The 139,249-nt window shown below is 53.2% G+C and overlaps 4 protein-coding genes and 1 non-coding gene across 8 annotated transcripts in view; 3 read left to right on the plus strand and 2 right to left on the minus strand.

The window, feature by feature from the left end:
- Positions 1-2,130: 2,130 nt before the first annotated feature.
- On the minus strand, positions 2,131-39,444 carry PDGFRB (platelet derived growth factor receptor beta). Of its 2 annotated transcripts, XM_070465636.1 has the most exons (23): positions 39,030-39,444; positions 23,593-23,638; positions 22,172-22,495; positions 21,380-21,646; positions 20,538-20,665; positions 20,251-20,422; positions 19,471-19,663; positions 18,670-18,785; positions 17,217-17,340; positions 16,571-16,782; positions 14,176-14,270; positions 13,109-13,241; positions 12,455-12,559; positions 12,006-12,116; positions 10,827-10,986; positions 9,627-9,787; positions 8,973-9,091; positions 8,611-8,733; positions 7,755-7,866; positions 7,245-7,344; positions 6,577-6,682; positions 5,483-5,715; positions 2,131-4,167 (listed from the first exon to the last, which is right to left on the minus strand). In XM_070465636.1, exons 2-23 carry the CDS (start codon positions 23,630-23,632, stop codon positions 3,990-3,992), a joined length of 3,312 nt encoding a protein of 1,103 aa, XP_070321737.1. In that variant the 5' UTR covers positions 23,633-23,638; positions 39,030-39,444; the 3' UTR covers positions 2,131-3,989. The 2 variants fall into 2 exon arrangements, with proteins under 2 accessions (XP_070321737.1, XP_070321738.1); XM_070465637.1 differs by lacking the exons at positions 22,172-22,495; positions 23,593-23,638; positions 39,030-39,444 and having other exon boundaries at positions 21,346-21,583.
- Positions 39,445-49,745: 10,301 nt separating this feature from the next.
- On the plus strand, positions 49,746-66,676 carry CDX1 (caudal type homeobox 1). Its single transcript, XM_020885380.2, has 3 exons — positions 49,746-50,190; positions 64,712-64,857; positions 65,675-66,676. Exons 1-3 carry the CDS (start codon positions 49,746-49,748, stop codon positions 65,879-65,881), a joined length of 798 nt encoding a protein of 265 aa, XP_020741039.1. The 3' UTR covers positions 65,882-66,676.
- A 7,055-nt stretch (positions 66,677-73,731) lies between these two features.
- On the plus strand, positions 73,732-94,115 carry SLC6A7 (solute carrier family 6 member 7). Its single transcript, XM_070465638.1, has 14 exons — positions 73,732-74,064; positions 78,977-79,160; positions 80,819-80,950; positions 81,061-81,295; positions 82,951-83,089; positions 84,435-84,569; positions 85,456-85,559; positions 85,682-85,806; positions 86,501-86,613; positions 86,934-87,065; positions 87,561-87,660; positions 87,851-87,951; positions 88,525-88,692; positions 92,321-94,115. The coding sequence occupies exons 1-14, from the start codon at positions 74,032-74,034 to the stop codon at positions 92,528-92,530; spliced, it is 1,911 nt and encodes a 636-aa protein (XP_070321739.1). The 5' UTR covers positions 73,732-74,031; the 3' UTR covers positions 92,531-94,115.
- LOC139034577 (U1 spliceosomal RNA) lies at positions 90,223-90,385 on the plus strand. Its single transcript, XR_011487113.1, has one exon. It is a non-coding gene; the product is annotated as a U1 spliceosomal RNA (small nuclear RNA).
- Positions 94,116-102,215: 8,100 nt separating the features above from the next.
- CAMK2A (calcium/calmodulin dependent protein kinase II alpha) overlaps positions 102,216-139,249 on the minus strand; it is a 64,328-nt gene continuing 27,294 nt past the window's right edge. Inside the window, exons 4-19 of one of the 3 annotated variants that reach the window (XM_070465639.1) lie at positions 136,255-136,309; positions 135,358-135,423; positions 135,176-135,248; positions 132,169-132,271; positions 130,781-130,864; positions 130,545-130,639; positions 129,402-129,524; positions 128,950-129,033; positions 127,404-127,446; positions 124,884-124,924; positions 120,313-120,345; positions 119,273-119,321; positions 112,590-112,665; positions 109,875-109,969; positions 105,638-105,866; positions 102,216-105,371 (exon numbers count right to left, since the gene is read on the minus strand). In XM_070465639.1, the coding sequence (XP_070321740.1) occupies positions 105,368-105,371; positions 105,638-105,866; positions 109,875-109,969; positions 112,590-112,665; positions 119,273-119,321; positions 120,313-120,345; positions 124,884-124,924; positions 127,404-127,446; positions 128,950-129,033; positions 129,402-129,524; positions 130,545-130,639; positions 130,781-130,864; positions 132,169-132,271; positions 135,176-135,248; positions 135,358-135,423; positions 136,255-136,309 (1,253 nt within the window). In that variant the 3' untranslated portion in view covers positions 102,216-105,367. Of the gene's footprint in view, positions 105,372-105,633; positions 105,867-109,874; positions 109,970-112,589; positions 112,666-119,272; positions 119,322-120,312; positions 120,346-124,883; positions 124,925-127,403; positions 127,447-128,949; positions 129,034-129,401; positions 129,525-130,544; positions 130,640-130,780; positions 130,865-132,168; positions 132,272-135,175; positions 135,249-135,357; positions 135,424-136,254; positions 136,310-139,249 lie in introns of those variants that run through there. The other 2 variants (XM_070465640.1, XM_070465641.1) reach the window with 2 other exon arrangements.

Here is a 139,249-nt window from a genome sequence, read left to right on the forward strand (position 1 = left end):
AAAGTAATTTTAAATGTTTATGAAGCTGAATGAGAAACTGAAATAGAAGAGACCTTGTGGAGACAGGGCTCTAATTCAAAGAAGGTACATTAATGCGGGCTGTGGGGCCCCTCATCAGCTGAGGGTTAGGGCTCTGGAAGCAAAAGCTTTGTCTTTCTCTCTTTTTCCAGGAACAAGGACCCTGGCTGTGAATAGGGTGGCGGAAGAATTGTGTAGTCAAGTGGCTCATCGTCTGGGAGGAAAATTCCAGCTCACCAGTTCCCATGGGCCCGTCTGAGTGGTGGGGATGGGAGAGCCACAGGAGCTATGGTTTCCCCATCCTCCAGCTCCCACATCCCCTCTGCACAGGGATGTGTGGGCTCCCAGCCCACCAGATGCTTGTTTATTACATCCACCTAGCCCTCAGAGTGTCTTAGCTTCTTCATTCCCCCTAGCACTTTCTCTTGGGGACCCACAGCCCTAGAGATCTGGAGTCAGGAAACAGGAGCTGGGACCCAGGCTTCCCTTCGCCCCCTTGAGAGCTGACCCAGGGTTCGGCCAGGCCCAGGTGCCCATCACCTCCCTGCTGTACCAACCTGACAACCTTAGGCAAGTCACCTCAACCTCTCCTGAACTGGTATCCCCCTTGTAATATGGGGACAGGAGCAGCCCTAGGTTCACAGGGTGGATGTGAAGGCAAGTGGGAAGCTGTGTGCAGCATCAGGACAGCCCTGGCACAGAGGAACTCCTCTGTAAGCGGCACCAGCAGAGTCCTCCCGCCTCTCTCTGTGGTGCCTTAGCTCCATCTACCACTGGTCTAACCCACCCAAGACCCCACAGGTAGCAGGCCTGAGGGGAAGGGAACCGAGGTCCCCTGACCTCCAGATGGAGGCTTTCCCAGAGGCAAGGATAATCCCCGTCTGGAATGTGGCTGTTTATTCTCTTTACAGGGCAGATCCGGGTGTGGCTTCTTCATCTCCTAACACAGCCAGGGGAGATGGGGCCATGGGCTCCGAGGCCAGGACCCCTAGGAGGGTGGGCTCTGTGTGGCCAGGCCCTGCAACAGGGGAGGTGGGGCAGGGGGGTTTCCCTGGGGGTGGCTCAGCTGCCCCTGAGTTGGCGGCTGGGTCCGTGAGTCAGAGCTGCCCCTCGTCTCTGTTCCTCTCTCCACTGGCAGCCACGGCCCCAGACTTCTGGAGGCAGTCCAGGGAGGCCTGTGGTTCCGAAAGGAGGTGCTAGTCCCCAGAAGCAAACTGAGATGCCCCATCCCCAGCTCAGAGAGAGCAAGTAATGGCCGAGGTCACACAGTGAGGTGAGACAGGTCTCAGGTGACCCGTCCCAAAGGGGCCAGGCAGGAGGGCCAGGACCTGTGTACTCTGCCCTCTGCCCCAGCAGCTCTATTGCCCCGGCCCCACTCTGCTGTTGGGTCTCCCAGACCTGGGCCGGCAAGTGGAGCCTACAGCCAGTACTGAGCTGGCCAGTGGACACCAAGATGCCTGGCTCATCCCAGCCCCACACCACTAAGCTGCCACAGCCACGAGGGGTGAGTCTGCAGCCCTCTCCCAGCCTGGCAGACTCTGCGCTCAGAGCCACAGCTGGGCCCCTGCTTCCCTGCCTGGGCCGTGCTGTGGCCACACTCACCCACATCTTCCTTGTTTCTTCTTCTCTCTCCTTCCTCCTCTCTGCTCCCTCGGACGCACTGTCTGTCTCCCTGCCCGTACCTGAGACCTGACCACCAGTCACCAGGGCCTGGGATCTGGGCTGTAGCAAATGCCTCTTATGAGCCACACCAGCTTGGATCTGGGCCACAGGTTGCAGGGAGCGGGGCTGGCTTAATGGCCAAAGCCAAAGCACATGGTGGGGCAGGGTGGGGGTGGCAGTGGGGCTCAGGGCCCCCACCCAGAACCAAGCACTACAGAGCCAGAAGAGCCTTCTCCTTTCACAACTTGGAAAACCAAAGCCTGAGGTCCAGGTCCCCCAACTACCAGGGAAGGGCGGGGGGAAGTGTGAAAAACCCCGTCTCACAGATGGAAGTGGACTTGAGCTGAGGGGCCATGTGGGGATCCTATGGCTGGGTGAGCCCGGCTGCCCCACCCCACTCCTGCTACCTCCCGGGCCCAGGGACCCACACCTGTGGGACACCACGAAGTCTGTGAGTGAGAAGCACCAGGTTTAATATTAAAATCTTTCTCTTAAAAAAGTACACAGAGAGGAAAACTTGATGGCATACAAAATAGCACTTTTGTCATATAAATGTGTGTTAATGTGAGTCCTAAAAATACTTGTAAACCTAGGTGATTACATCTTTGGTACCGTAGTGAGAACCCATGCCCTCTCCTTGACCAGGCTTTGGGGGTCCCAGGGCAGGGATGTGCCAACCAACACAGGAGGCTGGTTCCCAGTATCACTGACCTTCCCTCACCCACCCACCCCCACCCCATTCAGCCCTTCCCCTGCCAATGGTCCTGGCCACAGCCCTCACTCTCCAGGCCCCTCCACTGCCCACTGAGCTGGCAGAGGCATGAGGTGAGCATCCCTGGGCAGACAAAGCCATCTCCCATGGTTCCTTCCTCAGGGTGGGGCAGCTGGAAGGTGGGAAGGCAACCTGCAAAGTACCCACCTCTTGCATCCCCTCCTCAGGTCCCCCCTTCAAGGTGTCTTGTCCTCTAACTGTCCGTCAGGTCTGCAGCACAGCCCTGGACAAAAGGTGCTGGAGTGGTGGGATGCGCTAGGTGCTCCGATTTGCTGCCTGCCTCCTTTGCCCAGGATAGCTCCAGCCAGAGGTCATGTGGGTGGTGAAAGGGATCCCATGGTCTCCCTCCATCCCTGGGGCAGCTTCTGGGGGTTTTCCAGGACACTGGCTATCACTCAGAGCCAAGGCCTGGGCCTTTGGGGACCTGCCAGGGCCCTGGGGAAGGGGCCCAGTTCCTGAATGCCCGGATGTGTGTGATGTGTCATCAGGGCCTCCCCAGGCCCCAGCTGATCCCAGGATAGAGGTTTGGAGTGTTTATCTTTGCTTCATCTGGGCAAGTGTACAACCCCTGGAATACTCCAGAATGTTAGTGCTGGCAGGGTACCAGAAGTCAATGAGTCCAAACGCTCATTTTTCAACAGGGAAAACAGCCCCAGAGAGGGTGAAGGAATCCTCCAAGGTTTCTTAGCAGGTCCAATGCCATACTGGTCCACACATGCAGGCACCTGTTGCAGGCATGTCAACACACGCATCAGAGATGTGGGGCTCATCTGGCTCTGGAGACTCTGGTGAGTGGAGTAAGACTGGCAGTGATGAGGAAGAAGACCCCTGGACCCATGGGGCCAGGAAGACATGGACAAGGCATGTTATGGGGAGATGCACCCTAAGTGCCTGGGCCTGGGGCTACAGGCCAGGGCCTCCTGTGCTTGGCTCAGCCCCCAGCATTAATTAGGCACAGAAGGCCCCAGACCAGCCTGGGCCTGGGAAAGCAAAGACTGGCACTGAGGGCAGGTGGCTCCTGGATGAGGCAACACTGTCCAAGACCAGGCCCTAGCTCGGCCAGGAGCCGGAGACGCTGGGGTCCCTTCCCCAGCTCTTGGAGAAAAAAGTGCAAGGAGAGAGCTGCAGCTCCTTGAGGGGCAGCTGGCTGAACAGAAAAGAGTTAATCCACCACATCACGAAACTTGAGGGTTCCATCCTCCACATCTGTCAGGCAGGGTGAGAATCCCAGACTGTGGGCTGCCAAGCCCACCATTCCCATCTTACAGATGGGGAAACTGAGTCCCCTGGGAGAGCCCTGGCTCAGAGTCACATGGTGCTCCAAGAGGCAGAGGACTGGTCGCGGCTCCTCCAGTTCTCTTGCCTCCTAAGCCAGCCCCAGGGTTTGGGGATGATGTGCCGGGGCAGAAGCTTTCCGGAAAGGGACAGCTGACGGGAGCAGCCTGGCTGACGGGAGGCCGGGCCCGGCCAGGCGGTGCAGGGTGCTGGGAGGTAGAGGGGAGCTTCGAGTAGGGCAGGCCGGGGTGGGGGCCAGCCCCTACAGGAAGCTGTCCTCCGCCTCGGCCCGAGGCCCCGGGCATCTGGAATCCAGCGGCCGCTCGGGCTCTGGCTCCACCTGGGAGGCGGGCTGCAGCTCTGGCTCTGGCTCCTCTTGGGGTTCCAGCGGGCTGTCACAGGAGATGGTAGAGGAGGTGTTGACTTCATTCAGGGTGGAGCTAGAGGCAGGGAGGGGGAGTGAGTGAGAGGCTGGGGGGAACCTCAGTGAAAGAACAGCATTAACATAGAGCCTTCTATCTACCTGAGCTGGCTGCATGCACCTTACACACTTTACCTCACTAAAATCCTTGTAGAGATTACACGAGGCAGGCGTCGTGAGGAAAGTGCAGCTCAGAGAGGTTATGTCATTGCCCTGAATCACACAGTGGCTAAGTATAGGAGTGGGGACTTAGAGCAGACCTAGTTGACTCCAAAGTCCATTGCTTACTCATCAGTCTCCATCTCCCACATGCCTGAATGCATAATTACCTCATTCAATCCCCATAACAACCTCCAAATTGAAATACTCCTACTGTTTTCATCTTGCAGACAAGGCAACTGAGGTTGAGAGAGGAGAAGCAGCTGGTCTGAAGGCTCAGAGCAGCCCCAGCATTCACACCCCAAGCTGTCTGAACTCAGTTGAACTTGTCTGTACACTGGCTGCTTGGAGCCTTGGAATATTAGCTTCTCAAACAGGGTGGTGAGGGCCTTCTAAGTCCTGTGTGTGCCCCTAGTGCATGTAGAGAGATGGGCTCACAGCAAAGGTACCTGGCCGGGTCTCACTGCAGCAAGTGGCAGAGATACAGCTGGGATCCAGTTTGCAGCCCCAGCCATTTCACCACAGGGTGGATCTTGTTTTGGGTGTGGGTCTGGCCTCATGTGGAACATCTAGTCCAGGCGATAGCTGGCCTTCCTCCAAAACCCTCCCCTCATGCTGATCTTCACATCCCAAGGCAAAAGAAAAGCATGAATCTTCTCCCCAGTCTGAATTTTGGCCTGAACTTCTGCAGACACCTCTGCCTCCCTGTTCCATGCTCCCTGGGGTCCTCAGGGCATGGTGCTGAAGGCCAGATCACAGGGTTGGGGATGACCACAGAGTAATACTTGTGGTGCTGGGGATGCAAATTAGATTTTCCTTTTCCCTCCTTAGGGCTAAGTCACAGCCGAGAGAGGGGACAAAGTAGATGGCCTGTGGGGGCTCCTTTAAAGGAAACAGATATTTTGCAAATACGTCCCATGCCATTCTTTCTCTTACCAGCCTGTCATTTCCACCTGAGGTCATCAAAGGTCAAATGAATTCCACTTTTTTTCTATCCATTGGCAGGAATAAGTACTCACCTGAGGTAACTCACTTCTAAGCCAGGTCTGAAGGCATGAAGATACAGACTCACACACACACACACACACACACACACACACACAAAGACCCACATGCACGTGTGCACACACACACTATGTACACTACTGCTTTGGGCTGCAGGTAGGAATAGCTACCTGGCTAGGCTGGGGGAACCTTCCGGTGGGCCCTCATCAGCACCCTCAGGTTTGGGGTCAGGCAGGGGGATGATGTAGTCATTGTCCCCCTCGTTGGGCTGCACAGCAGTGTAGAGAACGGAGCTGGAGTCCAGGGGAGATCGGAGGCCACTGAAGCCAGGCAAGCGGGCTTGGGACCGAAGGATGGCTGGGTGGTCGCTCCTCAGAAACTCCTCATCCACCTGCTGATACTTCTGCTCAGGCGGAAGGAAGAATCCGAGACAAGGGAGGGTCAGACCAGAAATGACTTTAGAGATCCCCTAACAGGTAGACTCTGAGCCAGCCCCTCCAGCATTATGTAAATAAGGTCCCTGGTGCTCAGAGAGGAAGGAGAATTGCCCAAAGCCACTAAGTTACCCTCCTCTCTGGCCTCTCAACAGACAAGGTGAGTTGAGGGTCACCTGGGGAGGGGTTAGTACTCAGACTGGCACCCATGACCCTAACTCCCCCTGCCTCAGGGGAGACAGGCGTGGGCTCTCTGCCTGCCACGGCCTCCTTCGCTGAGGCCTGTTTCCCTCACTACTGGTCCTGGAACGATAACCATATGTGGTTGGCAGCGGGCTGAGGAATGGACTGAGGGAAAAGGCTGTGTCTGCACAAAGGATACATGCATCCCCCTCGCACTAGCTTTGCAGTGGGGCAAGGGAGGGTTTTAAGGTCCCACTGGCAACATCTGCCTTGTACGAGCCTGCCACAGGGTCTAAGCGGTCAGGTCCTTAGTGGTCATTGAGCCTGGGGTTGTTCAGACTTGGGACGGAGGCCCAGGGTTTGGTCTGGTTGCAAAGACAAGTGGAAGGATGCAGGATGAGGTGGGGGGCTGTAGGCTCCCTGCCTCCAGTTTAAATTAATCAGCTTCCAAGTAGGATTTCACTTTAAGAAATTCTGTGCTGCTAAAATAAACTACACTCACATCCCTTATCGGCACCAAGAGGGAAACAGGCCCAGAGGGGGAAGGATTGTCCCCAAACAGCAGTGTGTCACAGTGAGCCTTGTACCCTGTGTCTATTTCGGGACCGGAGCTCTCCCGTTCCCACCCCCACCCTGCCTCAGCGTACCTTTTTGTAGCCCTCACCCAGCAGTCTCTCAAGAAGCAGCACCAGCTGGGAGAAGGGGGGCCGGATCTCGAACTTCTCTTCCCAGCACTTCTGCATGATCTCGTAGCTGGTGAAAGGGGCAGAGAGGTCAGGGCCTCGGGCTCAGGGCCTGCTGCCTCCCAGGACAAAGTGAATAATAAATAAAAAGAGGTGGGAGGGGAGGAGGAGAGGAGGGGAGGGGCCCCCCCTTTACTGCTCTGGCATGTTCCCTCGAGAAGCCCTTCCTTCACCTTCAGTTCAGTGCTTCCATGGGGTTGATCGCACCTTGGTGAGCACATGACCGGGTCTGGCCAGTAGGGGCTCATCCCCTCAGCTCAGCGGCTGGTTCTGGATGGGCCTGTGACCCCAGCAGAGCCCTTCACAACCACCTCTGGGCCTTTTGCTGCAACTATGGTGAAAGCAGCCAGGCTGAAGCTATTTGGATGGTGCCAGCCTGAAAGTAAGGCCAACATGAAGAAGAACAGAGCCCCAAGATAGAACAAGAGACTGTGGATGATGTCTGTGAACAACTGGATCCAGCTATACCTAATTTTTCTACATCTCTGAACCAATCTATTTTTGTCTTAAGCTGGTAAAGTTGGATATGTATTGTCTGCACCCCAAAATATCTTCCCAGAGGCTCCACTCACATCTCGTCAGAGGCGTGGGCAGGCTGGGCCATGCGGTAGCCCCGCTTGATGGCGTTGTAGAACTGCTCATTCATGGGCAGCTCTGGGTATGGGGTGCCACCTGTTAGGGAGCAGAGAAAGAGACACAGGCTCAGGGGTGCTGGCAGGAATCCTCTCCTACAGGACAGGGAGAGGCATACCAGCCTAGCGATCAGTGTGGGTATTGTGGCTTTGGCACTGGGAAATGTGGACTCCCTCATAGGCTCTGGACACAGACTGAATCCCTCCCTGGAATCAGAACCAGAGAACACCAGAGCCAGGCTTCTTGACGTCACTGTCCAAGTCCATCTATACTGAGATGCAGAGGTAAGGAGATCCAGATGGCAAGACACTTGCTGAGGTCACACAGGAATAAGAAAAGAGCAGAGCTTCTGAGCCCTGTCCCACCGCCCCCCTGGGATAGAGGTGTGGGCGCTCAGGGTGGACGCTATGCCATGTGTGGGTGAGCCCTGGAGAACGAAGGAAGCATACCCAGGGTGAAGATCTCCCAGAGCAGGATGCCGAAGGACCACACGTCGCTCAGGGTGGTGTAGAGGCTGTTGAAGATGCTCTCAGGGGCCATCCACTTCAGAGGCAGGAAGGTCTGTGGGAGAGTGGAGGCTGCTGAGCCCAAGGAGGGGCCGAGCCCCACTCTGCACCTGGGAGGCAGGAGGAGGCCCAGCAGTCCCCACCCCAGCTATTTCTCACTTCCTGGTCCCCCAGGGCCTATCACTGCCGATACATGGTTCCCACACCCATCCCAATGCTGGTTAGTCAGAGGATCAGGAGGCTGAGTTTCTCATCTCACAAGCTGGGGACATGGCAACCCCTATCTGTGAGGAAGAGCCCCAGGGTCTGAGACTACTTGGGGAGCATGATCCCTTTCCTGACCCCTGCTGGGGGCAGGCAGGGTCATGCACAGGTGTCACCCAGCTCTCATCCTAGCTGCCTTACATCTCTGGAGCCTAGTGTCCCTGTGTGGAAAGTGGGGACATGAGTGCCAGGCAGGATGGTCACCTTTTATCCAAGCACCACCTGCCACTCACTCATCTGGGCTTCTGCCTCTGCCCGCCATCACTGCTGAGAAGCACATTTGGCCTGCTCCCTATCCATCCTCCCCCAGAACCTTTACAGCTGGCTGCTTGGCCCCTGCCATGCCCAGCAAATCTGAGCCCGTGGCCCACCCCACAGGCCTGGGCATCTCACCGCCACCCCGCCCCATGCCCAGCTGGTGGCTCCTCTTCCTCTCCCTACTCACAGGGCCAGGCAGGCAGAGCCCACGAGGACTCTGGCCTGACTTCCCAGGAGCCAAAGCCACATGAACCATGGTGGCGGTGAAGGCACTCACGCTGCCCTTGGAGATGTAGTTCGAGTCCCGCATGATGTCACGAGCCAGGCCAAAGTCACAGATCTTGACCAGCTTGCCCTCACAGATAAGCACGTTCCTGGCTGCCAGGTCTCGGTGGACGCACTGGCGACAGAGGGGACAGAGCTGAGACTGTGCGGCAATTGTGGGAAAGGCTCTCCGGGTCAAGGGCTTTGTGAAAAATACATGGTTGGTCAGGTGTGAGGGGCCACCAGGTGTGAGGGCATTGGCCATCTTCAGCCACCAGAGGGCCACTGTACGGGTCACATACTTGAAGGACCCTGGCTGGTCGGGGGACCCCCCCCTCCCCAAGACCCCACTCTGCTCACTGTGACTACACATACATTCTTGGAGGCCAGGAACTCCATGCCATTGGCCACCTGGTAGCTGAAGCCCACAAGATCCGTGTAGCTAAGCACTGGGGACTCGTTGATCAAAGTCACCCGGCAAGTCCTCTCAGGAGCTAGGGAAGAGCAGAAGGACATCTTGAGTACCCCTAGGGCCACAGAACCCTGGCCTCTGGCTCGTAGAGTCTGGATGGCCCAGAGAGGAGACTCCTGATCCTCTAAGGTTTCCCCAAAAGGAACATAATTTCCAAATAGCTCTTAAATTCTCCAACTTCCAAAAAAAACTTATGGCATTAGCCCTGGGCCACTTTTGCTCAGCCTGGCCTGCCTGCTCCTCTGGGTACTAGTCAGCCTGGGGCCTGCTCTGAGCAGACCACTCTTTCCTGAGGCCCCAGCAGGTCAGGCATCCCCTCCAACCCAAGCTCCTCTCCTCCCTGAAGGCTGTGTGCACATTTCTCGACCCAGAAACAGGGGCTGATATTGGGGTTCCACCACATAGGAGCTTTGGGCAGGTGGCAGGCCTCAGTTTCTGCATCTATGAAATGGGCACAAGGCCACCTTCCTGGCAGGGTTGTTGCCAGACTGGGTGGAGGAAAAGGGTTTGGAAAGAATGCATGACAACACAGGTGTGACGACCCTGTATGCACCCACCAGAGGGGACGTAGTTATCATAAGGAGCCAGGTAGTTGGAGGACTCGATGTCTGCGTATTTGACATCTCCTTTCATGTCCAGCATGGGCACATAGTCCACCGACTCGTCCTTGCTCATGTCCATGTAGCCACCATCGCTCTCCCCAGGCAGTGACACGTGGCTGGGGGCAGAGGAGCATCACAGAGGCAGTAGCACAGGCTCTCCCCTCTCATCCCCCCCACCCCTCTGCTCACCACTGGGGCCAGAAAGGACCTATCACTTATGCATTTCTTCTCTCCCTCACTCAAGCATCCTCCACTCACAATCTGTCACAATACGAACGACCATGTAGTGAGCCCTTCCAGCCAACCTCAGACCCATCCTGAGGTGGGCACTGGGGCTGCCAAGATGACATTAAGACTTAGGTTGTGTCCTCAGAGAACTCATGCCCAGGGCAATTCCAATACCCAAAGACAAGGGTCACAGGAAGGACACTGCCCAGCCATGAGGCCCTGCAAGTGGGCATTGAATCACCTTAATGCCTCTGCCTGCAGCATCAGCTCTCCAGAGAGCTGTGGGACGAAGTACACATGTGTCTCTAGGAGGAGAAAAAAGACTGGAAGGAAACCAATCAAAATGTTGACAAGAACGTGGATGAATTTTAATGTCTTTTAATGCTATTCTTAACTGACTCTTGCCTCTGAAATAGACAAGTATTGCCTTTGCCATTAGCAAAAGAGAAAAGAAATGTTATTTTTGGACAAGAAGAAGAAAGAGGATAGCTACCCTGGAGGCACTGGAGAGACTGCTGTGTGGAGGAGGGGGAAGGCTGCAGCAAAGGAGGAGTAGAGTGGAGAGCGCTACAGTGAGGGTCAACTTGGAACAGAAGGGCCCCAGGTGCTCCCCGTTGATGGAGAGACAATGATGTGTGTTTGGTGAGATGTCGAAAGGGGTCACATCTGCAGAGTGCTCAGTGCAGGGCCTGGCACACCTCCTACAGTCAGCCGGTGGCAGCTACCATCATCACCACTGTTACTGTCATGCCCACCTCAGGGGTGGCCGAGGGGGCCAGGCTGCAGGCTTGCTGGTGAAACAAGTGAAACCTGGCTCGAGGAGCGGCTCTGCCCGCCCTGGCCTCAGCTTCCTGTCCTGGACAAGGAGGGGTGAGCAGGTGCTCCTCAGGGCTCCCCCTGACTCAGGCCCCAGCCCCCCTGCGGTACCTGGGCAGGGGGAGCCCGACAGGAAGGGCGTTGCTGTAGAGCTCGGCGCTGGGCGGGCGGCGCTTGTCCGAGCAGCGCTGCAGGAAGGTGTGCTTGTTGCGGTGCAGGTAGTCCACCAGGTCGCCATAGCGGCAGTACTCGGTGATGATGTAGATGGGCCCTGCAGAAGGACAGGCTCAGCGACAGTCCCGGGGCAGGATGTGGGGTGGGGTCAGGCTTCCGGTCAGAGCCATGAGGCTGATGACAGGCTGCACGTGGGACAGCAAACAGGCTCAGGCCCTAGGCAAACCTGGATTTTCCTGGCTGTGAGCAAGGCAATCCCCCTGAGTCTTACTATCTTCATCTATCAAATGGGGCTAGTAATACCCACCCCAAAGTATCTCATGAGTATTCATGAGATAATGCCTTTGGTTAGCTCAGCTCAGTGCTTGGCAAACTGCAAGCACAGAGTTAGCTGTTGTTGATGAAGCTGCATTTTGAGCCCAGGATATAAAGCAAACAAAGTCAACTGATTATTACCAGGTTACTGTTTAAATTCAAACACAATGCATTGACTTGGCAGTTTGAAGATACTGGTAGAATCAAACATTTTGAAATGTGTGGCCATTGCAGACATAAACTGGTCCACGCACATAGTGTACTTCTGTATTTTGTTTTGGTTGCACAATACTGAGGAAAATCCCAAATCTCACAATAAGCAGCTGCAAACAGTGATAACTTTTTTTTTTTTTTTTTTGCGGCCTAACTTGTAATCGGAGTTTCAAATAAACACACTCAACTGGAGAGACCTTACTTGTTCTATATTCCGAGTGAAAGCAGCTCTCAGTGAGCAAGCCGGTTGATGGTCTCCAGAGGAAGGGCTCATTTCAATGTCTCATGAGCTGTTACTTATTACCCTTTTTAAAATCAATTCTGAAAAGTTTTAAATGTCAGAGGACTCCTTGATTTGGAAACTGCTAGGAATGGTGACCTGAAGGATGCTTTGGTCTTGGAGGTGATGTGATTTTGTGACTTGCTAATCTGACACACATCTGGCTCTGTGAAGTGAGGGCACTGGGCTGGGTAGGCACAGACTCTCCAGTGGGAGTGTCCTGTTGTTCTTGGACTGGGGAGGGGGCAGGGAGGGGTCAGGCCTTGGCCACTGGCAATTCCCCAGAATTCTCTGGGAGTGGGTTGTACCTCCTTTAGTGCAGGCCCCCAGCAGGTTGACCACGTTCAGGTGGGGCCCAAGGTGACTCATGATCTTCAGCTCCGACATGAGGGCTTGCTTCTCACTGCTGCGGGCTGTGGCTGAGGGAGAGAGAGGACCTCAGGCCTGGCCCAGTCACGGAGGCTTCAGTGGAGCCTATTCTGGCTCATCTGCCCCAGTCTGTGCTGTTAGACCCATGTGGTCAAGGATGGTGAGAACCCACGGGCAGGAGAAAGGAAAGAGGGTGGGCGGGGGAGCTTCTGGAGGAGGGGGCAGGGCGAGGAAGCCTCTTTCCCAAAGTAGAATCGGGAGTGCTGCTGGCTGTGGTATGCCTGTACTTCTGTGCCCAGAGAATCAGCACAAGACCTGCTCTGGGAGTGCCTGAATGTGCGGGGGATCTGGGGGTGAGGGGAGAGAGGGGCGGGCTCCCAGGACTCACATTTCAGCATCTTGACGGCCACTTTCATGGTAGCCTGAGAATGGCTCAGGCCGTGAGCCGTGGCCTCCACCACCTGCCCAAAAGCCCCGGAGCCCAGGGTGCGGCCTGGGAAAGAGATGATCTCTCAGCTGCTGACCCACAAAGAATCTAAACATGTATGCTCTCTGAGGTCAAGTCAGACATTCCTCAAGCCACCCTGGGCTTAAGGTGTTTCTCCCATGAAGGCTCCTAAAATCACAGTGCTTTGTGGTCCTTCCTGGTCTCCCCTAGTCCTGCCTGCTTTCTGGCCCCTCTTTAGTCCCTGGAAAACCTCTCCCCCAGAGGGGAGCACAGGTTCTCCGTACCCTCTCAGCTTCTCTAGTGCCAGGCCTGTGCCTGAACTAGGCACAGGCCTGGCACTCATTAATACTTCCTCTCTCTCCACAAAGGGGTTTCATCTCATCGCATCTCTGGATCATAGAACATAAAGGCTAGAGGGTCTCAAGGGGATCATCTTACCCCCATGGTACAGAGGGTAGGGCCTGAGGGCCAGAGAAGGCAAGACATCAGCCCTAGGTCTCAAGCCAATCATGGCAATGCTGGGCCCACGTGTCAGACAGTGTTCCCACCCGCCTCAAGTCCTCAGACTGCCACTTGAGGCCTCCTTGGACTGACCAAGCACAAGCTGGTCCCGTGGCAGCTCCCAGGTGGAGTCGTAGGGCAGCTGCATAGGGTCCACATAGATGTACTCGTGGCCATCAGAGCTCACAGATTCAATCACTTTCCATCGGATTTCGTAGCGTGGCTTCTGCAGAACCAAGATCAGGGAGGGATCATCAGAGGGGAACCACTAGGTCCATCTCCTTATGAAACAGATGAGGCAAGAAAAACTGAAGCCCAGAAAAGATTATCTGAAGTCATACAGTAGATCTGAAGTGATACGGCAAGCTATCAATAGAGCCAAGGCCTTTATGGGCTCCATTGGAACAGATGTAAGGAGGAGGTGGCTGAGAAGCAGCTGACGGCTGAGAAGCAGCTGACAGCTGAGCGGCAGGCTCATCAGAATCTCCTCACCAGCTTCTCCCAGAACCTCAGCTGCTCCTTGGATGGCAATAAGGAGTATGTAGCCCAGGAAAGTGACACGAGGCAGGGACATTCTACAGATGTGGTTGGCCCCTCCCCATGCCGGGTCAGTCACAGTGGGAATCTCAGAAAAATATAACCTTAGAATGTTGAAATCATAGGATGCTGCAATCACAGGATTGGAATCTTAGAATGACAGAATCGAGTGCAGCTATCCTATGGTAGAATCATGGAATGGTGAAACCATAGAACAGACCATTGAAATGACAGATTAGCAGGATTAGAATGCCTTTCAGTAGAATCCTAGGAGTGTGGGTGAGAGTTGGAAGAATGCTGGAACCCAGGCAGTCCACCTTGAAGGTCTTGTGTCCTGTGGCTGGGATGGACAGGCATGATGCTCGAGCAGGATGCTGGGTGGGCAGTAGGGAGCACAGCAGAGTCAGGGCACTCCAGATGGTCTGGACCAGGCCCATGTTGGTCCAGGCTGCTGGGGTTTGAGGTAGCTCAGATACCCCGCATCACTTTATATCATTTTTATCACCTGAGCTCCATGCTGGGCCCCAGACATGGCCAGATCCTGCAGCACTAGAGGATGGCAGAGGTCCATGCAAAAAAAATGGTGTGCCACTCTGAACCCATTAGGCAAAGGTGGGGCTTACCTTCTGCCAGAGCATGATGAGGATAATGAGGGAGATGATCACAAGGACCACCAAGGCCAGGATGGCCGAGATCACCACCACCTTGAAGGGCAGGGCTGGACGCAGAGACAAGAGATACTTATGAACAAACAGGGCATTTGGCAGCTCCCCTCCCTGCAATCTACCTCTGCAAAAACCTCTCTGCCCATCCTGCCCAGAATGGAACCAGCTGCATCCCCACTTTGGCCTATGATGTCAGACCTTTAGCCTCTCCCTTCTGGGACACACCTCCAGCCTCACCCTAAATATCCCACAGTAACTCCCCCTGGATCACCACGGGTCTCCATATTCCCTCAGCCCTTTCCAGGGTCAGTCTGGCCTGTCTGCCACAGGTCCAGATTGAATACAAGCTCCTGAGAGCAGGGCTGTGGTTTACCTCTCCTCTGAATCTATGCCCTCATGGGGGCTTGTCACAGCTAGGATGGAGGCCAATGGATACAATAACTGAACTCCCACAGCCTGAGGCATACAGACTCCAGAAAGGAGCCTGTTTCCTCCCCCGCGGTGATGGTAACAGTCAAGCAGACTGAGGCAGGGGCCAGGAAACAGGAGTAACCAAACAGGGCCAACTCTGGGCCCCCAAACCCTGAGTCTCCGCTACTCTCAAAGCCTCAGCCTCTTTGCTGCACATCCCCACTTCTTCCCACTCCCTCCACATTCAGCCAGACCCTCATCAACCCTGTCTTGCCCCTCTGACCACCCATGAAGTTCCTTGGGAACTCCCCCCCTCCTCCCCTGTCCCCCACAGGCCCTATTTTGCTCCCTAGAGAGCTCTAGGGAGCCTACATCTTCTAGGGAGCTATCTCTGAGCAAAAAGAGGGGACTTAACCCAGCCATGACAGTTCCCTGTGGGGTGGTATATGGCTTCCCCCTCAGATGGCACAAAAAAGCTTTACTTCTGCCTTGCTCAGAGTTGGTCAGTAGGTGCCCACTTGCTCAGGAATATGAATGCATGTGTGGGAGTGTGGATGAGATAAGGCATTAAAACCTCCACCCATGCCACCACAGGGCAGGGGAAGGCAGGTCTGTGTAAAGAAGTATCTGCTTATACAAGCCCAAAGACCTACCTAAGTGCCAGTGTAAGTATGTCTAAAACACCTTGCACAACCTTCATAGCTCTGCTCACACTGGCTTCTGGCTTCTCCTGTAGTCCCCTCCCCTTTACCTCCTCCCCCAACCCTTAAATGCATACATACTCTGATCTCCAACCACGCTGATTTCCTTTAATTGCTCTGAATTCACTTTGCCTCTGGGCTTTTACACAGGCTGTTCCCTCAGACTGGAGCACCATTCCTCACTAGGCTAACTCCTAGTTATCTTTCAGGTATTGGTCTAAAGCTTCATTTCACCAGGATACTTTTCTGAATCCCATAGATGGGGATGGAGCTCCTTCTTCCTCTAGGCTTTCCCCCCAGAAGCTGACCCTCACAGTGAGGTAGCCTAGTTCCTTGTCTGTGTCCTTTCTGGGCCATGGGCACTAGGAGGACAGGCAGGGCTGGGCTTTCTCCAGAGAGAAGCTGAGACCCTGTGACTATTTACTGAATGAGGAAACAGGTGCATAAATGAAGTTTATGCATACAGGTCCATGTATGCACTGGGACTGCCAGGTAGCAAAAGCATAGCGGCACCGTAGTGACTGTTCATATGGGTGAGAATGATGCATGGATGTGTACCTGCTACCAGACATGCATGGCACAGCAAGCATATATGTAGGGGGATTGGGTTGCACACTTTTACTGAAATGTGTGCTGCATCTCCATGCTTACAGACATGCACTATGCCAGTGTGCATGCTGCACAGGGGTTGTACATGTGCTGTTTGCACACTTATATGGGGATTGTTTACCATATATACACACCTACAGACATACACTTGTGGGTTTACATATCTGCCCAGAGACTGGGATGCTCATGTATGTGGTTTACAAACCTATACTTACTGGGCTTACATCCACAAATATGCTTGTGTACATGCTTACAGACACATGCTCAAACTTTATGCATGTATGTGGGGATCAGACATTCTTCACTGCCTGCTTTACAAATCTACACTTGGAGGGTTTAAACCAATGTCCAAGGATCCGGCATGCTCAAGCACACATATATACAAAGTACATACATAAGGAGATAGAGTTGTTCATAGTCATGGTTTACACACATACACTCGTGGACATACACACATGCGCCAATATTGTGGTGGTGTGTAAGCGCATAGGAACATACACTTGCAGCGCTCCTGAGTGCCCTGGCTCCGCCAACTCTGGCCTGCCGTGGGCATACAGACACAGATCCAAGTATAGCAGGGTGGAGGTGGGGGTGAGGGATTGTCAAGGGGCCACAGAGGATGGAGGACTCACAGTGTGGCACTACGGTGACCTCCTGCACGTCGTAGCCCAGCAGGTTGTGCAGCGTGCAGCGCACGGACAGCGGCTGATCCACATGGCGCAGGCGCAGTGTGCTCACCACCTCGAACTCCTGCTCCTCCGCCCAGTATGTCACATTCGTCTCTAGCTGGCTCTCCTCCTCGGAACTGTTCCCCAGCGGCGTGGGCGGCAGCTCCCGCGGACACCTGCAGAGAACCGGCCAGGTCGACTTCCAGTCCCTTCCCACCCTACACGGGCGGGAAAACTGAGGCCATAAGCAGGCAGCGCCACTGTGTGGTGGTGGAAGGAAGCCGGGCCTGTCCAGTTTCTTTTACCCACTGCCTGCTCCTTAGTGGGTTCCTCCTGTGATTTCTCGACTGACCAGCAGGGGCGCTCCTACCCTAGAATTGGGAACCCTGGATTGCAAAATCCACTCCCTTCGTTTGACCCTCCGGGTCGAGGTAAGAAAAAACCACAGTTTAGATCATGCAGAGCATCTCCAAGAAGCCACGTCTTCTAGACTATGGCTCTAGCCTGGAACAGTGTTCCCGGAGGAAGGTTCCGGACTAGATTACTTTCACTGAGTCCATCTAGTTAGCTGTGGGTACGCTGGGAAACTGAGGCTTGAGGGTCTGCTCACCTTTTGAGGTCACTGCAGGTAGACCAGGTGAGGTGTGGCTGGGGCATGCCGCGGCCGCGACAACGAACTGTCTGCTCCCCATTGGCAGGGTGGCTCTCGCTCAGCTCCAGCACACGGACAGGCACTGCATGAAGAGGGAGCAGGCAGAGAGGTGGAGAGGTCAGAACTGACAGTCAGTGAGCAAGGCCCTCAGGGAAGACCTGGGCCAGAGTCTCCCTTGGGGGAGGGGGAGGGGAACTGCAGACTGCAGGTGAGCATTAAATACCAGGAATCACCGTGTGAAAACTGACAGATTCCCCTTCTGGGTACTTCAAAGGGAATGCCTGTAGGGAGCTAGTCTGTCTTTAACACCTAAGATTTCTAATCTTCCCTTTTAACAAAGAGAGATCAGAGTCCTGGACCAGCAAGAACATGGAGCCAGGATTTAATAGCATTTTTTTGTTTTCTCAGAGTTTATTTTAGTGGTTGCTTTATATTTATGACATGTGATGCTGATTTTCCATCTACAATGGAGAGGTTCAATTTTCAGTCAAAATAAATTTATTTTTAGGAAGTCAGTCCACAAAACATTAAGTCATTATTGTCTCATTTCTCTGCTCAAAACCCTGCAGTGGCTTTTCATTTCAGTCAGTGTAAAAGCCAAAGTCCATACAAGGTCCATGAGGGCCTAGACTATCTATCCTCCCATGGGCCCCCAACTGCCCATCTCAGCTCTGACCTCATCTCCCATTGTTCAAGGTCATCTCTGACCTCATCTGCACCATTTATCTCTCACTCTGTTCTGGCCACACAAGTCTTTCAATGTTGCCTTCGTACTGCCTGGTGTGCCCTTTCCCCAAATGGCCACTTGGCTAATGCCCTCACCTTCTCCAAGTCTTCACACAAATGTCATCTCCATGCAGTCAGTCCTGATCGTGCTGTTGAAATGTAGCTCTCCTCACTCCCTAGTCCACAGGAGTCTCTGTCCTCCTTACCTAGCTTTTATTATTTTCTTTCACAGCACTTGTTACCTTCTAACCTTGTACCTGGCTTGCTGTTTTTTCCCCCACTGAATGTTTTTCTTCCTCCCACTAAGATTCAAGCTCTACCATGGCAGGGCCTCAAGAACCTTGAATGGACTGGCACAGTGTAGCTGCTCAATAAATATCTAATTAGTAGTATAGTGTAAGTGGTGTGTGAGAAGGAAAAATCATGGCACTGGGACATGAATGCCTGAGGTTTTGCAAACACCAGTCTAGTGCAATGACTTTCTTTAAAAGCTGGGGAAACCGAGGTGCAAAGAGGGGATGTGCATACAGCAGTGGTCAGTGTTGGAGCCTTGTCTAGAATCCAGCCCTTTGAGTCCTGGACTACTTCTTCTGCTCCTCCTCTGGGTGGATGGCCAGTGTAGGAATGGAGAGAGAACAGAGGTGGGAGGGTCAGGGGAAGGAAAGCACGGTGGAAGGCTCCTCACCATTGACCTGCAGCTGGAAGGAGATCTGGGCTTCAGCATCCTCATGGAAGGCCCGCATGGTGTAGTAGCCAGCCTCAGCCACCTTTACCCGCACCAGTGTCAGCTCTGACACATACCTGAGGAGGAGGACAGGCCAGGGGACCAGCTGTCAGAGCTGCAAGAACTCTTACAGCCCCCACCTTTCTTGTAAAGATAAGAAAAACAAGGCCCAGGGAGTAGAAGGGGATTGCCAAGGTCACATGGGTGTCAGTAGCAGTGCCAGGACTTTTGGGTCTCCACCCATAGGCAGCTCCAGTGAGCCAAGAGGGAGGGTTAGAAGGACTGGGGTAGAGGGCATGGTGGAGGGGAAGCACCATCTCTGTTCCTCCACATTTCATCCCTTTCAGAAAGGCCTGACACTGCCTTATTCTAACATACAGCACCTCAGGTCGGCCTGCTAATCTCCAGCCTCAGGGCCACATTCTTGCATAGGTGGCAGTTGGCCTGCCTGGCACCCTCTTCCCTAGTCATCCTCTTTTCCTCCAGGGCTGCTTCCTGCTGGCCCCACCCATCACAAGGACAACTAAACATCTGGGTGGTCATATGACCAGCGTCTGTTTTCCCCTCTAGAGAGGAAGCTCTAGGAAGGATGGGGCTGTCTGTCTCTATTCAGGCAGTGTCCCCAGTGCCTGGCACAGTGGCCTGGCAGGGTGCCTGTCACCTGGTAGGCTCTCAGGAAAGATGGGCCTCGATAGGTCTTAAGGCTGTGGGCTGCCTGGCGGCTGCAGAGAACAACAATAGAGTGGAGGGGCGGCTGCTCACCGAGTCTCAGACACATTGCGCGTGGACAGCGCGATCTCGCCGGCGCTGGAGTCACCCAGGGTTCGGTTGTCCTTGAACCACATGACGGTGGGCGGCGGGTAGGCCTCGAACACCACCTGCAGTGTCCGGCTGCGGTGGAGCTCGGCGAATTGCACAGGCTCCAGCTCCCCCAGCAGCCGCACATAGCCGTTCTCTGCAAGGGGCAGCCGTCGGAGGTGGGGCTGTGCCCTGAGCCAATGGGGCAGCACCTCCTGGGGGCGGGGCTCCTGGGGCGGGGCATCGGCTGTACACCGAAGTAGCCCAGCGTCCTGGAGGCGGGACTTCAGGCTTTAGGAACTGAACCTGAGCTTGGGGATTCAGGTTGGGACTTGGATGGACTGGAGCAGGAACCAAATTTGAGTCTGATATTGGTTTGGGGGCAGGGTTCAAGATTGGGACTAGAGCTGCAGGGCTCTTTAGGTGTGTTCTGTCTGATGATTGTGGCTGAGATGAGTTACAGCCTGCTTCAATTTGGGGATGGGGCGGCCTGGGCCTGGAATGGCAGTAGGGATTTAGAAATCGGGTTGAGGCTAGGGTTCTGGCTAGCTGGGAAGTCTAGGTTGGGATTAGGACTGGACTTGGAGCTGATACTGTGCTTTGGTTGGGTTGATCCTGGAAATGGGGCTTTGGTTGGCACTGAGGCTTGAGCTGGATTAGAACATGACTGACAGTACCCCAGGGCTGTGACAATGTCTGGGTCCAGTTCAGAATGAAGGCTGGGGCTAAGCTCAAGGCACTCACCAACCACGGTGACATTGATAGCCTTTTCATCACGATGGTCGCTCACACTTTCTGACACATTGCAGATATAGGTCCCTGAGTCTCCCAGTTCAGCACTGGGGATGTGCAGGATAGAACGTATGTGGGGCATTTCAAAGAGGAAGTCAGTCACTGGCTCCACCAGGCGCCCACTCTGTAGGGACAGTTGGGGCAAGCCCCCCACATCAGAAAAGATCCAGGAAGTCAGGCTATAAGTTGAAATATCCATCCCTGCCTGACCCTTCCTCTAACCTGTGGCCTGGCATTACCTCCATGCGTGGGTATGTCCACTCGAAGTTGACCACCTCATTCCCGGTCACAATGCACATGATGGTGATATTCTCCCCTTGGCGGACCACAGTCTGCACTGCATTCACTGAGACATTGATGGATGACACTGGTGGAAAGAGATTGGCTTAGGGCTGAGGAAGTCACCACCAACATCAGCTTAGGGATGGGGTCGGGGTCCACAGAGGGAGGGCATGACTGGTGTGTGGAAGATTCATTCTTTCGACAAATATTTATTAAATACCTACTATATGCCAAGTCCTATTCTAGGCATTAGGGCTTTAGCGGGAAATACAACAGACAAAATTCCTGTCCTCATGAAACTGGCATTCTAGAATGTTTTGAAATCAAAGTACTCTCTGAGTACCTAAGTACAAAAGAAACTTACTGAGCACAACCAGCTACTCTCCATCTTTTTTTTTAATCTTCACAATAATCCCCCTAGATAAATGGTCTGTATTAAACCTATTTTACAGAGGAAGAAGCAGACTCTGAGAAATTATTTGCCTTGTGCAGAGTCACTCAGATGGGAAGTGGCAGTGCTAGGATTCAAATCCCACTGGTTGAAAGCCTGTGCCTTTGCCTACCACAGTATATACAGCCCAGTTCCACCACTAATGCTTCCATGACCTTTGGCATACTTCATCCTCTTTCTGAGCCTCAGTTTTCTCATCTGTAAAATAGGGCAACACACCTGCCTTCCATAGCTATAGTGAGAATCCAGTGAAAATGGAATTGCACACTTGATAATCTGAAAAGGTCAGTCCCTCTGTGGATAGTCATACTTGCCTCGGCTGAGCACCAGGCCAGAAAGGGGGCTCACCCTGGAGGCTGTAGACATGGTAGGCATCGGAATCCACCTCCCTGTCCCCAATGGTGGTTTTGCAGATGTAGGTCTTGTCCTCAAAGGTACCAGAGAAGCCACGTTGAGGGTCATAGGCTATGGGCAGGGGGACATCCACCTTCTTCTCATGCAGCATCACCACCAGCCTCGGATCCGTCACTCGACATGGAATTGTGGTCTCAGTTATTTCCGTGAGAAAGATGAATAGCTCCTCAGGGTCGACAGGGAGGAAGCCCACAGAAGGATCTGCCAAGGGCAGACCCAAGAATGTGAGTCAGAGGAGCTGGGTTTCTGGCTCTTCCCTGATTTGCTCTGTCACCTTGAAGAAGTCTCTTCCCTCTCTGCCCCTCAGTCTACTTTCTACAGAAGAAGCATGCTCTCAGAGGTCCCTTCTAGCTTTAGCATTTGATATGGACAGCATCAGCCTGAGAAAGAAGATAAGTCACAAGCTGAAGGACAGCTGGTACCTGAGCTTGGAAAATGGGGAAGATGGGACGTGGAGGCCAAGGGGGTGCATACTGGAACCAGTTGAGAATGCAGCATTCTTGGGAACCAGGAATGGGATGGACTGGCAGACAGCAGACAAATATCCAGACCCAGGGGTGGGAGTGGACATACTCCTGGACCGAGCCAGGCTGGATTCCCTGATTCATCTGCATTTCTGAGATGGCTATGTTTCACCATATCAGTAAAGTGCTCTCTGAGCTTCCCCCAGATGCCTGCAGCTGACAAGAGCAGTAGAGGTGTAGCATATAGGCCAGGGGTCCTCACCTGGCACAAAGATGTAGAGCCGTTTTCGCTCACTGGCCTCCAGCCCATGGGAGCCTTTGTAGCCACAGAAGTATTCTCCTGTGTCTAGTCCAGTGACGTTGACCAGTGTCAGCACGCTGGAGAATGTGCCGTCCTGGGTCTTGGTCATTTCCTGTGGGGGTTTCTGGGACATCCGTTCCCACACCACTGGAGCTGCGCCCAAGCAGGTCAGAACAAAGGTGCTGGAGAGGTTGAGGACATGTTCTGGCCCCGGGGGTATGACGACCAGGCCCCAGAAGGCCCGTGGTCCCAGCAGAAACAGCAGGGGCAGCAATAGCACCTGGCCTTTGGGAGAGGAGGCATCAGACGTCAGGGCACAAGAGCAATAGTACCTCTTTCCACAGCTGACCCTGAGGAGCACACCTCCCTAATCCACAGAAAACAGAGACTGGAACCCATGGCTCTGAGACCTGCTTGTCCAGGGTCTAGTCCCCAGGGACTCCTGGCCTCCTGCTCTCAGTGCCTAGAGACCCCCAGCCTTGCAGTCCTCCTGCAGTGCGGCATTCAGGCTGCAGGCATGTTCTCTCAAAGGCATCAGGAAATCCTTGGGAAGCAATTCCCAGGCCCCCAGTTCCTGCATTACTTCCCAGGTCACTTTCTGAGCCTCTTCCCTGCAGTTGCCCCAGCTGCCCAGGTTGTGCCCAAAGCCCAGAGATGGCCCTGCTTGGGGAGGTGGTGGCCAACATAGTCCAGAGTGGGGCAGATCAGGTCAGAAAAGAGACTGAGGCCCCTGGAGGCTGAAGGTGCTGGGGATGTCTAGTGATTGGTTTTCCCTCTGCCTGCTGATACCCTGTGGAAGGATGCTGTAGGCCTTGCACCCAGCCTCAGCAGCTGAAAACCCTGGAGGTGAAAACAAGTGCCTGTTTAGATGGGTGGGTGCTCAGCCAGTGGGTCAGATATCCTTGGGTGAACCTTTGACTGGTCACTGATTGCCTGGTCAGCATTGATTGCTTGAAAAAGCTCACCCAGACTTAGGAGCTCACAGCCAATGAGGGGTCCATGAATAGGAGGGGTCCCTCACCGGAACCAGACATGCCAGACTGATACCAGTAAGTGCTGATAAGAGATGGGAGACCAGGGTGACTGTTAGGGAAGAGGATGGGGACAGTTGGTGAGGGGACATGGGCTATGGAGGGCCAAGCCAAGGATTTGAGCTGATGGCTCTGGACAGGCACAGGTCCACTGAGGTTTCTGAGCTGAGGGGTGGACAGTGGAAGGAGGCCTCCACTGAGACCCACTAGAAAGGCAGGGAACTGAAGCTCAAAAGCAGAGCAGTGCCCCTGGGCTCCCAGGCTCTGGTGCTAGCATGAGCCACCCTGCCAGCTCCAGGGTCCTACCTGGAGGCTCCCCAGGGCCCTCTATCCCTGCCCAAGCCTACCTACCTTTGAGGACAACAGCTCGCATGGTGCTTGGAAGCCGCATGGTATCCTGCAAAGTTAAACAGGAGTCAGGGCCCAGGGTAGCCAGAGGTAGTGCCACAGCCCGTCTTTGCCCTGGGTCCTGTAGAGTAAGCCCCAGCTTGAGCCACCCAGCCCCTGGATCCACTAGGCTAAAGTCAAAGGCTACCCATACTCCACACCAAGAGGGCACTCATGCCCAAGGGGCCCTTTCCCCTGAACTGGGCCAAGTCTTGGGGTGCCTGGACCCTGCTTTGGCTCTGCCTCTTCTCCTCTGATTGCCTTGACTGAACCCCGGCTTCTCCTTGGGTCTTAGTTCCTCTGCACGTACGGTGGGGGTGGGGTCTTGGCCTGGATGCTGTTCAGGGGCCCACCGGCTCTAACAGCCTGTCCTCTGGGTGACAGTTCCAATACCAGGCTCTTATCTGCCAGGACAAATATTTAGGAAAGTGTGATGAAAGGCCTGAGGGAGAGGGAGGGGGTAAGCCAGAACCCAGAGAACTCCCACAGTTCCACAAGCACAACAGGAAGTGGAGGCGGCTCTGGGAAAGGAAGCGGGGGAGTGGGGCTGTGGAATGTGGGGGGGGGCACCCCCATGCCTGGCCCCCTTAACTCAGCTCCAAGCTACACGGGGAGGCCCAGGAGGAGGGGCCAGGGGCTGGACCCAGGGGAGGCCTCACCACACAGCAAGGCATCCTTGCAAACTACTGAATCCAAGCCCCCTCACCCACACTTTCAGTGTCCAGATGGGGAGACTGAGGCTCTGAGAGGGGAAGAAGTTTGCCTAAGGTTACATGGCAGAGCTTGTTCTGGAGGGAGACAAAGTGACTGGAACGATACTGGTAGAAAGACAAAGACTCAGAGATACAGACTGGAATCACCCAGTGATGGAGGCAGAAAGAGAAGCAGGGACACAAAGGGAGACAGATCGAACTACATGGGTCTTCACCGTCTCCCTGCCCTTGGCAGCCCCATCCAAGGGTCCAAAATAACCAGCCATAACCAGGTTTGCAAAGTTCTGACTGCAGTATCAACAGGAAGGAGGCCAGAAGTGGGTGGGGGTCCTAAGGCCAGAAATGTGGGAGAGACCAGGTGGCAAGGAGACCAGAAGACCTGCTGCCTTCCCTGAGTGGCTGCCCAGCCTGGCCTGGCTCCTAAGCCCGTGCCAGATTGCACCCACTCCACCCTCGTCTCATCCCTTTTAGTTTGCAATACAGGGCTAGGAGCTGAGATTGAGCCCCAGCAGGGCTACCTCCCGCACCATCACATTTCAGTGGCCTCCGTCTCCAGCTCTCAAAAAAAAGGACGATGGCAAGTGGCTCACTTGCAGGGCTGTGTTTACACATTCATCATGGGACGCAGGCAAGGGCCCTGGATTGGGGACCGCTGGCCTCAGCTCTCTGCTCAGCATCCTAAGAACTCCCTGAATAACTTTGCTCTCCTCTTCCTCTTTCTCCCAGTCCCTTCAGACCAGCCTGCCTGAGGGCCCCCTCCCCTCTCCCAAATGCTTTAGACTCAAAACCCAGCCATGCTGAGGCCACATCCCCAGTGCCCCCCGCCCACCCCTGCTGCTGCAGCCCTCCAGCTGGTTGCCAGACCGCTTCCGGCAGGACGAAGCAGCGCCACAGTGGAGCCAGCAGCCCCCACAGAGGCCTATCTGCCCCTCAGTGGGTGCCTCTCTGGATCCCCCCTTCCTGCTAGAGATCTCAGCCAAAGAAAATCATTAGCAGTGGAGGCTGGGGGAAGGGGTCATTTCGGCCTCCTTGCCCGTCCCTTCCCCACCTCCCTGGCTGGCCACACTGTTTATTATTCTAAAGGAGGAATTTGGTCGGCTGGCCTGGAGATGGGAGGTCATGACAACTAGGACTGGTCTGGCTCTGGAAGGCTGTGGGCTAGGCCCCTGGGTGAGCAGCTCCCAACCCTGGCTCCTCTCTGCTAGGCCTGCAGCTCAGGGGGATTTAAGTCCCTGAGGCTCTGAGCTGGGAGGGGCCTTCTTGAACAGGCAGCAGAGACCTACAGACAGAGTCATGGCCCAGTCACATCAAAAAGGCAGAATCAGGCTGCAAGGAGAGGATGGGTTGGGCAAAGGAGCTCAGGGAGAGGGGAGACACCTTAGGGAGAGTACAGATAACCAGGGACCTTGAACTGGCTTCTCCCTCCATGAAATGGGCATTTCACATGGGGCTTCAGACCCACCATGAGACTGAGTCTCCAGCCCTCTCTGGGAGTCAGTTTCCCTTTCCATACAGGGAGAGGTTTGGATGGATCATCTCAGAGAGCCAGCCTTGCTCTAACACTGCCAGAGAGAAGGTTCTAGTCACTATTATTTCTGCTGGGGTGGCCTGGGGACATGGGGTTGTTGATGAGAGGAAAGGCAACATTCCTGAGGCTGGAGCAAAATGAGCATCCATAACCCATTTTCATTCCATGGATTCAATTCCCTAACCATTTGGTCCCAGATTTGCTGTGTATACTTTGACAAATTCTTTCCCTCTCTGGGCTTCTGTTTTTCGGGTGACTTCCAGACAAATAAACAGGTAATACGGCCCTGTGGAGGTGACGGGGGAAGAGTGGCATGGGCAACAAGCTGGTGGATTGGGAAGAACCAGACTGGGGACTGGGATCCAACCTCCTGGGCCATCTTGGATGACTCCTTGACCCCTCCAGTGGTCCACCCATTCCCTATAGACTTCTGTGCTTCCCAGGGGGTGTATGTTTCCAGCCGACCCCAGAAAGGCCCAGGTGGCTGATATAGGGGAAGAGGACTTGCCTGTGACCACTTCTCTTCTTCGGGGGCAGGACTGCGTTCCAGGGAGGAGCCACCTGGGACAAAGTGGGTGTCATAGGGAGGAGGGATCCCCTTCCTACCACACTCTCCTGCCTCAGAAGGCCCTTGGAGCACAGAGAGGAAGGGGACCCTCAGGGATCTCCCCTTTGTTTGTGAGGCGAGTGCTGTGTGGGACGTTCTCGTGATTCTTCCTATTTTGGCTAGGTTGGGGGTACAGAGATCCACAGATGGGATAATTGCCCAGCTCCTCACAGTGAGTCAGAGGTACCCCCTCAGTCCAGGGGAACAAGTGTGCTTGAGGATTCCTCCTCAGAGCCTCAGCCTTGCTCATACAAGCCTCCACTCCTTTCCCACTGCCTTAATCTAAATAAATCCAGACCATCTTGGCCACATCCGCTAGCAGCAGCTTCCCTCCCTCAGGGTCCCAAGGCTCCCACGACACAGGCAGGCTGGGGAGGGGGGCCTGCACGGCTGCCAGTGGGGGAGGCTCACACACGGAGAGCACGTGCACACACAGCACAGGCTCCTGCCTACGCGCTCGCTCACACACTGCTCTGAAACACACCCGTGTGCGGCGGGCCCTGTGTGTGCCCAGCCTGCACGCCAGCACCAGACGTGCACGCCCACACATGCATGGAGCATGCAGCTCCACCGCGCCTGGATCACCACCTCGGTGCTCTCCCATGTGCCCATGTGAGGTGCACACACACATGCAGGTTAAATCACACATGTACTTAGCACAAGCGAAGCTACACACATATGCATAGAGCATATGCTCATGGGACCCCAAGCTCACCTGAACACACGTGCACATGTGGGCACAGACAAGCCACAAAGTCAACGTGTGCTGTGCCCTTACTGCCCCAGGCACTATCCTGAGCACTTGACATAGACTGACTCACTTGCTCCTCAGACAACACTATGAGGTAGACAGATACAAGGATCACCCTGTTTTAGACAGGGAAACTGAGGCAGGGAGTGCTTATTTACTTGCCTAAGAGCACAGAGCAGAGATTGAGCCAAGGCAGATGGCTCTGCCACCACTACTGTGTTTACTGGGTTTGGCTGTTCCAACATCAGCAGGGACTGATGGAAACAGACAGGACTGAGATTTATCCAGCCCAGAATGAAAGGATGTGGTGACTGGACGTAGAGGGGCTGGAGAAAGAGGTATCCTAAATGAGCCCCACTCCTATTTCTGGCTTGGAGTACTTAGGGGGCAGGAATGTGTCTGTCCTAGAGGCACAATATCTTTTTCTGAGATGAGAATGAGGCAGAACAGGAGTAGGAGCTGGCCCTGAGCTGGCTTTAGGATTTGGAGGGGATGTGGGTACTTGAGGGAGCAGGGGGACACTCAGTCTGGAGGCAAGGATCAGGCTGGGCAGAAATAGCAGTGAGATGGGGATGGGAGGAAGCCCTGCTTCACAGAGGAGGGGTGCTTGAGGCCCGCAGTCTCGGGCCAGGGATGCTCTGAATAAACAAGATGCCAGAGGGAGGGGGAGGCCTGGCCTTGGGGTCATGGGGTTAGAGTCTTGGAATGTCAGAGCTCTGAGGCCCTCAGGGACCATCTATCTGATCCAACCCTCTTCCTGTGCACCACTGAGCAGATGGGAAAACTGAGGCTTGGAGAAGGACAGGGACCAGTGTCAGGGTTTCGACCTAGCAGGCCAGGTTCAGGGGGCCAATGGGGTGCTGTAGTTTATCTGACTGGGCAGCCCCTGCCTCCAGCCCTGGCCTTGATGTGAGGCTGGTGGTTCAAGGCCCAGGGTTTGAACAACAGTTGCTATCCACTCCCTCCCCACAGGATACTGCCCCCACCCATCACACAGAGACCTTTATATCACTTTCCTGGCCTTGTCCTAGCCAGACAGGGATTAGAAACAGACTCAGAGGAGGCAACTTGCTAGGTTGCTGTCAGAAGTGGGATGCAGACTCCAGTCTCCTGCCTGGTGGTCTGGTCCTCCCTCCTGCACACCACGGACACTTCACAGCCCCAGACACAAACTTCAGGGGCAGATCCCCAGCTGAGAGGAGGGGATATGGGTCCTAGCCCAGCTCTGTCACCTGCTTTTACAGTCCTGCCCCTCTCTGAGCCTGTTTCTCCATCTGTACATGGGGTGGGCAGGGCTGTCCTGAGAACACTGCTGGGGCTGACATGGGTGACTCTCAGGACCCTGGTCTGGAAGTAGTCATGCTGAGTTGAAATGCTGGGGTGGGGGTGGGGTGCTGGGGAGGGGCCCTGGCCAGGATGTCATGACTCAGCTCAAAGAAGGCAGCCAGCTCCAGGCCCGGGAGTGTGTGGGGGCAAGAGGGATCTGGAGCCAAAGCCTGAGTCCTCCCGTCAGCAGCTGGGGGAGTATGAGAGTGATGGCAGAGGGTGTGGCTCTGTAGGCTCACCCCAAGTGGGCCGAGCTGGAGGTGCAATCTTGGGGCATGGGTATGGAACCCCATCCTGGGAGCCAGGAAGGAGAGCAGGGTCTGTTGGGTTGGGAGATAGTTATGGGCAGGGGGTAGAAAGCTAGAAAGTGGCTGAGGTTGTGGAGCTCTCACCTGCCTCCCTCAACCCAGCGCCCCTTCTGCTGCTGAAAGTCAGCATTCCACCCTACACACTGAACCTCCCCACAAACCTCAGGATCACGTGGAGGCCAGAAAGGGTGAGCAACCTGACCTGAGTCACACAGCGATGCCACGCAGTCACCCAGGCCCAGTTCTTTGCCATGCTGCTTCTAGACCCAGAGGACCTTCCTGTTTTCCAGGTATCTATGAGGTCCTCCAAACAAAGCAGCAGAAATCAGTGAAGTTGTGGCCTGCAATGGGATCCAGCTGTTCTGGAAGTCCACGTGGGGTGAAAGGACAGTGCCAGTTCCATGGAACATCACTCTGATGGCCCTACCCCACCCCCTCCAGCACGAGTTTGGTGGCCTCTGGCTACCCCATGTTACCACACACTCCCATATCGCCTTTAGTCTGAGCCTTCCTGCCTGTCCTCACCCCCTGACCAGAGGAAACTTCCTGAAATCCCCACCCAACCATGTCCTTCCCTGGTGCCTCCACGGCTCTCCATCCACCCTACATAAAGGCTGGCTTCTTAGCCCAGCTGTAAGAACCTTCACGCCCTGCCCTGCTGACAGACAGGGCACCACAGAGGGGGCAGGATGCTGTCCTTCCAGCTCCCTGGGGGCCCAAGCGAGGCCCCCACGCTCTTGTCACTCACTCTGTTCTTCTCTCCCCAGGAGGCCTCCCCAGGGACACAATGGAAAGAAATGACCTCTTTCCTGGAAGTTCAAAATAAAACGAAACATCTGTCTGGATCGGAGCCAGGCTGATAAAACATGGACTGATCCCTCCCAGTCCGAGCCCCCGTCTCCTGCCACACAGCCCTCACCCGCCGCAGAGGAGCAGAGCAGGCGCTTGGAGGTAGGGGGAGCAGGCCTAGTTACTTGGAACGGCTCGTGGGAAAGCGCTCAGTGTGTGCCTCACGGCCACTGGGGGCCCAGGGGAGGGGGTCTGGGTCCCCACACAGGCTGGGAACCGGCCTGAGAAGGAGGTCAGAGAGGGAGGGAGGCCCGCCACATACCCCTGTCCACCCGCCCGCCAAGCAAACGCTTCCTGCCTCCTCCGGCGCCTCACTGGCCCCCTGCTTGTCCCCGTGGCCACCCCCTGGGCCATTGTGGCCTGGCTCTGCCCAGGCCCAGTGGATCCCTGGACTAGAGTCCTCTAGATCCCAGATAGGCCTCAATGCCCCCTTTGAAAAGGAACAACGACTTAGAAGACCTTGAAAATAAGAAGAATAGCTAATTCTGATTTAGTTCTTATCACCCAATGCCTGGGCCAAGCCCTTAATGTGAATGGTCTCAGAACAATCCATGACAACGGTGTTGCTTCTGCATTTTATAGATAAGGAGAACAAGGCACAGACAGTGCAATCCTTTGCCCGAGGTCACAGAGTTCCCAGTGGTGGAGCCGCGCTCGATCCCGGGTGGACTCATCCCAGAGCACACAGGCACAACACCCGTGTAACAGCCTTTCTAAGGCAGGAGGCAAATTCTGAGTGCCTGACATACAGTATTAGCTCAGTAAAGGAGTCAGCAGGCTGTTGTTTACCCTCTATTTCCTAACCTCTCCCCTCTTAGCTGGGTGAAACTGAAATTGGCAGAACAAAGAGGCAGACAGTCACATCATCTTTCACAGAACCCTATCTTCTTAGGTGTGAGATGGGCTATAAGTCCTCCTACTTCACATCTCCCCCAGGCTCTCTGCAAACAAAGAGGTTGTCCAGCCTCCCAACTGCACACCTCCCATTATAGGGATCTCACCACCTCACCATGGCCTGTTCCATTCTTGGACAGCTCAGGTTCCTCAGGGGTCAGGCTATTTGAAAACTTTTATTACATGTGCTCAATCTATCTCTTTATATCCTCAACCCATTATTCCTGCTTCCATTCACCACTGTCAATGCCCCCCTGTTCCCACAAGCAGGGCATCTTTCTTCCCGTTCATTTTTCTGATGCTCCACAATGTGAAAACAAACAAAAGCCCTTACTAATTCAGAGCCAAGCACTCTGCTAAATGACATGACCTGGGAATTTGGTTTCATCCTCACAACAATCCTGTGAGGAGGGTACAATCATCATTCCTATTCACAGAGGAAGAAACTAAATCTCAGAGAGGTATGGCAACTTGCTCAAGGTCACACAGAAAATTAATAAAAGCCAATGATAAGCTGGGATTCAAACTCAGGCCCATCTGACTGACTCCAAACATGTATTCTTAACCGCTGTGTAGGACTGCCTAGCTTCTGCCCAGAAACAGGTCTGTTCACAGAGAAACACTCCCACATGGGTTCACCCTAACGGGGTCAAGCTCTCAGGTATTCGATGTCCTCAGAGGTCAGAGTCCTGAGCAGGGGATCTATCCCAGCTCACCCACGAATTTGGAAGTTAAGCAAGGCGGGATCTCAGAACCTTTCGGGGACATCACTGTAGAACCTGAGGGTCAGCATCTACACTGAGGAGAGGAGTCTTTGCTGAGGACAGCAGGGCTCTGGTCTGCCACAAGCCCTGTCCCAAAGGCCTCAGACAGAGCATCCCGGCAGTCAGGCTAGGTGCAATGCTATGCTGCACTCGGGGTCCAGGCCTACCCCTGCTGGGGCCCCAGCACCCCCTTTCCACTGTTCAGATGGCCCAGGGGCCCCTGCAGCTGCAGAGTTCTAGGCCTCCACCATCCTTCGGCTGTCCTCCCTGCAACCCCCGCCCCTCACCGCCCCCCAGAGCCTCATCTCCGGCCGGTGCCATGGCAACAGAGAGCGCCAGGCCCTGGCAGCCAAAGGAGCCCCCGAGAGGGGTCCCGGGCTCAGACTGGGGAGGGGGGTACGGCAGGCGCAGACAAGTAAACCTTCTGTTCCCCTGGCTGCTGCCAGCCCAGGATCAGCCCCCGGCTGGGGTGGGGGCCGCACACAGAATGGGTTCTCAGAGCCAAGTGGGCAGGGGGCAGGCGGGCCTCGGCCGTGTGGACTGACCCACCAGCACGCGGCCTTCCCCCAGCAGCCCAGAGTCCACACATCGGGCGGGGCAGCTAGCTAACAAGAACCTGCCATTAACTGATGCCAATTACAGAGCATTGAGATTCCCCTCATAGCCCTCTAGCGCTTCAGAGCCAGAGGGGAGAAAACTCCCACATTTTAGTCCCCTTATTTTCCCCACATCTGTTCTCTCACCTCTTCCTCCAGGTGCTCACCCTGAGTCTCCCACTCACTGTTACTCCGCCTCCCTGTGCCTCCAGTCTCCCCTCTGTAAGTCCGGGCTCGTCATCGAGTTGTCGAGGCCTTCAAATGAGTTAATTCAAGTGAAATGCACAGAGCAGGGCCTGGCGCACAGCCCTCGGCCAAGTCAGTGGCCACGTGACTCTTCTTCATTCACTCACGGGAGAATAAGTCACTCACTCATTCACTCACTTGGCCTTGAGACCCGGCTAGGCTAGGCTTGTCAGCAAAGGGGTCTGTGTGGGAAACAGGGTGGTGAGAAAGCCAAGAAGCATCGCTGCTGTTTGTTACTAGGTGTCAGCAGGCTCAGCTTGGGTGGGGGTGGGGTCTCCTCCTCCAGGACCAGAACCCAAGGCTAATGACTCCCAGTCCACTGTCTGCCAACCTGCTCTTTGTCTTAGTCCCTTAGTTCGACTTTTCACAAAAGAGAAAGCCCAACAATCTGGGGGAATATCTTCAAGTTCCTCATATAGGATTAGGCTTACAGTAGGTGCCCAATATGGGTTTCCCAGGTGGTGCTAGTGGTAAAGGACCTGCTTGTCAATGCAGGAGACATAAGAGATGTGGGTTTGATCCCTGGGTCCTGAAGATCCCCTGGAGGAGGGCATGGCAACCCACTCTGGCATTCTTGCCTGGAGAATCCCATGGACACAGGAGCCTGGCGGGATACGGTCCATAGGGTCACAAAGAGTCGGACATGACTGAAGTGACTTAGCACGCACACAGGTGCTCATAGATGCTTACTCAGCATGAGAGATCAAATGGCTGTGGAAGGTCAGCTCTCTGGTCCTCAGCTGCCCTGTAATAACTCGGGACTCCCTGGGCTGGGAAACTGGGATAGTAGGTGATGGTACCCTTTCCATCTAGGGAGGTGATGGTTTGGGGTGATGAAGGGGCTGAACAGATACATGGGACTCTGATGCCAGGGGGCAGTGCCTGATGCCTCCCAGGGAAGTGAAAGCACGCGGAGGGGCTCGGCCAGGCCAGGAGCAGCAATATAGCCACTTAATCCACTGCCTTGTAACCACTCGACTTCTCGGAGTTTAACTTCCCTGAGTCCCATTTTCCTGGAAAACCACAAAAGAGACACCCTTTTCCATTGCTGTGAGGGTTAGAGATGATGATGAAAGGCTCCTGATGTGACAGGCTCAGTCAATGGTAACTGTTATGATTATAGGATGGTTTGAGGGGAGGAGAGGCTGTGAGCTGGGCTCCCTGGGGGATGACGCCAGGGAAGGCTATTCCACAGAAGCTCTGTATGAGCAGTTAAGGAAGTGGGAGATCATGAGGCATCGGGTGATGGCAAAGAAAGGACTGTGAGGCTGGAAACGGGCTTGTCAGCAAAGAGGCAGGTGATGGGCAGAGAAGGAAGGCAGAGGTCACTTTGGGAAAAGATTGGGGTGTGGGCTCTGCCCTGGAGGCACTGGGAAGCTGACTTGTCAGGGATTGACAGTGAGGGTGGGGGGCTGGCTGCTGCCTGGGGTGACAACAGTGCATGTCTAAGCACTTATGGGGATGGAGGGCCTCCACAAGGGGGAGTGACAGGAGTGGCCTGGCATTTTATGGGACGGTGTAGATTAGGATGGGGACAGTAGAGGCAGCGAGATCAGCTCTGGGGATGAAGCTATCTCAAACCCAGCCTGAATTCCCTGGCAGGACCAACTATATAATTTGATGGGATGATGGCAAAATGCAAATGTCGGGACCCTTGTTAAAAAAAAAACTATTAAGCATTTCAAGGCAAGGCCCTTCTAAGCATGAAATCCTCTGTGCCTGCACATGTTGAATGCTTATGAAGTCATCCCTGCTCCCTGGTCTAAAGCGGAGGCCATCTATTCATCCATCCATCCATCCACCAACCTGTTTATCCATCTCTCCATGTACTTATCACTTTTACTATTCATTCAACAGAAAGGCCCCAGCCTGATAACAACATGATATAAGAACATAAATATAGGTAAGACTGGAATAGCCCACAGTCCACTGAGTCACCCTTGAGCCTTTACCTTCATGCCCAAAGCCCTGGGCTAGGAGAAGTCAGGGCTTCAGTGACAGGTTTGTAAATCTGAGCCCTGCCCCCTGGGGCTGATCCTGGAACCTCCTCCCTCTATCCACCTCTTAGGCTCAGCCTCAGGAGTAGAGAAGCTAGAAGAGGAGGGAAAGGAGGGCGTCACAGCCCTTATGGCCCCACTTACCAAGACAGAAGGTAACCAGGACAGCAATAAGATGAGACACAGCCACACAAAGCCGACAGGAGCTCTCAGGGGCTAAGGACGGAGCAGGATGTAACCTTTGGGTTCTCTGAACTGTCCCCTTGCCCCCTGGTTTTATACAAAAGGAAATTATGGCCAGGATGGAGAAGTGATGTAATCAAAGGCTCCATGGTCCACAAGACTACCCAGAGGGGATCCCATCCCTCATTGGGGTGGCATTGCTACATTCTAGCCTAAACTCTGCCCTGTGGCCTCAACCTAGTGAGAGCTGGAGCCTTAGCCCTGGGCCACAGAGACGGGTGGAGAGGATCCAACACGTGCTGGCACAGAGGAAAGTCCAGGCCAGCAGGCTGGGTCCTGGGCTCAGTGCTATATCTGAGGCACATCCCTCCTCTTCTCTGGACCTCAGTTTCCCCTGTATACAATAAGGAAGTTGAACACAGTGATCCCCATAGTCCTTTTCATCTCTGACCTTCAGGAACTGTCTGAGCCCCTGGCCCTGCTGCCCCCACCTCCCAAGTAACAACCCTTTCCATCACAGGGCAGAGAAGCTGGTACCTCTGGCAGATGAAAGGTTTTGCTCACCTGAGAAATTAAAGATCTCTGAACTGAAGCAAGGAGAAGAGAGGGTGCTAATGCAGCTAAAATGATACACTTTGATTTTCAACCTCCTACACTAGGCTGGGGTTAGGAAGGGGGTTCCTGGGGTCATGGCCTGGAGGTTCAGGAAGTTCTTTGGCCTGAGGGTTCTGGGCCTGAAGTGTTGGGAGGGGCTAGGGTTTGGCTTATACACTGGGAGCAACAGTATGTGAATTCCACACTCTTCTCATTAGAGGTGGGTCTCTGTATTCATTCCCTTGCCTCTGGACCCCACCATTTGTCCATCTACCATGGGCCAAAGCCTTGCTTTGAAATCAGAGCATATGAAGTTCAAAAATCAGCAAAGAGTCACAGCATTCACACACAACCCTTCACAGGCACTCCTCCTGACCCTCCTTCCTCAGTATCCAAGAAAAATGGGCTTGTGGGTGCTGGGGAAACACACCCTCAGAGCTCCCCCAAGAAATAGAGTGCATTTCCAGGCTGCTCTGATTGTCAGAAAGTTCTTCCTCTTGATTATAGGGCACCATTTTCCATTAGTGGTCATTGATCCTGACCACTTTCTGTAACGTGCAGAAAAAGGGTAAGAAAAAACCCTTTCATTGTGAAGTTAAATATGCATGATCCCTGAGTACACAACAGGGCTTGTGTGGCTGCCAATCTGGGCTGGCGTGGCTTGGAATCCTGGAATTGTTTTACGGCTGGAAGGAACTCAGGGATCATCTCGTTCAAAATCCTTATTTTACTGATGGGAAAACTGAGACCCAGAGAGGGACTGACTCACCCACAGTCATACAGGATGGGTTCCAGGGTCTGATGACCACCTCTAGAACTCTAAGGGGCCTCCACGGCTGAAGCCCAGGCCCCACCCAGTCTCTCAGTCATGGACTCTGGAGTCAAAAACACCAGGTTTAAGTCCCGACTCCATCATATCCTAGCTGTGGGACTTAGAGCAACTGACTTAACCTCTTAACCTCTCTGGGCATTTCTTTATCTATAAAATGGAGAGTTTATGTCCACTCCTTGAGGTAGTTTGCAATGATTAAATTAGTTCCGCAAATATTTATTAAGCAGTCACTGAATGCCAGGCCTGGTCTAAGTGCTGAGGAATACAGCCGTGGACTTGATGGTAATGGATGTAAAAAGCACAGTGAAAATGCTCAGAGAAGGCTGCTCCCAGTTCTGTCCTCTCTCACACATGGCTTCCCAGTTGAGGTGTTTCAAGTTCTGATGATGGGAAGACATGGCCAATGGGCAGAGCGGGGAGGTGTGGAAAATAGTGGGGGAAGATCTCCCCCTTCCAAGGGTCCACTGTCTGCGGGTTCTGAACCATCTGCCAGAAATAGGGCATGGGGGTGTTTCAGGAGTGCCTGGGGCCCTCTCATTCCTTTCTCCCTCCTCACCGTTCAGTAGCCCAACCTAAGCAAAAGGCCCAGAATTCCCTCCTTCAGCCCAGAAGGCAGCTGGTCTCAGAGCCAGACTGTGCCTGGAGGATGGAAGTGAGCCTTCAGCACAGCCATGACGCCCAGGTCCCTTCCCTTCCACGGCTACAGCCCTTCACGAGGTGCAGGCCAATCTTACAGCCGTGTCGTCCTGTACAGGAGGCAGGGAGAGCAGAGGCACTCTGTTGGCTCTCTTAGGCATTGGGTCCAGCCGCACGAGATGCAGGAACCATGCTAAGTGCCTTATCTATATTATTACCTTATCGACCCTGTGTCCTACCCTACTGCTCACAGAGCAGGGACCTGTCGCCCAGAGAGGCAGAGCACTGGCCCAGGGTCACGCAGTTAGCTAGAGGCAAGGGAGCATCATCAGATGCCCGAAACTGGTGTTGTTTACCCACCATGCCCACTGCCTTCCAGATGCAGGCGCAGCAAGAAAGAGGACGTGGGGGCCTGAGGTTGGCCACACAGAGGATTTGAGTTGAGCCAGGACCAGCGCTGGGTCTCCTGACTCTGAATCCACGGTGCTTTCCACTGCCCCACATCTGTGGGCAATTAGAAGTCTCAGCTCTTCTTCCCACAGAGGAGGGAGGGCTGCCTGATCACTACTGAAGGGAGGGGGCTCACCAGATGGTCTCCCTCCTTACTCAGGACCAAGCCGGGGCCGCGTGGACCCGGGATCTAAACTTTCTGCTGGAGAAGGTGCTGGACCCAGGAACAGGCTCTGCGGGAAGATGGAGACTCTCTCCTCCTACCAGAGCCTCCCTGGGAGCAAGGAGGTTAAGTCTTTGGTTTCAGGCAGACCTCATCCTACATACCAACTCTACCAACTGTGCGACCCTGGGAAAGTCACTTAGCTTCTCTGAGCTTTGTTTTCCTTGTCTTCAAAACAGGGGTAATCGTAATACTGATTCTAAAGACCTGCGATGGGGATTATAAGGCCTGAGAGGTTCCAGGCTCTGTACCCAGCACAGAGTTAGCACTCCAGGATGGTGACCAACATAATCTGCATGTTCCCAACTGCTGTGGATTCAAGGCCCTGCTTCCTGGAGGCAAGGGAAGATGGCCTGACTTCAGAAGACCTCACTAGAGGTCTCTGTGTACTTTGGGATCACAGAGGCAGGAACATTCCCCCCTTGATATAGAAAAATGTCGGGAAGACCATGTAAGATTCTGGATAGGCACCCAGAGGGTGATAAGGAAGGAAGAAAGGAAGGAAGATAAGAGGCCTGGGTTCTGGGCTCACCCTTGGAAACACAAAGTCTTCAGTAGGTCCCTACTCCCCTTTACAACCACATTTGCTCAGTCCCGCTGCCTTCCCATGGGCACTGGGGTCAGAACACAGGATGGGGAAGCCCGGGACCCAAACAATCTCTGATATGTAAACAGAACACAAACAGAGGGTCAAGCAACAAGCTCCAGGATGATGGGCATGGCAAGCTCTTGGAAGACTGGAGGAACCAAGGAAGGCTGCCTGGACGAGGTAGAATAGGGAGGGTCCTTAAAGGAAAAGGGAAGGTAGTGAGGAAGGGCGTGCCTACAGGCAGGATCATGAAAATTCCTCTGGGAATCCTGGGATCTGACTGTCAGGAACACAAAACCCAAGTCTGGTGTGATGGGGCAGGGAGCTTACTATCTCCTGAGTTCTGCCACCTACCAGCTGTGTGGCTGCCCTGAGCCTCTGTCTCCTCACCCATAAATTTGGTATAAAATCAGTCCCTGCCTTTGGACTTGCTGGTGAACGCTACATGAAATCCAGGATAGAAAACACCCCGAATGGTCCTAGCATGCAATGTGTCAATGAGTGGCAGCTGCTGTTAGGAGTTTGGGCTTCCCATAGGTACCATCTTCTGGGGAGACTCACGGAAGGGATGGTGATCAGATACATGTTTTAGGATGGCGCGGAGAAAAAGGGAAATGAGAAGGCCTGAGAAGCTGCCTTTGACCAGAGGAAAGGGCCCAAAAGCCAACTCCCTTTCTTCACAGAGGGGCCCCCAGGCTGAATCCAGACCCCCAGCCCAGCCTGCATGAGGACGGGCCTGCCTCTGCCCCCTCGCCTTCGCACTTTCCCAGCCACTGGGGGTTTGGAAGGACATCTTAGGAATCCGGAAAATTTGCAAATCCATTTAAATCCCGAGAGGTTGCCTGGCGGCCGACTGGCCTAGAGCCAGACAGATTCTTAGGGACAAGGCTTGGGCCCAGGGACAGAGGCTGTGGGTCTGAGGTCCCCAGCCCCCTGCTAGATTCCCTTTCTATGTATCTGGCCGGATACATGAATACATCTCCGGATCCATCTCCCAATTCCCCTCTCATACTCCTTCCAGCTCTCCTCACGGCCCCCCACAGGCAGTGCTTTGCTTTGGAAGCCTCTCCTCCCCCTCTCACTGCCAGAAACCCCTGGGATTTGTTTGATGAGGGCAAGGGGCACCCACCCCAGAAGCAGCCTGAGCAGGAGAGAGCTGGTTCCTCCAGCCCAGATGTCGCCCACAATCTCAGAGCCTCCTCCCATCTGGTTTTGTTAAAAATATTTTCCATTTTTTTACCTACCCAAGAAGGCGCAGTCTGGGACAAGGGGACAGGACAAGAGTCTGGGGCTCCCTCCTCTTCCCAGCGCTTACCTTGCTGCTGATGCCTTCTGAAGTGTGGGCAAAGTCCTGGGCTCTGGGCTGTCACCCCCTCCAGGAAGACCTCCTCACTTCCTACTCTCCCCTGTCATCAGAAGGACTCTGCTGGACCTGAAGTGGGGCAGTGGCAGAGCGGGAGGACAGTGAAGAGCGCTGTAGGCTCCCAGAGCCTCAGGAGAATGGAGGGAGTGAAGGACTACAGGGTGAGGAGTGGCCTCACTCCCAAAGCATCCTTGTGGAGGAGAAGGGCTGCCAGGAGGGGCCGCCCTGGGTCTGGCTGCCTGGGTCGCTCAGCGCAGGCTGCTGCCTGGTGGCGCTGGTCAGAGGGGCCCCGGCTCTCTCCTCCCAGTCCCTCCTTCTCTCTGGCTCCAGACAGGGCGGGCAGGGACTGTGGGCCGCTGGCGGCCCCAGGAGCTCACACCACTGTGGGCTTCCCTGCCCCCACCCCCCTACTTTGGGGGAAAGGCTGCAGAGCAGCCTCTGATTGGCTCAGCTGGGAGAAGGGGGGCTGGGGGCGGGGAGGGTGGACGCGTGTGTCTGTTTTCAATTTTAGTTTCCCCCTCCCTCTTTCTTTTCCCCCAAGTTTCTTGTTTTTCTTCCTCGTTTCCCTCTGCTTGCTCGCTCCCGTAGCCTGCTCACTCAGGATGTGAGGGGATGTTTAGAAATTCCACAGCCCACGCCAGCCAGCCGCTGAGTCACTTTTATTAAAGAGTGGCCTGGCCCACTAGCCTGATGCCTGTCTCGGGTGGTAGCCTCCCCTGGCTGTGGCACCCGGGGGTGGGTCCCCTCTCTGGGCCTCTGCTTTCCCATCTGCAGAGGGAGCTCTGATAACCCATCCGGTGACTCAGTCGACACTCATTCATTAAACAAGCTTGCTGAGCACCTACTATGTGCCAGACACTGTGCCAGGTTTTGGGGGTGCAGTGGTAAGTTACAGTCTCTGACTTCAGTGTACCCAGCTAGTGGGAGATACAGTGCCCGGAAAGGGGGGCACTCCTTGAGGCTTGAGGGAATCAGAAAGGGCTTCTGAAAAAAGGTGACTTAGAAGAGAGAAAAAGCCCTTATGAGGTTATCAATCACTTCTCATAAGAAGAAATCAAGGTCCATGGGTGAATTAGCACAGAAAGGGAAAGAGACATGCCCAAGGTCACCCAGCAAACTTCAGATTTCCAGACATCTTCCTCTATCATCTCAAAATCCCCAGAGGACCAGGAAAGGATTATTTCCTTGTTGTATAGACAAGAAACTGAAGCCCAGAGGAGTCAGATGAGCTTCACAAGCTCACAGAGCTACAGCAGAGCTAAGGCAGGATCAGGTCTGTACATATCAGAACAGACTCAGGTGCTCTGACCTCAACGGAAGACCCACACCGCAGTGTCGACTGGCCCTCCTGTCCTACCCTCTTCCTTGTTATCCCTTCCCCAACTCTCATTTATCTTCCAGTACTGTTGTGTTCCATTTCCAACCTCTGCACCAAGGTCTGCCAAGGCTTCTCTGGGAGCCCCTGGACCTCTCACCCTCTCCTTTTGTTTTTTCCTGCCTGCATCTCATGGCATGCTGAAATTTCCCAACCAAGGATTGAACCCACGTGCTCTGCAGTGGAAGCATAGAGTCTTAACCATTGGACCTCCAGGGAAGTCCCATCCTTTCATTTCTTCAACCCTCACTTCCTCAGGTCAGAACAAGTCTCTAATCACAGATTCCTGACCAAGGGCAACATTTTTAATGAGAGTTGGGTTGTGTCACCCTATCCCTACTGCTGTAACGCATGGGGAAATGGAGTCCCAGAGAGGGAAAGAGAGGTGTCCCAGGTGGAGACCTACCTGACTCTGCCCAGAGTTCCTTCCATCCTGCCCTCTTTCTACACCCTTTTTCCTCCAACACCTCAACCCAGGTGTCTGTTCATGGGGGAAGGAGGTTAGGATTTCATTCCAACCATGGTCACCAATCTTGTGCTCATTTCTTGGTCTTGTCCCATGGGGACTGCCCAAGAGAACATTTGGGTTAGACCACACAGCGGGAGAAGGGTTCTTCAGACTAGGTGCACATGCTGGGGTGGGGGCTATGCGATTCTCCCAAGGGAGGGCGCCTGGTCCAGCTCAGTGGCAAGGGAGTCATAGGGGAAGTCCAGGGACTCCAAAGACACAGGGGCAGGCCTTCCTGTCCAAAGATTTCATCAGTCTTTGCAACTCCCCTCCTAGCATCTGCCTTGGACATTCACCTCTGAAACCATGGTCCAGCTGCTAGGACCAGGTCAGTGGGGTTGGTGGGGGAGAACAAGGAGGCATTTCGAATCCTAATACCCAAACCAGATAGTCTGGGAGTCACGAGACCCAGCTATGCACTTCTTGTGTGGCCTTGGATAGGTACCTTGTCCTCTCTGAGCCTCAGTTTTCCCATCTGTTCATAGTAGGCATGGGCTCACTGTGCTGGAGGGCCCTTGGGATGCTCTGTCTACAAGTTTCTTAGATCTGGACTCTAGCTAGGGAGAGGAGTTGGGTGGGCCCCAGGGCAAGGGGACAGCTGGGGGCCAGAGATGCAGCATAGAGGGGAGGGGGCGGCTGCTGGTGGCTCCCCTGGGAAGCTGGCGGCCGCCGGTTTCCGGCCAGCCCGGCCGTCCGGCTGGCCCATCTGGAATCACTTAGCCCCTACCACCATTAACCCTTGGCAGGCACCAGGGCTGTTACGCCTCCTCACAGCCGAGATGGAGTTGGGGGATGCAGAATCACACGGAACACCACAGGGCACTCACCGAGGGCTGGACAGTTGAGGAAGAAGGGTCATGATTGACAGGGCAGGTTTCAGAGATGGAGATGGAGCTTGGTTCAAATCCCAGTTTTAGCAGTTCGAAGCTACAGGATCTTGGGCAAGTCATTTAAACTCCTGGGCCTCAGTTTCCCCTGTGTACTCTGAAGGGGTGAGCAGTGGGCAGAGCAGTGCCGTCACACTGGGGTGGTCAGCATGGCTCCCAGCCCCACTGTGGACAGGACGAGCCACAAGCAGTCTCCCACCTGTCCAGATGCTATGGTCCTCTGACCATCCTGTCTTGGGAGAGGCCAGGGTGAGGGTGAGTGGGCAGAGCATGAGGTGTGGGGAGCCCTGCCTGAGGTAAAGAGTGCAGAGGGAAAGAGGAGCTGCAGGCCTTGGGGTTCAGTATATCCCCTTCCCACTGCACAGTGTCATGCTCAAGGATTAAGGACCAAGGCTCTAATATGGGTAGTTCCAATCCAACTCTGCCATGTCCTAGCCGTGTGACTGTGGACACATAACATGAATTGAGCTCAAAGAGCATCAGTGTTTTGAGCTGTAAAATGGGGTTGTTGAGAGGCCTGAGTAAGTGATGCACCAAAGGCATTTTGTTCAAGGACTAGGGCAGAGTGAGAAAGTTCCACAAAAGATGCCTGATTCTTTGGTGTCACCAGGAGCTGCTGTCCCAGAAGTCCAACGGAGGCAAGCCTGTGCAACCGCTAATTTGACAGCCAGGATGTCTGAGGCCTAGGGATGGAGAGTGACTATGATGTGAGTCCAGGACAGTCACCCAGGTTCTAGTCTAGACTCTCAGGACCATGTTCTTCTCTAAAGGAGGGAATCAGGCTGAACTGACCCCCCTCCTCAGCCCCCACCCACGCTCCTTAGAGCCGGAAGCCGAAGCTCTCCATAGGGTGAGGGAGGGGGGCCAGAAAGGGCGCCTGAGTGGGAGAATTCCCAGTAGGCCGCTTCAGCACTCACTCAGGCAGCGCCAGCAGCCACCACATCTGGCTCTCCCACGCTCCCAGCACTGCCCCTCCTCCAGGCTCCCCAGGCCTGGGGTGAGGTCGCAGCATGCATGTCCCACACATTGGCACAGTCATCTTGGATGTCAGGGCCTGAAGAGCCCTAGAGTGCCTCCATCGGACAGGCACAGACACTGAGGCCCAGAGAGTGGAGGGGCTTGCCTGAGGTCAGCAGGGACAGAAGGGGCCGGGAAGGCAGGACTCCTGACTCCCAGTGCAGTGTCTTTGCATCTTGCACACCCTGAGCAGGTCGGTCCTTGTACCTAAAAGCGAGGGAACCAAAAGAGGCACACAGAGGACACTGCCCCTCCCCCTCCTGGACACTCAGCGCAGTGGCTATCTGGTGGGGCAGAGGGGCCAGTGGGGACTTCAGGCCATATTCCCACCCTAGATTCCTAGAACTGCTCTTGCTGGGCCAGGCTGTCACCACCAAGGCTTGACAGGGTCCCCGGAGATAAGGGCTTCAAGACCTTGCCCATCTCAGCCTCTCCCCAGCCTCCAGCTGGCCTTGGTCTTAGGGCCCCTGGGAACAAGGGTGTGTCCTTCTGGTACACAGATAGCTCACAGATCATCAGACCAAGAGGGCCCACAGAGGCCACATACCTCCCTCTCACTGGGTCTACTGAGGCCCAGAGAAGGCTAGAATCCTCTTAAGGGCACACAGCAGGTCTGGAGTGGGACCTCTGACTCTCAGGTTCTCTGTTTCTCTCAAACGATGCAAGTTAGTGGAACGCCTACTCTGAGCCCTACCTTCATAGAGCTCATAAACAAACACTAAGGAAACCACAAATTAATAATATAAAAATTATGACAAGGACTTCCCTGGCAGTCCAGTTGTTAAGACTCTGTGCTTCCACTGCAGGGGGCACAGGTTTGATCCCTGGTCAAGGAACTAATGTCAAGGATCTCACATGCCACACCAAAAAAAGAAAAAAAATGATGAAAGAAACAGAGAATAACAGGTTGGATATAGAGGTTCTTGTTTAGGTAGGCTAAGACTTCTCTGGGGAAGACATATTTCAACTGACATCTGAGGTTAAAGGGCTACATACAATGCAGGGGCAGGAACAGTGTTCTAGACAGAAGAAACAGCATGTGCAAAAGCTTGGAGGCCAGAAAGAGCCTGGTATGTGTGAACAGGAAGAAAAGCGTGGTTGAGGCACAGAGAGGGGACATAGTGGGGTATAAGGTTGGAGAGGTAGTAAAGTTTGGCCTTTGTCCTGAGGGTCAGCAGGGGCCAGTGCAGGATTTTAAATAGGAGATCGATGGGATTATGGTGGTACATTGAGGAGGATGGGCTAACAGGGGCAAGAGGTGAGGTGAGGCGAGGCAGGGGGCTAGTGGGGAGGCTATGGTAGTCGACTATGAGCTGACTGTCCCCACCCTGACTCTGTCCATCCCAGAGGCTGGAGGATGTTCCAACTAGGAGTTGGAACTTCTCAGTCCTAGTCCATGCTTGACCTCTGACTCACAGAGTGACCTTCCTTTCCCGGCCACTGTATCTCCTCTGAACAACGGGTCAACACAGTGCTCCTTCGGATGAGCACATTCCGCCCCTGGACCTCTGGCTCAAGTGTCCCCTCTGCTCCCTAAGTAGCTGTGTGCTGGAGACTGTCTCCCTCCCCTACACCTCTCGTTTCTGCAGGAGGAGGGGAATCAGCACATCTTGTGTCACGGTGGAGACTGAGCCCCCAGTGAGCCTTTGAGTAGTTCCTCTCAGAGCCAGCAGGTGGCACCCCCAGCCTCCGGAGGGGGCAGGAGGTGGGGGGGACCACGATGAGAGGGGAGATAGAGGTGGGGAGGGGCTCCCAGGAGCCCCAGCACACACCCATGAGCCTCACACCTGTCCCCTGGAGGTGGGCAGAGGTCGCCATCCCCACTTCCACCTCAGGAACAGCTCCGAGAGGGAGAGTTACTTGCCCAAGGTCACAGAGTGAGGTTGAAGCTGGGCTGGGACTGGGGAGCAATCTAGGTAAGCCTCCTGCTGGTCCTGGTGCCCACCAGTTTCTCTTTAGGCAAATCACTTCCAACAGGAAGCTGGGCCCAGAACCTCTTCTCTTTCAGGGCCATAAACCTGATTTAAAAACCAAGTTATCACCAAGATCTTTATGAGGCCATTGTCTCTGCACCCCACCCCAGAAGGCCCTGGTTGGGTGTGTAAGAGCAGCCCAGAGGGAAGACTTCCAGAGGGAAGAGGGGCCCAGTAAACAGCCGCTCCCAGAGATAAGGGGCTGTCACAGAGGAAGAGGCTGCGACGTGGGGGTGGGGGCTCTCCTGCTACACAGGGTCTCAGTGCCACAGCCAGATGGCTGTCCAAAGCAGCCAGCCCCCAGTGGTACCTTGGGGACACTGAGGCCCAGGGAGGCAAGGGTTCAAGGTCACATCGTGAGTCAGAGGCCAAGGCAGGGGGAAGACCTGTGATTTCAGGCGCCCAGCTTCAAAGTTTTAAACAAGGTTATAGTGTCCTCTTAACATGTAACATGATGGGTAGTTTAAGTCTCTGATTGAGGGGTCCACAGAGGGGTGAGGGTGGGGGGTAGCTGAGGCTCTTTTGCATGAGGAAGCCAGAAGAGGAAGAAGAACTAGGTATTTGTTTAGGCAAAACCCTGGGTGGGAAGGAGAGGCGCATACAGACTCACTATCCTTCCAGGCAGCTCAGCTGGAGAGGAAAGAGAAACTTCCAGACAAGCCCCTGACCTGCTGTGTGGGCTCAGGCAGGTAACTTCACTTCTCCGAGCTCTAGCTGCTTCATCTGCAAATCAAATTGGGGATAAGAATGATCCTACCTTACTGGGTTGTGTGAGGATGAAATGAGATTAATACATGCAAACAACTTGGTATGATGCCTGGCACTCCATAAATAATGATGCTTTATATTATCATTTACCAATTATTTACCTATTTATATTTATTATGCATTATTTATTAATGCTCAACAAGTAATGATGCTATTGTTATTATTATTTCAGCACAGGTGAAAGAGTAAACACTGCAACCTCAGAAAGATTAAGTGAAAGGGTGCTGAGCTGGGCATCAGAAGACCTGGGTCTGAATCCAGTACAGTGCTGACTTGCTGAGGGAACCTGGAAAAAAAAAATCCCTGCTTTCTTTAGGCTTCTGGGCCTCAGTTTCTCTATCTGTAAAAGGAGTGAGTTGGAGGATCAGCCGGGCTGGCTGAGAAGCCCTCGGGTACTTGGGCTGGGCAGCAAGAAAGGCACCCAGCTTCTGTGCCCAGCCATGTGTCACTCTGGCCAGACACCTAGCCTCTTCATGTTTTCTGCCTCCTTTCCTCATTCAGCAAATGAGGCCAGCTTGTCCCACCAGTACCCAGGGCTCAGGAAAGAACAGGCCCAAGATGGGGTGATGAAAAGATGGGGAGAGGCCTCTCCAGGAGATGTCTGTGGAGGCAGGCACCCCCTGCCTCCACCCTGGGAGAGGATGGCAATGAGGGGGCCATGGAGCCCTCCCCCCATCCCCACGCACCCCCAACCCCAGGCCTCAGGCCTCCCTGACTCTGCTCTCTCCCTGGCTAGCGAAATAGTCCCTGCTTTGCCTGGAAAGTCCCCCCTCCCTCAGCCACCACCCAAGTCCTGAACACTTCATCACTCCTGGACCCCTGCCCAGCTTCCCTGTAGCTTTTGGGCTTCCCGCCTCTCCTCTGGCTCATTCTCCACACACCAGCCATAGCCCCCTTCCCACCAAGCAAAACCCTTGATAACAACCTCCTCTATCCCTCATCAAGCTTGTTCTGCCAAGCCTTGCTCTGTCTCTCCCCACACTCATCTCTTGCCCCTGTCTTGTGCCCCTGCCACCATCACTGAACTCCAAATCAGTCTTTCAGTTCTGGAAGACCACGTGTCCCCAGCGTCAGCCCCTCTGCTCACACTGTCCCTCTGACCACAGTGCCCTTCCCTGCTCCCCAGGGCCCTGACTCATATGTCACATCCTCTTGCAAGACTTCCAAGTCTCCTTCCCTTGGGAGAACTCTCTGGATTCCTGGCTCTCTCCAAAATGTAATTTTATCCTTATTTGTGATCATTTGATTCATACCTGTTTCTCCCCCTTCCCATTCTGTAAGCACTCCAAGGACAGAGCCTCACCTAGTACCTAACACAATGTCAGCATAAAGGAGGAGTGTTAATACACATTTTCCAAACATATGAACTGCCTGCAATGCAGGCGATTGCCTGCAATACAGGAGACCCAGGTTCAACCCCTGGATAGGGAAGATCCCCTGGAGAAGGAAATGGCAATCCACTCCAGTATTCTTGCTTGGGAAATTGTATGGACAGAGAAGCCTGGCAGGCTACAGTCCATGGGGTTGCAAGAGTTGGGTACAACTTAGCAACTAACTACCACCAAACATAGGAATACACGAACAAATGAATTCCTATACCTACTTCCAAACTTTAAGCCTTCCATCTAGCTCTGAGGTAACATATTCTTGGAATCAGAGGGCACCTAGAGGGCACCAACTTCCTCACCTCCCAGGATAGGCATCCTGTAAGCAGCATCCCTGACTGGGGACCGCCAACAATCACTTGCGTACCTTCTGTGATGGTGAACTCACTCTCACAACAGTCCTTTCATGACAGATGGCCCCTTAGAGAGCACTTTATTATGGAGGAGTTGAAATCTGTCTGCACCTGCAGCTTTCTCTCTCAGGTCTTAGGTCTGCCCTGTTTCTTCCTCAAACTCAGACTTTCGAGCCACCCTCCAGGTCTTTTTCCTGCAGTCCAGTCTAAGCAGTGATGGTTACACCAGCTCAGAGAACAGAGCCCAGTCCTCTGGGGTGTCTTCTCCCTTCTCTGTGTACTTCCCGGTTGCTCACCAACCCCTTGAAAGATTGGGTCCTGGGTTCAGATGGCTTCTGAGCAAATCATCCCCAACACGTCCACTTCCTGACCTTCCCTGCTGAAGCTGTAGGGAGCTCATCCATGTCAGCCACAAACCAGGAAGCCCTCTTTCCTCTCTTCCATGAACAGCATTCATTTTGCTGCATAGACCTGGGCACAACCCTTTTCCTTTCTGGATGTTGGTGCTTCCCTCTGTACAATGAAAAGAGCCCCTCCAAGCACAAAAGGGCATCCTGGGCTCACTGTCCCTCACTGGGTTATGGTATCCATCAGAGTCCCAGAAGGACAAGATTCTGACCAAGATCAGCCTCATGGCTGAGACACCGGTGCAGTCACGCAGGGCCCAGTGTTTAGAAGGGTGCCGCGCTTGGCTGTGCACTCTGCGGCTACCATTTTGAAATTTAAAATGAGTTTTGAACAAGGAATCTCACATTATTTTGCACTGGGCCCTGTGAACTGTATCCTCATCCTGACATATCTTTCTAGTCCTGAAATGATGCTGACCTGCCCTGGCTAGTGTGGCAACTCAAGGGAGGGACAAGCTATTATCTATTCAAGATAAGACTCTGATTCCACCTTCGGGGCCACATGTCCTTGCACATTTAGGGGGCTCCCAGGAAACACTGGAGGATCAAACCCCATAAGGGGTTTTTTACAGGCCCTCTGATCCAGAGCCCTGTTATTCATGAATCTTCCCCCAAACCCTCAGTTTCGCTCCCCACTCTCAGTTCACTAATGGTCTCTCAACTCTTTACCCTCACCGCACCCCCACCCCGCCACATCATAGCTCTGAAATGTTTGACAGTCTTTAATTGGGTAGGATGGGGGGGAGATGCATGAAACATTTAAAATCCAAGAGGTCCCCAGCTATAATAATAAATGGATTAGGGCTTTAGGATAAACCAACTATTAAAAAGACATTTTTTAAATCAATTGAAATACTCTGAATGTGAATGGGAGTTAGATAATACACCAAAATTTGCGTTAAATTTTGTTAGGTTTGATAATAGCATATTATGTAAGAAAATGTCCATGTGTTTTAGAGATGCATGCTGAAGTATGTAGGGATAAAATGACACGATGTTGGAAATTTGTTTTAAAATACTTTAGCAAGAAAAGGGAGGTGAGTCAGTTAAATAAGTGTGGCAGAATCTTGATAATGGTTGAAGCTCATGACAGGTCTATAGTGATTCACTCTACAATTCTACTTTTGTGTGTACTGGAAACTTCTCATTAAGACGAAGGTAGGGGTGGGGAGGAGGGAGGGCGTAGTCAAGAGAATTGTGAAAGGCTCACCAGAATATCTCTAGAAGAATGCTCCTACCCGACTTCTGTGAGAACTTCCTCTGCAGCGCAAACTCAGGTGAACTCCCCAATTGTTTGCAAACTCTTGTATGTGCATATGTGCATTTCCCCCAGGGGAAAAACATCCACAGCTTTCAGGAGAGACTAAGAGGGGTCGTGACCCCTGCTCCCCCCCCAAAAGATTAAGGACCCGCTACCTTAAAGACGAGAACCATGTTTGAAGTCAGCGGTTCCTCCCTTTCACCTCAAACTCTTCCCTACCGACTGCGCCACAGGCCCGGTGCGTCTGTGTGACGCTAACCTGCAGTCCCCCCACTACCACCACTCAGATCCCTTTTCTTCACCTGTAAAAGGGGGCTGCGGAGAGGTCGGTGTGGCGGCAGCGAGAACCAGCCGCGGGGAGGACTAGCCCCCAAGGCCGCTAGGCCGGGGCCTTGCAGAGGCTCCCATACCTAGTGATGCCTCGATGCTCGCCGGGATGCGCCCTCCGCGCCCCCACCCTCTCTGGCCCCAGAGTCCACCTCCCGCTTGGGGCGGCAATTTGTCTCCTTTTGAACCCCCCGCCCCCGACGGGTTTCCCCCTTTGATTCGCGGCCTGGAGGCTCCCCCCGCTTTGAAATGCAAAGCCGCCGCGGCTGGGGCGGCAGGCGGCCCGGAGCTATAAAAGGCCTGGGTGGGGCGGGCGGCAGCAGGGCTTCAGGTGTGCAGTTGCTCGTCGGGGCAGCCGGCTGCGGCGGCTCCAGGGCCCAGCATGCGCGGGCGGCCTCGCGGCCACCATGTACGTGGGCTATGTGCTGGACAAGGATTCCCCCGTGTACCCCGGCCCCGCCAGGCCCGCTAGTCTCAGCCTGGGCCCGCAAGCCTACGGCCCTCCGCCCCCGCCCCCTGGACCCCCGCAGTACCCTGATTTCACCGGCTACTCTCACGTGGAGCCGGGCCCCGTGCCCCCTGCAGCCTGGAGTGCGCCCTTCTCTGCGCCCAAGGACGAATGGGCTGCTGCCTACGGCCCGGGCCCCACGGCTCCCACCGCCAGCCCGGCCCCGCTGGCATTCGGGCCCCCTCCGGACTTTGGCGCGGTGCCCACGCCCCCGGGGCCTGGCCCGGGTCTCCTGGCGCAGCCCCTCGGCGGCCCAGGCACACCTTCCTCACCCGGAGCGCAAAGGCGGACACCCTACGAGTGGATGCGGCGCAGTGTGGCGGCTGGAGGCGGCGGTGGCAGCGGTAAGGATCCCTCTCTCGCTCTGGGCCTCCGAATGGCTCCCCTGGGCGCCAGCAGGTGCTGTCTGACCTCTGCCGTGGCCCTGCTTGGGTTCCAGAATGTGGCCCCCGACCACTCTCCCTGGAGGCTGTTCTCTCAATTTCCCCCTTCTGAATCCCGGCCTGCCAGAGCATTGGAAAGCACAACCTGTCTTTCCCTGTAGGTAGGGAAACTGAGACCCAAGCAATGAAGAAAGACGCCCTGTAGGAACTAAACACAGGTCCCCAGACCTTTATCCCTGCGTAAACTTTTGGCAGCACTGGTCCAGGTGGTCATCTGTTCCTTGCACCCCTATCCCAGCCTCCAAGCTGCAAGCGCCCAAGGGACATGCACTATATGTGTACACGCACAAGTCACTTTCCTTTCCAGGTCTCAGTCCCCTATCCATATAATGAAGAGATTGGCGGGTCATATCCTTTGGGCTAAAAAAGAGCCTTCTTTGGTTACATCGGTGGTGATTGAGGGTCCCCACCTTACCATCCAGGGCTCTCCCTGAACTCTTGACCCTGGGGGAGGGGACAGCAGCAGCAGTTGGGAAGGTGGCTACTGTTTGGCTCCTGAGCCTGTGAACCTCCTGCCCCCAGGCAGGCCTCTCGGATCCACCCTCTTCAAAGGCAGGGGAGAGGGCAGGACAAAGGCTCAGCTTTAATAGGGGGCGGCCTGACCTCTTTATAGGTCCCCCCTTTGTCATGTAACAGGCTGGGCCTTGGCTCGGTAGTGACTCCTGTCGGCCGGAAAGTGAACATGATACCCCATTGTCCTGACTGTGTTTGGCCTGTCCTGACAAAGGCCACCTGGCCTTAGGGGCGGGAAGTTGGCCTGCCCACCCTTTGATGTCCAGCCCCTCCTCCCCTTCCCCCAGCTGGGAGTGAGCCTGGGCCTTCCCCGCCTCCCCGCCCTCTCTCTCTTCACCCCCATGTCCCCCCACACGGACAGCTCATCCTGGGGCAGATGCTGCGGAGGGGGTGATCAGCAGCTACAGGTCTGACTGCAACTGTACCACCTCCTTGAGAGTCCCCGGGATGCAGAACCTCCTATCTGCCTCCAGAGGCCTCAGAGGACTGAGGTTTCTGCTGCCGCTGTGCCACTTATCTCTGCGGCTAAATAACAGCTAATTCTTACAGAGCACCTACTAACAGAGCAGGCGCTGACCTAAGATCTTTTCATCCTTCTAACTTTATCACCCCCATTTTCAAGACGAAGAAACTATGGCATAGAGAGATGACAAAGTAGGGCATATATACTTATACTTTTGTAACCAGTACATGGTGGGGCTTGGATGTGACCAAGCCTGTGCTCTAATCCTCTCAACAGAGTCCCTTAAATCAGCCATCTTTTCTAGGTCTCAGTTTTACCAGCTGTGACATGAGCGAGAAGGGTCTTGTACATTTGTTTGAGTTACAAAAGGCCTCCTTTGAAAAATGTGGTGGAAGGCATAAATGTTCTCCCTAGGAAAAAATAAAAAGTGTTTTCTAATTGGGCAGACAATTTCAGGGGTTCCAAAGGTCCCTAGAAGCTTTATCCATAAACCTCAGTTGATAATTTTACCTTAGATTATATGAGAGAAAGTGTCTGGGGCCACAGACACTTGGGGTCCTGCGGTTCTGTGTCTCTTCTCTGAAGAAGAAAGTCCACTTGTCCTGCTCCTTTATTCCAGTTGCTACTTCCTGCTCATCAGCCGACTATGGAGATGGATGGGGAGGTTCTCCAGGGGCCTGTGGCGGTCAGAGAACTGGCAGGAGCCCTGAGGCGCTTCCAGGCTGTGTGATGTCAGGCAAATCCCGGCTCTCTGGGCACTGGAGCTGCCAAACCCGGTTCGGCTCTGGTCTCAAAAGTCATCTGGAAACTGTTGCCCTGGGCACATTGGAGGCCTGGGAGTAACACTGCCCAAAGGCAAACATTCTTTCACTCTCACTCCCAGAAAGTAGAAGGGTGGGCCAAGGGAGGTTTGGGGGTTCCCAAGGAAAGTGGCCACCCCTGGAGCCAGGCGAGAACCACTCTGCCATTAGGAAGCTGGAAGCTGCCTGTCCACTCAGGTGGCATCTGAATCTGACCAGTGCTCTTAAGGCGAGGGCAGAACTGGGTTGAGGTTACAGACCCTCCCTGAGAGAGGGGCCAAGCCCCTTTCCTCTTTGGCCTAGTTTGTCCCTCTGGGGAATGAAGATCTGGGGTCTCCAGGGGTGTTTCCTGGGTAACATGTTGTCTGGAACAGCAGAGGGTAGGTCAGTGCATGCCATCCCCCCCCCCCGACCCTGCCAGTGCTGCTGGTCCCCGATCTGATGGTATCCTTCCTGCCCCTTCCTTGCCTTCTGTGCTTCTAGCATTCTAGAATATCTGACTGGACAGTTAGAGACCAGACATACAGATGGGAAACTGAAGCCTGGAGATTGTAAGGGAATGTTCTGGTTTCACACAGGTGGAGGCTAGGCTGGGGTATATGTTGGATGAGTCAGTTAAAAATTTTCTGATGGCTTCCCATTATATTTAAGGCAAAATTTACACTCCTTCCTGAGGTCTACAAAGCTATATGTACTTCTACAGGCAAGTCTTATACATTTTCTGTATTCCCTCTTCCAGGAAAACTCTTGCCCCAGACTCTTTGCAAGCTGTCTCACCTTTCAGGTCTTACTTAGCTTAATGGCCACCTCCTCAGAGAGGTTCTCCATGATGTTCTGAAGTCGGTGCCTCCCCCACATACCCGTTGATAATCTTTGCCTTGTTTCCTTCAGAACATTAACTTACTTACTTGTGTGTTTGTGTGATGTCTATTCCCACACCAACCCACCAAGGTAAACTCCCATGAAGTCCAGAACCATGTTTATTTGACCCATGACTGTGTTTTCCTGATAGCTCTGTTGGTAAAGAATCTGCCCGCAATGCAGGAGACCCCAGTTTGATTCCTGAGTCAGGAAGATCTGCTGGAGAAGGGATAGGATACCCACTCCAGTATTCTTGGGCTTCCCTTGTGGCTCAGCTGGTAAAGAATCTGCCTGCAATGTGGGAGACCTGGGTTCAGTCCCTGGGTTCAGAAGATTCCCTGGAGAAGGGAAAGGCTACCCACTCCAGTATTCTGGCCTGGAGAATTCCAGGAACTGTATAGCTCATGGGGTCGCAAAGAGTCAGACATGACTGAGCGACTTTCACTTCACTGCATTCCAGGCACCCAGCTCCATGTGTGGCATTTAGTAGGTGCTCAATATTTTCTGTTGAATGAATGAACAGGGCAAGTGTCTGAAGGACAGTAAGACAGCTCTGGGAAAACAGAGGAGAGATGAGATCTAGACCTGGAGATGGGACCCACAACTGTCCAGCTGAGCTGCTCATGCCAGTGGTGGAAGCCTGGTTGCCCCTTTCTCCCTATTCCATGGACGGTCAGTATTCTGTCCTTACCCAGGGAATTGGCGGAGCTGAGACTGGGACTAAGATGCCAGTTTTACCTAAGGAGAAGGCAGCAAAGCTCAGGAAGGTGTGGGAGAGACTATTATTGTTGTCCATAAATAAAATATTAACCAGTTCTGAGTGATGACTGTCACTTGACTGAGGCCAGGATGGTAAATGACTGCAAGCGGCTCTATTCTTGTCTTCCCCTTTTGCATCTATAAATGTTTTCTTTAGGAATGTTATAAATCATCCTCTGTCAAAGGTTCAGTCTCTGATGCAGTATCAATAAATAGTTTTTCACAGGTTAATGGCCCATTGGTGTGGCTGAAGTCCCATACAAGTAGGGAAATGTCCACTCAGATGATAAGACTTGTAGCAGGGTTTGGATCTTGGTCCAGCCTCTTTAGCTATCAGACAGAGAAACTGAGGCCTATGGAGGGGATGAACCCTCCTTCCCCCACTACGTTCCAGGCCTTCTCCCTTGGCTTATTGCCACAGCCACCAACCTGGACTCTCACCTTCAGCCTCTCCCCAATACCCTGCTGCTGCTGCTGCTGTTTAGTCGCTAAGTTGTGTCCAACTCTTTGCAATTCCATGGGCTGTAGCCCACTAGGCTCCCCTGTCAGTGGGATTTTCCAGGCAAACATATTGGAAGGAGTTGCCATTTCCTCCTGCAAGGGATCTTCCTGACCCATGGATCAAACCTGCATCTCCAGTGTCTCCTACATTGGCAGGCAGATGCTTTACCACTGAGCCACCTGGGAAGCCCCCCTACTGCCCTCGATGTTCTCTAAACCAGGGGTCTCCAACCCCCTGGTACTGGTGTGTGACCTGTTAGGAATGGGTGGCACAGCAGGAGGTGAGTGGTGGGTGAGCAAGCAAAGCTTCATCTGCCATTCCCCATTGTTCACATTATCACCTGGACTATCCCCCAGACCCATACTTGGAAAAATTGTCTTCCGTAAAATCAGTCCCTGGTGCCAAAAAGTTGGAGGGGGGACACTGTTCTAAACCACTACTGGATTTACCTTCTCAAAGCTCATCCCCTGCTCAAGAGAATCCCATGGCTCCTCACTGCCATGGAATTGCCCTTTCGTTTTATACCATCCAATTGCTGTAATGAAAACTCAGCCCCATTTCAGAGTCCTCTTGAGAACCAGCCCCAACCCACTCTTGAAACCACTTTTCCATTAGTTTGTTGAGATACAGAAATGCTTACCTGGGACGGTTAAGACTCCAGCTTCAGAGCCTCAAGCCTGGAATTGTATTTCTGTTAGAAGCTGCATTATCTGCAGTCAAATTGATGTGGATCATTTCTCTAAGCCTCAGTTTCTTCCACTGTGATATCAAGATGATAACAGGATTACACCTTGAAGCAATGGTTCCTGTAAAACACAGCCCTGAGCCTGGCATACAGTAGGTACTGAGTGTACTAGTGCCTGTGACTATCGATCTCTACCTGTCATTAGCAGGTACATGAGAGCACATACCTCATATTCCCTGCCTCTCTAGTGTGGGTTCCTTGACCTGAACTGTCCTCCTCTGTCTTTACCAGGTCAAATGCTGCTTCTCCAAGGCCACCTCCTCTAGGAAGCCCTCCTTGGTTCCCTCCCCTCCCAGCACTGTATCAGATCCTTGTTTGAACATTTATCACTGACTGTCTTGTTGATCTCTGCCATCTACCATCTGTTATCCCCTCAAGGAACAGTCCTAGTCAGTCTCATCCTCCTCCTCATGCCTTGCACATAGTAGGAGCTCATGATAAAGCTAATAACTGTGATATCAGCTGATTCTCTACCACGTGCCAGGCATTGTGTCAAAAACTCCTCATGGGTGATCTCATTTAAGTCTCATAATAACTGTAAGAGGTGTGAGGATCTATTGTTAGCTTCATTTTTACAGATAGAGTTAATGAGGCTGGGAGAGGGTAAAGTGACTTGCCAAAGCTCACACAGCCAGGTTTGCTGCTGCCCAGGGTTCAAAGCTAGCCTCTACAGCCTGACGACCAGCTATCAGATGAGGCAACACACTCAGAATGGGAGCCCAAGCCCCTCTCCCCATGTGCATTCCAGTCCAGGTGGGGAAAAGGAGGCCAGGCAGTGATGAGCTGTAAGAGGCTGAAGGGGGAGGATGGGCACAGCAGGCTGTTTAAAACCGGTTCTCCAGGCAGAAGCTCCATTCGACACCTCGTCTCTCAGATGTAGCTGGGAAGGGGGGAATGACCCAGTTAGAAGGTGGCAGAAGGCTTTTTTTGGTTGGGTGTTTTCCCCCCACTTTAAAGATATTGCTGCCAAGAGCTTGGGGAATTGTTCTGAAGGACGAAAACAGCTTTATTAGCTGCAAGCCTCTCTTATTGGTGGGGATTATCTTAATGAGATGCCCCTCAAGTTTCTGTCCCAGAGTTCTTGGGACCTGGAAACAACATATATGTCTGGAGTCAGGTCCATCACCATGTTAAGAGGCTAAGCCCTCCCCCTGCCATACTTGCCCCTCAGCCTTATAGGGGTGCCCCACAAAGACCCCCCCAGCATCAACAGAGAGAGGGAACAGGTGTCAGTGGAAGCCAAGACTGACCCTCCAGGCTCCGATGTCTTCCCACTGCTCTCAGAGTCAAACCCAAGCCCCTCACTCTGGGGCTCAAAACCCTGCTGGCCTCTTCAGCCTCCTCTCTCGCCTCTCTCATTCATTCATGAGGCAGGAGGTGGTGCTAGTCTCTGAGTCTTTCTTCTGTTCTGCTGGGTGCTGGGGATTCCTGCCAGGGCAAGGCACATGGGGTGCCTCGGGGGTCTGGCCCTCTGTTGCTGCTCTCTCTGCTTTAGGGCCTTTGCACATGCTCTTCTGTTTTCCTGGGATATTCTTCCCCGTTGGTGGCATAGAGACCTCCTTCTCAACCATCAGATCTTGGCTTAGATGTCACCTCCTCCAGGACACTTTCCTCAAGCTAAATAAAGTAGGCTCTCTGCCCCCTGCCACCCCACCCCCACATCTTAATCATAACTGTAAGAGGTGTGAGGTTATGCTCTGAGCTCCATGCTTCCTTCCCTTCACACTGATCACAGTTTGTAACTATTTCTTATGCTGGTTTGTTTTTAATCTACCCCCCACCCCTGAAAGTGGGAATGAACCATTTAACAAATAAGTACCAAGCACTTCCCATAGTAATAATAATATGCACTACCATCTATTGAGTACTCACTATTTTTCAAATGCAAGTATTTTTGACCCCAGAACAACACATTTCTCTATTAGAGTAGTGGCTGTGACTAAGGCTGTGCAAACAGTGGAGTTAGACAGAAGGATGTCCTTTGGAGGTTAAGCCAACCAACTGATGGATGGGATGTGGGGAGCGGGGAACTTGCCACCTAGGCTTTTGGCCTGAGTGTCTGGAGGAGAGGGGCCATTTACTGTGAGGAGAAGGCCAGGAAGCAGTGAGTCTGTGTTAAGTTTAACAAGGATTCATCAAGTACTCACTGTGTGTATCTGGCACAGTTGTAGAACCAAATGAGCAAGATGCATGGTCTCTACCATCATGGAGCATGTAGGGAGCCAGGAACCAAGGGGTAGGGGTTTGCTAAGGTCCCTTAGTGAGCATGAAAAGGGCTGGGGTCCACAGCCCCTCCCTCCCTGCACCTCTGCCCCAGATGTGATTCTTCGGGACCCACACCTGTAGACAATTAGGCAGGGACCTTGCCTCCAGACCAGAGAAGGATGGCCAGGGTAGGGCAGAGGCCTGGAAACTCCACCAGGAGACAGTTGAGAGGCTGTAGGTTGTTCAGCCCAGAAGACAGAGGGATGCAGTTGCTGCTTGTAACTCTCAGAAGGGCTGTTCTAGGCCAAAGGTGCCCCCTATTTCTGGTGCCCCTTGTGGAAAATCCTGGGAAGAATATAACTGTGTGGTGAACGCAAGGACAGGCTGCTTTGCAGATAGTCCAAGCAGTCGGGTTAGGTATATGCTATGAGGGTGTGGGCATCTGGACTTTGCTGGGAGTTTGGTCTAGCTGTGTTGTCCAATAGAACTTCCTGTAATGATGGCTCTGTATCTATACTGTCCAGTGTGCTAGCCATGAGCTACACGTGTCCACTGAGCACTTTCTATGTGGCTAGCATGACTAAAAAACTGAATTTTTAATTCTATTTAATTAATTTCAATTTAGGTAGCTACATGTGGCTAGTAGCTGTCATATGGGACAGCGCAGGAAAATTCCTCTCCAGAGCTCCTAGAACGGTAATCCATTCCTGATGTGCCCCTTATTCTCCACTGAGGATTCTCTTGCCTCTTTTGTCTCTGCAGTCATCATCTTTTTGTCTCTGCATCATCATCTTATTCCTTCTGTTCCTCCTCCTTTCCCTCTTATCCCCCCTCCTCCCTTCCCCTCTTTGTTTTTCTCCACTGTCACAGATAGCTTTTATTAATATCTTGTTAAATAATACCTTGTTAAATACATGATCACATCTACTCTCCACAGCTTCCATGTCTGAAGGAAGTATTCCTGTCCTCATTTCACAGATGAGTAATGGGATTCAGAAATGTTCAGTGGCTTGCCTTGGTTCCCACTGCTAGCCCACAGCCGGGCTGGGTTAGAACCATCAGGTCTATTTGACTGAACTTTCTGTCCTCTTCACTGCCTCCCATAGCCAAGTCAGACTGGGGACCTCCTTGAAGAAGACGGGTGAGGGGAAGATGCAGAGGCAGCCTGGGAGGAGGAGGGGGCGGTGCTGACTGAACTTATTGCCTAGGAAGGAGGGTGACAGGGGTGGAGAAGCTTGCCTAAACCTGCAGGGGCCCTGAGTGTGGCTGGTCTGGCCATCCTCTCATCTCACCCCCACACCCATGCTAGCCTCACTCCTGCTCCAGGAATGAGCAGGAGTGAATGAGGAATTGTGTTAGAGCAGCTAGGACTGGCAAACCAGCCAAAACAAGGACTAATCATGGGCCCAATAGAGAGCGCCTCATGGCCCAGGGAGGCTATCCATCCATCATAGAACTGGGCAGCAGAAGTCCACCCACTGGTCATGCACATGGGGAAATGGGTCCAAGCTGGACATCACATGTCCAGCTGGTAGCCCAACCAGACCGCCCCACCCCCAGGCAATGTTCTTTGCCCTGCAGGCCCCCATCAGGCAGCATTCCTCCTTCTCTCAAGGGATCCCTCCAACATCCGCTTCTACAAATAGCTCAGTTCAGCTTGTTGTCTCCATAGCTCTTTGCCCTTTGCAAACTGCTTTCACATCCATTTTGCTCCCCAGGGGGAAGGGAAGCCCAAAGAAGTTCAACCACTTGTTAAGTCCATTAGCTAAGGATGCAGACCTGGGCCCAGGTCCTTAAGGATGGGCTCAGAGCTACAGAGAAGTTCAGAATCTACAGGGCCCTGGGAGCTGACACCCAACCTTCTGCTGCTGCATAGGAGAAACAGGCCCAGAGGGGAGAAGGGACTGATTTATGGCCACATAGGTGGCACAGCACCGGGACCTACTTACTCCAGCTGGTGATTCAGAACCCCCTCTGGTCAGCTTGTTAAAGATGGCAGAGAGACTAGGATGCAACAGGCCTGAGAGCTTGTGAATACATATTTTTAACAAGCATCCACGCCTGTCTGTGTGCATTTCTTTGTGTCTGTGTATATCTGTTGGGTGCGGGGGATTTTGACGTAAAGCCAGTGGGGTTGGACCACACAGAGAGGGGTCATGGATTTGTGTTCCAAGCTCTGAGGGCCAGAGCTGGCAGTGTCATCCCTCAGGGCCACAGACTCAGCAGGAAGAGGTCAAAGGAAGTGCTGACCCAGAGGCCACTTGATTTTCTGGGAGCCACCAACTCCGCCCTGGGGGCAGAGGCTGAACTCTGTCCCTGCCTGGCCCAGGCTGGATGAGGAGGCCCCACTGCAGACTGCCAGGCTCCTGCTCGCACCCTCCAGCTGGGCAGACTTTGTTTCTAGACTCTCAGACAGGGAAATCAGTCTTAGAATTCTTTCAGCAATAATAACAAATATAATCAGAGCATCAACAAACATTGGGAGCTTCATGTTTCCAAGTTGGAAGAGACCTTATAAATAAATGGTCTCATCCAACATACAATCCATTGCTTAGATCCATTTCCCAGCATCCCTGCCATGTGGTTATCCCACCATGGAAATCGTTAGGATCTACCTTTCCCTGCATGCCTACTATGTGTTCGGTATATGCTAGGCATCATTCATTCATCCATCTCAAGTGATCCCCTATATACTCGGGGTGAGAGTTAATTATGGGAGACCTTACACTGGGTGATAGGTTCTAGTGCTGTTTCTAAAACTAGACAGACCTGGGTCTGTCTCCAGGTCCCACCTGCAGATGTGCAGACCTTGCTGGGCCTCAGTGTTCTCGTCTGTAAACTGGGGCTAACACCTACATAGCTTCATAGGTTGTTGGAGATGTATACAAAGTTCTTGACACATGGACATATTGGCTGTTATTAGAATAATTATCGCCATTTTCTAGATAGAGAACACGAGGCTCAGAAAGGTAAGGTGACGGTCCTAGATCACCCAGCCAGTGAGAAGCTGGACAGCAAGCCCTACAGGCCTGCCTGCCCAAACAACCACATGTCATGGTCACATGGAGAGCGATTCAAGTATCAAATCCCTGAGCCAAATTTTTGTCCCCCTGAGTCTGAACTTCTGGACCAGAATCTGTGCTTTTAAAAGGCTTCTCGGGCATTTGAGGCTGCTGGTCAGGAGTCAGGACACTTAGCCTGAAGCTTCCCAGGGCCTCTGCTGTGCATGCTTTAGGGGTGGGGAGCTTGCTAACCTCTATGCATATGGATGGACCATTCCTAGCATCCTACAACCAGAGCAGAGAGAAAGACTCTCATTTGGAGAGTTATCCAAGGCTCTTCTACTCCCATGCTTCACCCCTAAGAGCTGGTGGGGGGGACTCCCACCCTCTCTCCCACCTACGTGCCCTGGCATCTGGCCCAGAGGGTTATTCATTAGGTGACTGGGAGTGGCCTGGCCCCCATCAGACACCTGTTACAGGAGTCCGGACTTCCCTCTTAGGCCCAGTGTCCCAAAGGCCTGTAAATCATTCATCCTGGGCCCCCTCCCTGCCCCACCGCTGTCACGCACCTCCCTGCTCTCTCCCTCCTGGGCCCCCAGGGTGGCACAGGTGATAACAGGAGGGGAAAGGAGGGTTGCTCACAGCAGTGGGGAGTTCTGGCCCAGAGCTGGGACTGGAGCCCAGGGTGCCTGATTGTCATTAAAAATACAAATTCACATCTTCGGGGGGTAAAAATGCAAAGACCCCAAAGACTCCCTCCTCCCTGTGGCTCCCCAGGCTTCAGTCCCTTCTCCAGGCAGCCCCATGCTGGCTTCCTGTATATTCTTTCAGAAAGAACTCTATGGGTGTACAAACATGTTTGAGTGTGTGTGTGTATTCCATTTTTATATGAAAATAGTAACATACTATTTATACCATTTTGCCTTTTTAAAAACATAATGTTTTTAGAAATTGCTCCATATTGGCACATACAGAGCTTTATAATTTCTTCTTAATGACTGCCTAATGATCCTCTCCATGGATGTACCATCTCTTAACCAGTCCTGACTCACAGACATGTACATTGTCCTTACTTTTGTGCTATCTGAAACAGCTACCTCTCTGGGCAGTTTTCTGTGGGATCACTCCCTGGAAGAGGGATTCAGGAGTCAAAGGGCATGTGCATGTTAAATGAGGCTGAGATCAAAGTCGGGCTCCAAGGAGGACATTCCCATTATCACCCACTGGCCAGTAGATGGGACTTTCTGGTTCTTGGACCACACAGTGTGATTTCAAACATTTGGTTCTTTGGCAGAGCCATTTTCTCAGCAGTAAATTGTGTGCTTTGAGCAACTTCCCCAGATAGAAGTTGGTCAGTAGGTTCCTGAGCCCACCAGCCCCTCTCTTGGGTCCAGGAGGCTGTAACAGGTCCTGAGTCTTCACTGGCAGTCTTGCTAGAGGCGCAACTATGCAGAGAGGAGTAACTATGCAGCCAGAACCCCATCTCTTGTCTAGTTCCTGCTGCCCCCAGAGTTGGGGGAAAGAGCCCAGGCTGGAGGTCAGAAAACCTGAGCCCAGATTGATACCACTACCAGGCAGGATGACCCTCAGCAAGTGCCCTTTGCTGAGCGTTGACTTCCCCCATCTATGAAATGGGTGTAATGGATCCCCACTTGCTCATCAGGGAGGATAGGAGTGAGGGTTGGATGCCTGAGGAAAAGGATGTCTTTATAATCTCTCAGACTGAGGTCTGGGTGGGTAGGAAGCCTCCTCTCCCTACTGCCAAAACTGAGTCTTTTGGGCATTTTCAACCTGAGGGCCATCCAGCCCCCACCAGGACTTTTGGGGATCTGCCCTCACCATGGTCTGGACCCTCCCTTTCAGAAATACAAGTAGACCATGGGTCTGCAATTTGAGCTTCTAGTGCCAGTGCTTAGAAGGCCATAGAGCAGGCTCTGTGGACCCCAAATCTGGTGGGGTGAGGACGTATGCACTACAGCAGGAGCTGCAGGCCTGGTAACTGCCTGGGGCTTCAGTAACCCTGAATGTACAGGGAGTTTGGACTAGAAGAACTCAAGGCCTCTCTTATTTGGACCTCTGACTGCTGTATAACCATTCTGAACATCAATATCTTCGTCTATAATGTGGGAGGAGACTGAACTTCTATGACCCTTTCTGGCTTTGGCCCAGTGAGCCCAGCAGGGCTGTGGGTTCAGAGATCTGCTGGGTTCCAGCGGTGGTGGCATTAGGCAGAATTGTTTTTGAGCTGGCGTTGGATTTTCTAGGTCAAGAAGGGGCCTCATTTGGAGCCAAGGCCTCAGCGGCCACTCCCTGGTCCCTTTCCTGGGTTAGGCCTGGCTGAGGGCCGAGGCTGTCTCGTGCTGTGTCGGGCAATGGGCTGAGGTCAGTGGTTGTGGAAGAGTCCAGTGTGGTTCTGCTGCTCTGGCAGGAAACTCAAGGGAAAGAGCCCAGGAACATCTGCTGTCTCCTGTTCTCCACAAACCATTTGGCTCTTGGGAAGCCCAGCAGTGTCCTGCCAAGCTGTGTGGGCTGGGTGGGGAAGGCGGAGACTGGAACAGTGTGGGGGGGTAGTTAGCGCAGGGGTGCTGAGGAACAGGCAGGCCCAAAGCGGGGACCACGGAGATGAAGGTCAGGTTGTTGTGGGGGCATCTGGGTGAAGTGGGAGGGGGTCGATGGTTATTCAGACCGGCCAGGCCCTGGTGGGATGCAGGGGTGGGTCTGAAAATGCTTGCGTGTGCCTCCTGATCATAGCCACGTGCCCAGTTTCTTACAAAAGGACACTGGTATTGAGACAGGCCCTCATAGCAGCCCAGGCCAAGCATGACTCTTTAATAGTCTCTCCAGACAGACCTCTGATCCCAGCCCAAAAGAGATCCCTGACATTAACCCATCCAGTTCCTAGTCCAAGGCTGAGTCTCATGTGGAAGCCAAGCTACCACCTTCTTTCTCCTGAGTTATGGCAGGTCTCCCCACACTTCCACCATCTCACCAGTCTGTTCTCTATGCAGCAGCCAGAGGCATCTTAAAACCTACATCAAACCTCATGTCTCCTCTGCTTAAAACCCTGTAATGTCTCCTGTCGCAGACAGAGCAAAGCCCAGGGTCCTTTCCATGGCCTGTGGGCCTTGCATGACCTGCCCACTCCTTCTGCTCATGGCATCCTGGGCACACCAGCCTCCTCACCGTTCCTCCCTCTTCAGACAGCAGGCACGTCCCCACCTCAGGGCCTTTGCACCTACTGTTCCCTCTGCTTGGGCACCTCTTCCCCAGACAGCTGCATTGTTCTTTCCCTCACTTCCTTTAGATCTTTGCTCAAGTTCCCCTTCAAGGTAAGGCCTTCATGGACCACTCTGTTTAAAATCATAGCTTCTCTCCTCCCTAAATTCCCAGTCCTTCTTTTTTCTCTGAAATACTTTTCATCAATTAACATAACAAATAATTTTCGTATTTTTAAATTTTTACTCATCTCCCTCCACTAGAACCTAAGCTTCATGAGGGCAGGGACTTTTAATTTTGCTCACTTCTGTCCCTGGGACTTGGCCCACAGCAGGAACTCTGTAAATATCTGTGGGCTGATCTGAGCACTCCTGTGTGTGTCTGGGCTCAGGCTGGAGTGTGAATGGCTCGAAGCAGACCAGCCCCTGGCGTGCAGCTCCAGCTCAGGGCTTGTGTCTAGAACCAGGGTCTTTTGAGGAACCTGACAGATCCTGGGGAACAACCTTCTGTCTGATTGTTTGGCCAGCAACCAATTGGCATTCAACAGGAATTGAGGAACATATACCCCAGGGTAGTTCCTGAAAGCTTCCTGCTTCCAGCCCCTTCCTGCTTTCTCCACCACAGGAGAGAAGAGCAGCCGACGTCTCTGTCTCAACCTACCTTTGCTGCCAGGTGTTCCTCCAAGGATCCCCGAATAAGAACCACCTGGGGAGCTTGTGAAAGATGCAGGTTCCACCCCAAGGCTTTCTAGTCTACATGCTCAGTGACGCTCTGGAAGCTGTGTTTTTCACAAGTTCCCCATGTGTCTGTGTGCAGCCACACCTGGGAACTGCTGCATAAAAGCTGGTGGGCCTGGCAGTCAGAGTAGGACTCTGGGTCAGCAGACCTGGCTGAAACCCCACCTTCACCTGCAGCTTCCTGGGTAGCCCTGGGCAAGTTGCATCCTGTCTCTGAGCCTTGTGCTCAGTCGCTCAGATGTGTCCGACTCTGTGATCCCATGGACTGTAGCCTGTCAGGCTCCTCTGTCCGTGGAGCAAGACTACTGGAGTGGGTTATCATACTCTCCTCCAGGGGATCTTTCTGACCCAGGGATTGAACCCACATTCCCTGCATCTCCTGCATTACAGGCGGATACTTTGCCTGCCTGCTCATGCCCATCTGGGGTCCCTAACACTGATGTGCTTGACTCAAGAACAGTGCTTGACTCCCAGGTTGGGAGTCTCCAAGCCTGATTGTTACTCTTTCAGCGTTCTTCTTCAGGGGGCCTGGATTGCCCTTCCTCCTGGGAGCCCTGCCTTGCCCTTTTGCAGGCTCCTCTCCCCACTCATCTCTCCTCCTGGCACTTCTGCTTCTCAGGTAAGACCCGGACCAAGGACAAATACCGCGTGGTTTATACCGACCACCAGCGCCTGGAGCTGGAGAAGGAGTTCCACTACAGCCGTTATATCACCATCCGGAGAAAATCAGAGCTGGCCGCCAACCTGGGGCTCACTGAACGGCAGGTGTGTAGGGCCCCTACTTCAGCTGCAGGAGCAGTACTGCGAGTCTGGCCTCCAGGCTACCAGGCAGATTATGGAGCTCAGTCAAGGGAGAACAGAGAGGTTGTCTCCTGGCCATGGTCATACAACAGAACAGGGACTGAGCTGCTGCCATAAATCCCCTGGCCAATAAAACCCAATACCCCTGGGCACCAATAGGGGGATAGGGGGTCTGATTAATTATAGGCTACAGGGGGCTTTGATCAGTGCTGTTTAAATCCAGAGGAGGGAGCAGTCACAGGGAACACAGGGAAGGCTTCCTGGAGGAGGGATATTGGAGCATGGCTTTGGAAAGTGGAGAGGAAGAGGGTTACAGAAAAAGTTGTCTTAAGAGTAAAGGAGCAGGGGTGGAGGGGTGGCTGTGGGGTTGGGAGGGAGGCTCAAAAGGGAGGGAATACATGTATACTTATGACTGACTCATGTTGTTGCACAGCGGAAACCAACACAACATTGTAAACCAATTATCTTCCAATTAAAAATAAATAAAATTTAAAAATTAAAATAAAAAGTAAAGTAAAAGGATGGAGGAACTGCTGCAACTCCTATATATTGCCAGGCAGAATAATATTACCAGTACCTCAGAAAAAAAAAAAAGGCAGGGGAACAAGTTCCAGAAGGGGAGAACATGTTCAGGGTACATGAACGGTTGGGGTAGCTGGAGCCGGAGGGAAGCCCCAAATGCCACATTAAGAAACAAGAGCTCCGCTGCACTCTCCCTTCCTCTTGCTCTGTCATTCAGTCTCCACACCGCCCGCCCCATCTCTGTTCTCTGACTCCACAGGTGAAGATCTGGTTCCAAAACCGGCGGGCCAAGGAGCGCAAAGTGAACAAGAAGAAACAGCAGCAGCAGCCTCCACAGCCACCCCCACCAGCCCATGACATCACCCCCACCCCAGCAGGGCCACCCCTGGGGGGCCTGTGCCCCAGCTCAGCCAGCCTCCTGGGCGCCTCCTCCCCAGTGCCTGTCAAGGAGGAATATCTTCCATAGCCCCTTGACCAGCCTTGTGGGCTGGGGGCCTTGAGGACTCAGGTGCTGGGAATGTGGCTCCTGTTGGGGCCCAGGAATCTGAGTCCTAAGCCATGCCACTGACCTTCTGAGTAACCCTGGACAAATCACCCACCTACTCCCTGCATCCCCTGGGCCCACCCGCGGAGTGAACCTGTTGAATAGGACCGTTTCCCTCTTTGGTGTTCTAGGCCTCAGGGGGATAAGGGCGCCTGGGGTGGGAAGTCTTCATCCCCAGGGGGCTAGGTGAGGAGGGGCTAGCTCCTCCTCCATAGGCTCAAAGGTGGGAGGCTGTTGTAGGGACCAGACTCCTGGAGAAAGGAGATGGAATCCAGAGAAGATGGCTTGCAGACCAAGACCTGAGGGGGTCCAAGGGAAGGGTGTCAGCCACCACCTGCTTTTTCCTGCAGGCTCACGTCTACCTGCCCCCATAATCACATGCCTCGAACCCTCTCCTTGCGGGATGCAAAGCACAAAGCCCGCAGGATTGAGCCTGGGCAAGAGATGACTGTCCTCTCTGAGCTACACAGCATATCTCCTCACACCCATTCTCAGTGGAGTTTCCAGATTGTGGGGAGGCCTCTGAAGGGGACATAGGGGCAGAGTCTACCCTACCAAGTTTCTACCATCCCACCAGGCTGTCCCTTGGGGAGCAGGCCTCAGAGAGCCCCCAGAGGACTTTCTCTGAACCAAACAGACCTCACAACTGGGCAAGTGTGTTGCACAGAGAATGGAATCTCTTGGATGCAGCGTCAAGAATAAATTTCTTTTTCTCTTTTTAAAAATGTATAAAAATCATTATACATAGCATGAAAATATTTAAAAAGTGTAAATTTTCCTCATCTTTCTCAGCAACTGCATAGTCCCTCCTAGTCTCTGCAGGCCTACAACAAGGTCACCTTTAAAACACATTTGAAAGATCAAACACGGCATCATTAGAGTAAGTCTATGAGACTATGTCAAATTTTAAGTCCATTTTGTAAGCAGAATCATCAGATTCAATCTTTCAGTCTTTTGAATTTTTCAGATACTCAGGGATTTCTCTTAACAGATGACATTCATTGAGCACTCCCACGTGCCAGGCATAGGGAATGCACACTCCTTGCCCCCAGAATTCCCAGTCTGAGCTATGCTTTAGGTATCAGGGGAGCAGAGCATCCACGGAGTCCAGAGAGAGCTCCCAGCTTATCTTCGAGGGTCTGGAAGGCTTCCTAGAGAAGGTGATGTTTGAAGTGAGGCCTATAGGACTAGTGGGTGTTGTCAAGCCAAGAAGGAGGAATGGTTTAAAAAAAAAAAAAAGGTTATGAGCAACATGAGCTTGAAGTCTACTTTTTTAGAAACTCCTGAGAAAAGCTGCTATTTTCAGCTCCCTTTCAGAGGTGGAAAGGAGTCTGTTGCCTGGGGCCTTCACTCCCTAGAGGGTTCCGGTGCCAGCTGCCTGCCCCTCTGTTTACTGTTCTGGGAGGTGGCCCAGCCATAAAAACTGTATGCAGTCTGCCTGCCTGCCCTTTGCTCCTGGGGCACATGACAACAATGCTCGAGGTGGATCCAGTCCCCACATGAGTCCCTGAAGAGCAGAGGCTCTTCTCTCTCCTTCTTCTCCTCCTGGTGGCCTGGGAGGCATCATGGCTTAACTGAGGATGGCGGACATCTAAGGCATGGGGACCTGGTGGAACCAGGGGAAAGGACCAGGCTTCCAGGAGCAGAGGAAGAAGATTGGTGGCAGAGTGGTTAGCAGTGATTGAATATAGTTTTCTGACCTTCAGAAACATTTGCTGTGTGACCCTTGGGTAATTGCTTCCCCCGCTTTGAGCCTCATTTCCCCATCTGTAAGACAAAGGAGCTTGTTTATCACGGGAAAAAAATGACTGCGGTCAAGTAAGTTTGGGAAGTCCTGGAGACTCAACCCTTCTGGGATAGTCACAGTGGTGCATTAACACATCAAAGACTGACAAGTCCCACAGCAAAGAAACCCCCTGAATTTTCTTTAATCCAGCATTCCTCATGCTTCACTATCCAGGAGACCCCTACTGGCATCTACCAGCACCCCACAGAACACTGTGTGCTCTGGAGTGTGGGGCTGGAGGGCCACACTTCAGCTGTGACTCAGTGTTTAGTTAGCAAGATTTTGTTGTCACAAGGCCTGGACTCCAGCTTGGCTACTTCCAAGCTGTGAGACTTCAGGCAAGTTACTTAGCATCTCTGAGCCTCAGCATCCCCATGTGTCAAATGGAAATAAAATACTCTAAGCTGTCTCAGAATTGTGTTTAGCACAGGGCCTGACATGCAATAAGTCCTGTGTTTTAGCCACCTCCTCCCAGGGTTGCTATATCCTAGGGTGAGATGCTGGCAGGCCTGACTGATGCTCTAACTACCCCTGCCCCCGGAGCTGAGGACAGATCGTGGCTGGGAGGATCTGAGGCAGGACAAGCCTGTCCCCAGCTACAGGAAGACCTCTGTGGGGCTGGAGGTCAGTCACCAGGCCTGGCAAGCTGGGGGAGTTGCAGCTGCTGTCTACTGGAAAGTCAGGGGGTTGGGTGAGACCCACAGGTTGGGCAGGCCATCACCTGTCAACCGCTGTTTGAGCTTCATGGAAAAGGAAACTTTGATCTAAGACAACTTCCAAGCAGTGTCTTGAGCTGCCATGTGAGGTAATACATTCCCTGCCGCACAGAGTTCCACCAGATCTGGGGGTGTTGCAATGGCTCAGGAAAAGGACCCCTCAAGTACTGTCAGGCCCTGCAGTCACCCCAGTGCTAAGAGGTGTTCAGGTTTTCCTATCAGGAATGACCTTGTGCTGCCTCTGCTTTGCATATAGTGACTTTATGCTTCCCCCCTGGCTGGGTGGCAGGCCCTGAGTTGGTATTAGAGATGGGAGAAGTGTGGAGGCAAAAATGAAATCTGACCTGGCCTGGCTGTGCAAGGCCCAGGGCCTAGTCATGGCCTCTAGCAAATCCGAAACATGCGTGTTAGCACTACATTTCTGTAGACCCCTAACACCATGTTGAGAACCTGAGTCTTGTGGATGAGACTCCATCACTGATTGCCAAGATCCTGGTGTGGGCTGAGTGGAAAGGGCCACAGATCAAGACTAGGGAGGGACTTGGAGCTGGGAGTGGATTATCCACACAGAGGAGGTCTCTAGCCAGGAAGCTGACCTGACTCTAAGTGGATGAGATACCCAACCAGTGGGACACAGAAGCTGGGAGCAGAGCAGGTGTAGGATGCGGCGGCTTCAGAGGGTATGGCCGCTCCAGAACTACTTTCTCTGAATCTCACCAGATGGACTAGCAGTCTGGATCCTCATCTTTCACAGTCACCACTGGCTGGTGTAACAAAACACATGCTCTTCAGCGATAAAGTCTGAACATTTAAGCAAACTAAAAATGTTTATTTATATGCATTTAAAAATATCTTCCTATATAATAAAAGGAAGTACATTTTCATCTCACATTTTCTTTAAGTCCAGTACATATCCCCATTTTTCTGGTTTGATGTGAGACTAAGAAAAATAAAGGAGAGGGAGAGGGAAGGGGGAAAGAGAAACAGATTATTTATTAGGTTTGGATTCCTAACTAGTTACTTTGCCAAGTGGTACCCAAATTTCCTCTTGGAGGGGGAAGGGGTAGTGTTGAGAACAACTGTCAAATGTGCTCAGTGGCAGAACTCATGGCCAGTTGCATGATCATAAAACCAGGGTTTCAGAGGGTGACTGACTCATGTGGACAATGTCTTGTGAAAAATATTGAGGGGGTTGTTTGTTGTATGAAGTACAGACTTTTCCAACAAGGGCTGTGGTGATGAGGGTGAAGATGGAGGAAGTTGTGATATGAAGGGCAGAGCCTGGGTGGGGTCAGACTCCTTGATTCCTGGCCTCACTTGCCTCTACTTCACTGAATGATTTTCCAAGTCCTGCTTCCTCTGGGCCTCACTTTCCCCATGTGAAAGGTGAGCCCCAGTGACTGCTGGTGCTGCTTGGTGGTCACCTCATGATGTGTTTGAGAATGGCTAAAGTCCCAGCCCCGTTCCCTTCTCCTCCTCTAGGGCTGGCTCCCTCCAGGGCTGGATCTGGGGGGAGCAGGTGCTACTGGGAAGTGGCAACAAGGAGGCAAGTCTTTTAGGGTTCCTGAGCCAATGCCTTGTCTCTACTCCCTGTTCCCATGCTTCTCTGCGCCTTGCTTAGAGTCTAATGAAACCTACAAGTCAATGAGAGGGAGTGGTTCAGTCAAGCTGCAACCCATCCTGTAAGAGGTGTGATGGCAGCCGCAGGCCCTTGGAACCAGGAACCACTGGCTTTTGTCTTTCCCCAGGCATGGCCTGGAAGCAGAGATCAAACTGCCAACATCTGTTGGATCATCGAAAAAGCAAGAGAGTTCCAGAAAAATATCTACTTTATTGACTATGCCAAAGCCTTTGACTATGTGGATCACAACGAAATGTGGAAAATTCTTCAAGAGATGGGAATACCAGACCACCTTACCTGCCTCCTGAGAAATCTGTATACAGGTCAAGAAGCAACAGTTAGAGCCACACATGGAACAACAGACTGGTTCCAACCTGGGAAAGGAGTACATGAAGGCTGTATATTGTCACCCTGCTTATTTAACTTATATGCAGAGTACATCATGAGAAATGCTGGGCTGGATGAAGCACAAGCTGGAATCAAGTTTGCTGGGAGAAATATCAATAACCTCAGATACGCAGATGATACCACCCTTATGGCAAAAAGCAAAGAACTAAAGAGCCTCTTGATGAAAGTGAAAGAGGAGAGTGAAAAAGTTGGCTTAAAACTCAACATTCAAAAAACTAAGATCACGGCATCTGGTCCCATCACTCCATGGCAAATAGAAGAGGAAACAATGGAAACCTTGAGAGACTTTTTTTGGGGGGAGGGGCTCCAAAATCACTGCAGATGGTGACTGCAGCCATAAAATTAAAAGATGCTTGCTCCTTGGAAGAAAAGCTATGACCAACCTAGACAGCATATTAAAAAGCAGAGACATTACTTTGCTGACAAAGGTCCGTCCAGTCAAAGCTATTGTTTTTCCAGGTAGTCATGTATGGATGAGAGAGCTGGACTATAAAGAAAGCTGAGCACTGAACTGTGGTGTTGGAGAAGACTCTTGAGAGTCCCTTGGACTGCAAAGAGATCAAACCAGTCAATCCTAAAAGAAATCAATCCTGAATATTCATTGGAAGGATTGATGGTGAAATTGAAGCTCCAATACTTTGGCCACCTGATGCGAAGAACTGACACATTGCAAAAGACCATGATGCTGGAAAAGATTGAGGGCAGGAGGAGAAGGGGACAACAGAGAATGAGATGGTTAGATGGCATCACTGACTCGATAGACATGAGTTTGAGCAGGCTCTGGGAGTTGGTGATGAACAGGGAAGCCTGGCATGTTGCAGTCCATGGGGTCGCAGAGTCACACACGACTGAGTGACTAAACTGAACTGACTGAGGCATGGCCTAAAGCCCTCCTGGCTTTATCTTCAAAGCGCAAAGATTTCAATGAAGTGGGCATACAACCTCACTCCTTGAAGACAGTTTCCTCAGGTGCAAAATAGGGATGCACAAACTTGACTTTCCAGGCTGTTGGAAAGAACTAAAATTTAGATATTGGATATGAGCTCATCAATGTACACAGTGGGGCTCAATGAATTCCCTTTCACTTCACATTCATGGCTAAGGGGCTCCTTTCTTCTTGGGTCTGGAGAGGCCCTGCCTGCCCTGTGAGGCCAGGCTTAAAGAAAAGAGCAGCTGGGTGGGACCTAAAAATCACTCCGCTCCAAAATCACTGCAGATGGTAATTGCAGCCATGAAACTAAAAGATGCTTGCTCCTTGGAAGAAAAGTTATGACAAACCTAGAGAACATATTAAAAAGCAGGGACATTACTTTACTGACAAGGGCCTGTATAGTCAAAGCTATGGTTTTTCAAGTAGTTATGTATGGGTGTGAGCGCTGGACCATAAAGAAGGTTGAGCACCAGAGAATTGATACTTTCGAATTGTGGTGCTGGAGAAGACTCTTGAGAATCCCTTGGACAACAAGGAGATCAAACCAGTCAATCCTAAAGGAAATCAACCCTGAATAGTCCTTAGAAGGAGTGATGCAGAAGATGAAACTCCAATACTTTGCCCACGAGCCGACTCACTAGAAAAGACCCTGATGCTGGGAAAGATTGAGGGCAGGAGGAGAAGGGGGTGATGGAGGATGAGATGGTTGGATGGCATCACTGACTCAATGGACATGAAAACTCCAGGAGATAGTGAAGGACAGGGAAGACTGGCGTGCTGCAGTCCATGCAGTCGCAAATAGTCAGACACGATTTAGCAACTGAATAACAACAACAAGTGGGACCTGGGGAGGAGAGGTAGACCTGGGAGACCGCCAGGTCCTTTGTCCAATCCTGTGCTGTGCTTTAAACTTTTCCTGTCTCCCACTCTACGGAAAGGAGAGGCAGCAGACACTTAATCTCTTTCTCCCCAAAGATCTCCCCATGTTGGCTGCGAGTAGGGCAATGCCATGAGTGTCTGAACTGAGACACTTCTGAGAGTGAAAGGAGCATGATTTGCAATGTATATGCTGGGCCTGCTACCAAATACGGGTTCAGTTCCACAAACCAATGCATATAATCGTGCTTGCTCAGTCATTTCCGACTCTTTGCGATCCCATGGACTATAGCCCACCAGGCTCCTCTGTCCATGGAATTTTCCAGACAAGAATACTGGAGTTGGCTGCCATTTCCTACTCCAGGGGATCTTCCCAACCCAGGGATAGAACCCAAGTCTCTTGCATCTCCTGCATTAGCAGGTAGATTCTTTATCACTGCACCACCTAGGAAGCCCTAGCTAATAATTTCCCATCCTACCTGTGGGCTCACTGGACCCTCACAACACTCTGAGAAGTCAGCCAAGCCCAAATTGGCTGATGACCCACTTTACAGAGAGGAAACTAGAACATTTCCAAGGTCATACTTCTGGGGAACAGGAACCCACGTGTCCATGATCTAAGTCGCTAATTATCACCACCATACAGTGGCACATCCCCTATTTTTTCTCCTCACCCCAAAGTTCTTGTTTCACTTTCATCCCACGAAAGAGGCATGTTCAGGACTACTACTAGTCTAGAAGGTCCATGAGGCCTGACTCTGTCACAAGGTCCCTTACTAGCTCTGTGAACTTGAGTAACTCAACCTCCCTGTGCTTTAGTTTCCCCTTCTGTTAAATAAAGATAACAACCTCTTCTCCAGGTCACTGTGTTGAGAAAATATTAGCACCTAGCCCAGGATCTGGCACACTTCAGGTGCTCAATAAATATTGGTAGGTTAGGTGATTGAATAAATACCTGACTATTGGCTGTTCATTTGTTGGCAAGAGTGGACAACTCATACTGGTCCATAAATGTTTACTGAGCCCCTACAATGTGCCAGGCCCTATGCTAAAATTTTCTTTGCACAAACTTCCTAGATTCCTCACATCCTTGTCAGGAAGGTAAGTTTGTTGTTCCCACTTTCCAGGTCAAGAAGCAACAGCACAGAGAGTTTAAGTCAGGTGGAGAGGGTCACACAGAAAAGAGGAGGCGCAGGGCTGCCGGAACCCAAGACCAGGCTGTTAGTGTTCATGTGCATGGCCTGTCTCCCTCATTGCCCAGCTAGGGAGAGGGAGGCCCAGAGAGGGCAGAGTACTTGCCCAAGGTCACGCAGGGAGCCACAGCCGAGGCCTCAACACCGAGGGTTTCCTTCCTAGACTCCCCTCCTCACTCTCTCGGGGCCCCTCCAATCCGCAGCTCTGCTTGCGGGGGTGTGCATCTCTTCCCCCCGCCTCTCCCCTCTTCCGCTGTCCATCAGTCAGCCCATCAGTCTGGGAGTCTACACCGGCTCAGCGGTGCACCCCTCCCCAGCCTCGGGTGCTGCGCAGGGAGAGGCAGGGCGTTTGCAGCGCCCAGCCCGCGCCCCACGCCCGCAGCAGACGGCAGCGCCTGCGCCCGCGGCCCCCAGCCGGTGTGCGGGAGTCGCGGAGGCCAAGGCGCGGCAGCCGGCCAGCGGCACGATCTCTTGCTCCCTCGCCCGCTCTCTGCGCTCAGGAAAAGCCAAGCCGGGAAGCCCTAGCTACCTGTCTTCCAAGATGAAGAAGCTCCAGGGAGCTCACCTCCGCAAGGTAGGGCACGAGGGCAGGCCCCCTGAAGGAGGGGTGCAGAGGCCCGCCCGCTCTCGAGCCCCCTGGGAGGGTTGGACACCTACGCTTGGCTGAGGGCTCTGGGGGAGGCCGGCTGAGCGGGGCTGCAGGGAGGGGCGGGGTCACGGTCTGCGCGGGGTTGGGGGGGGGCGGGGGGGGGCGGCCTTCCCATCTGGGGGTCAGGATGCAGTGTGACGACGGGGGGCGGGGGGAGGGGAGGCGGGGAGAGGATAGGGTTCACTGGGCCAGGTTCTGCGAACAGGTGTCTGCAGCCACCGGAGGCGGGAGGTAGGGGTGCTGGGACTAGGCACTTGCCCCTCCCCAGTACCTGCATCCCTTTCCCCCAGGAGCTAATTAGGGGAGTGGGGCATGCTGGAATAGCTGAGACAGACTTGAGCTGGATTAATGGGGTTGGGGGCTTGGACCAGGTCCTTATCTGTTCACGCTACAATGAAGCAGCCTCCGGGAGCCCACAGGGGCATTCTGGTTTCCTGCCGGTGCTCCTGCCCTGCAGCGCCCACCACCTGCTTCCTCCCTGCCGGCTTGGTTCTCCTGGCAGCTTTAGCTTCCCTGCTAAGACCCCAGGCTGCCCCTCAGCAGGACGCAAGGGAGTCAAAGGCAAGGAGGGAAGAAATGCAAGACCCCACAGCTCAGGAGGTGGAAGGAAGCTGGCATGAGAGAGAAGGCTAAGTCTCTGTGTTCCTGGGCCCAGACCTCAGCCCCTCCCCACCTTGTCCTTGGGGTTGGACCTCCCAGCCAAGTTGCAAGTGCATGAGAAGGGAGAGTCTTGGGGAAGTTTCTGGCTTTGGGCTTAAAAGTGCCAGTATTAACCAAGGAGTCCAAACTCCTGGGTAATGTTTCTGCAAATGCCACTTACCCGGTGACTTTGGACAATATGTTCTCTAACCTGGACGATCGCTGGTCCATCCCCAGTGAGGGGCACCAAAGCAGGCCCCCCAGTCCTGGGGTGGGAGTATACCATGAACTCACAACAGCTGGTGTTGTTGACTGTCCCCTCTCACACAAGCCACACCCTCACCCCCAACATGCACTCATTCAAGCGCTCTGCCCTTGGGCAGTTGAGTGTTGAACTACTGTGATAAATGGGTTCTTTTTATTTACTGACATGAGTGACTTGTTAGGGTCATTTGTGGGTCTTTTGGGTCTTAAGTCCAGCCGCTGTTCTTTTCCATCCTACTCTCTCCTCCTTCCTCTCCCTCCTCACAAAAGCCCCCGCCCCTCACTGGCACAAGGCCACTCATTATGTAAATACCCATGTTGTGTGAAACCTTATCTCAAGTAATTCTCCAACAATTCTGGGAGCTGGGCTTTATTATCCCCCATTTATAGACAAGGAAACTGAGGCACAGAGGGGTGCAACTTACTGCTTTCCTGAAGGTTAAGCTGAGCAACCTAAAACCAACAGTGCAGGGGTGGGGCCCTTGGCCTCAGTGTCCCCTCTCTTGGTCTTTTAGAGAAGGGGGCAGGGAGTGAGGAAGTACCAAGTGTGGCAAAGGGATGGTGTTGTTCAGAGAGGAGCATACAACTGGGAGTCGGGGGTCTGGGTCCTGGTTTTGCTCTGCCCTTAACTTACCATTTGACCTTGAACTCACCCCTTCTCCTCTGAAACTCATTTCCTCGTCTGCACAATGATGAAGTCAGACTCCAGATTCCTATTGTCTCTCTCATCCTGAAGAAGGTATGAGAGCCTTGGCTTAGGAAATCCTACCTCTCCCAGACCTGCCGCTGCTGGTGACTACATTTGCTGGTCCCTAAAAGAGGGGTGTGGATCTGGCAAGCTCAGATGTGTGTTCCTCTGTGACTCTGGGTGGGGAGCGGGGGCATCAGGGGTGGGAGCCTCACATTCAGGCAGAAGTGTGAAGCTAACTCATTAAGCTTCCAGCCTGCCCCACTGATTTGGTTGCTTTCCTGTCTCTCAATTAGTTCCATCCTCGCTGTGCCAGCCCCTGGGATCTACCCCAAGGTGGGGATGGAGGCACCACATGGGTTTTGGATTGGCTCAGCTTTGGAGGACCCCATCCTCTGTCTCTGGAGGAGAAGCAGGTTTCCCTCTGATTGGGGGAGGAGCTGATAGCATCCTGCTCTTGAAACTCTTGTCACCATGGAAACAGAGAGCCAGGACCGCTCTGTGAACACAGAAAGGGCAGCAGCTTCTCAGGAGGGATCAGAGGAACCTCATTATCGGGCCCTCCTGCCAGCTGGCCTGAATGGGACTGGGGAGTCACAGGGTGTCAGGCCTGCCTCCCCATCCAATACCAGGGGCCAGTGTCAATGGCTGCTACCCTATCCCTCTTAGAGTCCACCTGGGAGTGAGTGGCTCCAAAGGGCTGATACCCATTCAGCTGGAGAGGGAAAGGGGAATCAGAAGGAAGAGGTGGGTTTCTGGAAGCTGCTGCTATCCTCACCCCAGCATGTTTGAGATCACAGCTAAGAAACTACCAGCAATATAATGGTTTCAACCCTTAGAGCCCAGTTACTTGAAAAGCAGCTTTTTCATGCTCTTCCTCATTGTCACCATCACTCATAATCATGCTAGGCTGCCCCCATCACCACTGCCCCTCTGGCCGATAGCCAGCCTCAGGCAGGATCACCACCATGGCTGTCATTATCACCGAGGGCCCAATGCTGTTACCACATTTCTGCCACCGCAGCCAGAAACCTCCAGTCCTGTGACACCTGAACCCTCCTTTCACCATCTTCATCCTAGCACTGCTCACATGACAAGTCACCAGCAAAGTTTCCTCTGTCACCTGATGTGTATGTAGACACCTCCTTGGGCTGGTGCCAGGAAGGGCAATTTTAGGAGATAAATTGGGTAGTAGCTGTTTGCTGAATCCCTGCGCTTGGACCTGATCTGATTCGTGACCACTGCAGTGAAGTCTCCTTGGTGAATCTTGCCTCACAGACCATCAGAGCCAGAAGACTACTAACTAAAGATTATCTAGACCTGCATTTCCGCCAAGTATATCCCAGCATGCTAGCTCCTTGAAATCCTTTTCTTAAGTAGAATTAGAGGATACTTGTCTGTTCTAGTCCCTACTTGGAGAGTCACAGTGCATAGTGGCCCATTAAAGGATCTCACAAGTCCTGCAACAAAGAAACCTGTTTTACCTTGTGATAACCCAGCTTTTCCCAAACTTTTTTGATTCAAAAATCCCATGTTCCCTCAAACATCTACAAACATTTCAAGTGATTTGTTTTTGGAAATCTCCTCAGTGTCCGTATGGGGAAATTGAGGCTCAGAAGAGTCTTTCCTAAGGTTGCATAGTGAATTGGCACAGACCTGGGGTGAAAATCATCATCTCCTGATGTCCAGTCTAGTGGAATCACTGTTTCCCATGGTTGTTCCTCAGCAGGAAGCAGGAGGTAATTTTTCCTCTCTGAAAACCATGACACTATTTGATAACCTGCCTTCTTTGCAGCTCTGTTCTCCTCTACATGGGACATGACTTTCAGAGTCAAGCAGAAAAGGTCTAACTGCCCCTTTTCTCCTGCTCCATTCCCAGACACACTTCTGGGAACTGCTGTGTGAATTTTAGATAGTCATCCTGGGGACTTTGGGCTTCCTTCCAAGTCCAAAGCCCAGACAATTCATGGACACGCTACCTCACATCCCTTGGGCCAGGATTCCAAGCATCCTGAGAAGGGCCTCCATCTCCCAGCCCCAGCCTAAAGGGAGGATGCCCAGTGAACTTCTCCACCCTCCTCAAATTATGGGATGGGATCTTAGGGACAACTGGTTCCCATTCCCCTCTGTGCAAGCATCTCTCCTCTAGAGATAGGAAGGTCACAACTTCCTTACACAGACTGGGGCTTCAGTAGCTTCTTCCTGCTTTGGAACTAAAATTCAAAGTCCTCAGCAGGCCTCTTTGAGCCACACAGCATAAATCTAAACTCAAGGGAGCCCACATTCCCTCTATGTCCCATCCTTTCTATGCTAAGGGCCCCCGCTTCTTCCTCTTGTCCTCCTGTAACTGCTTTTCCTGAACATGCTCCAGTCCAGCCACCTGCTTTGTGCACATGCTCCAAACTGCTGGTATCATTCTTAAAATACGGCGCTCAGAATGGAGTAGCAGGACTCCAGACCTGGGTGATTGAAGATCTGGACTTCAGCATTAGCAAGTCTGGACTGGAGACCTGGTTCTCCCACTAGTCAGCCTTGTAAAAACTCTGGATGTGTCATTGATACATACCTCTTTGAGCCTCAGTTTCCCTTTGATGAATACTTAGCTCTCAGAGATTCCCAGGTGGCTCAGTGGTAAAGAATCAGCCTGCCAATGCAGGAGACACAGGTTCAATCCCTGGGTGGGGAAGATCCCCTGGAGGAGGAAATGGCAACCCACTCCAGTATTATTGCCTGGAGAATTTCCATGGACAGAGGAGCCTGGCAGGCTAGGTCCATGGTGTCACAAAGAGTTGGACACAATTGAGTATGCACATACCTCTGTTTGTACCTAGCTCTCAGAATTGGTTTGGGAATGAAATCAGGTAATGTGAGTAAAATGTTTGACACAGTGAGTGCATAAGTGCTCACACATGGTAACTGTTATTAAGATCATCATCAAAATAGGACCATCACTTGATTTGACTTCTGTGTTAACCAAACTAAGATTAAAGTAGCTTTTTTAGTGCCAGAGCCACCCAACTACTCTCAAAAGTTTGTAGTCACCTGAAATCTTGAGGAGCTCCTGCCTGCTAACCTGTCAGCCCAGGTTAACAGTGAGAGCAGTTGATTATCTGAACCAATAGAGTTCTTTGCATTTAGTCCTGTTTGAGTTCATATTCTTATTCAAGATGGTGGTGGGGGGTGGGGATCCCAGTTCAACCTGGCCTCAGCTTTCTGCCTCACCTCTTTGGTGTCTCTTACTGGCAGCCTGTCACTCCAGACCTGCTGATGACACCAAGCGACCAGGGTGATGTAGACCTGGACGTGGACTTTGCCGCAGACCGGGGGAACTGGACAGGCAAGCTGGACTTCCTGCTGTCCTGCATTGGCTACTGTGTCGGCCTGGGGAATGTCTGGCGTTTCCCCTATCGAGCCTATACCAATGGAGGAGGTATGAGTCGCATGCCTGCGTGAGGGGCGTCGAGGCCAGTGGCCCAAGGCTCAGGGTGGAGTGAGGTTTTACGTGACCTTGGCCACTGTCCCCTGTGTGACCCTGGGCTGAATTAATTGAAAGCGGTGACCTGGGCTGGAAGTAGGAGCTCACCCTGCCTCATCCCTTTTCCTCTCCCAGTCCCTTCCTTCCTCTCTCATCCCCAGCGTGGATACTCACTCAATTCTCTCCCTAAGCCTTGGCACTTCCTGGGCCCTGAGTGATGGGCAGAGGGGGCTGCCTCTGCTTTGTGATAAAGGGCTGTACCTGCCTGTCAGTGGTTACTATGCTCTCAATATTCTCCCCATCCCTTCCTCTCCCACCTCACCTCCCTTGGAACCTCACTCCATCAATCAGTTACTCCTGGGTTCTTAAATCTTCAATCTAGCTTTGCCTCTTGGTTCCTTCCTTTCAAGCTGCAAATACATCTTTTCCATCTTAAATTCTCTGTCCCTGCTTCTTCATCAAGTGGCTATTCTAAGTCTCACCACCAATAGCTGGGGTTGAGCACTCACCATCTGCCAGGCCCCAGGCCTGCCTCACTTAACCCTGATGACAACCACCTGGGTGGGCACTGTTGTCTTGATGAGGCAACTGTGCTTGGAGAGGCCAGGTTCCTTTCCCAAGGTCACACAGTGGCAACCCAATGTTCTACCCCAGGGTTATCATCTCCGGAGCCAATCTGTTCCTGCCAGCACTCCGTGTCTCCTCCCATGTCTACCAAACTCCTTAAAGAAACACATATTGGCAGAGCAACAGAAATGCAAGTGAAACTAGATGAAGCGGGGACAAAATGAATTGGGACGATGGGGAAGTATGGGATGAGTGCTAGCCTCTGAAGCTCCATGAACTCAGGGATGTCCACAGTGGTCTCTGCCCTCCCTCTCCCTGGTTCCCGAGGCTTTATCTCTCTGTGTGCTGACCTCATTTTTCTCTGGATCAGACTTCCTCCCTACAGGTGTGTCGGGGGTGGCCAAAGACAACTATGGAATGACTTCCTTCTCAGAACTGTTCCCTCTGAATGAATCTATGCTGAATTGCAGGGAAGGTCTCTAATTGGCCTGCCTTGGGATATGTGCCCAGGAAGGGTGGGCAGGGGTTGGCTGGTGTGACTGGCAGCCCTTCCAGAGCCATATGGTGGTGGGCAGTCCTGTAAAGGAGCTAGCTGCCAATATGAGAAGAAAAGGAGGAGGGATGCTGGGCACAGGCGACTACAGGTGGCAGCCACAAGCATCTGAGGTGGCATTGGGAGGAGGGGAGGAGCAGGTAGACAGGAGCCAGATTCTAAAGGTCATCGATTTCTGTACTGAGGAGTTTGTACTTTATCTGGCAGGGAATGCATTCATTCATTCACTCATTTGTTCATTCATTCACTCAACGTCTGCTCTGAGCCCAGTGCTAGCCTGGGCACTAGGGCTACAGAGGTAAGTAAATCCCCATACATCCACTTTGCCCTCAGTGATCTCCTGACAGAAAAGAAGACAGTCCCGCAATGCCCAGCCCCACGTGAGAAGTGAAGGTGTCTGCCAGTCATTGGGGGGGGGGGGGGCTACAGCTAGGCTTTCAGTGGAGCTGACCCCCCATCCCTAGACCTTCCCCACCCTCCCTCCTCCTTGCAGGCGCCTTCCTTGTGCCCTACTTCCTCATGCTGGCCATCTGCGGCATCCCCCTCTTCTTCCTCGAGCTCTCTCTGGGCCAGTTCTCCAGTCTGGGGCCCCTGGCCGTCTGGAAAATCAGCCCGCTCTTCAAAGGTGAGGCCTTGGGGGCGGCGATGTTGAAAGCCCGGGGGAGGCAGGGAGGGGGGTGAACTCTAGCAGGGGAATGGCTTCCCTGGCCTGAAGGCCGCCCCTGCCCGTCGCAGGTGCCGGTGCGGCCATGCTGCTCATCGTGGGCCTGGTGGCCGTCTACTACAACATGATTATCGCCTACGTGCTCTTCTACCTCCTGGCCTCCCTCACCAGCACCCTGCCCTGGGAACACTGTGGCAACTGGTGGAACACGGACCTCTGCCTCGAGCACAGAGGCTCCACGGACGGCAACGGGGCTCTGCCCCTCAACCTCACCAGCACTGTCAGCCCCAGCGAGGAGTACTGGAGGTCAGGCCACTGCTGGCCCAGCAGCAGGCAGGGAGGGACAGAGGGCGGGATTGTGCCCGTGCTCCTATGGGGCTCTACATGCACCTCAAAGGTTGAGTTCAGGTGCTGTGTTGGATGGACTCTGAGTTCTAATCCCATTTCTTCATCTGACCAGCTGTGTGACCATGAACAATTTATTTGGCTTGTGATGCTTATCTTTGAATCGGGTGTGATAGTATCTGAAGGCTACTGTGAGGATTAAGGGAAAGAAGGCATATAAATTGTGCTGCTCAGCCTGGTGGATAGTGAGTGCTCAATAAATGCTAGCTGATAGTAATGATGCTGATGATAATAGTCATTGTCAACATGTGGAGCCTCAGTTTCCTCTTCTGTATAAGGGGCAGTAAGAGTCCCTGCTTCATAGGATGGTATCAGTCAGTCACTCGTTTTTTCATTCAATCTGTGTTTATTGAGCGCCGACTATATTAGTAGGCAAAACACTTAGCAGAGACCATGGTCACACAGACCATCTCTGGTTAGTCTAACAGGAGAGAGGAGACTCTAGGAGAGTATAGGGTTGCTTGAGAATGACACGGGTAACTCAGAACCAGCCATATCACGAGCCCCTGTGAGTGGTGGGGGTCAGAAGGGCATCACTGCCCATTGACCTGTCCCAAAGTCCCACTTTATAGCTGAGAAAACAAGGCCTGGGGGCTTGCTCAGTACTTACTAGCAGAGGCAGTACTGGAACCAAGGCCTCCTGATGCCTGGTCCTGTTCTGGAACATTCCAGAGTAGCCTTGTTCCTAGGTAGGGACCACTGGATGAACAGAGGACACAGACCAGATAACCATACCCCTCTGCCTGCAAAAGGCTACTCTCAGGAGTTTTCTCTCAAATGAGCCCCATGTTTTTAAAGGTTTTAGCTTCCAACCTGCATTTATTACGTAGTTCATTCATTTGTCCATTTGAAATGAATCTAAAGTGTCTGCACCTGCTGAGGAATATATCTGACCAATGGAGAAGAACAGGCTTGGGTCTGCAACCAAAAGCCAAAGAACGTGACATGGTCACTGGCAGCTGCCTAGGGTCCCTGGCAACACCATGGCCTGCTGCATCACTTGGGGAGCAGGCAGGAAGCAGATGGCACTGTCAGAGGGCTTCACTGAAGGGAGTTGAGTGAGTGGAGGGACTTCACAGAGGTGAGGGATCCACATGGAAATGTGAGGCACCAAGGGCTAGCAAGAGAGACAGTCATATCACCCCTGAGGCAAGGAGGCAGTGTTATCAGAACCAGGGCAGATTGAAAGCCTCATAGGAAGGGCCACCTAACCAGCTGTGCTGTAGAAAAGGTAGTCACAGCCAGACCCTCTGATGGTGTGCAGGTGTGCATGCTTACACGTGTATACACGCATGTACGCAAATACCCGAACCCATCATCCAGTCTCCTGCTGTTGCCTCCCATTAGCCAGACCCATGTGGAAACTGAAGAGGAAGGAGCCTGGGTGACAGTGTCTCTAGAGGCCCAACTCCTGGGTGCAGAGCTGATCAGAGAAGGACGGAGAGGAATCAAGCAGAGAACAGCCAGGATAGGCTTGTGGGCTGGCCACGGCTTCACTGTGTGTCTATGGAGCATGGCAAGGGGACCAGAGGACATTCAGGCCTTGTCTCCCACAGCCGCTACGTCCTCCACATCCAAGGAAGCAAGGGCATCGGAAGTCCCGGGCACATCCGCTGGAACCTCTGCCTTTGTCTGCTGCTCGCCTGGGTCATCGTGTTCCTCTGTATCCTCAAGGGTGTGAAGTCCTCGGGCAAGGTGAAGCTGGGAGGCCCTGGAGGCCTGAGAGGCTGGGAAGGGTGAGGGCTTCCTGGAGGAGGCAGGGTGTGGACTGAACCTGAGAGGATGAATGGACTTCAGCTGGGAAGAGGGGAAGGGATAAGACATTGAGACTGGGGAAGGGGGAGGCACTGCCTGAAGCAAGATGTGGAGATGGGGCTGGATGGTGGCTAAACTGGTTCACTAGACTAGAAACATGCCAAGGGCAGGACCTATCTGTTATTCAAGCTCGTATCCTAATCTAGTGTTTGACACTTTGGAGAAGCTCAGCAAGTGTTTGTTGAATACCTGGAGGGTGGGCATGAGTCATAGCTCTTTGAAATGCAAGGACTAGAAGCCAGTTGTCACACTCAGTGGGAAAGTCCAGAGGGTCTATTTCAGGTACAGCTGGATTTAGGGGTTCAGATCAGGAATGTTGTTCTCTTGGTCTCTCAGCAATGCTTTCCTCCAGATTGACTTCTCAGGCTTCATTCTTCATGAGGTTGCCCCTAGCAACTCCAGGCATACATCTTTCCTACTTAGTGTTCTCCCTTGCCCTAGGTTTCAAAAATCCTAGAATTGAGTCTCACTGGATAGATGGGTCTTGGACTTATCTCTGGACCAGTCACCCTGGGCAGAAGGGTGGAGTGCTCTGCTTGGCTGGGCCTGGAGCTGGAAATTGAATCAGTCCCAGGTGGAAAAGTCAGGCAACTGTTATGTGAAAAAGACCAGCTAGAAGCTGGGAAGACAAAGCCCACTGTAGCTTATGGAGTGCAGGAAAGGCCATAGAGCTGTTTTAGGAGTTGGAAACCTTCTGAGTGGTTTACTCAATCATTTATAAATTAGAACTTATCTCTGTGCAAAGTGCTGAGAGATGTTGTCCATGAGGAAACAAACCATTAAAAGAAAGGTTAGAAAGCATGGAGACCATTAGAAAGCCAGGAGAGGTCATCATGGTGCAAGCCAAGGCAGTGAGGGGCTTGGGACTTGGTGTTTGCTGAGGGTGAAGTTGGAGGCTTGGGAACAGGTGAGGACAGGACAGAGGAGAATTGGGGCATGTCCAGTGTCTGATGACTATGCAGGCTGGGTTTGTGTGGGAGGAGAGGAGGGGTGGGGAGCCTGGACCAGGGCGCAGGGCTGGACAGAGTGGATAGGTGGGAATAGCCCTGGGAAGCAGTGATGTGTGGTGGGAGTGAGGGAAGAAAGGAGAACATCATAGATGGTGGCTGTTTCCAACGTGGGCTACGTGAAGGTTAGGGAGGTGAGTCAGTGAGATGGGGGTCTCAGTAAGAGGAGGAGAGAAGAGAGAAGGTCACCCCTTCTGTCCCCATGTACTGTCTCTCAGGTGGTGTATTTCACGGCCACGTTCCCCTACCTCATTCTGCTCATGCTGCTGGTCCGCGGAGTCACCCTCCCTGGGGCCTGGAAGGGCATCCAGTTCTATCTCACCCCTCAATTCCACCACCTGTTGTCTTCCAAGGTGAGACCCTCAAGGCAAGCATGTAAAGGGAGACGTCAGGCTACAGAGTGGAAGGAAGACTCCCTTGGGAAAGGGAGTGGGGGGAGGGCCTTCCACATGGTGAATCCCTTGTACCAGACACTGTGCTTGGCCCTGTGTGTCTTTCTCCTTTATTATTATACACGATCCTATGCAGTAGACATTATTCTCCCATTTTACAGATGAAGAAACTGAGGCCCCAAAGAATTAGCAGATCACACGGCTAGGGAGCAGCAGAGTTGGGATTTCCACCCAGACCTGCCTCTAAAACCTAAGGAGGGTATTAGTAATAATAATAGAAACAATGGTCCTGACAGCTAGCATTCTTATTTGTTGGTGGATGACAACGCCTGCCCCTACTCTAGCATTGTGCATAATGTGATCCTTACCACCAGCCTGTGAGGCAGGTACCATTCCTATCCCCTCAGTACAGACGGGGGACCTGGGGTCCAGAGAGGTAATTGGCCTGGACAGTCTGCACAGCTTGAAAGTGGGGGAACTGGGATTCAAATCCAGGTTCCTCCAACTCTAGAGAGGCAGTAAAAGGGTTACAGGGGCTGATTGTCAGTACACATCTACTGAAAATTTATACAAGGCATTACTTTCTTCAGAACTGGACCAAGCTTAGAGAGTATCTTCTAGATCCTAGATGGGGAAACTGAGGCCCAGAGAGATGAAGGAACTTGACCAAGTCCTGCAGTGTTAGAGCGGGCTTTGCTCCCAGATGCTGTCACTCATTAGCCAGGCCCTTCACCACAGCATCCCTGGGCCTGTCAACCGGCTCTCACCCTACCTCCTTCCCTCTCTGGGCACCACAGTGTGCCAGCCTCTCCTCTCTGCCCTCCCTCTGTATCCTTCTCTGCCACAGGTGTGGATCGAAGCTGCTCTTCAGATCTTCTACTCCTTGGGTGTGGGCTTCGGGGGGCTCCTCACCTTTGCCTCCTACAACACATTTCACCAGAATATCTATAGGTCAGTGCTGCCTCCCAGACCCCGGCGGCTGGAGTGGGTAGGAGAGTGGCTGGCCGGGGAGGGCCTTGTGGGTGAGGACTGGGGCCACTCACCCCAGCCTGTGCTTGGACTTCTCCTGGCAGAGACACCTTCATTGTCACCCTGGGCAACGCCATCACCAGCATCTTGGCTGGCTTTGCCATCTTCTCCGTGCTGGGCTACATGTCTCAGGAGCTGGGTGTACCTGTGGACCAAGTAGCCAAAGCAGGTGGGCAGGCTGCCTGGCCCTGGTGGGTGGAGGGTGCATCGGGCACAGCTGGGTTGGTCAAGTGAGCATACATGTAGACCAGCAAGGCTTTGGATGGGTATGGTGTGTGTGTGTGTGCATGCATAGCATGCATGCAAATGAATGTGTCTGAACTGTTTTCTGAGTGTTCAAGTGCAAAAGGATGGGTGTGCAAATGAGTATGTATCAACCTGTGTCTGGAGAGAAGTGACTTTCTGGAGGAGATTGTTGTGTTTTGTCACATCTCAGGAACTTGCCTTGCTCGTCCAGATGAGTCACATCCTGTATGGAGATGCCTGTGTAAGTGAACTGAGGGTTTGGATGATGTTGTGAATCACTGTCTTGCGCCAATGGGAGTATCTGAGTGTGTGTGTACATGGAATTGTTTGTGCAAATGATTGTGCACGTAAGTGTATTCAAATGAGGGTTTATATTTGGTCTTGTGTTTAACTCATGTACTCATAATTAATTTATTTTTTTTATCAACCTGTGTTTATGGAGCACAGACAGTGTGCTGGCCTGTGTCTTAGGAGTTAAGAAAGTGTTGGAAGTGTGCAGTGAGTGTACATCTCTGGGTTTGGCCCATGTGGGTGTAAGTAGTAACCATGTGTGTTTAAGTACATATGTGGGGCCCCCACGTTCCCCAGGCTGCTGACCCCGTGTGCCCTTGGCCCAGGCCCTGGCCTGGCCTTTGTCGTCTACCCACAGGCCATGACCATGCTGCCTCTGTCACCCTTCTGGTCCTTCCTGTTCTTCTTCATGCTGCTGACTCTCGGCTTGGACAGCCAGGTGAGCTGCCCATGCCAGTGGGTGTGCCTTGTGGTACGTGTCTGCAATGTGTGTCTGTCTCGCTGCATGAGTTATCTGTGTGTGATGTGGGTGTCTCTGTCTGTATGTGTATCTATGTTTGTGTGTATCTGTCCAAGTGTGAAATGTATGACTGTGTATCTGAGTATGTCTTCACGTGATGTTGCTGTGTGTATGATACGTGTGATGTGTGGATGATATGTGTGTGTTGTGTGTGTATCTGGATCTGTGGGATGTACTTCTCTGTGTGTATTTGTATGTGTGTGGTGGGGGCAGAACTCTGACCCCCTTCCTCCCCCCAGTTTGCCTTCTTGGAGACCATTGTGACAGCTGTTACGGACGAGTTCCCGTACTACCTTCGGCCCAAGAAGGCTGTGTTCTCGGGGCTCATCTGCGTGGCCATGTACCTGATGGGGCTGGTCCTCACCACAGATGTGAGTGGTGCTGTGGGGTGGGCGGACAGCTGGTGGGCAAGGCTGGGGCAGACACCCGCAGTTCTGTCTGTGGCCAGGCCAAACACGCCCCAAGCTACCTGCCTCTTCCTCTTTGGGAGGAAGCTAGTCCAGCCCAGACCCTCTTTCTCAAGAGGCAGCTTGGCCTATGACCCAGAGTTCTGATTTTGGAGTCTGAAAAGTCTTCAAGCCTTATTCCTGCACTTGATGAGTAACCTCGGGACAAGTGGCTTCACCTCCCTGAGCCTGTTTTCCCACTGATAAAGTGGGGTCTACATATAGGCTATAGGCTTGTTGTGAGACTCAAATCAGATGGTGTGTATAGAGGGCTCGGCAGGCAGACAGCAGTCACACTCTTACCATCTTGCTCTCTCTACTGGCCTGCCTGCTCCCTGCTCACTTCCTGCCTGAAGAAGGGGCAGCAATGGGGATCGAGGCTGGGATGTGGGCACTCCAGAGCTGTGACTTGTGTTCCAGGGGGGCATGTACTGGCTGGTCCTTCTGGACGACTACAGCGCCAGCTTCGGGCTGATGGTGGTGGTGATCACCACGTGCCTCGCTGTCACCCGGGTGTATGGTGAGAGGGGCTGTGGGAGGCGGAGTCAGGCTCCCCGCTGTGGGAGAATGGGAGTCTACCCCGGAGCCCCCCTGCACTGGGTCCCTGGTCCCAAGGGCCAGGGTTTCCAGTGGGGGCAACTGGTAGGAGGAGGGGCTGATAGTGCTTGTGGGGCTGTGGGTGGGGCCATTTCCCTCCTTTCCCCGTGCAGGCATCCAAAGGTTCTGCCGGGACATCCACATGATGCTGGGCTTCAAGCCGGGCTTCTACTTCAGGGCCTGCTGGCTGTTCCTGTCCCCAGCCACGCTCCTGGTAACCAGGGTGGAAGGGAGGGCTGCTGGCTAGGGGCTCAGGGGTGAGAGCAGGGCCCCTCTGGGCATTCAGTCTGGGAGGACTGCCCTGGCCCTCAGTGGACCCCTGTCAGGGCTGGGGGATAGAGTGAGTACCAGGATCCTGGTCTACTCCCCTCTCCCATGGTGCCCCCAGCTTTTGTAGCTGTGCTGGGCCTGGCCCTGTGTTTGATTAGCAGAATGAGTGGGGCTTTCTTAGGCTTCAGAGCTTTAGGGCTGAGGTGGTGAGGCTGTGCTTCTTAGCGTTGGATTTGGAGCCGCTCAGTGATAGGCCGCCTCAGACTTTGGCATTGGGTCAGCTTTGGACAGGGCTGTCTCAGGACTTGCAAAGGCTCCAAAGATGGGCCAGCTCAGGTTCTGGTATAGCTTAGGACTGGGCTTTCTCAGACTGGGTGGCTCTGGGCTGGGCTCTCTCAGGCCTTGGGATGGCCCTAGGCTGAGCTATCTCAGGATTTACAGTAGCTCAGACTTGGGCTATCCCAAGCCCTGGGGCCTGCCCGAGGCCCTCTGTGACACTCGGAGCCCCCACCTGCAGGCCCTGCTGGTGTATAGCATCGTCAAGTACCAGCCCTCAGTGTATGGCAGCTACCGCTTCCCAGCCTGGGCGGAGCTGCTGGGCATCCTGATGGGCCTGCTGTCCTGCCTCATGATCCCAGCTGGCATGCTGGTGGCCGTGCTTCGAGAGGAGGGCTCGCTCTGGGAGGTGAGTCTGCCCCACCCCTGCTTGCCCCCAGCTCCCAGCCCCATGGCCCTGCTCTGCGCCCAACCTCTAGAGCACACAATCTCTGCTCCAACACCTTTTTCAGGGCCTGCAGAGTGCTTTTAACTGGGAACAGCATTTTTCCTAACCAGTAGCCTGAGTTGTGAATCAGCTCTGATCAGCTTGAGCTGCAGCAGGCTCTGAGGGCCAGAGTCCTGTTCTATGACCCCTCATACCACACGGAGCCTCTGGCAGGGGAGGGGCGCGATCCAGAGACCACTAATGTTGGTCAATGCCCACCTGTCCTGGGGGAACCTGAAAGGACAAGGGGTTTATCCACCATCCCATGGTGAGTTGTGCACGGGTCAGAACTTGAACTTGGGTTGCTAGCTTTCCTATGGAACTCAGGGTCTGAAGCAACATGGAGGGACCCCAAGGATGAGCTGTCACCCTTCTCCAGTGACCAGGAGCCCTGCCCATGGCCAGGGTTTTGTTGGGAGACCCAGGAAGCACACAGAGTGCAAGCCGTTTGGCATGGGATTCTGTAGGCTCAGAATATGGGAGTAGGGGCCCTCTGTGGGTCAGTGGACATGCCGGGATGCTGTGTGTCTGCTGGAGACCCACCCCCTCTGAACCTCAAGGGCCCTGCACACACTGAGTCCTCCATTTCTGAGGCAGTGGGCGGGGAGTCCTCTGGTGGCAAGAGGGTTTCAGAGTGAGCAGGGCTGAGTGAGCATGCTAGGGCCCAGAGACAGCCTTGGGACACACACACATACATGCCCACCATCAGAAGTGTGCTAGACCCACCAGCACTGCTTCATGAGAGCTAACTGTTAAATATTCAGGAAAACTGTGAGCCAGTGGTTAAATCATTGATAACTTGAAATTGACAAGGGTGGGAATAATTATAACAGTGAAATTGGCTAGGAATCAGGACTCCTATACTCCTCCACTCCTCCCCAGCCTGCTAACCAGCACACTGCTGCCCACCTGCTCATTCACCTTCACTGTGCCTTGGCTGTCCCTCATCCCACCTTCCAGTTTCTGAAGTGAAGCTCAGAGGCCCTTCCCTGGCAGAAGTGGATTGTGGTCACACAGCACAGACCACAGAGGAGTCCTAGGGTCCAGCCACGGCTCTGTCTCCAACTGCTGTGAGGAGGCCAACCCCTTCCCTCTCTGAACTGCAGGAGCCCCACCTGTGCTACTAAAGGAAGGTTGTCTCCATGTTGAGAGCCAGGGTGTCTGTGAAGGGAAGGAGGATGTCTGTGGTGCCCAAGCCTGGCTTTGTCTCCTTCATGTCCTGCTGCCGCCACCACCCACAGCCAGGCAGAGGGGCCAGGGCACTGGGGCTTCTGTGAGTCCCACATAGGAGTCACGGTCCAGCTCAGGGGTGCCACCTTCAGAGACCAGGGCTCCCAGCACTGACACACTAGGATAGGACTCCTGGGGCTGCCACTTGCCAGCTTTGGGATCCTAAGCAAGTGAATGCCCCTCTCTGAACCTTGCTTTCTCTGTCTTTAAAATGAGGGCAGTGTCCTTACCTGTCAGGGGACTTGCAATGATCACGAAGGTGGTTTTCCAGGGTGTGGTTCATCCACTGCACTCCAGATGTGCTGACCCCTGTGATTTCCCCAAGTGTAGAAAACTCAACTGCATAATTTGTGGTAGTGGGGGACTGAGTTCATGCTCTCCTTAGAAAAAAAAGGGGGAAAAAATGAGTATAGTGATACCTGCCTGTAGGGTTGCTGTGAGAAGAAAAAGCTCATCAACATAGTCAGTACTGTAAGACACAGAAAAACAGGGTATTTTTCAAGTTCAGGATGTGGTCAAGACTGCCTGGGTTCAAACACTAGCACCACCACTTCCCCCCATGCGACCTTGGCCAGTTTAACTAATTCTTTCAGATAGTATCTGTGGGGCTGTAGGTAATAATACCCTCTCACTGGGATGCTCTAAGGATTAAATAAGCCCATCCTCAGCACAGAGCTGGGATGCACAAGGCTCAGTTCTAAGTCAGTTCAAAATCGCCTCAAGATCCGGGGTGATTTTGCCTTTAGGGGACATTGGGTAACGTCTGGAGATTTTTTTGATTGTCCTGAGAGGGTATGGTTGGAGCAAGAATGCTACTGGCACCTAGAAGTCAGGCATCCTGCTACACACTGTTGAGTGTGCAGAACTCCTCTCTGACCACAGTGTCAGCAGGGCTCTCAGGTTGAGAAACCTGGTCTAGACACTAGAATGCAGCTGGAAAGAAATTTCAGTCCTTAAACTCAGGGAGCTGGTATTTTAATGCAGGAGACAGACAATAAACAAACATATGAAGGCAGTGGTAAGTGTTCTTAAAAACCAAACCAAACCAGAATACAGGAATAGAGAGTGAAGGAAGTTCTGGCCAGGGTGACCAGGGGAGACCTCTCTAAGGAGGTGATAGAGACCTGACTACATCACCAAGGTGATTAGTTTAGATGTCTAAGGGGAGAGCATCCTAGGCAGAAGGACAGTCAATGCAAAGGCCCTGAGGCAGGAGGGGCTAGCATGTTTGAGGCCAGCAAGGAGGTCAGTGAGACTGGATCAGAGTTGGAAGACAGAGTGTGGCAGGAGCCAACATCATAAAGATAGACTGGGGCCAAGACATGAAGGCCCGGTGAGCACTTCGGATTTCATCCCAAGTGAGATGACAAGTTTTTGGCAGGTTTCTGATCAGTGGGGTAACATGCTTTCGATAAACACATTTTAATGGACATCACTATGCTTTGAGTATGGGGCGATGTAAGGGCCTTAGCCCAGGGCTCACATACATTATCTCCCTTGGAATCTACACCCCGTGGCTCCACTTACTGTTGGTGTCTTTCTTCTCTGAAGAGTCTGGGGCTCTTCTTCCTGGCAGGGCAGGCAGAGAACTTTGGGAATGTGGTTTGAGGAAGATGAAACCCTATAATGTCCAGGCTTAGTCATCATCTTAGTCAGCTCCCTCCTTCCATGGAAACTGGGCTGGGAGAGGGAAAGGTTAGACATCAGAGTAAAACAGAGGCAGGGTGTCAGAGAAGGCCACTCTGGGGTTTCCCTGGTGGTCCAGTGGTTAAGACTCCATGCTTCCAATGCAGGGGATGTGGATTCAATCCCTGATCAAGGAACTAAGATCCCACATGCCACCCACTGTGACTAAATGGTCACTCTGTCTCCACCCTCCTAGGGCATGGGTGTCCCACCAAAGCTCCCAGCTCTTCAAGACTCAGCATTTAGTGTAAGGGACCCAGAGTGGACTCCCAGACTGCCTGTCATGTAACCACAACAACAGCCACTATTTACTGGGCCTTATTCTGTTGCCAGTACCCCGCTGAGAGCTTCATCTCACTGCCATCCTTTGAAGGCATCCTGTTTCCCAAGTTACAGATGCTGGAAGCAGAGCTTAAATTTCATGCCCAAAGACCACCCACCCAACTTATGAGCTGCAGGGCAGGATTCTCTCCACTCATGTGACACTCCTCTGGGGAAGTGACAGTGCCCCCTCCCTTTCCCCCAGATTTTGCAAAGACTAATCCAGGTGACTTGGTGAGGGTTTTGCCAGTGCTTAGCCGCAAGAAGCACTCCATCAGCCCTGGTTTTCACCCCTGTGGTTGCTTTGCTGCAGCGGCTTCAGCAGGCGAGCCGGCCGACCATGGATTGGGGCCCATCGCTGGAGGAGAACAGGACAGGCATGTACGTGGCTACGCTGGCTGGGAGCCAGTCACCCAAGCCACTGATGGTGCACATGCGCAAGTACGGAGGCATCACCAGCTTCGAGAACACGGCTATCGAAGTAGACCGTGAGATTGCGGAGGAGGAGGAATCCATGATGTGAGACGGAAAGAAGGCAGACATCAGGCCCTGTTGGCCCCCAAGGGGAGCGGCACACCCTCTGGGGTTCTGAGAGGCCTGAGGCTATTGGAGGCTGCCGTGGTGATGCTGGTCCCCAAAGCAAGTCCCTTTGTGACCTCTGCCTCTCCCAAAACCTCTGTCTGCTCCCTACACACACACAGACATTCAAAGCTGAGATGAGCCAGCTCAGCCCTTCCTTCATGGACAGACAGACTGAGGCCAAGGAGAAGGGACTTACCCAAGGTCACATGGCAGACGGGACTGGACCCCAGGCCTCCTAACCAGCTAGCTCCCTTTCTCACATGGCAGCTGGCACCACCCGCTCATCTCTGTTCAGGACTCAGTCCCCTCTCTTTCCCTAAGGGAGCCTACCCCATACACTTCAATGCAGCCAGAATCTGGAGCTGGGCAGGGACCCTTGGGTGTCCCAAGGTTCGTGAGGCCCTATCAAGGGTTAGCAAGTCAAGTGGGAGAAAGATCCCCATGGGGTCACGGGTGCAGGCCAAGTTTCCTAAAGGAGGTGGGGCCTGAGGCCCTGGAGGATGGGCAGATTTGGAGAGAGAGAGAAAAAGAGGAGGGCAGGGTGGGGAGGGCCTCTGACCAAGGTGCTCACCCAGCCAAGGTAGGGTTAGAATATGGCCCCCTTTTCCTCTCCTGGGGCCAGGAGGCAGTCCAGGGAGTGACCAAGGGCATGTGAGCAGGGAGAATGGTGGGAGAAGCAAGTGTTTTCAGGTTGCAACAGGATTCGGGTACGAATGTAGACCGAGGGGGTGGGGGAGGCAGGGACGTGGGTAGGCAGGCCATTTGCATGACCCTGTGCTCTAGACAGAATATATTTCTGGCTCAATGCACCGGGCAGAGGTGGGAAGCCTGCTGAGGACAGAGCATAGGGCCAATGCCTAAAGTGGGGGTGTTAAGCGGGTGGAGGGAAGGGAAAGGAGGAGGACCCCACAACTTCCCTCACTGGACCCCACTTCCTCCTGTGCAGGGAGCCATGGACACGATTAGGACTGGGGGAGGCGGCACCTGCCCTGCCCTGTGGAGGTGGAGACAAGGGGTCACAGTCAGGACCAAGGGCCCCCCCTCCTCCTTGTCCTGGCAGCCCTCTGTCTCCACCAGCTCCAGGCATTGCTGGGGAATTGACCTTGGCTATGGACCACCAGGCAACTAAGAGACTTGGAGCTGGTTCACACACATGACTGTCTGGTCCCAATGCTGCCCACTCTGCTTCAGCATGCGGGTCCCTGGGCGTGGACATGAGGGTAGAGGCAGAGAGCAACCGACACCCCAGGCCTGTGACCTGGGGACAGGTTGCCCGGAGACGTTGGCGTCTTCAATCCCCAGGCATGGGAGGGGGTGCCCTAGGGTCCCTCCTTCCCTGAAGGATGAGGGTGGGGTGGGAAAATGCCTGAGCAGGTTCCCTGCATCCTCTGTGGGGCAGGGCGGCCTGGAGCAGTTGTCCAGCCTCTGTGCTCTCTCTCTCTCCCCCAATGTCTCCCCAGCTCATCTGTGTCCTGTTGGCTTATTGTTAATAAATACCAGTGAAGTCATCTTCCTTACCCTGTCTCCTTGCCACTGAGAGCCACAGGGTGGGCAGCACGGAACTTTCTGGTTCTCAGTGGACAGATAAGGAAACTGAAGCTCAGCGGCCTCCTTTCCTGGCCCTCCTGGCCTGACACTAGCTTTGCGATTTGTCCACGGCAGTGGTGGGTGGGTGGGGCTTAGGAAGGATGATAAAGAAGGTCCTTAATGACCATTTAGTCTCCCGTTATACATATGGACAAACCAAGGCTCACCAAGGGGTAGAGACTTGCTCAAGGCTACCCAGTGGAGACAGGCAGAGCCGGGGACAAACCAGGGCCCACCAGTCCTCTTCTTTTCCCTGGCTGGCTGTCCTCCTTTCCTCCCCAGGTCTTCCTCAGCCTTACCTGCAGTAGCAGCTAGAGCTCCAATAGAGGGACTGGGAGGAGCCAAGAGTTTCCCAGGCTGGAAGAATTTCCTGGTTCTACCCACCCCCATCTGGCAGGACCTTGCCAATATAAAAGGGCCCCAGGGCCTTTCAAATGCGAGGCCCAGGTGTCTGCAAAGGCTTTGATTGGGGTGGAGAGGAGGGGCTGCTGCATATTTCGGATATTAATAAATTTCCCCTAACAAAGGGTCAGAGCCCCCTCCGCCTCACCCCCCTTTGGGACTCTAGGTGGGGGACGAGATGGGTTTGCTAATTTGCAAAGGATGCAGGAATGGCCATCACAATTCAGAAGGCTTCTTCCCACACCCTGGGGATGGGGGTGGGGGTGGGCTCAAACCTTGCTCATAGAGCCCCTGGTGCCCAGCCTGCTCAGAGCTGCCCTGGCCCTGGAGGAAGCATGCTCAGGACTTAATCTAGGATTGAGCCTGGGCTCTAGGACTGAGCTGTAGGCCTGGGTGCTGGGAGTCAGGAATGGAGGATCCTAAGAGTTTAGGCTTTTCTTTTCCTAGATTCCAAGTCTGCATTTGGAGGATTTGTAGGTTTCTACAGACCCCCACCAGCTTCAGCCTCACTCACCTGCCCTGCTTCCTCCTGCCTCTGCAGTTCCTGGACTGTTCTCCCTGGCCCAGTCTTCCAGTCTTTCCTGCTCTTCCCATTTCCACTGCTCCCACAGCCTTCCCTGCCACACCACACTCCTGCTCCCTCTGCTGCCCACACCATGTCCCCACTGCCCCCATCCTTGTCCCCATACTGACTTCATATCTTCCCCGCCTTATACCAGATGCCAGTTAGGCCCCGATTGCAGTGGGAGTTGACTGGGGATCAGGGACCCACAGCTGGAGGAAACCCTGACAGCACAGTTCTCATTTGATAGAAGACATTGGCCCTGTCTGGAGTAGAACCCTAGCCTGGAATCCTAGAATCTCGCAGCAGGTCCAAACCCAAGTGCCTACAGGGCAGGGAACCTGGGTGAGCAAAGCTGTAGGTGTGAGTGGGACAATAAGTGGCAGCTGACCCTTAGTGAGTGTTAGAGAGACAGAGGGCCTGGTGCGGATTGTGGTGATCTGGGAAAGAAGGTCTGTCTCTCTAAAGGAGCAGCTACCCCTCAGAAGCGTGGGCCCAGGTTGCCAGATATTCTGGGTTTTTAAGAGAAGAGGGAAATCTGGAGTTTTACAAAATATGTCCCATTTAAAAAGATTCAGAAGATATAAAGCAGCATGGCTCAATTAAGGCCTCCTGTTGGGCCTTCAATGCAGGCCAACAGCTTGGCAGACAGAGAGGCAGTCAGAGAGGCAGGGCTTGCCTGAGAATTCCCAGTGAGAATGACCTAGAGTGCAGCCCCGCCCAGGGCGCCCCACACCTACTCAGCGCTCTGCTTCCTGTCTTAGTTGATCTTTGTGTCTGTGGACCCCTGACCTTGGGAGGCTGGTGGAGGGTTCTGGGAGGCAATGAATTTGCCTGGCTGGGATGTGGTGGAAGGTGGCCTGGGGCACTCCATTCCTATTCTGGGACTCCTCAGAAAAGGTGTTTCCTTGGGCAATGCCGGGAGGCACTGAGATGGGGCCCTGGACCAAATGCAGTGACTTCCAGCCTATGTCTGTGAGAGCAAATGGGGGTGGGGGTGGGGCAGAGGAGAGAGAGGCTTCTGGCCACACATTAGAGCAGCCATATTCCCAAGGTCAAGTGAGGGTCAACAGATAACACTGGGGTCACACTGGTTATCTTGGTGTTTGATCCTCAGTAGGCCCTGCCCTCTGTGCTCCCCTTCACCACCCCAGCCAAGTTCATCCCTGCATGGTTCCCTGTGTAGGTCCAGGCTCCCTGACCTAGTGCCTCCTCCATCTACCCATTGGAATCCTGCCCATCCTTTTAGAGCCCACCTCTATACACTCTTCAGCATCCAGGTATGGACTCCTGGAGTCTTGATGGCCCTACATCCAGCGAGCTCTGACAGCCCAGCCCAGTCTGCACAGGGCACTCATAGGCTTTTGAGACAAACCATTTCATGGACTTATGAAGACATTTTTTTTCACACTCCTTGGACCCGAGTGCTTGGGGCAGCAGCAGGGTACCATGGGAGGGATGGGTACACTGCTCAGCCATGCAGGCGTGGGGTCATTTCCAGCTCTGCCTGTCTTGGCTGTGTGGCCTGGGGGACCCACACTGTCACTTCACAGCTTTGCACGATGGGTGTAGCATCAATCTGAAAGCAGTTTCTTGGTGGCTCTGGGGACAGCCAGGGAAGAGTTAAGACAGTCCCAGCCCCTCTGAATTCCACGTGACCCAGGGTTGCTGAGTCTCCGGGTCTGCGGTGGACACTGTTCTCCAGGCTCATTTTTTGCTAATGGCTCATGGAAAGTTTGGCTCCTTGAGCTCCAGACCGCTCCCTCTGGGGCCTGAGGCCTCGCTGACGCTGGTCTTGCCCTGGAAGGGCATCCAGAGTAGCCTCCCGCCTGCAGAGCTATGGTCAGCACCCCTGCTCCATGTCCGCCTAACTTCCTGCTGCCTGACCTTCTCCCCCAGGACACAGCAGCAGCCAGCCCCTTCTGGCCACATGGAGGCCTCCTCCCAGCGCCCCTATCCAGGATTACTTTTCATTTGCGAGGTATGGGCAGGGGGTGAGGGAAGTCTTTTCCCACTAAAGTCCACCGCATCTGTGAATTGTATTCCTTTGAGTATTGTAGTGGGTAGCAGCCCAGGAGAACTCGGACATCTGCTGGCCAGAGTCCAATCTCAACTCCATTGCTCACTGACTGTGTGACCAGCTGAATCGACTTTCCCTCTCTGAACCCAGGTGTCCTCAGACACAGATGGGGAGAATAACAGGAAATTAAATGAGATAATATAGCTGGTTGATGCATAGCTTAAAAAAATGATTAGAGTGCTTCACATAAAACACGGCATGTAGAAATTCTCCAGGTAGGATGGTTCTCATGAGCCTGCTGTCCAGATAAACAGAGAGAGGGTGTTGTGCCTGGAGCCAGAGAAGGGCCAAGATGGAGACGCAAGGCTTGCGCCTTCCAGCTCCATGAGCAAGTTCCTTGGAGGCGAGGCCAGTGACCCCATCAATAAGATGAATGGGTTGGACAAGAAGCTCATTGTGCCCCACAAAGGTGACTGGAGGGAGAGCCGTGGGCAGAAGGGAGCTCTGAGCCCCTGCCTGCTCAATTCAGCCTTTTGTCAGTGACCGTGCCATGGAGAGCTATGTGGGGAGCACCACCTCTTTGGAGCCAGATTCAGGGGTTGTCCTCACTTGCAGGATGGACTTCATGAGTAGGGTCCCTGATGGTTTCTTCAGTGAGCTGGTATGCCCTGTGAAACCAGTTGGAGATGGGGGGTGTTGGGTTGGGGTCGGGGATTGGGACAGGAATAAAGTCCTCTGGGCCAAAAGCCTTGCTCTGACCTTGACTCTGCTGCCCCAGGGTCAGGGTCTCAGAGTTTCAGGGGTTGGGGTGACAGAAGTCAGAGGCAGGGGAGGGGCCGATGGTCAATATTGATCTAGCTGAGTCAGGGGAGCAGGATGGGGAAGCAGGAAGGCTGGGGTGGGGCCTGCCGATAACTGAATCCCAGTGTGACTGTGGGAACCAAGGAAGGGGGGTGCTCGATACAGAATTCCCAAACTAGATCCTTACGAAAACAACAGTGGTCTGGAGCCCTGCCCAGTCCTAATGTGTCCTAATCCCTGAGGGTGGAGCCTAGAATATTTGTATTTTTAGCAAACTTCTTGGGTTACTCTGAGCAGCCAGCCCAGTTTTCATATTTGGGGACCACAGGTTTACCCCCATAGTTGTAATAATGAGGAAACTGAGGTCCAGAGAGGGAAAGTAACTTACCCAAGGTCATACAGTGATGATAATCCACCCCTTTTTCCTGAGGGAAGCTATAGCTCACTACTAGATAACTCCATTCCCTGCCTGCTGTGGGCCAGGGCCCTGGAAGGGACGGCTGCCCAGAGGGAAGTGGCCACAGAGACCTTGGCAGGCCCAGGTGGAGAAGGTAGGGTGGGGCTCATCCCAGGAGGAAGGACACAGTAGGGGGGCATTCCCACAGGACTGGACCTGCCCCGCCTTGCCCTCTGCAAACACTCCGAGAGCACCGGCTGGGAGATGTTCCCTAAAAGATTTACTACGGCCCTGGTTTGGGGAAGGCCTTTTCCATTGCTGGAGACCCACCCATGCCCTGGAAAGGCATGCCCCCAGCACGATGGGGGGCTTCCCAGGTGGCCCTAGTAGTAAAGAACTCATTTGCCAATGCAGGAGATATAAGACATGCGGGTTCGATCCCTGGGTGGGGAAGATTCCCCTGGAGGAGGGCATGGCAACCCACTCCAGTATTCTTGCCTGGAGAACCCCATGGACAGAGGAACCTGGCAGACTATAGTCAATAGAGTCGCAAGAGTCGGACACAACTGAAGCAACTTAGCACACAAGCAGCACGGTAGATCCAGGGGCACTCGCAGCCTTCTGACACTTCTGGCCCCCTTCTCCCCTAACCTCTAACCGACCCACCGGTCAGGGCTCTCAGTCCAGCTCTTGACTGCATGCTTCCCCCACATCTCAATTTGCTAAGCATCCACACAGATCCTTCCAGAACTCCGAGGCGCTGCCACCCTCTCCTGCCTCTTCTTCTGGCTCCCGAAACTTTGCTACCAGGTCCAGCCATCACCCTAGTCTGCCCTGAGTGCTAGTTCTCACTCTCTGGGATGGGGTCATTGATTCCTGGGGACAGGAGACAAGCTAGCTCATCTCTGTGTCCTTCCTGGGGCCCAGTCTGGCTGCTGCACGCCCTAGCAGGTGTTCGGCGTGGTTCGGATTCTGAATCTCACCTCCTTCTCTCCCCAGGCCATTTTGGGCCAGTGTCTTCACTTTCTGCACCACAGTTTCCTTATTTGTGGAATGCAGAGAATCGTAGTGCCCCACATAGAGGTGAACCGAGGGTCGTGAGAGAGCACATATAAAGGAGGTCAGGTGTGAACAATTTTAGCAGCACACATTTGTCAGGGGTCTACCCTCGTCAAGGATGACGATACCTGCTGCGTGCATCCGGAACATGGACAAGGTGCTGACTGCTTTCACGAAGCTCACGGTTTTGTGAACACTTGCTCAGGTGACTTCAAATCAGTGCGCTCTGGTGAGGTAGGTAGAGGAGACTGCGAAGCCTACATGCGGACCTAACACAGTGCACGCTGGGAGTGGACAGAGGAGACTGCGGAGCCTGTGGAGGGACCTAACGCAGTGCATGCTGGGAAGGAGGTGGGGCTTCCTGGAGAAGGTACCGCAGCTGTGTCCTCAAGGGAGCAGAGGTGTTGCTATGCACTGAACAAGGAATAAAAAGGAATCCAGTCCTCTGCAGTGAGTTCTGGAGTAAATGGGCAGTGAGGAGGTGGAGATTACAGATGTAGACAACTAAGAGATGAGGCACCAGCTGGAGTGGATAGCGGTTAAAGAGAAGGGGGGTTGGGCGGGGGGAGGTTCCTGAGAATCTCAGCCACTGTTTGCTGGCTATCCACAGACGGGGAAACACAGACCCTGGAGCTCTGCTTGCGCTAGTCCTGACTCTCTGTCTTGCAAGAAGCCTCTTTGCCTCTGAGTCTTATTTTCTTCACCTTCAAAATAGGACTGTTCCAACTAGGTAAGAGGTGTGAAAGCACCCTGTGAACTCTAAAAGATCATGCTCTTGTAGATAATAATAGAGCTTCAAGTGGAGTTGGCACTGTGAGGTAAAGGATACCTCGAGGTTTACCGGGAGCTCCCAGAGCTTCATTCTGCTGCTGCTGCTAAGTCGCTTCAGTCGTGTCCGACTCTGCGCGACCCCATAGACGGCAGCCCACCAGGCTCCTCTGTCCCTGGGATTCTCCAGGCAAGAACACTGGAGTGGGTTGCCATTTCCTTCTCCAATGCATGAAAGTGAAAGTGAAGTCGCTCAGTCGTGTCCGACTCTTCGCGACCCCATGGACTGCAGCCTATCAGGTTCCTCCGTCCATGGGATTTTCCAGGCAAGAGTACTGGCCTGGGTTGCCATTGCCTTCTCCGCCCAGAGCTTCATAGACTCACACAACGCTGGACCTCCTGTAATCTGCTCCTGTGCTGCCACCTGCCGGCGAGTGTCTGCAATGGCAGCTCAAGTTCTCAAGTCCTTCCTGTAGCCCAGGAGGGAGATTCCGGGCACCTGAAGGCTCAGGTTCAAGCTGTCCTGGCGCTGACATGCCAGGCTCCAAGACAAGAGTGCAAATGAAGGGCCTAGATCCCTCTGCTTCACACCCCCTTGCCCTTTTCAGCCTTACTGCCAAGCTCCTCGCATATGCCCTGTAGAAATGCCCTCTGGCCATCTCACATGCCAGCAGCCAGGATAGACCCAGAAAGCAGCTGGTGCGGGAACTCTGAAGCCCAGGAACCCAGAGCATGGTCTAGAGAGGACCGTAGGCTCTAGAAGTCATCCCCCCACCCCCGCCCCCCGGCCCTGTGGAATCAGGCTTTCATCATATACAAACTGGCCCTTGCCATCAGCACTTGCGATCTAGCTCTACAAGGACTAAATCATGTGGTGCTGCAGCTGCTGATTCTTAATACTCCTTGAAAGGAGTTCAGGGTGGAGAGCAGAAATTAGGAATTCTGTGCTCTGGGAAAAACTGGCAAAACAGGTCTTCAGATTGTGAGATATTTTTAGGTGCTGATTTTATGAGCCCGATTCTTGTATCTCCTCTTGTCTAGAAAAGCACCAAAATCCTTCACAGTGACAACTGCTCCTCGTGACTAGCAGAAACCTTCTGCAAAAAATACGTGCTTGATTGCATGTACTCCCCCCCTTCACCAGAATCATGTATATACTGATTTCCCCCTCTACTACTTTGGAGCAGTTTCTCAGAGCTATCTGAAATGTTGTCTCCCTGGATAGTCTTCATTTTGCTGCCAAATAAACCTTACCTTGCAACTCTCACATTGTGCTTTTTTTTTCAAGTTACATCTCTTAGGTGGGGGCATGACTTACAGTGAGCAACTCATCTGTTTTGCATGAGACTGTTGGGTTTTGTACTGAAAATTCAAGTCAGCAATGAATGGTTAGTCACCCTGTCATGGCCTGAGGGGGCCAAAACCTCTGTATCACCACCCTGGGTCAGCCTGACCAACTTGGGGTCGGGGAACCAACTAGCCTCTAATGTGGTAGTGGCCTCCCTTCCCCCAATGGAGCCTTTCCTCCACTCCTTTCTCCAGCCCCAAGGCCTCTAGGTTCTAGACTAGACAGCCCCTAGACTCTAGGTTCACATATAATCTGTTGGTAAAGAGACCCTTCCCCTCCCTCCCCCCTCAAGGCCTCTGGGGCCTGGGGCCTTGTCTGTGAGGTTGGGCAGAGGTAAAATATTGGGTAGGAAGGGATTTCTGGAGCAGCTTCTTCACTGTACAAGGAAACCAAGGCCTGGAGGAGAGCCTTGCCCCAGGTCCCTGAGGGAGACTTTCTATTGGCCACTGGTGGCAACTCATTGCTCTTGTTAAGGGCACCCCAGCCCCATCCCTGGCTCTAAGGCTAGGACACAAAGGTCCAGGCATAATCCCATAGTGATTGGCTCAACCTTGAGCTTGTGACCAAGTTAGACCAATCAGAATAAAGACCTGGGTCTTTATTTTGCAACTGAGAGGAACTAGAACAGGAAACAGACATACTCCCCCAGTGCTCTGCTTGCCCAAGACAGAGAGACAGCAAGTGCACAGAAGTTGGTAGCTATTTATTGCACTAAAACACCAAGAATAAAACAGACACCCCTTCTTCCCCCCAACCCCACAATAGCAGAAAGTTTGAGCAGTGGTCATTCAAGTTCACAGCCACATATTTTAAAAAAGAAAGAACTGAAACAAACCCCCAAACAAATAGTAACAAAAATACCAGCACGGGGGGTCTGGCAAATACATCCCCTAAAGGGTCTCCCCTTGAAGGGAGACAGGAGGCCAGGGGTCAGGATCAGCGCTTGCTGGGCGCACACGCGGGAGAATGCTTTCCCATGAATGTGTTTGCATGCTGGAGCCTAGGACTTGTCTTAGGTCTGGATTTTTTTGCATCTACAGGATGTTTGACTGTCTGGTGGTATTGGGCTCTGGGCCACTTTGTCTGCCAGTCTCCCTGCCTGCTGTCTCAGGATCACGCCGTGCCCTGTGGTCCACACCAGCTGGCTGCACACCCACAGGCGTGGCCTTCGCAGTGGAGCCATCTCAACTTGGGGTAGGGACCAGCCTCCACTTCTCTGGCATCCAGAGAGGGGCAGAGTGGACAGGGGGCATGTCAGCAGACAAAAGGCAAGATGCTGGTGTCCTCCAGCCCAGCTCCCTCTGGTGGGGAACCGATGGGTGAGCCGGGAAAGGACTTTCCTAAGGTCACACAGCAAGTCTGGTCAGAGCTGGGAAGGAAATCCTAGGAACCCCCAAACGTGGCTCTTTCCCCCGCAGTCCTCCACTGATTAGCAGAGGACAGGCACAAAGAGGGAGCTGAGGGGCAGCTGGGGGAGAGCAGGGGGACTGGCCGGCCCAGGAAAGGACAGGGATCCAGCCAGTGACTCACCCGGTCGATTCTCATGGGTGTATTCAGTGTTCAGTCTCCACCCCAGTGTTCTGTCTGATCCCCCTTCAGCCCTGTAACATAGGCTGGGCAGCAATGTTTAACCCTTTTAATGGAGGGGGAAACTGAGGCTGAAGAAAGGACCAGACTTTGCCTTGGTAATGGCAGCAATCCCTCACCTTTGGTTTGGGGACAGCTGTGGGAGCTGGCAGCTCACAAGGGAGGCAGGCAGTTTTGCTGCTGGGACGCTGGGATCACTGGGCCTTACTAGGAAGCCCTCTGGACCTGGGACAGACCGACTGCCTGCCCTGGGCCTCGGCAGCAGGGTCTCTGCCAAGGAGAGAGGCCGGTGATCAACCAGTTTGGAGACCAGGAGGGCTGAGTAGACTCTCTCCTGGCCTGCGGCCCCTGCCCAGCCTGCCTCACCTGTCCCAGGGGCAAGAGTGCAAGAGAATGGGCCCAGCAGACAGCTCATGATCAGAAAACTCAGGTAGTACTGGGTCACATCCCATCAGTCCTGCTCCACTCAACACCCAGGATACCCCAGAGGTTTGGAGGGATCAGAGATTCCTCCAAATCTTTGGAGATGTGGCTCTTCCTCCCCTAAAATCCTCCAGAGGGGACAGTATCTCATGCTGGCAAAACACGGCCACACAGAGGCCAAAAGCACAGAGAGGCAGCAACATGATTCCGAGTCGGACACTGAGGATACAACCTCTATTTCTTTTTTTGTCCAAAACATGTAGATTGGTTTTGCTGAGTGTTATTTCTTCTTCTTTTTTTGTTTGTTTCAACATACTTACTGCATATAAAGTCATGCAAAGAAAACAGTGCAGACAGTAGATCCAGGTGGATGTGCCAAGGCATTCCACATCAGAGTTAATCCCAAGGGAAGAGGGAAAGGGAAAGGAAAAGAGAGATGCAAACCACAGCCGCAGGAGGAGGTGTGAAGAGAACTCTCAGTGTTCTTTTTGGACCCGCATGAAGACACATGCTCGTGAACCCCCAGAGATGGATGGATGGGGGTTGTGCTGAGGGTGGTGCACAGATGTAATGGAATCCTGGGCAGCATGGTAGAAAGGACCTCAGTTTGGGAGGCAAGCAAGATAAAGTACAGATACTGCCACCCTGACAACCTCCCCCACTCTCTCTGCCCGGATTTGGTATTTCTTCATCAGTACTAACATCTGATGCTTCTGCAGTCCCCAAGGGAACCTGGGGACTGAAATGTCAGAGATCCTTCCCCATCAGGCTGAGTCCACCTCAGCCCCAGATAACCCACAAGTGACAAAGTCCATCTCAGAGATGAAAAAAAAAAAAAAAAAAAAAAGGACCTAGAACAGGAAAAAAAGAAAAACAAAAAAACTACCCCTCTTCCCACCTCCCTTCCCAACCCAAACCTTCTCACAATAATTTGAGAGGTCTAGTTATTACATAAATATCCATTAACGCGAAATCCATTTACGAAACACACAGAAGTTTGGCTATAAAAAGGCATGCGGTCCAAGTAGAAGTGATACCTAAAGGTTATTTTCTTTTGCCCTCAAAAAGCAATCAGATTCTCTCCTTCGGATGATGAAGCTGGAATTCTCCAGGCCTGATGGATGGGTGGAATGGGCAGCTAGTGTTGGAAGTAAACATCAGCAGAAGGAAGAAAGGAAGAAGTGGGGGCACCCTGAGAGGATCGAGCCCCCCACACTGAGGAAGGAGGGTCGGCTGGAGAACAAGAGGGTAGGACAGGATGGGAGAAGAGTTAGGAAGGCAGTTTGAGGCAGGAGGCTCCTGACATCTTGCCCCACTTTTGCCTTCTCCCACGGGGGAGGTTGGTGCGGGGGGCTGGGTGTTCTGCCCTTCCCCAAGAACCCCAGAAGAGGGGAGATCAGGGAGGGGGTTCTGGCGGGTGCCACATTCCTCCTGGCTCTGCCCCTCCTCCCCAGGCCCTGGGTGAACACACAGCTGGGACGGTGGCCTCCGGCCAAGGCAAGACCCGGCTAATGACAGCTGGGAGGGGGGTCCTTGGGGCCAACACCCAGGGCACCTGGGCCTGAGGAAGCCCCACCCCAGCAGGGGATATAGAGCAAGAGTGACAGGTGGAGATGGGGAGATGTGGCCATTTGCTCTGAAGTCATGATGGCTTTTGTGAACGGACAGGTTTTCTTGACACAGGTATGAAGGTGACGGCGATAGTGGTGGTGGTTGGATGATGTGATTGGGGGAATTCCAGCAAAATCCAAGTGGGAGAACCAGCAGCCACATTCCACGGACAAAGAGTGGATCTCTGTGAAACAGCGCCTCCAGCCTGGTCCTTCAGCTGCAAGACACGGTTGACGTGGTGGGTAACGTAGGTGCTTCTCAGGGCACCATGCCCACCTCCTTGGATGGGGTTCAAGTTGCCTGCTGTGGGTCCCACCCGCGGCTCCTCCCCCCACCCCCTGGGACCCACAGGCCTGGTCTCCTCCCAGTGGTCTCCCCACCCCCGCCTCAGGGCCCGACCAGCAGCCGGGTTTCCCAGCGGGTACCACCTCCAGACTGACACCACCTCTGTCCTTTTAGATTGTTGGAAGGAGGGGCTCTTACTGCGGCAGGACAGAAGGCGCCCCGGATCTGTGGAAGTGGACAATCTGCCATTTGCCGTCCCGGCGGTGCCAGACGCGGGTCTCTTCCGACTGGGCCGTGCGGGGGATGCCGCCGGCGTCCAGGTACTGCGTGATGCGGATGTAGGCGATGCAGGCCGACTCATCACCCATCAGGTGGATGTGGGGGTTCAGGATGGTGGTGTGCACAGGCTTGCTGTTCCGGGACCACACTGTAGGCGGGGACGGGAGGGGGCGGAGGAGTTGCACCTGGGGGCCTCCGTCTCACTTCTCCCCTTCCCCACTTCTCAGCAATCGCCTCAGCAGAGCACCTCTGCCTGCCTCACTTCCAGAGGAGCGGGTCTCTGTGACAAGGCTCAGCTACCTAGGAGTCAGGGCACAGCTTGCAGATGACTAGATCAGACCCCAGTGGAGATACAGTGGACTTCAAGACAAGGTGAATTCTTCAAATGCAGGGGAATGGGATTAGAGAATCATGGTATCTCAGACATACAGGTGAATGAAGTGTCAGGTGAGCTTAGACCAGAGTCTCAACCCAGATCCCTACAGAGGCCAGGGGAGTACACAAACAAGGTACTGAACTGGGTATGAGATGCTAGATGGCTACGGACCCTCTGTGTCTGGGTGAGGGGGACAATGGGGAGTGGTGGAGACAGTGGTGAATAGTGCACCATGTCCCTTCTAAGGAGGTGCCCTGTCCACAGCTTCCCTGGAATTTGCTATGTGAGTGGGACTCGTGTTACACACCTCATTTTTCAAGAGAATCGAGAAATCTGGATTTCTGTCAAATGCCTCAGTTTTAATTATTGCTTCAAATTTAAGACATCATGAAGACCACATGAAACACGAGTAGTCAGATACGCCTTATGGGCACCTCATTAGCACCTCGATTCTCAACGTATAGAATTATGGAAACTTGAAGAATATTAAAACTGTAGAATTTGGAATTGTAGGGATGGTACTGGTCGCCACGGGATGTGGTCGCGGAGCTTTCCAGACTTAGGGGGAAAGGCACAGCTCTTGTAATCACCCTAGAACTAACAAAACCAGCCCTCTTCCTGTACTATGTGAGCTGCAATTATGACTATCATCATCATCACCATCTTGGTTCTAGGAACTCTCAATTCTTTTCAGCAAGATAGAAAACAAAACACAGGAAGACAATCACCTCGGGAGGGCCTGGACAGGGGTCACTAGGATCTTGGGCTTCAGTGGAACCCTCACACCTTCCCTCAGTGTAACCCAGATGTACCCAAATCCCACGGGAGAGCTGATTCAAAATATAGATTGCCCAGCCCCGCCCGTGGAGATGCCAGTTCAGGAATCTGTCATATTAAAAAAGCTCCCTCCCCTTCCCCATCCTCTGATTCTGATGCTCAGCCAGGTTTATGAGCCACTGATTTCCTGAAAAATGTAAAAAAAATTTTTTTTCACAGCTGCAGAAAGCATCCAATAGTATCTGTGCCTAAATATTATACTCACATTATACCCTGGTTTTGGATAAATGACCCCAAATCACTGAGTCTTAGATATGTAAACTTAAGAGGCTTTTACAGTTCTGGGCTCTTGTATAACAAGAGTGAAGAGCTTTTGCACTATAAGCTTTGGAGTGACCTCAGAAGTCAGAGGTCACCCCTTGACCCTCCCACAAAATACAAAGAGGCCTCTGTGAGCATCCTCAACAGCATTTGGGGTTGCAGGCTCTCAAGACTGTTTAATTCAATGCCTCCATTTAGCAGATCTGGAAACTGAGGTCCAGAGAAGCAACTGGACTTGCCCAAAGCTGGGCCAGTCTCTGAAAGAAATGCAGTAGAACCTAAAGAAGTCAGTCTCTAGGTGTGACTGAATTAGGACAATCTAGAACAATCCCCAAAGGGACAGAATTTAGCACCATTGAGGGCAATGGGTCTTACTGCTGTCTGCCAGGGCTGGGGTCCTGAGAGTCATTTGTAAAGCAATGGTCACCCTAGCATGGCATCTCTTGAACGGATCTGAGGCTCCCAACATCTACCCTTGTGGATAGCATGGGAGAAAGGGCCAGGTCCTCCAGCAGGAAAAAGCAGGCAGGAGGGTGAGACTTGCCCCAGGGTAGGCAGTTACCTTGTGTCTTGCTCTTTTTGATCTTTTGATGTGATCAGGTGTTCAAGCCCGGAGTCCAGGGAGCCAGTGTTATGTGGGACTCACTGCCAGAGTTTAGGCCAAGGGTTTACACAGCCTTCCGTGTCTCCTCCCCCTTTTGCATCCCTGAGTCTTAAAAGCCAGCTCAGCCTATCTCTGCTCTGTGGGGATTGTGGTGTTCATTGTGGGGAACCAGCGCCTCCTAGAGGACAGACCAGTAGAGAGGTGCCCCTGGTGATGAGCTAGAGAGCTCCAGGGTGAGTGGGACTGACTGTGGGGTCCAGCCACGTCTCTTCACACTCTACCTCTGCTGCTAGCCTTGGAAAAGCAGAGTTTAATTTGTCAAAGAAAATGCAACTTCCTTCTTTCCTTCTTCATAGCTTTTTGGGGATGCTCTTAAGCCCTTGTACTCTGCAAGATTCCATTAGTCTGTAGGCAGACAGGAGAGGAGTGCCCATCTCTGGTGCCCAGGTGAGGGGAGAGCACGGGGAAGGAAGGAGGCACTGGAGGCAGTCAGGACCAGGTTCTGTCACCAACATTCTGGGTCCTTTGGACAAGTCGCTTCCTCTCTCTGAACCTCAGTTTTCCCCTCTGTACAATGAAGAGTTGGACTAGAGCCAACTTCAGTTGCTTACGTACTACCTTTATTTTTATCATCTACCTATACTTTATGGCAACCCACTCCAGTATTCTTGCCTGGAGAATCCCATAGACAGAGGGGCCTGGTGGGCTACAGTCCATGGGGTCGCAAAGACTTGGACATGATTGAAGCGACTTAGCATGTGCACATACTTACTTTATGAAAATATTTCCTTAAATCAATTCACTTTATTAATGTATATACATTTATTTTAAAAGACAACTTTCTAAAACAATCATTAATGAGTAACCAGTCTTACAGAATACTCTTTTAATAAGCCCAATGAAAATGAAATCAAATTATATAATCCTAGCTCCATGCTCTTTCCTGCAAGGCACCTGGGCCTGAGGCCGCTCTCTTTTTGATAAAGAGGTGAGTTAGAAAGTGGGTAGGTGGAGAAGGAAATGGCAACCCACTCCAGTATTCTTGCCTGGAAAAGTCCATGGACAGAGGAGCCTGGTGGCTAAAGTCCATGGGATTACATGACTGAGCATGTTGCATGAGGGTGGAGGGAGATGGGTTGGTAACAATAAAGTGGTAGAACTAAAAAAAAAGAAAGAAAGTGGGTAGGTATTTAAGAGAGACTAACATTAAAGTGAGCCTTTCCCCTTGGCAGAGCCAGATGTATTGAAAGAGATTTTAGAAAGGGACCCACTTTCTCACTGTGTGAACCAGTGCTGTTTCAGTGGGTGCCCACAAGCGCAGGAAACCACAGAGCATTGCCTCATTGCTTCCCTCTGGGGGACCTTGGCTGTGCCTCTTCTCGGGGCCTCCCTCCGGGTCCTAAGCTACATGAGTCTAACCTGCGAGTGCATTGGTTTATCCCTGTCTGACCCCTGGCCAAGGCGAGACACAGACGCAGGCAGAAAGCGCCCGAGGTCAGGCCCAGCCTCAGCCCCCTGCCAGCCCGGGGTTGCAAAGCTGCCAGGGTCTCTCCTGCAAAGGAGAGGCCCAGGAAGGACAGACATGCGGACAGAGACCTAGACAAACAGGCAGGGCACAGCAGTGTGAGCTTGGTCCCCTCTTCTCACCTACGAGCACGTTTCCATGCCCACCCATTGGGGCACCTGCATGACGACCTACGCGCCGGTTTGCAACCAGCTGGTCAGCTGGGGTGGCCGCAGGCATTCAGGTGACTGTAACTTGGGGGTGTGCCCCTGGAGGGCGCCCTTATCTGTAGAAAGGGAATAAAGGTCTTCCCCAGGCTCTCCCAGGGTCATGGGCAGGTGAGGGCTGGGAGGGCCTGTCACACTGATCCAAGTCTCCATCCACAGCCACAGCGGTTGGACAGGCCTGGGTTCGGAGAGAGAACCAAGGCAGTACCAAGCCCTGTCCACACGGGCTCTTCCTCCTCACTGGTTTCTGGCCGCCCCGGGGGCCCTGCCCGTCACCCTGCTGTGCCATCTGGCAGGACGCCGAACAGAGCAGACAACAGGCAGCCCAGAGGGAAGGGATTGCTCACGGTTTTCAAAATAGAATCGATGGAAGTCCAGGCCCTCGACCAGGTTCCCCAGGGCCTCGGGTTCGAAGGCCGTCATCCCAGGGTCACACATTTTCCTGGGGGGAGGAAGTCAGAGGAAAGATGGGCTGGGGTGGCCTCTCGGGTGCCCCCTCTAATTCCAGGAGCCTGGACCCCAGGAAGGTGAGCCTGTGAAATCAAAAGTGACTGCACCCACCTCACAGGATCAATGAGGCTGTGGAGGGGACAGGGCTGGGACAGGTACAGTGTGGACACTGCTGACTGGCAGGTGCTACTGGGAACTGGGAAGCCTGGGTCCAAACCATGGCTCTGTCACTTACATGTCATGAGACCACCCCCCCCTCCCCCCAGCAATGGCTTAACATATCTGAGCAAGAGGGCCATACCAAGATGCCAGCGGGGATAACTCAGCCTGTATACAACTCTCCAGATTACATCACACCCCCCACCTCAGGCAGCAGATGTGTCCAGAGAGGGCTTTCCTAATTTGTCTTCCCTGGGCAGAGGGACCTTTTCCTTCACTTTAAATTGACTTCTGTTCACCAAGCAGGTGTGTCCCTGGAGGGAGTGCGTTTTGCTACATTGAACGGAGATGTCCTATTGTTGGCAGCAGCATCCTCTGGGGAGCCCCAGGTCCCTCTTCTGTAAGATGAGGAAAATTGCAGTCCAAGAAGCGACGCCAGGAAGGAAGGAGCCCGGGGCGTGGCTGAGCGGGCCCTCTGCTATGTATTTTCAGCTCAGGGCTCCCACTCCAGTCTGCTTTTTGAGAGACCCTAATAGCCAGATGGAGGAAGGAAAAAACTGTCTCCCCCGTCCCTAGGTCTCTGAGATCTTCTATGACACAACGTGGACCCCTGTGACAATGACAGTGAAGCCAGGGACAGAAAGTACCCCAGGAGAAAATAAGATCCCAACCTGGGGAGGAACTGAAGACAACGGCAGAGGGCCCAGCCTCGGTGAGCTGGAGCTGTGGTGAGTGCAGGGTGCCCTGCCCTTGTTCTGCCCTAACCAATCTGTCTGTGTGACTCCAGACAATTAGCTTCTCCACTCAGAACCTCAGCTTCTCCTGACGGATCGGCCAGCGGGCTTGTTCTCAGATCATGTGGGATTCCCAGGATCCTTCCAGATCCAGAGTCCTCTAAGGCAGGGCTTTGAGCCCTGACCATCTGGAAGACTAAGCACCCCCTCGCTCTCTCCAAGGAACCCCTCTGCAGGAGGTCTCTGGGCCTCTGAAGGGACTCAGAAACCATCTGCTCCCATTCCATTGTACATGGAGGGAAATAGGCTCGGAGAGACAAAGGGGCTTATCCAGGGTGACACAGGGTCAGACTCAGCACCACAGGCCCCAGAGGTCATAGCAAGGGGTCAAAACCTAGGCTACAGAGGAAGTGATATTGCAGAGGTGGAAGACTTGGGGGGTTTGGGGTCAACAGGAGACACCTCTCCTTCCCTCCCTCCCTATAGCTGTGTCCTCAGAGTCACTCTCAGGCTCTCTCAACACTGACTTAATTCTTTCCAAGGCCAGATGCAAAATCTGTTCAAGAGCACATTTCCATGTTCTTATGCAACCCTCAGGGGCACACATGCACACACACCCATGCACACCCCTTATGCACGCAGTCACAAACGTGCATGTTACGTGTGCATAGGTACGTCACACTCACGTGTACATGCGGCCTCCGTCTCACACCTGCACCTTCCAAGGTCCTTGTTTCTCCAGAGATAATCAGCAGATTGCCGGGGCTTTGTCACCCGCTGCTGCTGAAACCCTCCCACGATCAGGATGCACCTGGCCCGCCCAGCCTTTGAGAGACAAACTTCTCAACTCCTGGGCACAGCAGTAACTAGGATCAGGCTGCCCATGGAGCAAAGCCCACCCAGGTCATTCCTACTTCACCCAACAGGTAAGGGTCATTCTGTCCTTACTTGGCAGCTTTTGTCCACCAAAAAGCACAGGTGGGGGCTTCAGACCCGGGCCTTGTCAGCCCTGGCCAAGACGTTGAGCCCTCAGCACAGAATCCTGGCTCTCCTGAGGGGGCCCATTGAGGTCCTTGCTGGCCTCGACCAGCAAGGCTGAAGATGGCCACCAGGGGGCGCTCCAGCCCAGTCTTTGTACACTGGTCACTTCAAGGGCTGGCCCAGGTGTGTAGGGAATGTCTCATACCATTTGTTTCATATCATGCTATTTTTCTGCACTCTGCCTTATCCCTGGATGGCTCAGAATTGCTTTTTGAGGTTCTTTTGCTCCCCGCCTGCTCACTGAAGTTTGGTTTCCTGCCTGCTCCTGCTCATCTGAGGTCAGAGGAAGTCCAGTGTGGCCCAGGCCCACATAGCATGACTGAGGAAGGGCCTGCCTCCCTCCCCTCCTTCCCAGCTTATCTCCTGAGGAGGCCCATGTTGCAGTGGAAGCCACCCCCTCTTTCCTTGGGGAAGGAAAAGAGTTTTGTTGGAATTCTTCCTAAACAACAAGATAGGAGCAGGCAGAGGAGCAGGACTGAGATATAGACAAGTACTGTGCGCAAAAAGCTTCATTATGAAAGCATAAAGTCTGAAGGCACACCAGACTTAATGAGTTCAGCCTGATTCATGGCACATGCAGTGTGAGTGAATGAGGGTCAGAGACAAAGACCCCCCAATGTTAGCCATCAGCGCCCCCTGATTCAGGCAGGACATGCAGGATGCACCCAGCCAACTCACGTGTAGGACTCAAAATCTCCATTGCTTATGGCTTCAATCAGCTGCTCTGTCACTTTTATGATTTCTTGTTTCCGCACTGTAAGGCAGGAGGGGACACAGGGAAATAATAGTGATCGTGATGGAGATGTGGCGCCAGCCTCCGGATCCTGAGCCCTCCGCACGCACCAGCCCCTGCCCTGAGGGCCTCACATTATCTCAGTTGTCCCCACACTGTCCCTGGGTGTCATCACTCCCATTTCATGGAAGAAGAAACTGAGGCCCAGAAAGGTGGAAGTGTGTGAAAGTTCCCTCAACCACAAAGGGTAGAGCCTGTGTCTCAGTTGGCAGCCTCTGCTTCCAGAGAGCAAGCATGGTTCTGGCTCTAGGTCTGATTTGAACCCACGTCTTGACTCCAAAATACACTTCCCCATCACCTCGTTTTGCCACCTGAATCCAAGCAAGGTTACCTGTGATGATCACCACCAGCAGCCAAAAACCAGAGGTTCCCCTGTGGTCCAAACTGGGGCCACTAAGGAAGGGCTTAGGGCTTATTTATCCCTTAGGTCTGGGTGAGTTTTTATTCCATTTGCATACCCACAAAAATCAGGCACGGAGCTTTCTAGAACTTTCCAGGCATAATGAATCCCAGTTACTGATACCTGGCCTCCCCTGTTTGCCACTGAAACACCACAAACAGCTGCTGTCTTTCTGGTAGAGGATTAGATATCAGTGTTCTTATTAGGTGTGTGATGTTCTGTGCCCTAGCTTTCCCATCTGTAAAATCGGGATGCTATCACCTCTCATACATTCAGTGCTGAACAAGTGGTGTAAAGAACCTGGGCTTCAGTATCAGACAGACTTCATCTAAATCCCAGCCTGGGTCCTTATTAGCTGTGTAGCCATGGGCCACAAAGTTGTTTTCTCATCCATCATATGGAGACAATAATGCCCTCATCCCAGAGTTGTTATGACTATGGGATGAGATGATGTGCCCGAGGCACTTGGACCAGAGCCTGGCGCATAAAAGGTACACACCATAAGTACCACTTCCTATATCCTCCCACAAGTACTGTTGCATCTGCTCCTCATGGCCTGGGGGTGGGGGCAGGCAAGGCCAGTTTCCTCGCATTTGATACATGAAGAGACCAAGCCTCGGCAATGAAGGAACTGGAAGTCAAATGTCCTGGCTCCCAGCAGGGCGGTCCTCCCAGAAGCCTCACTCAGTTTCTTGGGGCCTCCCCTTCTTCCCCAGGCTCAAACTTGGCCTCAAACCTGGTCAGTGAGCTGGCTGGCCAGAGCAACCTTAGGTGAGACGGGTGGACATACTGCCCATCTCTCAGGCTGGGAGCGTGGGAAGGAGACTGCTCCTGTCAGAGCCCTTGACCCTGCCTGCCCTTTTCCTTACCAACTGCAGGGGCCACCCTGCCCCACCTCACACTGGGGAGCTCACCTCAGGCCCAAAGGACACAGAATCACAGAGCACCCAAGCTGCAAGAACCTTGGAGACCAGAGGCTCAGCCTCCTTATCCAGCTACTGGGGAAACAGAAGCCTGGTAAGAGGTGTGGCCTGCCCAAGGACACAGAACATCCCGGGTTTGCCGTCTGGCTCCCAGCGCAGGGCCTTTCCCAGAACCCGGGAGCTCCAACACATTCCCTGTCATGTTGGGCCCATGGGCTGTCTCTTCCCCAACTCAAATATTTAATATGAGCACTGCAAAGGTTCACTGGCCCCTGGAGTAGGCCTGTCTCCGCAGACATTCACTGCAGAGCGAGGGAGCATGCTAGTGCTCAAGCCTTAGAGCTTGAAGCCTCCCAGCACAGCTTCCTATGCTGCTCACTCCCCATTCAGAGATGAGCTCCAGCCACATTGGAGGCGACAGGTGAAATGGTCTGCTTCCGTGTCTGTGCAGCAACAAAGCCATCATCACCATCTCTGCCCTGCCATGTGCCCCTCAGGGCAGGGCCCGATGCCCAGCACAGCTCTTGGCACGTGGTAAGTGCTCGGTAGACGTAACCATCTTGAAAGTTACCATCTCCAGTGTCAGCCACCACAGTGAGCCACACAGTCTCTATCTCCTGGCTCCGCTAAGAATCACCAGGACTGGGAATGAGTGTCTTAGACCATGAGCTCTGCCTGGTGACTCTGGGGTCTTGCCTGGCACTGAGATAGGCAGCATGAATGCATGAGTGGATAAACCAAATCAGGATCTGGGGCTGCTGTCTTTGCCCTGCTCCCTGGAACTGCCCAAGTTGCCTAGTAGCCTCTGTCTCTTGGAGCCCAACAACCCAGTCTCCTGGTCAAGCTAGAGACTGAGGATGGAGAGAAATGCACCTCTATCAGGAGATACCTCATTCCAGCCGCTCCCACGTGGAATCATGGTGACCACCCAGGGCAAATTCTCAGGCTCCTGGCGGGCCCTGGTGCCCGAGCCCCTCCCCCTGTCTTGTTTGTATGGCTTTACGTACCCTTCCCGCTTGACACTCCATGAGCTTCTGCTTAACACCCTGTCTCCTGTGGGCTGCTTCTCCCCAGCATGTCAGAAAGACTAGCCAAGCAGTCAAGGGCACGGATTCTGCAGCCAGACCCCAGCTCTACTACTCAATAACTGTGTGCCCTTGGGCAAGCTTCCCCCTGCCTCAGTTTCCCATATGTATAATGGAGCTACTAATAGTACTTACCTCAGAGGGTGGTTCTGAGGGTTGAGTTAAGAATATATCAACAAAAATAACTAACACACATATGGCCCTCACTCAGAACCAGCTACTGTTCCAAGCCCTTTATATCAAGTCATTTATGTAAATAATGATGCATTATGTAAAGCACTGAGAGCAGTGCCCGGCGCTCCATAACTGAGAGCTGTGATTATCCTCAGTGGAAAGCTCTGAATTGGAAGTTCCCCCTGAGGACAGCCTCTAGCCAGGCCGGGACGCTTCCCAGCAGCCTGATACATGATGCTTCAGTTTTGGTTGAAGCTTTGGGGCTTGCAGCCTGCCTGAGAGGCCGCCACACTGCTGGAGAGTTTCTTCCATTTGCACCCATGTCCTTCTTTTAAGTTGAAATTTCCCCCTAGAAGCCCCTTAGTTACTGGGGCCCTGCACCGTGCACCTGATATCCCAGACTTTATGCCTTCCACCTACCAGCCTTTTCTTTTCGGGGCTGAAAGCTTCCAGCATGTGGTTTGCAGGATCTCACTCAAGCTGCCTATCTACTCTTCTGGGGTACTTAAGCTGTTAGATGCTTCTGTGAGTATGAGCACACAATCCTAGATATAGCTTGAATATTGCAGAATCTAAGGTTTAGGGTAGCACTCTTTATCCCCTCCCCATTTCTGGACACTATACCTCTATTAATGCAGCCTGAGACAAGTTAGCCCAAATGCCTAACTTGGCCTTCACCCACATAGGACACCAAGTTTGCCAACGGTTAAAGCCTGGCAGGCAGGAATCTCCCTCACTTCACTCTCTGGGACCAAAGATCTGGGGCTCTGGTGTTCCTTAGATCTGGAGAAATTCACTCTTGTTCTGAGCCCCTCCCATGTTCTCAGCAGACCCACTGCTCTATGAAAGATTCAGCCAGCAGCTGCTCAGTAGCAACTCTAGCATTTCTAATCTTCTAGGCATTCACCCAGACAACCAAGAGTGTTCCCTCACAGCTGGGGAAGCTGAAGCCCCAGAGAGGTTAAGACACTCTCTCAAGGTCACACAGCATGCAGCGGTTGAGATGAGATCAGCATTCCCAGCTAATATTTCCCAGAATGTCTCTGCCCAGATTTGGAGGCAGCTCTTTGGAAAAGAAATGGAGTTTTCAAGGATCTGGCCAGGAGAAGGGCAGTGGGGAGGAAGCCTAGCAGAGCCCTGTGCAGCTCGGAGAGTGAGAGCCCTGTGTATCAGCCTGAGGGGCTCTGAAATATTCATGTCCCCTTCTTTGCTCAGGGGGAAATGTTCCCTGGAGGATGACATTTCTAATTAACTTTAATGTTAGGTCAGAATCCACCCTACCAGCTGCTATTCTCACTTAGTAAGAAGACTTAACAAATTAACACCAGAAAATGGTTCTCTGGAAATTTTCTCTGAGGCCTGAAGAAGCTGGGGGAGGTTCAGGGCTCCTCTCTCCTGCCAAACGGCAGGAGAAGCTCCCGGATGGGCCAGCATCTCTTCCAGCAGACATGGCCCTTTACATGTATGGAAACTGAGGCAGGGAATGGGCTCCAAGTCCTACCATTAATAACACTGACATGCCTTTTCTCTTCTCTGGGCTTCAGCCTCCCTCTTTTTATTTATTTATTTTTGGCCGTGCTATAGGCATGTGAGATCTTAGTTCCCCGACCAGAGATCAAACTTATGCCCCCAGCAGTGGAAGTGCAGAGTCTTAACCACTGGGCCACCAGGGCAACTTATTCCTCCCCTCTTTAAAAGGGACACAAATGAACTGAAATTCAAGACTTCACAAATGTTCCCATCCTGATAGCTCTAAAGCAGAAGATAATGATTGTAAATGTCAGGCCTTAGGGATACAACCCAGAGCCGTTACTCCAGGTGGAAAATGTCTTTAACGGGTCACATTGCACATTACATTAATAGTGCACACAAACTTTACATTCTATTTCAAACATTTCTCTGTCTGTTTAACATATAAATATTTATCTTAAAGTAATCTTTGAGTAAAACTGACGCTCCAGGAAAATACTGTATGGCTTCCAGTCATTCAACCATAAGCTCCAGTTTGAAAGAAAAGAAATTAAGATTTATTAAACAGTGACCATATGCCAAGCACTGTGCAAGCACTTTAGACACAGCCTCTTGTTTCATTTGCACAGCAGTCCTCTGAGCTTGGTACTGTTATCATTATCTCTTTATAGTTAAGGAAACAGGGGCTCAGAGAGGTTCAGTAAGTTGCCTAAAGTCACCCAGCAAATAGACTCCAGTGAACAATCACAGAGCTCATTTGCCTCCACAGACCCTGTCTGCTCTGAGACCAGGATTATGAGGCCAGAACCAGTCTCCTCAAAACACCCAGCACCCAGCTCTTACCACTGGGACAGGGAGCCTCAAATACAGCCAGTGTTTCAGACACACCCTCTATTGCCCCACCACAAACCTATGGAATCAGGATCCACACAAGCAGGGCCAGGAATACGGTTATAAATGCTCGAGGGGCTGAGAATACTGGCCTGATCCCAAAGAATTCTTCAAGATAATGCATTTTGAAGGCTGTCCCGAGTGCCATGTTAGATGCTTGATTTGCTCTGGCACCAGGTAATGGTGATGGAGTGACCACCCCCCACCCCACCCCACTCCCAGCTGGGAATGACCAGAGTGGGATACACACAGGATGGGACCACTCTTCCAAACATCCTGGTAGAGTCAGGAGGCAGTCACAGTGTTCAGCATGTCAAAACTGCCTTAAAGCAGCCTGACTGGCAATGGTGCAGAATATGTATTACATAAGAAAACACTCTTTTCCTCATGACTGTATTCTTTTAGAAGCAAGTCGTCTAAATTGAAAATATCTCGACTGGCACCACTGTGGTCTCTCCAGGTCAGCGCTGTTTTTCTAGATCTCGGAGACTCCCCAGGCATCTCGGCTACATGCCCGAGTGTGAGAACCCCCAGGCTTGCCGGGTCTCCCTGTCCCAGCGCAATAAGGAAGGCCAGGTACAGGCAGAACATCAGGACAGCACTAACTCATCCAAGGACTTGGTGCCGATGTCAGCACGCACCCTCCCGCCTCTAAGCTCCAAGCACACTTTCCAGCCGGCAAGGCCTCCCCAGCCAAGGTTACAGGCCAGGCCCTGGAGGTGCTCTGTCTGGGTTCATATCCTAACTGTACACTTAATGACCTCTGGGACTTTGGGCAAATTTACTCAACCCCTCAGCTTCTGGGCTGTTGAATGGGGTTAATCACAGTACCTACTTCCTAGGCTTGTTGTAAAGCTTAGGCTGTATATCAAGCATTTGAAACATGTCTAGCCCACAGCAAGTACCCCATAAAAGACAGCCATTCCTGTTGCCATTCTATTATTTCCTCTCTTACCATCAAATCACATTTATCTGGGGTCTTGCTCCCCCTTCCATCTGAGTGCTGGTGAAGACTATTAGTCACTGGCTACAATAGCCCCTGCATGTTAGGTTGGTCTTTTTTTTTTTTTTTTCTGGCCATGCTGAGTGGTACGCGGAACTTCCCCAACCAGAGATTGAACCTGTGCCCCCTGCACTGGAAGTGCAGGGTCCTAACCACTGGACCACCAGAGAAGTCCTTGGGTTGGTCTTAGGCAGTGTTTCCCATATTCCAGTTTGTTGAACTTTCTACATTTCTGCTTTCCCTTCCTTTACTTCAAGTTTTTAAAATCAACTCATCTTTTTTAAAAATTTCAAAAACACTTCCAAAGGAAAATGTATACTACTACATTTATGACTTGACTATGTTAATTTTTTTCATGTTGAATTAATTTAATACATGTTAAAGTCAACACGTAACTGCTGCCATAAGAGAAGTCCATCCAGATACCACTAGTGGGCCAGGCACGCCATACGGGGAAATGCTGCCCCACAATGTACCCAGCCTACAGGGAGCAAAGTGAGGCTCTCTATAGAGAGACGGGACACAAAGTCGGCCTAGGGGCCCCTCCAGGCAGGAGAGTGTCAGTGAAGGGGGCCCACCAGGAGGCCTGGGAGCCCTGATGCTGAAGGCAAGCCCCTCCTACCTTTCGTGTCTTCATCCTCAATGGTGGTATTGGTGCTCTCTGAAGATTCCTGCCAAAGAGAAGATGGGAGGTGGTGAGGCCCACTTGCTAAGCAGAAAGAGGTGGGGTCAGCTGGGGGCTGCCCCAGCTGCCCGATGCTGCGGCCCCGTTTCTGTAAGCTTCATCGGCTCTGCCGTCCAGATGCTGCACTGAAAAATCCCATCAGCCTTCCGAGCCTAAGGAGGGGACGGGCCCAACTCAGCAGGCGGCTGGTGGCGGGGAGCAGGGTGAGAAGGCAAGGGGTGGATGCGCGACAGCCCTGGCCTTTCTGGGAGGGCTGGGTGGGGCGGTGGGGGCGGGCTGTCCCGAGCCCTGTCTGCTGGAGGGAGCAGAGAGGGGGTGTGGAGGGCAGAGAGGCACGTGGTGGCCACAGGATGGGGAAGGAGTACACACACTGGCAGGGGAGGAAGAGAGAGAGGGGGAGGCCCAGTGTGAGAGAGCCTGGGCTTTTCAGGGGGAGAAAGACCACACAACTGAGGGAGACAGCAATGGAGTCAGAAGAGGAGGGGCGTGGGCCACCCTGCCACCACAGGAACCCCTAGACAGAGGCAGCGGCTGGTGGCTCCTCTGCCACCGGCAGGCCCTGGGCTGCCTCGCAGAAGCTCAACAAGGGCCTCCACGGCTTTGGCCAAACCAAGCCCCCCAGTGGCCACAACTGGCACAAACCGAGCCCTAAGCTGAGTTCCCAGAGCCAGGGTGGGGAGAAGCGAGAAGCCACAGGCTGGATGTGGGGTGGGGTTCAAATCAACCTTTGCTTCCAAGGGAGTTCCCAGGTCTACTGTCAGGCTGCTGGCCTGGGCCATGGAGTTGGAGGTGTCAACAGAAACACACCAACAACACGCACACACAACACACATATTGTCACACGAGGCACACGTACCAAGCACGCCCTGAGCCCCCTCTCCCCGCCCCGGGTTCCCATTGCAGCCTGCAGGAAGGAGGCAGGAGCGAGGGTTCGAGGCCCAGGATTTACCGGCGTTTGGGAGACGGCAGACACTCACCATTAACTGAACGCTGGAACTGGACTTTCTTTTCTGGAAAAACAAGGAGAAGAGATGGGACAGGAAAAGACACAGCGTGAAAACGGCAGGGAGCAGAGGAACGAACGACAGGGGAGGGTTGGAAGGAGGATGGGCCTCGGGGTCATCCTCTGTGGCCCCTTGCCAGCCAGTGTTGGGACAAGGTCAGGGCCACCAGCAGCAGCTGACCCGGCAGGGACAGTCCTCTCCAGCCTGGAGTTCTGGGGCCTTACGCACAGCTGCCTGGGTCTCAACAACCCAGCCACCAAGCTCCAGGCCAAGCCTCTTCTGGACCAGGGCTCCCCTTACGCCAAACTGGGATGTGGAGACAAATCCTGGGTCTCAGATACTAGTTGCCCAAGACCTCCAGAATCCAAAGCTCTTGAGGGACAAAAGGATGCTCGGGTCTGGAGACGAGGCTCAGTGTCTCCTCCTAGGCTCTCCCTGTGTCTCTGCTGAAAGGACCCCACTCCTGATTTGGTTGAGTGTCACAGTCACTCAGGAAGCTTGTCCAAAATATACATAACTGGGTCCCCTCTCAGGAGTTTGATAACTAGGTCTGCATCAGAGCCTGGGCGTATATATTTTAAATGATATTCCCAGGTGATTCCAAAGCAGAGGCAGGAGTGGGAACCAGTCCCCTAAGTGCCCTCAAAAATCCTGAGGGTCCTCCCTTCAGCCTATTCTAACTTTGCAGGAATTTGTCATGTGACCTATGGGACTCAAGGGAAGGAAAGAGGAACACGTAACTTTTCTTCTTCTTTCAGTTCTAAACTTGGAGTCTTAAAGACTCACACTCATAGGAGGTTGCAGGTCAAGACTGACACTTGCAACGCACAGGTGGGAAACTGGGGCTCAAGGTGGCTCAGATAGCTACTAGCAATGAAGAAGCTGGAACCCCTGATGCAGGCCCTCTGCCCTGTCTAGGTCTTCAGGTACCCACAGCCTGATGGCTCCTCATGGCTCATCCTGGAAGCACTTGCATCTGAGAGGCCAGGAGGCTGCTCCCTGAGCTGCTCTGTGTGGGGACCAGAGGGGAGACTTGAGATGCCCTCCAGGTAGGCCTTTGCCAGGGGATGCACTGGGTATTCTCTGAGGGTCCTCGGGTCTAATTCTGGGCTTTCTGACTCCAAGGTCCAGGAGCCTGAGATCCTTTCCTCTCCACCCAGGGCCTCTGCAGAGGCGGCCAGGGTGGCTCACTGGGTTTTTCCAGTGTCAGTGCTCACAGCCCCTGCCTCTGCCCCAGCTGGCCCAGGCGGTGTGACTTCCGCAGCCAGCAGCCAGTCCCTCCTCCCCTCCCCTCTCATCTCCTCCCCTCTCCTTTCCTCCTAGTGTCGGCTTCACTCCTGGCTGGAGCCGGGCCAGGCACAGTGCGTGTTGGACGGGACAGGCCCACACAGCTCGGCTGTCAGCAGAAACCCAAGAGTGGCGTGGGGGCCAGGAGGTTCCAGGCGGGACACGAGGAGGAAACACATAGCAGAGACTGCATCAGATTCGGACATACAGTGACAGGATGGGACATGGAGGGGTGGGGTCATGACGCACGGATGGGACACCAACAGGGGCAGTGAGTGGGGTTGAGGGGTGGGAGCAGCAGCCCCTCTTCATGGAAGTAGTGGCCTAGTAGTGGCTGGGACGGGGGGGCATTGCTTCTTGGTAATGGAAAGACTCAATTTTCCTGAATCATAAAGATGATGATGAAGCTAATAATAACCCCACACCAACCAGCATGTTAGTTTCATTTCAAAAGTGGGCTGTAACCAGAAGTAGAGTCACATCTCTTAGAACCACATGGAGAAGATGGTTCTAAGGTTGGCAAGGATGGTAGAAATGGACGATGGTCAAAATTAGCCTTGAAAAGCCCTTAAAAGCCTATAAAGTACTGTATTGTGTCATATCTTGAACCAGCCAGTTTTTCCTCCAGCGCTGGAACCAATCAGTGCTTCTTCAACCAAGCTCAGGATGGAATCAGTGGTTTGTCTCTAGGGACAGAGTTGGAAGAGGAATTGTGTATTTCCCACTTTGGCTGAGCACGTGTTGATTACCAGACAGCATCATGGCGTGACTCCACCAGGCCCGCCCCGGTGGGAGACTCTCACCAGCTCCCCGAAAACAGCTCTTCTCTTTTTGCACAGATGATGGAACTGATGACCCGGAGCCCCAAGGGAGGGAACAGTGGGGCCCAGGCTCAAAACCCTGGCTTCTTGACTTGAGGTCCAGTTTCAGTCAGAGTAAAAACATGAATGGACCTCTGAAAGCAACATCTTGTAAGCCAGATCCTGGGCCAAGCCCCTTGGGTCACTCTTATCTTCCTACTAGATATTCCCCCTCCTTCATCCCAAGCAGGGGGAGAAGGCTGAGCTGCAGAGAAAGGGTCGGGCCAGGAACAACCTTTGTGTGTCTCTTCCTCCACATCCAGGCCACCCTGAAAAGTCACCCGGATTCTGTCCTGCACTACAGGGAGCAGAGGCACACTCTTCAGCTGTGCCCACTGGAAGGTCCTGCGTTGACCAACAGAGCCCTGCCATGCTATAGGATGTCCTTGCCCTCAGACAGCCTCCGTCTCCTGCCACAACCGGAGAGGAGCCAGACTACAGCTCCATTCCACCACCTGGCCTGAGGGAGGCCCTGACCAAGAGTTTGGAGAGTTACACCCGAGTACCAAGCAGACCTCGGCAGCCCTGCCTGGGCCCCTCCTCCTCCTCCTCCTCCATGGGCCTCAGCCCACCATCACCTGCGGCCTCTGCCCCATATCCCCCAAATAGGATTTTTCCCATGGCACCCAACACCCCCATTGTCTACACACAAGGGCCAGATTGGGCCCCGGCTGCTCTGTGCCTGCCCCCAACTCACACTGCACAGCCCTCCATCACCCTTTCAAATTGGGAGGGGAGGGGGTGACTCGTGGGTAACCCCAAACATCAGATAAGCCAAAACTCAATCCTGGATTCCATTACAGTATCTGGGATGGATACGTGTCAACTTTCTAAATCAGGCTGGCTTTAGATCTGTGGTTTCCAAATATTTTTTTGAGCACACTTCAGAAGAAACCTTACCCAAAAGTCCAACACATAGAGCAGAAAAGATAATACCACTGACTAGCCTCTCATGAGTGGGTTTCACATGCCAGGACTGTAAGTCCTCAAAACACAATGTCTCAGTACATCCTCACAAACAGCTCTGGGAGGTGGGAGACCCTTTCTACCCGTTGCTTGAACAAAGAAAGACAGAATCAAGAGATTCAAATGGGCCCTAAGCTCACCCAGGCTCTCTCAACCACTGTGACGGCTGGTCCGTGGAGCTGTTCTGGCTGAAGTAGGTGAGGAAGCCCCGGGCTCTCTGCTCAGCCTCCCACTTTTCAGTCCCTCTCCAGCTGCTGCCAGAGGGGTCTCCCAAGACGCTTTGGGCTCCAAAGAGTTCCATTTGAAAATCATGGGCTTTGACTGATAACCAAATAATTACATATTCCTCAAGCACCCAAGATGAGAAGAGAAAATGATTTTTTGCTTGTTTTTAAAGCTGAAATCTTGGAAATCATGGAGTTCACATTGCCCCGCTTTCCCACTGTACTTAGAGGGAGACTCAAGCCTTCAGAGGGCTAAGAGCAGAGAGAAGGCCCATGTCCTGGCTTCAGGCAAACAGCCCAGTCCCCTCCATGCAACCCATGGCAGATCAAAGCCAGGGGCCTGAGACTCTACATGCCACTATGAACCAAGCCATGAAGCCACCAGACCACCTGGGTGGCTGTGTTTGGACAGCATCCCACACCTTCCAGTGTTCTGGGCACAGACCAGCCCTGGGGCTCTTGGCCAGGCAGGGCTCTGAGCCCAGAAAAAGGCAGGGTCTCAAGAGAGGAGAACCCACAAGGCGAGCCAGTGGCAGGGGAGGAGGGAGCTGCAGAGAGCAGGGGACCAGGCCCCAGAGAGCAGAGGGAGAAGAGAGAGGAGGGAGGGAGGGGTCAGCGGGGTGTGGAGGGAAGCAGCTCGGGCATCAGGGGTGGGGACAGGGCAGACCTGGGTTGGGGGTGGGGTGGGGTGGGGGGATGGGAGGAGGGGATTCTTAGCACTGAACCGGCAGGCCTTGATGGGGGTGAGTACCTCTGGATGTCAAAGCCAAGAGGACTGGCTGTCCATCCCCTGCAGGCTCTGTAGGTTGGACTGGGGCATGCACTGGGTCAGGGGCCCATTCCAGCCAGCCCACAGTTGGGAAGGAGGAGGTCACCCCTCATGACATCTCTGTCCCTTCTTTGTGACCTCTCACTCACCAGTCCTCCAGAATCACAGAAATCTCCTTTAATGGACCCTTATGCCCACCCCAACCCCAAGCCACCTGCCTCTCCCGCCCTCTTTCAGCCCTCCCTTCCCCCACCTGCCCCCATCCGTGCTGGTGGAAGGGTGGGCACCGAAGCCCAGGTCTCTGGGTCTGGGGACCCCAGGCTGCGTGGGTGAGCACATCTGCCCAGAACCCTGTCGGCAAGCCTGGCTCTCACCCCAGCCCTGCAAGCCGGGCCCTGCAAGCCGGAGGCAGGCCCTGCTGGGCTGGCTGGGGCTTACCTTCACACCATCGTTCTTCTTGTTCCCTCCACTCTTCCCGCCTGCAGAGGAGAAAAAGTAGAGGGTTATCAATACCAGGCAGGGCACCAGGGCCCACAGCGCGAGGAAGAGCAACATCCACAGGCCGCAGAGGACACGGAGCCGCAGCAGCTGCGTGGGGAGACCTCCTCCTCTTGCTCTTCTTCCTTGCTGGGTGGCCTGGGGACTGCCGGTGGCCCACCGCGGAGGGGTGGGCCTGGGCTCCCCCCGGTTCTCAGCAGTGTCAGGCGTGACCCTCTGGCTCCATGGGTTGAGGAGGTGTCCACTGTGCCCCAGACCGTGGGAGCGCTTTCAGTCTGGGGATTCCCTCCAGATCCCGGTCACCACTCGTGCTGGTGGTGGCCAACCCGGAGGCCCGGCTCCCCAGCCCAGGGCTGGACGCTCCCTCCCCGCCCCAGCCCGCTCTAATTTTAGCCCCATGCTGCTGCGGAGGTCATGTGTCAGCCCTGCCTACTCACTCTGGACAGCTGCGAGCTGAATTTTGCCGGTGATAAGAAGCAGATCCCCCCACCTCCAACTCCCTGCTCCTCTGGGACCCACCCCAGCTAGAGCACCCATTCCCTGAAGAGGCCTCCCCATCCTCAAACTCTAGAGCTCTGCGCTGGGGCTGGTCATCTCCCCAGTGGCCAAGAAAAGCAGAGCAACGACTCCCAAGGAGACCTCACCTGGCATTTCCCATTTCCTTCCTTCGTCAGGGCAAGGCATGAACGCCTAGCCCTGCACAGCCTGACTTCTGGCAGCTTCAGATCTCAAGCAAATGGCTTTAAGTTAAATGAGACACAGCACTTGACACGTATGCAGTAGATGTTCAGTAAACAGTAGCCATGCTAAGTCCTTTATCAGATGAGCGCAAGCTGGGGAGGGGGGGTGGTACTGAACGTTGATGCCCCAGAGGTTTGGAAAGATGGGACTCATAGCTGGTCCAGCCCCCCAGTCATTCTCACATTCCCACCAATGACCCCCCTCAGGCTCTCGTGCATTTTTCCCCTCTTGCCAAGTTTCCACCTTGCAAAGCAAGTTGGGGGGTGGGGTACCTCTAGATCCCAAAGCCGAGAGGAATAGCTGTTCCATCCTCCATGTACTTTGTGGGCTAGACCAAGATACACAGCAAGCGAGGGGAGGACTTGCCCCTCACACCTCCAAGGGGGCCCCCTCTCACTCCAGCCCACTATGACAGGACTGAGGGTCCCCAGAGGCCACGCATTCTAATTTTCAGGAGATTTTCTAGGAAATCTCCTGGTTTTTAAATGCTGGAAACTCTTGACCACCACCCGCACCTCCCCCCCCCAAAATTTTTTTTAAAACACCACTGGCCCCTCAAGCACGTGGAGAGAGTGGAAATAACTAATGCACTCCATTTTGTGAGCTCTGGACTAGAGTGCCCGAGGGGCCCTTCAGCTGTTAAAAAAAGACTCTGACTGCCTGGGTGGCTCATCTTTCAGTTTAAGGAACTGCAGGATCCCTGTCTGGGGAGTGCATGGGAAGGCAGCTCTGTGTGGTGGGGAAAGCCCAAACCTGAAGTTCCAGGGCCTTCCCGGGCCTGGGTCTCGTTCTCCCAGCTGGTTAAATGGGCAGGTGGGCTCTCTCAGAGAAGCCAGGCCTACAGCTCCCCAGAGCAGAGCCCTCGTTGTGGGGCTGGCCAGCTGTCCACAGCAGCCCTCCCTGGCCGGCCCCGGCACCAGCCCCAGCCAGAGGGCCCCTCGGGTGAGCTTTGCTATATCTGCTCAGCTGCCCCGTCAGCCATCCTGGGCTCCCCAGGGAGAAGCCTCTGGCGGGCGCTGGCCACGGCACTCTCCAACATGCCAAGGGGAGCTTCTTGCTAAGCTCTGATGCTAATCCCTTCCCCTTCTCTCTTTGGGGCCACATGCCACAGGTCACTGGGTCTTCCCTGCCTTAACCAGCCTGGCTTTGACCAAGGCCAAAGGCTCCTACCCTGGACTCCTTGGTGATTCAGCCTGGTAAAGGCACGTGCTCTGGACTGGTCACACCTTCCCTGAAAGCTCCCTTTAGCAGCGTGACCTGGGGTGTGTCAGAGTTGACCTCCCTGAGCCTCTGCTTCCTCATTCAGAAAACAGGGGTGGCAATCGCCTTGGCACAAAGGCCACATGAGTGAAAGCATGGGAACTGCTTGGTAACTGTGGGGAACAGGAATGCCGCTCTCCCTGGGCCTGGCTCAGTCCCTTCCCACACCTGGACCCTGACATATGGGAGGCCTCCCCTCAGCTGGCCCAGCCTGAGAACCCAGCACTGCTGTGAGGTAGGGGAGGTAAGGGTTAACGTCTAACCCTTCCTGGTGGGTCCTTGGCTTGATGACCTTTGACCTTTACCGCTTCTGCAGGGGGTATCAGGTGAGCTAAGCCCTCAGTCACTGAGTCCCCTACAGCCCCTATCTGGCCTGAGGGCACCCAGATACGCCGTCCGACAGTGCCCCCACCTCCTGCAGGATGTGTATGAGCATGAATCCGAGGCCCTACCACCTACCAGAGAAGTTCCTGGTGGCCAGCATAGTGGTGAGGATGGCTCCCTGCAACAGAGAAGAGAAGGCGGTTTGGGGGAGAGGAGGCCAGAGGTGAGGGGAGAGGACAGACAGAGATGGGAGTGGGTGGGGAAGGAGAGGAAGGGGCTCCATTCAGACACAAAAACCTTCTGAAGCTCCTTGCCCTCCATTTCTCCCACCCCACAGCCCCGAGACCATCCCCGCCTCCCGGGAGAAGAGTGAGGCAGAGGTGAGCTAGGCCTTAGCTGGCACTGCTCAGGGGATAGGGCCATCCAAGGAGCAGATATTAATAGATCCCACCGGCCTGGCCAGAGCTGGTAGATGTGCTCGGGGACACCTGTCAGGGGAGGTTCCTAAAGGCCAAGGAAGTTTCCTGCTGGGCCAAGGACACTAGACTCTGCACCCCTCAGCTCTCTCTGTCTCCATCTTCTTCCTGGACACAAAGCTCCTCACTCTAGTACTGGCTCATCCCCCTCTCTGTAGTTCCTGGGCTCAGAACCTTGGATTAATAAGGAAAAACCCTCCTCTATCAATAAGGGGGCTGGAGACCAATGGCCAATTCAGATTCTCTGAGTCCAGCGGTCCATGATTTTAAGACTCCCTGATTCTGACATTTTGAGACTACATCTATGACAGCTCCCACTGGGGGTTGGGGGTGAGACTCAGCTCCCCTGGCATCATGCTCACCACCACCCCCTTGGCCCATGTCCCTGTCCTGAGCCACCACACCAGGCCTGGGGGCAGCTGGTGAGGAAGTTCTCAAGGAGCCAGGGCCTCAGCATCTGTCACTCAGCATGCTGGTGGCATCTCTATTCCAATCAGCTGGGGGCCCCTCAGTCATCCTTCCTACCTGCTCACAGGGCCCCCAGCAAGCTCTAGGACAGGACCCTGTCACAGCCCTGAGAACACACAGACCTGCTGAGAGGCTGGCAGCTCGGGGCTCACCTCGGGCACACTGTGACTTCCTCAGGGCACAGCCCCTGTCAAGTCCCTCGGCCGTTCCTTTCCAGCGGTTGGCAGCTGGGGTCTCTCACCCCTACCATGGTCACATATCATCCCTGGAAACCTCTCCCTGCCCCGCTGAAACACTTGCTGTCCCCCTAAAGGGTCAAGCTCATGCTTCTAGACTTCTGCACAGGCTATTCTCTGTGCCTAGAACACCTGCCCCATCTGACTTTACACTGTTAATACCTGCTTATCCTTCAGGATCTCAGATCAAATGCCACTTGCCCAGAAAGGCTTCTGGGATCCTTCCCTAGTCCATGCAGATCTGCTCCCCTCTTTGGCCCCTCTATGGATCCCCACAGACTCAGGGCAGGTGGTCACAGCACTCACCACTGCCCCGTAAAGTCCTGGTCACTTGTCTGTCCTCACCACCGCTCACTGCCCAGCCCAGACAGCCAGCGGTCAATAACGCTCGTTGAATCAGTGAAGGAAAGAACTAGTGAAAGGGCCTCTTGGCCTCTGTGCAGACCCAGGCCAACCTATTCCCTCGTCTGTGGGGCACAGAGGATGAGGACCCGCAGTTACCTTCAGTTTTCTCCTGGCGTTGAACTTCTTCAGGCAGTCCACGGTCTCCTGCCTGTGCATGCAGGAGGCCACGGTGGACCGGTGCTGGAGGAAGTGGGGGAGAGGTCTGTGAGTGTAGGCAGGCCCACCCGGGGCCCCCCCACTCCCAGAATATCCTGTGGATGTGGTGGGTATATTGTAAAGAACAATTCTCTGTTCTAGCGGATTGTAGAAACATCCTGGCATGAGACATTTGAAGCCAATAGCTCCCCCCACCAATCATGGTGCCAACTCAGAATGCCTCCCACTGCCACTCTCCACCTGAGAACCACAGCAAGGTCAGTCTCTTGGACTAAGCCCCCTCAGCCCCATGCTGGGCCTGAGGGGCAGTGGGCAGGTCCAAGACTCTGTGAGGGCCTTGATCCTGAGGTCTGGAGGGATCCTCAGGAGGGGCTTTGCTGAGGAAAGCTCACCGAGATCCAGGGGTGCTTGAGAGCCTCGGCGGCCGTGATGCGTTTGGATGGGTTGATGGTCAGCATCTTATTGATCAGATCCTTGGCTTCTGGGGTAACGGTGTCCCATTCTGGTGATGGGAACTGGAAGGGGCAGAGGGGCCAAGTTTGCCCAGCCTACCCCAGGCCACCCCTGCGATCCCCCAGCCCCTGACTGGCAGGGGAGCAGGCAGGGGTTCTACTGCCCGTCCATGTGGGCATCCACAACCAGGAGGAGTTGGGGCAAGGTCCCCTGACCCCAGGACAGATCAGAGCAATAGCCGGGGGAAAGGAGGCCTCCCTCTGCTCTTCTGAGGTCGTGTGCCTTATCTGGAGAGCAACAGGTCAGTGGTGAAAGCCCAGACTTTAGAATTGGAAGGTTGGGTTCAAGTCCCAGCTCTGCCTCCTGGGCTGTGTGACCTTGGACAAGTCACCTTGGACATGTGACCCCTCAAGTTACCCCTAGAGATGTTGTAAGGATTAAATATAATATAAAATTCATGGTACATGGCTCAATAGATATCAGCTGTGTAGAAAAGCAATATACTTGGTAGGCAGAAGCATGGACACTAGAGCCAGACTGCCTGGGTTCAAATCCCAGCTCTACCATTTCTTAGCTATGTGGTCTGGCCAGTTATTTAACTTCTCTGTGCCTCAGCTTCCCTATCTGTAAAAAAGCAGTAATAACAGTACCTATGTCATGATTGGTATGAAGATTATAATAATAGAAAGCATTTAGAAGACTGCTATATGTGTTAGCTATTATTACTGTCTATCTATATACATACAATATATAATTGTGTGTGTATAACTGTGGAGAGATAATCTGGCTTCTGGGGCCTGCCCCCTCTATATCTCACCCTACTTTTGTGCTGATTCTGCCTTCTGGGGCCCCATGGACTAAATCCCCATCACTTAGATGCTCCAGTCACTGGCATGGCCACTTCATTGTCTGGCCCCAGTCAGCCCTCAGGCTCCACCTGCTGGTCACCCCCACCCCATAGCTAGAGAGTGGCAGGAGGGCAGGAGGGAGGCGTCCTTGGGTCTCTGGCCTCACTAGGCCTTGACTCTCACTGGACGGGGCCCAGGGGCTGGCAAGGAGCTGGAGACAGGAGCACCACTCACATCATAGGCGCCAGCTTTGATCTGCTGGTACAGGCGATGCTGGTCCTCATCCCAGAACGGGGGGTACCCCACCAGCAGGATGTACAGGATGACCCCTGGGGAGAGGACCAGGAGAACCTTGAGCCCCAGAAGTAGGAGGGATTGGGGGGCACATGGAGGAGAGTGATGGGAAAGGAGAGAGAGGGCACCAGAGGGCAGGCAGCCAGGGGAACGGAGGGGCCTTCAGATGGACTCACCACAAGCCCACAGGTCCACAGGCTTCCCGTATGGGTCCTTCCGCAGCACTTCTGGGGACAGGTATCCAGGTGTCCCTGCGAACCCTGCTCCCCAGACACACAGACAGGCAGACACATACACAGAGGTTGGCACATAAGTAACTGGGAGCAAGATCCTGCTGGAAGAGGGATAAGGCTGCCCTGGAGATGGGGAAAACACCCCCTGCCCCCAGAGCCAGCCAAGAGCTGGAAGCCCTGACCTGGTAAGACAGCAACACCTCTAGACCAAGGTGGACGAGGACAGAGTATACTGTCACCACCTGCCTTGAGAGCCTCATGGCCAAGTCACTGATCCATCCCAGGGTCCTTCCCACAGGGCCCTGCCTCAGAGTCACAGCTTTCTGGCAGAACCCTCCCAGAAGTCTCCACCAGTCAAGAGCTGGTGATCCTCGAGGTGAAAGGTCCTAGCCTGTCAGCTCCAGGCTGAGCTGAACCCTCAGCCACTCCCCATTCCATCCAGGATCTGGTCCTAGGGTGGCAGAAGGCCTATCCCTAACACTGACTTTGCCCTAAGTCCCTTAAGTAGGTCCCTTTTCCTTTGGGGCCTCAGTTTCCTCATCTGTGAAACAAGGGATTAGGGATTTCTATCTTAAACACCTCCCAGCACTGTTGGGAGAACTACTTAAAAAAATGGACACCCAAAATGTTTTGGTAAGTTATTGTGAGAATAGTTCCTATTAAGGAGTATGTATGCTAAGCAAGATTGAGAACTCCCTATGCCTGATCTCGTTTAATCTTCACACAATCCCAGAGAACATACTTTTATCTTTCCCATTTTACAAATGAGAAAATGAAGTCTCAGAGAAATGACTCACTCAAAGTCACACACCTTGTAAATAGCACAGTCAGGATATGAACCTAGAGCTCAAGCTCTTAACCACTGATCAACATTGCTCACTAAAAAGTATTCCCAGGTAGCCAAAAGGACTCAATTATGCCAAAATCTCAAGAGCATGCTGGGTCAACTGACTCCACCCCTTTTAATTTCCTTTCACCTATTCTTAGTTTCTTAGCCTCCGTTCCTCATCTGTAAAATCAAGATGATAATCTAGCACCCAGGCTGCTGGGGAACTCATGGAAGCCCCCAGCTAACAGTGTTGGATGCGCATGTGAAGAAGTCATGTACTGTTTTAATGACAACCAAGTCCCAGGCCTGGACCCCAGGAAGCTAGGATGGGTGACAATCACTGACACAAAGAGACTGGGTAAGGGGCCCTCTACTCCCTGAGTCCTGGCTGGGGCAACGGCCACCTCCAACAAGCCCCCGCTCGGGCAAAAGGTTCCTAGGGGCCAATGTGTCAACTCAAGGCTGGCCGCCAACACCCCTGCCACCCCCTGCCCCCACTCACCAAACCATGCCTGCTGCTCGCCCTCTACCTCTATGGCCAGGCCAAAGTCCGCCAGCTTCACCGCAGCGCCCTTGAGCTTGGAGGCCAGCAACAGATTCTCCGGCTTCCCAGGACCAGAGAGAAGAGGAAATGCGGGAGAGGCAGAAGTCAGGGGACAGTGAGCAGATTCAGAATCTCACCTCCAGAGGTCTGGGTTTTCAGGAGGAGCAGCTGAGCGATCCAGAGGCTCCCTGCCCCTGCCTCCCTCCAGCCCCAAGCACAAGACCCCTGCACTTCCCAGAGACAGAACTACCCCACTGCAGCCCTCCGTCTGCCGCAAATGGAAGACACTTCTTCAGCCTGCCAACCCCTCCTTCAGCTTCCAGCAGGGTTTGGTTCTGGGGCTGAGGTGGAGTGGGACAGTGCTTCTACTATATGCCAGTCACTGAGCTAAGGGTTTTGCATACATCATTCGATTCGTCATCCCAACAATCCTTTAGGGTAAGCACTCTCCTTCTCCAGTGGCCTTCCTACATCCTCAGAGACAGTCACTCTCGGTCCACCTCAGGGCCTTTGAACTTCCTGCTCCCCTTGCATGATTTGCTCGCCCTCTGAGCTTCACAGGCGTGGCTCCTTCTCATCATCCAGCTTTCACCATGTCATCTCCCTCAAGAAACCCTCCATGACTACTCTTTCTAAAGGAGGAGTTCCCAGGTGTCTTCTATCTTAGCAGCTTGTTGTTACGTTCATAGATCCCATCAAAATTTCTAAGTGTTTTCCCATCTGTCTATGTGCTTATTCATTATCTGTCACCTCTGTGCAATATGAGTTTCTGTCCACCAATGTATCACTAGCACCTAAAACAGTGGGCAGCACATAGCAGGCACTGAAGTATGTATAAAAACAAGGAAACTGGGGTTCAGAGAGGTTAAGTCATTTGACCGAGGTCACACAGCTGGTGATGGTAGAACCAGGCTGAGGCACAGTCTGGCTAGAGATGTGCTCTGAGCCCCTCCAGGCTGACTGCTGCAGGGCCTCCTACGTGCCACCTGTCCTATGGAGGCATGAAGGCTGCCATCTTCTGCTGAGTCTGAGGACAGAAAATCCTTCTCAGGACAGAGAGGTAGTAAGAGTGGGGACTTTCCAGTTAGAAAGCCCTAGCTTCTGATCCCAGTGCTGCCATTCTACGCTATGGAACTTGGGTAAATTCATTTTACTTCTCTGGCCTCAGTTTCTTCTCCAAAAGTGGGAATAATGCCTACCTCATGGGGTGGCATATGGATTAATAGCAATAAATCCCTATAAGGCACTTCCCAGTGTCCTACAAGTGTTTGATAGGCATCAGTATTCATACTTTTTGTTTGTAGATGCGGGGTGTGGGCTCCCCCCATCTCTTCAGATAGCTGGTTTCCTCTGACCCGCTTTCCCACTAGAACTTAGGAGGGGTTCCACATCCGACCTTTCACTGCCCAAAGCTAGGCAGGATGCAAACAAGTATAGCTCCATCTGCTCCTGGTTAAGGCCTCTTTGGTCCTCTGGGGACTGTGTTCCCAGCATGCCCTGGGTCTTGGTAGCTGTTCTGCCCTGATTTGATGAATGCACCACTAATTAATCTACCCAGAGTGGCCTAAATTTGTGCTGCCTCTCTCCCTGTTCCTCCTCTCGGTCAGGGGCTGTGGTTATAATGGGAACAGGCCCCTGGGGAGAGCTGCCCTGCAATCTGGCCTGAGACCCTCTTTGCATGCACACTTGCCTGTGGGTCTAGACTGAGACACGGGGAGCTCACCTGGGCTCAGGTGTAGAGCCACAGATGGCTCGTGACCGTCAGGGGTGAGCAGGGGTTCTGGTCAGAGCACTGCACCCCAAAGAGGGATCTGAACTGACAGGAGGATGGCCAGGGAGGGGGCCAGGATGAGGAAGGCTTGGACATTCCATCCTGGGGGGAATGGAGAACATCCTGCAGAAGCCTCAGGAGCTACTGCAAAGCCACCCATGTGCCTTCAGGGCTGCTCTGAGCTGGGAACTTGACCTCTGTGTGGCCCCAAAGGGTAGAACTGGGGGTCACAGGTGAAGCCCCCACAATGGGGAAAAACTGGAGGAACATTTCCTAACAGTTTAAGGGGCTACCCCATAAAAAGTGAGTTCATAGTCACCGGAAGTCAAAAAGCAGAGGGCTGATGGACACCCAGGAGGGTCACCTAGAAGGGGCTGCTACAAAAGCAGGAGGTGCAGTCAGTGGCTTTTTAGCCCTGGTCCAGTGAGGGCAGGGGACCTGAGGTCAGGAGGCTAGGGCTCCAGCCCTAGCTCAGGCAAGTTCTCAGGAAAACCCCTTGGACTCTTTGGGCCTTCGTTTCCCGCTCTGCAAAATGGAGATGATGTTAGGCAGTTCCCAGTCACTGATGCTGTGAGGCCCAGCAGAGGAGCAGCATGCGGTTGTGCTGACCGGGCCAGGCTGTGCAGCCAGGGCCAAGCCTACACCCTGCATCTACTTAGTCCTGCTCATCTCTTCAAGTGGGAAGAAGGAGGACTCGGAAGGCCTCAAAGCCTGCTTTCCTACCCATCACTCCCTTCCGGAGACCGGAAGCAAGATTAACAACGCCTCTACGTTCCAGGCACTGTCCTGCCTCCTTTGACATCCTTACTGACCCTGTACCGAGGTTGCTATGGCAACCCCCACTATAATGAAGCTGAAGCCATGCAGCTAGAAGGTGGCCTCGCTGGAATCTGGACCCCTCCAGAGCCAGCCTTGGCAGTCTAGCCGCCTCTCACCTGGCCTGGGACAAATCACTTGAGGCTGGGAGTCTGGAGACCTGGGTCCCGAGTCCAGATGCTCTGCTTCCTTGAGTTCAGTTTGCTCATCTGAAGAGTGGGGAAATTTTTCCCACGCAGCCCAACTCAGGAAAGCTAACGGGGCTATGAGAACAGCACTGGCTCCGCAGGTTGAGGGAGGGGCTAGGCGCAAATGCGCAGGCTCCGGGTGAGCCGGCCTCTGGGGTGGGAGGCGGGGTAGGGGTGGGGGGTCACTCACCTTCAGGTCCCGGTGCACCACCCCCATCTGGTGGCAGTGCAGCACGGCCTCCAGGATCTGCTGGATGCAGTGACTGGGGGGAGAGAGGAAGGGGCGGGGCTGAGGGCGGGCCTCCCCCGGGAGGTCCCAGGAGGGCGTGCCCCGCCCCCAGGCGCCGCGGCCGGGCTACCCCTCTCACTCACCTGGCATCCGCCTCACTGTAATACTCCCGGGCCACGATGTCTTCAAACAGCTCCCCGCCGGTGACGCTGGGGAGACAGGCAGAGAGTCACCCTCCCACAGAGGCCCCAGGTGCCGCGTCTCCAGGAAGCTAAGGATGGGGCGCAGGGACCTCAGAACCTCAGCCCCGAAGGGAGGGGCCCCAGAGGCCACGGGGATGCCCCCTGATATAACCCCCTTCCTGACTTCCAGTTCACCCTCCCCTCCATCCTCGGCCTTCTCCTCCACCAGAACCAGGCTGAGGTCAGGACTGGGGGTGGGACACTCAGAACATGTCACTGTGATTCATCAGGCTCTTGGAAACCCAAGGGCTGGAGCTTTTTGTTGTTTTTTTTAATAGAATTTTTTAAAGAGTAGCTCTAGGTTCCCATCAAAATTGAGCCGAAGGTACAGAGATTTCCAATAGCCCCACTGCCCCCGCCCACTCCCGGACCCCAGCCATGCACAGCCTCCCCCATTGTCTCAAGTGCTGTTCTTTACAGATGAGGCCAAGAACCACTGAGGCCTCTGAGTTCGTGATTGCTTTTCGTTCAATTGCCTGTCTTTAAAACTTTAAATTTATTCTGAAAGGAAACTTCATAGCACCACTAGAAATGGAAAACCAGCATCACTGGCCACAAATAGAAGCAAAACTAAATATATGATGATGAAAGTTAAAAGTGTTTGTTGGTGTGTCAGGAAAACCAGCCTGCACTGCTTGGGTGGCAGGCCTACCACATTTTGGCAAACTCTATCAGAAGAGAGAATTCAGCCCAATCTGGGGGCTATTGGGGACACTTCAAACCAAGGGACCCAGTGAAGTCATCCCTGCCAGGGCTGCCCCATCCCCACTGGACACCCCAGGGTGAGGCCAAACTTACAGGTCAAAGATCAGGTAATGGTGTCCCTCCTCAGAGATGCTGTCATGGAGCCGGACTGCAGGAGGGGCCAAGGTAGCTAGTTATGCAAGACACAGGGCTCCCCACTCACCCCCCTCTCACCCATCAAATAGCCAACATTCCAATTTCTCTGAAAGTCACTGAGCTCAAGCCAGTTACCAGGTGCTTTGACAAAGCATGAACAAAGGCTCACCTTTGTCGACTTAGTCACTCAGTCATATCTGACTCTTTGCTACCCCCATGGACTATAGCCCCCCAGGTTCTTCTGTCCAAGGGATTCTCCAGGCAAGATTACTAGAGTGGGTTGCCATTTCCTACTCCAGGGGATCTTCCCAACCCAGGGGTTGAACCCACATCTCCTGCATTAGCAGGTGGATTCTTTACTGTCTTAGCTACCAGGGAAGCCCTCACTGACCTCAGGCATCACCCAAAGAAGCCTGAGTGTAAAGACAAAAGACCGCAGCTTTAGTCAGAGTTTAGCCCCCTTCCCTCTCTAAGGAGAGAAGTTTCCTGCTGGGCAGTTTCAGGGTCATGGAAAGAGCCTGTGACTCAGATCGCTGCCACTTGCTAGCTGTGCATCTATGACCGAGTTGCTATACCTTTCTGAGCCTCTTTCCTTGCCTGGAGGGCTTCCCTGGTGGCTCAAATGGTAAAGCGTCTGCCTGCAATTTCCGGAGACCCAGGTTCAATCCCTGGGTTGGAAAGATCCCCTGGAGAAGGAAATGGCCACCCACTCCAGTACTCTGGCCTGGAAAATCCCATGGACAGAGGAGCCTGGTGGGCTACAGTCCATGGGGCCACAAAGAGTCGGACACGACTTCACTTTCATTGCTTGGACAGTGAGAATGAAACTCCTGGAATTGCAGGCTTGTTGTGAGAATTCCATGAGGCGCATAATCCACGTTGACTCAGTGCTGGCCCTGAGCTAGTAGCCCTCCTCTGCTTCCAGGTCTGAGGAGCTAACAGAGCCGGTGGACGAGGGAGTGACAGCAATCCCAGAGTTCTGGCCTGCTGAGAAACTGTCATCTTTTCATACCTCATTTACCAAGAACAGAGGCAAAGCTCCCAGGAGCCCAGAGCTTCCAAAATTACCCCTTAAGCTTCTTTCAAAAAAAAAAAGGAGGGAGAGCCCAAGGCCTGGGGCTGACTCTAGGGGGCCTGAACCCTGCCAACCAAGGGCAAGTTCTCCCAGGTCAAGTTCATGTCCTTCCCTGTACCACAACCTAAACAGGTCCATGGGCAGGGGGGAGGGTGGACTCAAAGAATTATGGTACATCACACAGTGGAGAATATTAAAATAATGAGGCAGTTCTTTATTCACTAGTTCCGAATCATATCTAAATTTTGTTGTTTGGTAAAAGAGCAAAGCAGTATGCACAGTCCTTTCTAAAGAGGAGGATGCATTTCAGCTTGGGTATAGCATTGGTCTCTCTGGAATGATCCAGCGATGTGGGCACTGAGGTGGCCTTGGGGAAGGGAATTAGGACAGCTGGAGTTGTGGGCGGGTGAGACTTTTCACTGTAAGCCCTAGTGCCTTCTGCATTTCTGCCACATACAATATTGAGTCCCTTAAAGCATATGGCCCTCATGTCGCTGTTCAGTTGCTCAGTCGTGTCCAACTCTTTGTGACCCCATGAACCGCAACATGCCAGGCTTCCCTGTCCTTCACCATCTCCCGGAGTTTGCTCAAACTCGTGTCCATCGAGTTGGTGATGCCATCCAAACATCTCATCCTCTGTTGTCCCCTTTTCCTCCTGCCCTCAATCTTTCCCAGCATCAGGATCTTTTCCAGCGAGTCAGCTCTTCACATCAGGTGGCCAAAGTATTCTCTGCATAAAGTTTGGAGAGTGGGTGCCTACACAGATGGGGACCCGAGATGGAGGATGAAGGGACACAAATATAAATAAAATGTTTTTTAAAATTTTAAGTAGTATATATTTATAAATAATGACTGAAAGATGTTTTTAAACTGTTTTAAAGCAAAACTAAAAACTAAGTAGCCTGAGTATGTCTAATTTAATCCTGCTTTAATTTTTTAATCAACATTTTATAATAAAAAATTTCAAAATACAGTCAAGTGAATACCTATGTACATACCACCTAGACTCTCTTATTAGTGTTTTCTCATATGTGTGTGCATGCTCTGTCTCTCAGTCGTGTCTGACTCATTGTGACTCCATGGACTGTAGCCCGCCAGGGTCCTCTGTCCATGGGGTTTCCCAGGCAAGGTAACTGGAGTGGGTTGTCATTTCCTACTCCATTTCTTATATATGCCTTACTATATTTCTATCCATCCCTTCATCCTTCAATCTATTTCCATTTTTAAATGCATTTCAAAGCAAAAATAGACTTTTGAAATGTGTGTTTTGAACTGAGCATCTTATATTTTGTGTGTGCAGAATCTGAAAGCCCTATTTTGGTGCCCTGCTCAGACCTGCTGTAGGAAGATGGTGCAGCCATCCTGCAGCTGCTGGGGGAGTTGGCTAACCATGCACAGGTGCCCTCCTTCTCTGGAGAACTGCCCACTGCTGATGGAACTGCCCACCTTGCCCACAAGGTTATCTACAGCCTTCAGGCAATGATGAGCTAATGTGGGGAGGCAGAGGCTATGCAAAGGGCCAGTCTGCCTTAAAGGAGGGACAGCTCCAAGACAGGGTTTATGTTCCAGAGGCCTCCCCACTACACCCTCCACCTGGGATCAGGTCAGAGTTAGACTTGACCTGAAGCCACACCTCTGCTTGGTTCCTTTCCCCTTCCTCCATCCTGCTTCATCCTATCCTTACAGGTCTCCCCTGGGAGCACGCCTCATGTTCCCACACACACCTGAATCCTTACCTCAGGCTCTGCTTCTAGGAAACCTGACCTTATATGCTTAGATGTCCTTAGGAAGCTACAGACATTAAATACCACATGGAAGTATATATCATCACTGTTAGCTCCAGATGCTGAGATTATAGGAGATACTTTAAAATTATTT

The sequence above is a fragment of the Odocoileus virginianus genome, chromosome 3, assembly GCF_023699985.2.
Source record: "Odocoileus virginianus isolate 20LAN1187 ecotype Illinois chromosome 3, Ovbor_1.2, whole genome shotgun sequence".
Lineage (NCBI taxonomy): Eukaryota > Metazoa > Chordata > Mammalia > Artiodactyla > Cervidae > Odocoileus > Odocoileus virginianus.

What these genes read in the sequence shown, in the direction of transcription:
- PDGFRB (XM_070465636.1), bottom strand. Translation starts at nt 23,632, where the DNA reads ATGCGGCTTCCAAGCACCATGCGAGCTGTTGTCCTCAAAG. An exon ending in ACCTGCAGTGACCTCAAAAG is followed by an intron (nt 16,783 to 17,216) that starts GTGAGCAGACCC and finishes GGTTCTCTGCAG; the next exon opens with GTGTCCGCGGGAGCTGCCGC. An exon ending in GGGGGCCTGCACTAAAGGAG is followed by an intron (nt 10,987 to 12,005) that starts GTACAACCCACT and finishes GTCCTTCTGCAG; the next exon opens with GGCCCATCTACATCATCACC.
- CDX1 (XM_020885380.2), top strand. Translation starts at nt 49,746, where the DNA reads ATGTACGTGGGCTATGTGCTGGACAAGGATTCCCCCGTGTACCCCGGC. An exon ending in TGGAGGCGGCGGTGGCAGCG is followed by an intron (nt 50,191 to 64,711) that starts GTAAGGATCCCT and finishes TCTGCTTCTCAG; the next exon opens with GTAAGACCCGGACCAAGGAC. An exon ending in TGGGGCTCACTGAACGGCAG is followed by an intron (nt 64,858 to 65,674) that starts GTGTGTAGGGCC and finishes CTGACTCCACAG; the next exon opens with GTGAAGATCTGGTTCCAAAA.
- SLC6A7 (XM_070465638.1), top strand. Translation starts at nt 74,032, where the DNA reads ATGAAGAAGCTCCAGGGAGCTCACCTCCGCAAG. An exon ending in AGGGAGCTCACCTCCGCAAG is followed by an intron (nt 74,065 to 78,976) that starts GTAGGGCACGAG and finishes TCTTACTGGCAG; the next exon opens with CCTGTCACTCCAGACCTGCT. An exon ending in TGTCCCCAGCCACGCTCCTG is followed by an intron (nt 87,952 to 88,524) that starts GTAACCAGGGTG and finishes CCCCACCTGCAG; the next exon opens with GCCCTGCTGGTGTATAGCAT.